Below are 144179 nucleotides of genomic sequence, written 5' to 3' on the forward strand. Positions count from 1 at the left end.
CTCCAGCCTCAAATTACTTCCACATATATAAGTCGCAAGCCAGAAGGAGGCACTAAGCAGAAGAACAGAAGGGTTTGTTTGGAGAGTACCACCAATAATTATAAGTTATGGGAACAGAGAAGAAAATAAGACATGTTGATTAGAAACATCAGGATGAATTGGCATTGATTTTGCTGTACAATAGAAAATTGGTTTCAATTTTTTTTTCCAACAGATGCATAACATGGAGAGTGAGGAATTAAATTTTATTCCAGGTTCAAATTTAAGTTTGGAAATGAAATTTCGGAAGGTACACCTCATTTCACAGAAACTAAGCAACTTTCTGAATACTTTTACCTAAGATATCCAAGAGGGAACAGACTTGATTATCCACTGTCTGTAGGCTCAGAAAAATTATTCTCTTGCTTTTGAGCTTTAGTGTATGTTTACATTCATTTTTTATTCATTTAGTGATGCTTTCTAATATCCTTTCCTGTGAATCTTTGCCTGTTCTGTTACAGCCTGGTTCTAACTGCTCATCTCTTAGAAAAACAGGAATTTCAATAAAGCCCTAGCTTGTTATAAGGCTGCAGAATGTATTTCTGCGTAGTTAAATTGCAGCTTTTAATTTTTCTTGGAGTCCTTAATAATTGGAATAAATACAAAGGTCACATGAACAGTTTATTTCTCCTTTTAAATGAAGAGTTGGTTAGCATCATTAATTTTGTATGTTAAAGTGTCATTTGATTACTTGGGGGGCTAACTTCTCAGAGATACAAGTACCCATTATCTCATGACTAGGTAGACGCATCACTCGGCCAGCCAGGGCCACAGGCATATTGCTGACCTTTGGCAGAACTGGCAGATGGGCGTGGTCTCTGGGCTCAGTCATAGCTGTTCCCTCTGGCCTCCTGAGAGGAGCCGTGCCCCAGAGCATCCATCCCCACCCTGGGCTCCATTGGCCTCCCCTGGAGCCACATCACTTAAAGACCACTCAGACCTCACTCCACTGGCCTTCCTCTGCCCTAATCTTCAACCTAGGATCATGTTAAGTGTTCCCGTGTTCTTGCTCCCAAGCCTCAGAAGATCCCTGCTTGTGGGTTCCTTCTTGCGGGGTGGTCTTGGGAATCTCTGCAGAGCAGATGATCAGCTCCAGAGAGCTCCCGGCCCTCTGCCCCCAGCAGCTGCCCCTACCCTTGGCCTCCTCTGAGCCCTCCGTGCCCTCACCACCTCCCATCTCATTCTCAACACATACCTGGGCTCTGTGAGGAGACAGGGCAGCCCATGAGAAGATAGGCACCACGAAGGCACATGACTGGGCTTTCTGATGCCCCCAGGTCTGAAAGAGTGCCTGAACAATGCCTGGAATGTGACCTGAGTTCAGAAAAGTGTTGTTTCACATGGGATGAGCCTTCCTTCACTCCCTTTTCCTCCTCCTTTCTTTCCCTTTGGAAAAGAAGACATGACCCCTCTTCCAGTCAAGGAAGAGCGTAAGAGATGACCTCACGTGCTTTGTTATTCTCTCCTCTAGAGCCCTGGTCCTTCTTTGGTTTACTTCCTAGAATCATCAACTTCATCTTCCTCTTGACCTCAGCATTATCCCTCTTTAAGGGACATTCTACTTCTCACCTTTCCCCCCATTCCATACTGAAGGTTGAAAACTTGTTTTTACCATGGTAAATAAAAATGCTACCACTTAGAGAAGGGACAGGCACTCTCATAAGGAGATAAAAGGAGACACTATATGAAGTGACATTGGACAATGGCTTTGTAGTGTTCAGAATTAGTTGTGGACATTTAAAAAAATAAGAGATTTCAGATAAAAATCAAGATTTTTGTAGGCTACTCCTGAAAAAGTAGAAGATACAGTAATGCCAGGCCTATATATCAGCATCTCCACAGACATCAGCTGTTCTTTTCGAGAAGGCCCTGCACCAAAACAGGTGCAACACACGTCATATCCTGCATACTCTCTTGCAACATGGACTTGCCACTCTGCCACAAAGAGATGGGGTCTGATTCCTCTCGCCTTAAGTCTGGAGAGAATCTTGTCCTTGGCCATTTGCTTGTAACCAATGGAATACAGGAGAAAAGGTGCAGCATGTCTTCTGAAGCCAGGAATGCTGACAGTACTCTAGAGAGGGAAGCTACTTCCAAGGCTGGCATGTGGAAGTAATGCTTTTTAATTTTGTGTACAGAGACATCATCAGTTACATAATCCTCATGGGCAAACACCCTCTCTGCTCCCTGTTTGTATAGATGGAAGTTTTTCTGCTGAACTTGGATGTGGGCTGTTGGCATTACAGGTGGAAAGAGGGAGAGACTGAGCTACTACTGACCCCTCTTCACTCTGTCCTTCTACCTCCAGACTCTCACCTTTCCCCATAAAACCACCACAGCATCTCAACAAAATCCACCTAAGTTTCCTCACCATCCATAAAAACCACACTCCAAAAGGCTCAGAGCCAGGCAGAGACAAAAGACCATTTGGTGATGAAGTGTTTACTGCCACATTTCTGAGAGATTAACTGGCATCAGGATATGAAGAGGGCCTAGGTGCAAGGTGTCCTCCATAAAAATGTGTTTAAAAACCTGATTACAAACAGTTCACATTGATTGCAGAAAACCCAGAAGCACATAGGAGAAGATTAAGATGGCTTCTATCCTCACACCTAAAGAATAGTCTTGTAAATATTTAGGCTACATCCTTCTCCTTTATTTTTTATTCATATAAATGGAATAATAATGTTCCAAAAATCAGATCTTACTGTAACCAAATGTCCTGAATATTGTACACATTTTCCCATGTTACTAAATATTCATGTACAGTGTAATTTTATACATAATATTCTATTATACTAATATGAATTGTCATAATTTATGTAATCATCTCCTATTATTTGATATTTAGGTTGTTTCCAGTTTTCTCCTATTATCCATAACATGACAATGAACATCCATCCTTGCCTACATATCTTTTCACTTGTCCATGATTATTTCCTGGGTCTAGAAATGTGATCACTGAGTCAAAGGTACAATATTTTCAAGGCTTCTGATACTTATTGCCAAACTGTCATCTAGAATCACATTCCCACCAACAAGAGTGACCATTTCATCATATCTACACCAGTTGGAAAATATCTTCTTATGGTTTGGCAAATCAACAGTTCTAGTACTTTGGATTCCACAATAATATGACAATAGACAATGACAAAGCACTGAAAATGGTTGGGAGAGCAGAAGAAATCTCCAAGAATGTAGAATGTCTCCTTTACAGAGGAGGAAAGTGAGACCCAGAAAAGTAAGTGACTTGCCCAAAGTTATACAGATAATCAGTGGGTATCTCATTGAAACTGGTCATTGCAGCACAATGATCAATTCTGGTCGCCACATCGGATCAATGAGTTAATGATTATTCTAGGCTTACCTGACCTCCTGTTGTACCTTCCATTTAAAAAAAAATTGTATTTAAGCAGCTTCCCATACTGGTCTTGAAGGATCATGATGACTCAAAGTTTTCTAGGACCCCAAAACAGGGCCAAATCTTCTCCATGTTTGCTTTTCAATATATTGTTATATTCTGTACCTGGTCAAACTTGCTGACAATGAGCTTTGTTTCAGGCTCAAAGAAGGGGTAAATGGTCTATGAACTAGAGTAGCAGTCTTCCTAAAGAAGAGCCCTGGTGCTGTGAAGAAGAGCACCAGCCTCTCTGAAGAAGAGTGCATGCAACAGTATCCCCTGAAGCTCAAGCTGCAGGACATGCTGCAGACACAGGCAGCTGGTAAAGTTGAGAGAAGCCCTGTACATGTAGCCTCTGTCCCTTGAAAGCTCACCGCCTCATTTCTCACAGCCTCTTATGCAAACTGTGGCTCATCCCTGGTTCTTTCGGCATTGGTGTCCACACTACCACTCACACTTTGTGGACCTCCTTTCTCCCCTGATTCCTGTGACACCCAGCTCCCTCTCTCTTGGTTTCTGTCCTACCTTCTTGGGTCTATTTCAGAGTCTCTACTTTTTCTCTTAGCCTTAAAGATGTGGCACAAATCTCAAATCCTGAACTCAGAAATGTTCATTATTTTTAATTAAAAAAAAAAACTGATTTTACCTTCTGTTTCAAGATCTTGTTTTGCCAGATGGTGGAAACTGAAATGTCAACAAACTCAGGGTCATCTCAAATCCTTGCCCACTGCCCTGCTCTCCCCTTGCCCTGGGATCCTTGTTCCTTTTGCGGGGAGGGGGCTGGAAACTGGTTATGACTCATTATCTTCCATGCACACTGGCACACCCTGAGGTTTCTGTCACTCCTGTCAGGTCCCTGTCCTCAGCAATGTATGTCACCACAGTGTCCTCCTGCCCCCCCGCCCCCCCCCCAAGCTCTTGTCAAGGCTGGCTCTCCATCCATCACCTCTGTGCCACTCTGGGGCACATGGGAAACATTTAGCTACTCTCAGAATGAATGTGGGTGCAAGGAAGTTGTGACACAGGACTGGCCTATTTGCTTGGTGACATGCCACCCCATTTTTGCTTCTCCAGTACTTATGCTTGGCATGGAAGCACCCTCGCAGGCTCACCCCCTTTCAGGAATCCTCATGAGAAGAATCCTAAAGAATAACAGTGCCTTGCACATGGACTCCCCAGCCCTCTGGGACATTTCTGTCATTCTTTTCCCATGCCATGCTCCACCCCCACCATCACATATCTCCACCCCGACCTTACACCTTGGCTGGATCAAATTAAAAATTCCTAACTTTGGAATACCCCAATTTACAGAATATGAGAAGTAGCTGATGAGCAGAAAAGGAATGTCTGGAACTAAAAACACTAGTTTTTTTTTTAATTGAAGAATATTTGATTTACAATGCATTAATTTCTGTTGTACAGCAAAGTGATTCAGTTATACATATATATACATTTAAAAAATTATTTTCCATTATGGTTTATCACAGGATATTGGGTATAGTTCTCTGTGCTGTACAGTAGGACCTTGTTGCTTATCCATTCTATATGTAATAGTTTGCATCTGCTAAACCCAAACTCCCAGTCCATCCCTCCCTCCCCCCTCCCCCCTTGGCAACCACAAATCTGTTCTCTATGTCTGTGAGTCTGTTTCTGTTTTGTAGATAGGTTCATTTGTGTCATATTTTAGATTCCACATATAAGTGACATCATATGGTATTTGTCTTTCTCTTTCTGACTTACTTCACTTAGTATGATAATCTCTAGTTCCATCCATGTTGCTGCAAATGGCATTATTTCATTCTTTTTTTTATAGCTGAGTATATGTATATATGTACAACATCTCCTTTGTCCATTCCTCTGTCGACGGATGTTTTTGTTGTTTCCATGTCCTGGCTATTGTGAATAAGGCTGCTATGAACACAGAGGTGCATGTATCTTTTTGAATTATAGTTTTGTCCAGATATATGCCCAGGAGTGGGATTGCTGGATCATATGGTAGCTCTATTTTTAGTTTTTTGAGGAACCTCCATACTGTTCTCCATAGTGGCTGCACCAGCTTGCATTCCCACCAACAGTGTAGGAGGGTTCCATTTTCTCCACACCCTCTCCAGCATTTGTTATTTGTAGACTTTTTAATGATGGCCATTCTGACTGGTGTGAGGCGATACCTCATTGTACTGTTGATTTGTATTTCTCTAATAATTAGTGGTGTTAAGCATCTTTTCATGCACCTATTGGCTATCCGTATGTCTTCTTTGGAGAAATTTCTAAAAACACGAGACATCATGTCACATCACACTATCTATCACATCACACTATTGTTGTACCACCCATGGATCTATTCTCAACCCTTGATACTCTGAACTTCTTTCCGAGATTGTCCTTGTTTAGCTCTGGTCTACTCATATCATCGCTATATAGGTCTACTCTCCACATCTACCCCTGATGTGACGGTGGCACACATGTTACATGGCCAAAACAGAAATCAATTTCTACCTCCCTTATGTTGTTCACTCCAATACAGTAGGAATGCATCCCCCTCCACCCCCTCTTGACTCCCTAAGGCCCACCCTGCTGCCCTGCCCCTTCTTTCATGGAGCTTAACCTGATCACTCTGTTGCTCAGTAGTGGCATTCTTCTCAAGTCCTAGAGCGCTTATTGTCACTCATTCTGTTCTCACTGAGCATGTGCTACATGGTATTGTTGTTTTGTGAGATCACGACTCTCTAAGGGACGGAGACTCTGCTTCTTTCCCTGCTGTGTCTCCAGGACACTGCTGAGCACACAGTAGGTACTCATCAGACATTTTCTTAACAGATGAATTCTGCTAACAAGGTTTGAGCCTCCTCAAAAGAAGAGGCTATGTCTTATACCTCTAGAGAATCACAGAGTCTGAAAAGTTCATGGCTCTGAATGCGTCTTTGTGCATGATGGTGATGGTGAAGTGAGACAAGGGTATAGCACTCATCCTAGAATTGAGAAAGTATTTTTAAGTTAGGAAAGTCCTGATAAAACACTCCCATTACTGCATACTCAAGCAGGCCATATCTGGGTCCTCTATATTAACTCCTTCCTTGACAAAAACTTTGATTTTGTTTATTGGGGTATCTGTAGTGTAACACAATCATTCCACACATCTGAAACCACCCAAATAATGAGCATGTGTTAAGTATCTAATATGTGTCTAGCGCTGGGCGTGGAGAAATGGAGAATGAAAAAGAAATGAAGATTGTTTCAAGAGAAGTGCTTGTCTCTCAAAGAGTTTAGAGTCTAGCTGGGGAGTCAAGTCATATATATCCCAAATAACAAGACGGAAAGAGCTTGGTTACACAGCAGAGACCCTAAAAGAAGGTCTAGCAGCTAAAGAATTAAGAGATCAGAAATTCCTAGAGGGATCAATGAAAGCTTCACAGACATGGTGGGGCTTAGGTTGAAGCTTATATTACTAGGTCCTCGGTAAGAGGAGAATGCCTTTGCAAATACCCAACAGGTTTAAGCATAAAGAACAATACTATGTACGATTAATCGAACGCACAGCTTATTAATCTCATAAGCCTATTAAATACTGTTCTTCAAATGCCACTTACCCAACCAATAACATAAAACCTAGGAATTTACAAATTTTAAAATTTCCTGATATTTAAACTTGAGTACAAACTTCTTTTTTCAAATTTTCCTAATCACCAATAAAAATCACAAGCCTACTGTACTGGATTCTTTTACATGCTTCAAAAAATTTGAATATTATCACAATGATAATGAAACTTTGTTACAATTACACTTAAAACAATGATACATGTACTAGAATCATGGACCTAATTTGTTTACTTTATTATCTTTCTACTTATATTTCCTTTAATCCATTACTGAGGTTACAGTGACTATACAAGATAGTAATTTCTATACTTTCCCAGGGTTATAATAATTTATCAGACCCAAAGTCAAAGTATCACCTCAGCCTAGTCAAGGTAGCAGGTTCTAGGTTTTATATCAATTGACTCTTGTTGGGTTATAAGATGTGGTTAAACATCGAAGGACATTCAATTCTGAACTTCCAAATTGGGTTCCTTTTATAATTGAATTTTGATTGCTATGTTTGGGGAATGCCTTCTCTTTGCCCTGCTATGTTCTCTCTTCACCTTCCTCCACCCTGATCTCTGCCTTGGGGGCCTGACCTATATGGCACATGGATGGGATCATGGAGCCTGCCTTCTGGTTGGGTTTGGTGCTATAGCAGGGAGCCCAACCTGAGACCAGAGGCAGGGAGTAGGTTGGCACCATGGTCTGACTCCCCTGGCCCCTCCTTGTAAAATGGCCTTGGCTGGCTCTGTTCCTCACAACTCCTCTCAAGATGGCCCTCTCCACATGACCCTCACATTGCATATTCTGGGGACCTCTCCTTTCCCCATCCAGCAGGTGGATGGAGGGGCCATGCACGAGAGCACCAATGTTGCTAACCTGGGATTTCTGCACCACCCCTTGCGGTTATGCTCAGCTGCCCACACCTTTGTAATTACCCCTATGTCCCCACCTTGAATGCTTCCGTTTTGCCATGACACTTGTTTTTTTATTGGGGTCCTATCTGTGGCCTTGGTAGAGGCAGATATGTACTCAGATGCTCTGATGCCCGAGGGGGTAATCTGCCTGGTTAGCCAAAGGCAGGGAAAAGAGGGGGTCTCAGGGGAAGTGTGCTAACTCTGCAACAAGAGTTTGGTCCAGTTTGGTCAATACGGCCCAGACGGCTGACCTCAGGAACTGGCCTGCCGTGGACACCTCCTGCAGTGAGGGGACGAGGGATCTCCCAGCAAGCGGGAAGCCATCCAAGATGATAAACTTGGTTCAGGGACCAGAATGATCTTCAAGGTGGGAATTCTACCTTCGAGGATCATCACGGACCACCAGCAACAAAAACATTCATGAAACACATTGTCATAGGAAATCTTTAAACGAACCCCAGGCTGTTGCTGCAGCTGAGTGCTCAGCAGAGCCTAGCTCTTCCTTTATTAAATTGGCATCATTACTATCATTGCTTGACTTCAGATGTGCTCCCTCAGGCGAGCCGGTGATTTGTGAGGTCCCATCTGCATGGACAAACTGGAGAGCTAAGGCAATTACGCGGATAATTCAAGCAAGAGCCTGGCTTTACTTAAGCTCTATAATCACCTGAAGAGCCTGTTTTTCAGAGCGTCTCCAATGGCACATTCAGACAAAAACAATTTTGTTTTCTGGATGATTGCCTCACTCTTTTGGCCGTGTGACTTCAGCCCCAGTGGAAAAGTGATATTCATCATGCTCTGGTCCTGGAGCCTGTGGAATCAATAAAGATGTCGCGACTGAGACCGGTAACAGCTCCAAATGTGCATAGCCAAAAAAAAAAAAAAAAAAAAGAAAGAAAAGAAAAAGAAACAGAGCTGTTCGTGCTCCCTTTGCACAGCTCCCTTCTCGCCCTGCTCCCCACCTCGTGGCCAGGATTCATGCAAGGCCTAACAAGATGGCTGGGGCCTGGGCCCTGCCTCTCCCTCATTACTTTTCTGGGTTGTGGTCACCCTGCAGAGGTGAATCATCCATGGAGCTCATTTAAGTGGTACAGGAGCATCCTCTGCTCACATCTGACTAAGCCAGTGTTAGCGAGGCGACTGGCCACTTTGTGGCAACCAGCTTGCTGGCTCTTGCTGGGCCATGAGCATGGTCAGGACACATGGGAAGCTGCCTTGGTGATATGATTTGGAGGTTGCAAAGACCCTTGGCCTTCAAGGGTGTCTGAAATTCTACTGTTCGAGATGCATTTCTTTATCTCTCCAAGTGTTGTCTACCTCTAAGAGCCTCCTACTGAAATATTACCTCTAAGAGAAGGGGTAGTTCCTTAGACCACAGGAGCACAAATAAGAAGAGCTAATGCTTATTCAGTGCTACTTCATCCTTACAACGCTCACAGGAGAGAGGTACTGCTATCCTGCCCATTTTACAGATGTGAGGTCCAGGGCACAGAAAGGTTCAGTAAACTGCCCTAAACCGCACAGCCAACAACCTGGGCAGTCCACTTGGAGACTGTGACAGAACTGCTCCTCTCTTCTTCCTCTTGGGGACAAAGTTGGGTCTCTCTCCAATGGTGGCAACTCAGCAGGGGAAGTGGCTGCAGCATAGCTGGCTTTGATGGGGGAGGAAATGAGGACGACGCAGAATCCAGGATGGAGATTGAGGGGTCGGGGCCTCAGGTGTGAATGTCAAGGTCTTCTTGAGACAGCTTGGAAGATCTCTGGAAGAGGACAGGCCCCTCCAGTCTAAGGTTGCCCTGGGTGGGCCAGGGTGTGGGTGCCCTAGGGCCCCACGGTTGAGTGAACATAGACAGCAAGAGGGAAGCAGATACAGACATGAGGCAGGATATACTCAGTGGAGCCTGATTCCTCACCATCATGTTCTGGCTCTGCTACTTTTTAAAAGGGACACCCTGGGAAAGAAAGTTTATCCTCTCTGGGACTCAGTTTCCTCACCTGTGAAATGGGAATGAGGATGGCAACTGTACATAACCTGTGGGGTTGTTGCGCAGACAGAATAGCTGAGTGATGGCCTGACCCAAGGTGGGTATTCAGTGGCACTCGTCAGTGCGGTGGGGCAGTGCAGAGTGGCTTGGGTTGGGGGGTCTCTGATAGATGTGGGAAGATGCTGAGGAGGGGCTTTCTTAGACTGGGGGAAAGTTGGGGAAGACTTGGAGGAGATGGAGATGAGCCAGGTGGGCTGGCACATTTGGGGTGGAGGAAGTCGTGGATAACAGAGGGGAAGGAGGTGACACCTCCAGCAAGCCAGTGATTGACCTCCAGGTGCCTCTGGACTGCCTGGAGATTCGCTGTGTGCTTCTGCAATTTCCCCAAGAGGCCAGGTGTCTCAGCCAGGCCAGGTCACTCGTTCTCCTGCTCATAGCCTTGTGCTTCTTCTGCCTCCCTCCCAGTGGGGATGGGAGTTTGCCCAGGGGCTCCATCTTGGGCCTTGGGAGTGAGAGTTTCGTTTGGTGGAGAGGTGGGCTGGCAATCAGACTTCAGACATGCTGGAGTGAGCAAGTGGCTACAAGATGCGGTGGTGGGCAAAAACCTTGTGACGAAGAATCTTGGTGAAGAAGATGTGGTGCATTATCACAATGGAATATTATTCAGCCATGAAAAGGGGGGGAAATTCTGCCATTTGAGGCAACACAGATGGACATTGAGGGCATTCTGCTGAGTGAGGTAAGTCAGACAGAGAAAGATAGATACTCTATGGTCTCACTTATGTGTGGGATCTAAAAAAGCCAAAATCATAAACACAGAGCAGAATGTGGTTACCAGGAGCTGGTGGGCAAGGAATTGACTGGGGAGATATTACTTAAGTGTACAAACTTGCAACCAATAGTTAAATAAGTCCTAGAGATCTAAGGCACAGCACAGAGATGATAGTCAACTATACTGTATTATAAAGTTCACAGTTGCTAAGAGTCTAGATCCTCATCGTTCCCACCAGAAAAAAGAAATGCTAATTTTGTGATAAGACACAGATGTGAGGTAACACTACTGTGGTCATAATATTATAATACATAAATGTATCAAATCAACATCATGCACTTTAGGCTAACACAATATTATATGTCAATTATATCTCAATACAATTCTTAACATTTAATTTAATTTAATTTAAGAAAAAGGAATTTTGGCCATGAGAGATGGTCAGCTAGGGAAGAGAATGAGCTCAGGAGAAGATGATTTTGTAACGTCAGGAAGGAGCCTGTGGGTGGGAGGGAGAAGCCGAGAAGGCTGTGAGAGGAAGGTCCTCTGAGGTGAGGGCAGACACTGCACAAGAGTTTAGTAGAAAACTGTTGGCCCTGGGGAGAGTGGGCGTGCTGCTCTCCTGAGGCCAGGTGGAAGGAAAAGATGACAGACCTGGAGGAAAGTCGTTATCAGGGACCGCGAACGGTAGCTGTGTAAATGAAGACAATTCACTTTTCATGACCAGAAAATCCTGGGGTCAAGTTATCAGCCAGGAATGAGAGAATATTAAAAGTTGAAGAACACTGATTTAATGTAAAGCTGTACATTTGTCTCCGGTGTCATGGTTCACTGAGTGTTGTTGTACATCATCTCATTTAAATAGAGAGGACAAATCTGAAATAGCTGCTGGGGTGAGCCAACTTTGCAGGGCCTGAGTGTTTATAGAAAATTATGTCCAAAAGGAGAAACTCAGGCAGAGAATCTGGGGCCATCAGAAACTGAGGGTTAAGAGGGTCCTTTCATTTAGAGATATTAAGGCAAAGAAGTGGTGTGTGGCCATGATCTGAGCCAGTGCTGGTGGGGAGAACTTTTAGGGAGATTCTAATTAATCAGATTAGAGGTTAAAATTCAGAGGTGGTCAAAGTCCAGTATTTTCAAGGACAAGCAAACTAAATGTACCTCAGTGTCCAGGACTGTTAGTGAAGGATGTAACCCATCATTACCTGTGGTCACAGTGTCCCCGGAAATCCTACTACACAAAAAAGGCTCAGTGTTCAGGCCTCAGTTCTCCCGTGTGTCACATGGCACAGATATGCGAGTCTTATAGAATCACCAATCCTTTAAAAAGATGATCTCTTTGGGGGAAAGAAAACAGATTATATCAGAGCAAAATCATGCCTGACCAATTTATTAGAGTTTGACATGAAGGTGAGTAGCCTTGTGGATATAATTTATATAGACTTTCAACAAAGCTTTGTCTTGTCAAAGGCTACTATGTGATACTGACCTTCTGTGAAATAGGTGAGTATGTAAAGTTATGAAGAGGGATCAGTTTAGGGAATAAATGTTCCCCCTGGAGTTGGGTAGCCTGGTGGCCCAGAGAGGGCGAAATCTCCAGGGCTGCCAAAAACGTTAAATTCTTTGGTGCTAAATCATCAAATCAATGGATAGAGATTCTAGGTACATTTGTAGGGCCCACCCATAAGCAACACATACACATTGATTGATCTCTAATAATAGTAACAACAATCTTAACTTTCACAATTATTTAGCACACGCCTGCTCTACGTTAGACCCTGCTCCAGGTGCCTTGTCATTTGTGATCCTAACCCTTACAAGAGCCCCGCAAGGTAGAAACAAATATTCCTAATCTACAGATGAGGAACAGAAGCTTAGAGAGATCTCCCAGGACTTTTGTTCTTTGGCCAGCGCATTAAATTGCTAGGGCTGCATACAAAATACTACAGACCAGGTGGCTTAAACATCAGAAATTTATTGTCTCACAACTCTGGAGGCTGGAAGTCCAAGATCAAGGTGTCAGCAGGTTTGGTTTCTTCTGAGACCTCTCTCCTTGGCTTGTAGATGGCCGCCTTCTGGCTGCGTCCTTGCGTGGCCTTTCCTCTGTTTGTGTCTGTGTCCTAATCTCGTCTTATAAGGACACCAGTCAGATAGGATTAGGACCCACCCTAAAGATGGCTCACCTCATTTTAACTTAACCACTTCTTGAAGGCCCCATCTCCAAGTACAGTCACATTCAGAGGTATTGGGGGTTAGGGCATCAACATGTGATTTGGAGGGGAAATGCAGTTCAGTCCATAGCCGACAGCAAGCAGAGTGAACTAGGGGAAAATGGGATTAGCATGGCCATGGGACTCTAGTTAGAGCCCCTCTTGGAAGCAGGGAAGGTGTATTTCCCCTGGGGTAGTTGGGGAGCATGGGGGCAGTAAAGGAATTCCACAGTAAGCTTCCGTAATAGGCTATGAGGGGAAAGCACCTCTCTCTCCCCTCTTCCTACACACCCTCGTTTCCATCCCCCAATATTGTCTTTCCTCTAGGTCAAAAGTACTGAGTTGCTCTATACGTTTCCTTCACCCTAGGGTCTAAAATACAGAGTTATAATGGGAGACTGGGTCACCCCCAAGCCCAGCTCAGGGCCAAGTCAGAGCCCTGGAAAGTTGCCCCAAACCCAGCCTTATTCCATAGCACACAGCTGAGATGAAGTGTGTGGAATGGGGCTGAGGTTACTGGAATTCTCTTCCAGGCTGACTTCCATGCAAAAGCCTGCATTTTCTCTGCATTCAATTTGTAGCAAAGTAAACAATTTGTAGCAAGTAAACAGGGTGCCTATGTGGACCAGGCTTCAAAGAGGCCTTTTGTTCTAAAAGATATTTTCAAATTCTTCATTAGTTATAAAAGCTATTTTAAAGCTCTTTCCCAGACACCCAAATACCTCTCATATGAAGACGAAGAAAGAAGAAACAAACTCACAAAACTTTTGAATAAGAAGGAATGGTCATTTGTAGCCCCGACTTCTAGTTGGTCAAGGAGGCAGGATTTACAGGGCCCTTTTGGTGTCCAGTCCTGTATGAGGCTCAGAGAGAGATGAAGACAAGGAAGATGAGCCTCCCGCTGTGAGGGAAAAGGGGGTGACGATGATGAGCGATTGGAAACTGGCTGCAGAGGACCGTAGAACCCTCCCAAGTTTGCAGCCCTGCTTGGGAGGAATCTGAAGGACGCAGGGCTGCACAGCTCCAGGGGGCACCCTTCACCCTGGCAAAGCTCAGCTATTTGTCTCAACTGCACGTGAGGGGTACCCCTGCAGGGGCGCAAAACCAAGGTACACCTGGGCCAGGCGCCAGGCAACATGTAGCCGCGGAGGCGGGCTGCGGGGAGGGGGAAGCAGGGCTGGGCGGGGGGATGCCTCGGGGAGGCTACTACCGAGTCCTCAATATGGCATCAAAATGCTTCGCCCTCCACCGCCGGGGCACCTCGAGAGTGGCAGCTCGTGTCGGGTCCCCCAGGGCCCAGCAGGACACCCCCTCCCGCCCGCGCATCAGTCTTCCCAGAGGCTGCAGCAGGCTCTTCTGTGGAGGGGGCGGAACAGCTCTCAGGCTCTAAGAAGCAGGCTGCCCACGGAGGAATCACCACCTCTTCACAAACGCTCCCGAGAGGCTCCCGCAGCCCTGCTGCCCGCGGGCTGGTCACGATGGAAGGCACATCAGAGTCCCCTAGGTCGCACCAACCCCTCCTCACACAGACGAGGACGCTGAGACCCAGCGAAGGACGCCAACGCACAAGGCGCCGTGTGACGTGAAGTGGGATTCCTCAGTTTCCACAGTGAGAACTGTTACCCTTTACATGATGGCATTTACTCCCATTATGACGTCAATACACTCATCTTGAATACTCGACCTGTGATCAGGGCAAGAACAGTTGCATCAGATCCTTTCCTAGGAGCAGATTTGGGCGGGGGAGGAGGGAAGACCCTAAGCTGTCCTTGGTGGTGGTGGGGAGGGGGCTGGGGACGGGCAGGAAGGTGGGCAAGAAGCAGTGAGAAAGCAGAGAGGGGCAAGTCTGCACGCTACACAATATTGCCTCCATCTGGCCTGGCTTGGACGGTCTGAATGATTGTGATATTATCCAGAAAACTTAGGATGCTGACCAAAGACTTCTCCAGATGCTCAGAAGTTGTACTTCCAAGCATAATTCTTGGCTCTCTGAGAACCACGAGTAATTGATGACAACCTCCCACCCTCCTTCTCCACATCCTATTCTTTCCAGCTCCTAGACAGATAGATTTTCTTGTTTGCAGGCTCATTCATTCCAGGCTGTGCAGCAATCTCAGATTTGACAAATGCAAGCACAGTGTGGTCGCCTTCATCTGTGTTCACCTGGTCCTCATTAGGGCCATCAGAGGAGGCCAGTGCCTGGTTTTGTGATTAGCGGTTCCCCCTCCACGTGGGCTTGAAAGCTCTAGGCGGCCTCTTGTTTGCATGGAGGCCTCGGAGGACAATGCCAGGCTCAGCTCCACGTTTTCCACATGACTGATGGCATTCAAAGCCTTGCAGTCCCAACAGGCACATTTCTTGACCGGCTTTGTTTCTCGTTGGTTCAGGTGGAATAATAAGGTTTTATTCTTCTGCCAGGAATGTCAACGTGTGGTTGGGAAGTTGGCAGTTTTCTATAAGGAGGTAGGGAAGTCGACTGGTAAATGCCTGGGTGCCTGGTGCCAACAGTCAGAAAGGTTGTTTCAGTATTTCTCATTCTTAGCGAAGCAAGGTGGTATGCCCTAAGGGGTAGGGGGGGCTGATGCAAGGAGTTTTCCTGGGGGGCTTGTGATGCCTCTTGCTAGCAGCCAGGCTGTTGTTAAGCCCTGCTTCATGCATTCTCCTAGGCCAAGTTGGGGCTGGGGTGAGGGTGGGGTACGGGGTGCTCTGGGATTCGTCTTTCATTTCTGCAGCTGGGAGAACGCTTGGCCTCTGCCAAAGCCTTTTGTCCCATTTTTCTCTTGCTTCATTGGGACATTTCCGGAATGAAATATATTCAACTAGTCCTCAGCTTCAGGAGGTAATTGAATATCCAAATGCTGGTCCTTCCATTGTCCGATGACCAGAACCAGCTGAAACACTCAATTTTGCAAAACAGTCATGCTCTAGCCATTTCCCCAATTATCTCTTCCAATTATAGTGTTTTCACATCCTCTTCTTATTGAGGTGTTTGGGGCCCATATGGATTCTGAGAATTCTTAGGATAAATTCCACTCTTCAGGCACCAGAGGCATTAGGCAAAGTCGCCTTCTCTTAGGGTGTTTTGTTTTGTTTTTTGCGGTACGTGGGCCTCTTACTGTTGTGGCCTCTCCCGTTGCGGAGCACAGGCTCTGGACGCGCAGGCTCAGTGGCCATGGATCACGGGCCCAGCCGCTCCGCGGCATGTGGGATCCTCCCGGACCATGGCATGAACCCGTGTCCCCTGCATCGACAGGTGGACTCTCAACCACTGTGCCACCAGGGAAGCCCTCTTAGGGTGTTTTGTTCTACTGTACTTTGACATGGATTCCAAAGTCTGCATCTTACCGAAGACAGGCTATCGTTGTAATTATTATTTTGAAATGGACACATTGCTGAGCTCCTGGATCTGAGCCTGAAGATAAACATGGGTACTCAGGGGCCTTGAAACCCATCCTTGCGGGTTGTCGATCCTTGCAGGCTTGTCAGAACAGTACCAGACTAAGCGGAAAGCTGGCACTCCCTACCCAGGCCAACACTTTGGGGCTTTTGTCAATTGGGCAGGCGTGCAAATCCTCGGAGATACTCTCCATGGAAAGCCTGTTTCTTTATGTCCTTTGGCTCGGACCTTGGCCAGTGTTGGCAACGTAGCCTTGAGCTGCCCTGAGTGACCTTGACGTTTCTTCATTTGGGCCTCTGCGCTCTAGGCTCCAACTTGACTGCTTATCTTGGAGCAGGAAGGAGGGGTGACCCATGGTCTGGTTTCTTGGCCTCTGGAATTGAGAAGAAGCTTTGGGGTTTGGAAGAGTCCAGTTTCTGACAAGACAGGTGGAATAGGAATTCGAGAGGTAGGCTTTAGAATGACCAAATGGGGAGGAAAGACGGCAAACAAGCAGGGAGTCTGTGTTTATTACCCTGTGCTAAAGGTATATCTGGTGTCACTCAGAGTTACTGAGCACCTGGGGAATTGTATCCTTCTACCTAGCCAGGTACCCCCAGACATGCAAATGCGTTAGCTCTGCATCCATATATGATGCTTTGTCCAATGTGGCGACCTTCCGGCCCCACTGAGTATCACTCACAAGCTGTCCCCTGGCAGATCCTGGCACTGCAGGGGTGGTGGCCGTCCACAGTTCCTCCTGTAGGGGACCACCTCTCCATTCCTCCCTGCCACTTCTGGCTTCCCTCAAAGCTTTCTATATCCCCATCTCTCTCCCCTTACCAGAAAGACACCAGAGAAAAAGGGGGAAGTCCCCCTATTTGGGGAGTTCCCTCTTTTAGTTCCTTCTTTGGTTCTTAACCTCAAACAGTCCCTTGCCCAACCTGGGTGTCACTGTTTCAAGGTGGCCTGCCTTTGGGACCTGATTTTATTGTCTTTGGGAAACAAGCCCAAGAGGAGAGCTGAAATTCAAATATAGAACACGTTCCTGAAAATAAGGGAATTCTCACATCCATTGTGACTGGGATGATATGGGGACTTATGTGGAAGGTGGGTGCAAAGAGAGGGGAAGGGAGCTGGGATGCATGGGGGTGAAGGGAGGCCAAGTCAGCCATCCTGTCTAGAAGAACCTCAGCTGGGTCACAGGAAATGCCTTCCTAGGGTTGTCATGGAAACCTCAGGGCTATAGTGTCAGGTCACTTTTTTTTAAACAGGGGCCCTAGGTAGGCAGATGGAAGAAATGTGCATGATCTTTTGCAGTCTCACCACTTCCCCTAAGAATCAACAAAGTACAAAGGCCCAGAGGCTCAACCCAAGGAATAAATTCAACTCACTCCTGACTTACGCTTCTTGAGTGTAGGAACCATGCCTACTCATCATTGCATTTCAAAGTCAACTACAGTTCCAGGCTCAAAGTAAAGGCACAAGAAGTGCTTTCTGGTCTGAAGGAGCCCAGGCTGGCCAGGGCCCAAATATGAGGAGAAAAACCAAAAAAATTAAAATAATTGGGAATTGGATCCAGAGACATGCATGTCTTTAGATGCTGGGTTAAGAGGGTCCATAGACAAATGAGAATCATGAGAAGGCATTAAAATATTTTTCCTTGTCAATTTTCAAATAACGAGTACTCATTTTTATGAGTGAAACGATGCAAAGATATAGCAAGAAAACGTGGTCTCTCCCTTCATTACTCTCATTCTCTCTCATCTTTGTAAACAATTTTCTTTATCCTTAGAATTCCAAGGTTTCACCAAGTTATATCTAGGTGTGTGTCTTAAAAAAAAATAATCCTGTCTGGAACTTGGGCCTTTCAATCTACAGTCTTCAATCTTGTGTCAGATCATGTCAGATCATCTCTTCTGTTATTTAACTATTACTTCTCCTTCATCATCTGTCCTCTCCCCCCATTCCAACATCTGAAACTTCTACTGTTTGAATGTCATCTCTCTTGTCTGGTCCTCTAAGTCTCTTACTGGTCCCTCTTGATTTCCATTCCTTTGTGTTTTCATGTCATAAGCTATTTCTTTCCCTTGATCTTCTAGACCTCTAATTCACTGCTCAATCATCTTTTCAGTTTATTTCCCAAGTTTTAAAATAAAGAATAGTTTTCTTTTAGTTCCAGGAAGTCCATTTCTCAGACTCTAATCATATTCTCTGAGCATCCTCATTACTTGTTCATTCAAGCTCTTTCATCAGTCTTCCTCAAGTGGGGGCCTTTTGGGCTAAAGGCTTGGTCTTTCTATACCTCATCACAGAGACCCTTAAATGCTCCTGATTTTGTAGTCCACTGGCAGGTGGATCAGGACAAGAACATCTGTCAAACAATAGCAAAGCAAGGGAAGGTTCAACAGTTTCTGCTCATAGGAGCCAGCAATAAGCCAACTGGTCAACCACTTCTCTGTATCTGAGCAGGCCATCCTCTCTTTGAGCTCCTGCAATCAAGGTCTAGATCTTAAAGAAGGTGAAGGGATGGGAAGAGCACAGGTGGGAGAATTAGCTCCAAAGAGGAGGGGAATATACCCTATTCTGACCTGCAGGACTGGCTGGAGGGGTTAGGCCCTTGTCATTTTGTGAGCAGTAAGTTAAGGGAGTTCATGGTCAGTGGTAGAGATGGGCTTGCGGTGGCCATGTTCCTCTCATTCAAAGGGAAACAGCCACTGAGCTGTGTCATTCAACCTCCCAGGGCTTTTATCTCTCACAGTCACCTCAAGCAATCGATGTCTTGGATACCGCCTCCTTATCTAACACGTTGTCAGGTGCTGTGAGGCGCAAAGGACAATCAGACGGCAGAGTTCCCACCCTGAGACACTTCCCCTGTCCCTCAAGGACTGGCTTAGCTGCCAACTCCTGAATTCTCCCTCCTCTGAGGCACCAGGATGCTGTTGCTGCACCTTCTCCCTCTCTGCTGCTCTGGGAGGATGCCGCAGCTGCCCTGGGGGCAGTTCATCTGTGCGGACGCTCTGGTGTGGAGTGGTTTGGCAGGAAGGTCCCGAGGCTTTAGCTTTCCTGAGCTGTATTCAGGTTAGGTGAAGGTGAAGGTGGTGAAAGTGAGACTAAGGAGAAGTCAATGGTCTGGCTAGGGTAGAGCAGGGGAGTCACAGCCAGACCTCAAAGGGGAGGTCAAGTCTCCAGAAGCAGGTGGCTTTTGGTGGAGCCGAGACTTTAAGACTGACCACGTGGCCCCAGCCTTTGGCCACCATTTCCGGCAGGGTGAGGCTCAACTAGCAGAAAAGGGACATGGCCCAGGAGTCCAGTGGAAGCAGAAGTCACCACACCAAGGGTGCTGAGATGTACCCTCTGCCTTGAGGTTTCCAAACCATCACCACCCCATACTCTGAGAGGCCATGGCTATCTTGGGACCAGGGAAGAGAAATCTCAGAGATTTAGAATTTGAGTTTGTTTTGTTTTTTCCTAGGAAGACTGAGTATAACTGAAAGGACTGTTTAAATTTGAGGATCTAAATTATAAAGCAGATTGGATTAAAAATTAATCTTTTCCCTGTTAGCCAGCAGTAAAGACCCAAAAAAAGACAAACTATAGACAAAGTAAAGGAACTCGTTTTATTCCCCGCACATTCAGGTTGTACAGGGAATTTGAATACACACACACACACACACACACACACACACACACACACATATTTTCATGTCTGTTGATTTTTTTCCTAAGCCCATTGGTTAGAAAATGACCTAAAATTCATAGGAGAAACCACAAAAAGACAAACAACCCGATTTAAAAATGAATAAAGGACTTGAACAGACATTTCGCCAAGGAAGAGATATAAATGACCAAGAAGCACATGAAAAGTTGCTCAATGTGATTAGTCATTAGGGAAATGCAAATTAAAACCACAATGAGATACCACTTCAAACTCACTAGGATGGCCAAGATTGTTTTACAAGGGGTAAATGATAAGTGTTGGTGAGGATGTGGAAAAATTAGAACCCTCATACATTGCTGACTGAAATGTAAAATGGTGCAGCCACTGTGGAAAATAGATAATTTCTCAATAAGTTAAATATAGAATTACATACCATCCAACAATTCCACTCCTAGGTATATAAACCCCCAAACTGAAAACAGGTGTTCAAACAAAAACTTGCTCACAAATGTTCATACACAACAGCCCAAATGTCAAAAGAATGTCAATCAACAGATGAGGAGATTAACCAAGTATAGTATATCCACACAATGGAATACTATTTAGCCATGAAAAGAATGAAATACCAATATATGTTGAAACATGAATGAACCTTGAAAATATTATGCTAAGTGAAGAAACCAGACACAAAAGACCACATATTGTATGATTCTATCTATTTACATAATCAGAGTAGGCAAATCTAGAGACACAGAAAGTGGTTTCCAGGGAGGGAGGAATAGAGAGGGACCATTTATTGGGTATAGGGTTCCCATTTGGGGTGCTGAAAAAGTTCTGGGACTAGATCATGGTGATGGTTGCACAACATTGTAAAGATGCTTAATGCCACTGAATTACACACTTCAAAATAGTATATTTTATGTTATGTGTATTTTACCACAATTTTTAAAAATCCATAGGAGTGGTATTATAGCTGAAATATCTACCCCATACTGATAATAGCCTGTATCCCCTGGGTGCTGACTCTACACTGGGCATTTTATTGATGCATAGACGATCTCATTTTGTCCTCAGAGCAATCCTAGGAGGTGGTATCATTATTCCTATTTTGCAGGTGAGGAAGCAGATTTAGAGAGCTGAAGTGGCCACCCGAGATCCCAAGCAGTTAGCCCTCCCACCGTACAGCAAGGTGAGAGAGAGGGAGGGGCTGCCGGGGTCTCCCTCCTTCTTAAAGCAGTAAGTCAGCGCTCAGGACACAGCATCCAACTTGCGAGGGCAGAGGAAGCTCCTCTCTGGCCTTGGGCTGAGAAGGCAGAGGCACCACTGTAATTGCTTCAGGCTTTGGTCTCTAATGTAGTGAACAACAGGGATGGAGGAAGGAATCTAGAAGAAGACACGTCCCGAAGCTCAAGGATCATCATCCGGGAAGGAATAGCTGGTGTTACCTGGATCCTGAACTAAGGACCTTCTGCTCTGGGAAGAATGTGGGCCTGACCCCAAGGGAAGCCACTTCTTCAATGTTTCCTAGCCCTGATGGTCAGAGTTGTCCCACACCAGCACTACACATTAGTGTACTACGAAAAAGGGGGCAAACAGGCCTGTTGAGAAAGAATGAGGGAGAAACACATGGCGGGAGTCACTGAGGATGGGGCAGCTGTCTCCAAGAAAGCACTTTAGGGTGGCGGCCGCTCTGTCCTGCCATAACAGACTGGAAGCAAAATCTCCAGTTGAAGGACAAGCTTCAAGCGCAGGTGCAGTGAATAGAAAAGACGTGCCCTTGGCAGTGGCCGACCCAGCCCTGGGCCACTGTGCCTGGGTCTCCAGTGAAATCCTGTGCAGTGTCCCCCTCACCAAGGATCATCACCAGAGCCCACTCTCTGGAGAGCAGTGATAAGGATTCTCTGTTTGGGTGGTAATTGGCATCAAAGCCACAGTCCTGTAGTGGGACATAACTGGATTCCTGTCCTTGCAGAAACTTTGGTGCGATTGTAACTTTGGCCTCTTCTGAGTTACTAAAATAGAAGCAGCAAGTATTTTTCAGCTCTCATGCCAATGCCTATTCATTTCTAGTGGCTTCCTGGGGTAAAATGTTGAGAAGGATTCTGAGTCCATGTCTAAGGCTCAGTAGAAAAGATGACCACTGTTGATTAGTGATGTCCGCAGAGGGCAGATAGCAGAAATACATTAGTGGAGGCTGGTTCCTGTCCTGCAGTTCCTGTCCAGTTGTTAAATGGTGGCTCATTTGTGGGCTGGGGCGAGCATCCGTATCATCACAAGTATTCTTGTAAACGCTTACCAAGGCATTCATGCCATGGAAAAACCTTTGGAGGTGATGATCGCTCCCTTCCATCCAAGGAAACAAACTCCCAGAAAGATTCCTCTCTTCTCCATTATCTGAGCCCCTGAGAAGCGTAGCAGTCAAGGGCTATTTCCTCCTCTTTCCCCAAGGACCAAGCTGATCGGGGGCCAGCAAGGGTCTCTTTCTCCAAGGCTGCTCTGGAGCTCTATGTGTGCCCGGGGCAGCTACAGCCTCATAGTTTGTTTCTTGTCATGGGAAGCTGAAACTTCTCAGAGCCCAAGCTAAAATACTGGCTACGGCAGAACATCCAGCTTTGTTTTTTTGTTTTTTTTTTTTCCATGATCCCCTGCTGAATTGGAACCCAGAAGCCAGCGGCCCACCTGCCAATTATTACAGTTAATTCTGTGCAAGCTTGACTCAGGAACTGAGACAGAGAGTTCTGTTTGCTGCTGGGGTGCACAGCACGGGTGGGAGGGGCTGTGACCACAGGGCTGTGAATGCCCCTGTGTGTGCCCGAGCTAGTCCTGGCAGCTGCGGCGCCCTCCCTTGCGTCGGGAGTCTGGCATCCAAGTGTGACTTCAGAGAGGCCTCGTTCTCCTTGAGTCTGCCTCTGAGATCAGAGATGTTGACAGTCAAGAACTTTTCTTCCTCCCGCTCTACGGCACGGCCACCCACTTCCCCTTCAGAACTCAGTGAAGAACACTTGTGTTTATTTTTTCCAAAGGAAAAGAGAAAACGACATTCAGGTTAAAACTCTGGGGGTTTTCTGTTGCCTTTTCTCCTCTGACCCATTGCCTTATGAGATCCTGTTAATTTGGGCAGAGAACAGGCACCCTTTGTTCCCCAGAAGCACTTTTCATGGTGGGCCATGGGCAAGTTCCAGTTTGGTCTCGCCACATGGTGACCTCAATTCTGGTTGCTCAAGGCTCTCCTAAGTTCCTTCAGGCCTGCTTTGGTTGATTCATTAGTTTATCCAGTCATCAGCTCATTTGTTCACTTGTTCCTAGCAAACCAGACAACTGGGCTGGGCATCTGGATGACAGTGGAGAGGAAGATGGGTTTCCTGCTCTCTGGGAGTGAAGTGGGAAAGTAGAGAGTAAGCAAGTAATTACAGGAATAACCGAGTACCACATGGCCAGTGCTAGCGGGGGATGCACAGGGATTAAACCCCGCTCTGACCCTCAGTAGGTGAGGCTGTGGCAGTACCCAGTATGGTACCCAGTGGTGCAAACCTATAAGAAGGAGACATAATCTAGACCGTGGGGAGGTGCAGTCGGGAAATGGTCCCTAACTTCCTTGGCATTTAGGTGGACAGCTGAACAGTGAGTTGGATGAAGCAGAGAGTGGATCTGGGTGGTGGGACAGCAGGTCTCAGGAGAGGAAACAGTGTGCAAAGGCCCCCAAAGCCCATGGCTCCTTCCAATAGCTGAATTCTACAGAGACCGGAGCACGAAGGAGAACAGTGGCAGTCCAGCACGAGGTGAGCTGCAGCGGGCAGCAGGGCGGCCATGCCTGGCCTTGTGAGCCATGAGAACGGGGCCTCCTTCTTCAGGACACAGGGAGTCGATGGGGTGAATTGAAGCAGAATTCGCAGCGCCACTGCTCCTGCTTCTGTCCTGTGGCCACTGGATGCTGTCTTCCCCTGACTCAGCAAGATAAGCTGTTGACCAATGTGGCTGCCTGTGTTGGAGACCATGCCAGGGCCAAGGCTGGTATAAAGATGATGAGACACAGACCCTGATTCCAAGGAGCTCACCTATAAGTGAAGTGGATGGACCTGGAGGTGGGTGACCTCATCAACCAGAGGAGGGAGCCATGACTTCTTCCAGGAGGGGAGGGGTTGGAGGACGTCTGGAGAGGAACTGAGACTTGAATGAGTCTTATGGAGGAAGCCAGTCCAGTCCTGAGGCCAGGGGTCCAGTGGTAGGAAGGCCATGGTGAGTTTGAGACCAGGCTTTGGAGGGAATGTTAAATTGGGCTGTCTCCTTACCCTAGAACATTCGAGCCTCCCGATTGACCCAGGCAGTAGGTGGCTGATTGGAACCATATGTTGGAACAAGTCTTCTCTTTTTGGTGCAGGAGGGGGGCTTCCTTCCAAACACAGTGTTGAGAAAGGAGCTGGCTGGGAGGGGCAGTGCTGGGCTGGTCCCTCTTTGATAAAGAGCTCCAGCCTCTGTGACGGACAGGAAACAAAGGATCCCAGGTTGTGACTTCTCCCTTGCATTTTGGACGTGCTGACCCTGGGAGATTTCTAGACCAGAAAAGTGATATTTAAAAAACTCATACCTGCCCAGGGTCCCAGGGGATCCTGTGCCCTGTGCTCCCTTCTGGTCTCAGCTGCAGCAAATGTCTCCCGACCGTGACCCAACTCCCAGTAGCCACCTTAATCACACAGTATAAGCATCTATTTTAGTTACATAAACACAGTTGTCTACATTTGGACTCCGGGGCTGGCTGCAGGAATTTGTAAACAGCATGGTGTACGTGTTTCACAGAAAGTTGCCAGGACGTGCTCCTTTCCTGCAGCCTGTTGTCCAGTTTTCCCTTTTATAGAGAGTCTGGCTGGGAAAGAGAGACAGAACTTATTTGGGAACAGTGGGCAATCTCTCAGGCAAATTCCTGTCTCCCACTCCTGCAACCACTACCTCCTCTTCTGAAATGTTGAGGTCTGGTGGGGAATTAAGGCTGCTCCTGAGTTATGAGTCCCTTGTAAATACTGGCTTCTCACAAATATACATATAAACCTCACGAAAAACAAATTTGGGGAGATTTTATTCTCGGAAGGGTAACAAGGAATTCTGAAGTTTGAGGCAGGTTCTAAATAAATGTTGGGCACTGCTGTCTCTATCAGGGCCGAGACCCCGTTTGACATCACGACATTCCCTTTGCTACTCCCACCTAAGAGCTTTCTTCAGTTTCAAGCAGGGGCTGCTAACGTTCTGGAATGAAGGTCTGCTTGGAGCCACAGAGAAGTGGTAGCCTCAAGGGGAAGAGAGGCATTCATTCTTTTCCTTCATTTAACAATCATTAATGAAGTATCTATCTGGATTAGATGCTGTATTCCTCATTGTAGACCTTGCAAGATGTCTAACACCAACCATCGGCAACAAAAAGCTTCAGTGACAAGTGGAAACATTAAGAGTCATGTAGATGGGACTGCCCTGGTGGCGCAGTGGTTAAGAATCTGCCTGCCAAGTCAGGGGACATGAGTTTGAGCCCTGGTCCGGGAAGATCCCACAAGCCTCGGAGCAACTAAGCCTGTGCGCCACAACTACTGAGCCTGCATGCCATAACTACTGAGCCCATGTGCCACAACTACTGAAGCCCGTGCACCTAGAGCCTGTGCTCCACAACAAGAGAAGCCACTGCAATGAGAAGCCCACACGCCACAACAAAAAGTAGCCCCCGCTTGCCTCAACTAGAGAAAGCCGGTACGCAGCAACGAAGACCCAATGCAGCCAAAAATAAAATAAATAAATTTTTTTTAAAAAGGGCTGTGCCACTTTGCCACCCTCACTAACAATATATGAGAATATCTATTAAAAAAAAAACAAAGAGTCATGTAGATGGATTTAGAATGGCAAAGGGAGTTGAGTTTTATTTAACACACACACGTTTGCTAAATGAATGAGTGAATGAATAATAGGTCTGCGACTGAGAATGAAGCCTGCTACAGTGGTTGGAATTGAATCCTAATCTTAATTTCACTGCAAGTTAACTTTTACTAAAACTTAAAGCTAGAGTCCCAAACTGTCCCTTTCAGCCTGGAACTCAGAGGGTTCCCAGGAGGCAGGATGGAAAAGAATTCCCAGGCAAACCAGCACAAATTGGTCACCCTACTCAAAACTTCAAGACACAAGAGGGAAGAGAGATGGGAACATACGTATATGTATAACTGATTCACTTTGTTATGAAGCAGAAACTAACACACCATTGTAAAGCAATTATACTCCAATAAAGATGTTAAAAAAAACCCAAAACTTCAAAGAAAATAGAACTAGGAAGAAGAAAAGCTCCTGGAGAGGAAATATCTGAACTGGGAAAAATGGGAGGTCGTTGGGACATGCAGCATATATGTAGCAGTTGTATTTCTCCTTTCATGTTTTAGGAGAACAAAGAAGCAGAAAGTAATTTATCCACATAGAAAGAAACAGGGAAATTAGTAGGTTAGGAGGAATTGGGCATTGACAGGCAAAACAAGAGAGCTTCAGTTCTTAAAATATTCTCAAACAAGCTCCACAGTAAACAAAACTACAGATAGGTTTTAATTTCATCTCCACAGAAAACTGCAGAGAAATCATGGCTTTTAATCACTCAAAATGCTGTACGTGTCTGCAACAGTTACCCTTGTCTCAGGAACATTCATATAAGGAAAAGTTGTAGTTAAAATAAGCAGCAATTTAAAGCAATTAATGTTTAGTGTGAACGTTCTATCTTCTACCTAGATGCTGTATTTCTTTACTTTTTGCTGTAAAGGGCAACCCTTTTAGAAAGATGCGTGGATGTTCATATTTAGTGATTTGAAGAAAGCAAGGATGTCTGCTCTTTTAATAAAGAGCTTAATGTGCTAGAAATACTATAGTTGAGTGGGAAGCACAGGATTTGAGAATCAGTGGAGGGCTTCTGTGAAAAGTCCAGCTGGTCCACGCAATGAAAAAAGCTCAGCTTTGGCGCCACCTGGTGTCAGCTACATAAATAAGAGCGAGGCACGTTGTTCATTTAAGCTCGGAAAGTGACAGGAAAGGCCATTTAGATCACCAAAAAGATTTCATGAATTTTTGTACTGTAGTCAGTTGTGCAACAGAATGACCCAGACCTGGTTCTTTCATTCTAAAACTTTTAAGTCCAAGATTATGACTTCTGGTAGCCATTTTTTTCTCATCTGTCAGGTGTCAGACGGGGCTTCCAGGTTGGGGTAAAGACCGGAAGTGCCTTGTACATTTCCTGGCACACAACAGGTGCTCAATAAATGGGAGTAGCTGAGCTAGTGACAATGGCTGTTGACATTATTGTTGGGCAGGGGACAGGGTGAACCTGGGAAAGCTAACTGTGGGCTGTGACTTCAGACCGTATTTGAACTTCGGTGATGTTAGTAATTTCCTGAGCGAGGTTAATGCAGTGGTGCATTAGAGCCGTGCGAGAATCCTCAAGTGCAGCTGGAGCCGGGTTTCATCAACGGCAGCAAAGCCGAGGTTGAACTTCCCAGGCAAGACTTTTCCCTGAGGCTTGAACACAGATCTTCGGTCCTGCTCTACCTTTGACAAGTTTGCAGAGACATCAGAAACGTGAGACAGCTCTGCCTGAGTTTGTCAACAGGGCAAACAGGGAAGATGGTAATAATAAGAGAAGAATTGGAGGAAGGGGAAATGATGTCCCTTCTCAGCGTCTTGGTTCCTCCCTGTGTAGAATCAATGTGCTGGACTAGAAAATCTTTAAGGTCCCACATGGTCCTAACGTTCTATCCAGGGTTCATAACCATGGATGCAAAACAGAAAGCTTTGCTGGTGAGGGTACGGAGCAACTGGAATTTTTACGCATTCCTGGCTGGAATGTACAACGACTCTGGAAACTAATTCAGCAGTTTCTTCCAAAACTAAACAAGCATCTACCATATGACCCAGCAATTGCACTCTTGAACATTTATCCCAGAGAAATGAAAACTTATGTTCACACCCAAACCTGTATAAGAATGTTCACAGGCCTTCCCTGGTGGCGCAGTGGTTGAGAGTCCGCCTGCCGATGCAGGGGACACGGGTTCGTGCCCCGGTCCGGGAAGATCCCACATGCCGTGGAGCGGCTGCGCCCGTGAGCCATGGCCACTGAGCCTGCGCGTCCAGAGCCTGGGCTCCGCAACGGGAAAGGCCACAACAGTGAGAGGCCCGCGTACCGCAAAAAGAAAAAAAAAAAAAAAAAAAAGAATGTTCACAGTAGCTCTGTTCACAATAGCAAAAACCTGAAAACAATTCAAATGTCCTTCAGCAGATGAAAGGTTAAATATTCCTATAACACTTCTCAGAAATAAAAAGAAAATAGCTGTTGATATACAGAGCAACTTGGATGGATCTCATGAGCATTATGCTGAGTGGAAAAAAGCCAGTCTCAAAAGATTATTTACTGTATAATCCTATTTTTAGAACATTCTCAAAATGACAGGTTTATAGAGAGTGAGACCAGAGGGTAAACAGTGGGAGAAAGGGGTACAAGTGGAAAGTGGAGTACGAGGGAGTTTCTTAAAGGTGGGGGCAGTTCTGTACCTTGATTGTGGTGGTAGTCCCGTGAATCTATACATTAGAGGAAATTGCACCAAACTATACACACACAGACACAGACACACACACACACACACACACACACACAAATGTAGGTAAAAACGGCGAAATCAGAATAAGGTCTGTGCTCTAGTTAACAGCATCGTATTGGTGTGGATTCGCTGATCTTGAGACTTTATTATATATGGTTATGTAAGATGTCATCATTGGGGGAAGCTGGGTGAAGGGCACATGGGACTCAACATTTCTGCAACTTCCTCTGAGTCTATACTTATTTCAAACTAAAAATAATTTTAAAAGAAATGTATAGAATGGTTGTATCCATCACACTCTAACATAAAAATTTTAAAAATAAATAAGCCCAAACCTTGTTAAGGGCTATTGGCAGTTAGATCAGGCAGGGAGGAGAGCCCACCAGCCACAGCATGGCAAGGCTCCACCTTATGCCCAGAACTGACCACGGCTGGACCGGGCTGCTGTGTGAGCAGTTGACAGCACTGTGGGGACACAGTGTGGCCGTTCTGAGCACCCCAGCCTCTGGTTGAGATTTTCTGTCTCTGGTCTGGGCTGAGGAGAACCTATTAAAAACACCCTGCCTAGTCAGGCTTGGAAGACCATGAGCTAGAAAGTGGTCTTCGGGGCATTCTCCAGAGGTGGACAGCAGGTTCCTCTGGGCCATCCCTTTTCGGGATACTCGTAAAGCTGTGCTGTCTCCTTGAGGTCGCTAACTGAAAGCAAATTCTTTCGTTGTTAGTTTTATTTTATTGTCATAGGAACACTTAACATGAGATCTACCCTTTTAACAAAGGGTGCAATACATCCAATTGTTGACCCTAGGTGCAGTGTTGTGCAGCAGCTCTCTAGGGCTTATTCATCTTGCTTAACTGAAAGTTTATGCCTGGCGATTAGTAACCCATTTCCACTGCTCCCAGCCCCCGACAACTACCATTCCACTTTTTGATTCTATGAATTTGACTATTTCAGGTGTCTCATGTAAGTGGAAGCATGTAGCATTTGCCTTTCTGTGACTGGTTTTTTCCCTTCAGCATAATGTCCTCAAGGTGCATTTGTGCTGTCGTCTATCACAGAATTTCATTCTTTTTAAAGGCTGTATAGTATTCAATTATATGTATATACCACATATTCTTCATCCATTCATCCACTTAAGTTGTTTCCACATCTTGGCTCTTGTGAATAGTGTTGCAATGAACATGGGAGTGCAGATACCTCTTCAAGATCCTGATTTCAGTTCTTTTGGATAAATACCCAGGACTGGGATTACTAGATTACGTGGTAGTTCTAGTTTTAATTTTTTGAGGACCTCCATACCATTGTCCATAGTGACATTGCCGTTTTGTTTTCCCACCAACAGTGTGCAAGGTTCTAATTTCTCCACATCATCCCCAGCACTTGTTGTCTTGGTTTTGTTTTTTGTTTTTTTTTTAGAATAATACCCACCCTGACACACGTGAAATGAAGCAAATTCTTTTTTCTTTTTTTTTTGCGGTACACGGGCCTCTCACTGTTGTGGCCTCTCCCATTGCGGAGCACAGGCTCTGGACGCACAGGCCCAGCGGCCATGGCCCCACGGGCCCAGCCGCTCCGCGGCATGTGGGATCTTCCCGGACCGGGGCACGAACCCGTGTCCCCTGCATCAGCAGGCGGGCTCCCAACCACTGCACCACCAGGGAAGTCCGAAGCAAATTCTTAAAGCTGCCACACTTTGGAATCCAGGAGAGTCCTGGAGACAATTTTCTCCCAGACAAGACAAGGACTTGTTCTAAATGTTCAAGGAGATGGAATTCTTAGAAATGATTTCTTAAGGGAGCAGGTGCTTGGGTTTGGTCCTCCCTTGAGGTCTGACCTGAGTGCATCAGGAGGGCAGAAGGGCTGGGAGTCCACAGTAATAGGGCTGGGGTGGGGTTGGGGGTGTGCCTCGGGGACTCTTCCTGAGCTGGACACTCTCCATCCCAGGCTTCTGTCTTTGAATCAGACACAAAAGTTCCAAAGAAAATCCACTCAACAATCTTCCTAAACAAAGGGCTCAGGAACAAGGAGAGATGTGGTCAAGGATACATCTGGAACGAGTTTCACTGGATGCGTTAACAGGAAGCTGGTTCTAAGCAGAGACCAAAAGACAGGTCTCATTCCTGGCAAAACTGGAAAGCAGACAAAGTTTGCTGGCGAGATCCCCTTCTCTCTTCCCTGGTCTGGGTTGATCAGCTTTTCCCTACAAGGGTCCATGGGCCTCCCACTCCTTCTAGGGGAGAAGAAGCCCCCGAGGCTCTACCTTCTCACCTTTTCATCCACTTTCAGTCCCCACACACCTGTGGCCCACATGCTGAGGATTCTTTTCTCTTTGTTTTGTTTCTCTTGCTCTTTGAAAATCATCTTTGCAAAATAACCCTGGTATCGCAGTAAGGTATCGTGCACTCCAGATTAATGCACAGGGGAAGAAATGCTCCCCGAGACCATGGGGTGAGCTTCGTGCAGCCCTCATTATCTGCTCACAGAAATGAAAGACAGTACCCTGCCATTAGGCCTTGGTGCACTTGGACCTCGCTGACACTGAGTAAGGTGAAGGGAAATAGAGCACCATGAAGTTGAGGCGTCCTCCGGCTTTACATTCCAAATCAGGCTCGCAGCTTCTGGGTGATAAGATTCTCATCCCCAGAAGCAAAGCTTGGAGAGCACCTTGGGTCAAGATTCCACATAAAGAGGATAAACTTTAACAAAACTCGGTTTGCTCTATCAGTAAAGCAGCATCTCCAAGGCATCCTACCGGGTTGCTTCTCTTGTTGCTAGACCAAAGAATGTCCACATGTTTGGGGAGTCCTTGGTGAAGCCTTCTTTGTTGGAAATGGTCAAGTTTGTTTGTGGCTCAGAGAAGAAGAAAATTCCACTAGTTCCTCAGTCAAATAGTGTCGTCCACTCCAGAACCATTGTCATCTCCTCTAATATTCTGCAGCTGGGCAGAGAAATCTAACGCTCATTGTGCAGCTGCATGAAACGCACAGTGTTTCTCAGCACAGCCAGCTTCAGCTTTTCACGAAACCATCATGGTCACACCAAGACCATCGATGAAAACCTCCTATTTTATGAGCTCCATCTGGAAACTTCAAGTACTGTTAATGTTTCTGAAATGGTGAAGAGTTTTTATTTTTCCAAGAGTTTATTTTTGACTGGAAGAATCACCTTGATACCTTGTAAACAGGTGGGTTTTGATTTCATCAGAGGTGAGATCTAGAATTGTTACCCTTTCCCATGAATCTGGAAGGCACTGAGAACTGTTGTTCAACCAGACCCAGGATGAGCAATACAGACAAGGTTCCTGCTGTCATGGAACTCAAGTTCTAGTTAGAGACAGAAAAAAGAAGCAATAAAACAGGATAACTTCAGAATTCAAAGATGCCATCATGTAGGGTGGTGGGCATCAGTGTTACAGATTGGGTGGGTAGGGAAAATACTTGTCTGAGAAGATATCATTTGAAGTGAAGAAGACGCAAGCGGTGGTAAGATCTGCAGGAATATTGTTCCAGGCAGAGGCAACAGCTGATGCAAAGAGGCTGGGCAGGCTGAATGGTGGCCCCTTGAAGATGTCCACCTCCTAACCCTTGGAACCTGTGAGTTAAATTAACTTACATGTAGAAGGGACTTTGCAGTTCTGATTAAATGAAAAGCCTTGAGGTGAGATTATTCTGGTTGATCTGGGCAGGTCGAGTGCAATCACAAAAGTCCTTGTAAGAGAAAGGCAAGAAGGTCAGAGTTAGTGGTAAGAAATGTGATGATGAAAGCAGAGGTTGGAGTCATATGAGGAAGGGGCCATGAGTCAAGGAATGGGGGCAGCTTCTAGAAGCTGGAAAAGACAAGGAAACAGGTTTCCCCTGCCAGAGTCTCCAGAAGGAATCAGCCCTGCTGACACCGTGATTTTAGCCCAGTGAGACCCATTTTGGACTTCTGACCTCCAGAACTTTAAGATAATAAGTTTATGTTGTTTTAAGCCATTAAGTTTGTGATAGTGTATTGCAGCAACAATGGGAAACTCATACAGATGCTAAGGCAGAAACAAGAAGAGCAGGGAAGCAGGATCAGGCTTTGAGGCGAAGATGAGATCAGAGAGGGAACCAGGGGTCCTCTACGGCCTTCTGGGCTGCACTAAGGAGTCTGGATTTTATTCTGAAGGTGATGGGAAATCACTGGAGAGTTTTAAGCAGGGCAATAGCGTGGCCTGATTTATGTTTCTACAAGGTCATGCTCGTCGCTCTTAGACATGGATGAATGAGGACAGAGAGTGGAAGGCTGAAGGCAGAGAGCAAAGCCATGACCCAGTCCAGCCAGGAGGCGGGAGGTTCCAAGTAGACTCAGCGGGGATGTGTTTTAAAGCATCAGCAAACCACTGACCACCACCGAAAGCACCAAAGCAGTAAGAAATGAAGCTGAATCTATTGCTTGACAGACAAAGGGACATGTTCAAAGGGTCTGTCTGTGCAGAAATAGGAAGAATGAAGCTTAGGGCAACAATAAAAAATGTACAACAGAAAAGGGCACGTTTCTGAGAAAGGGTGTCTGATTGGCTCATGAGACGGATTGTAACTCTTCGTTGCAATTGGCCATCACGCTAGTTTACAACACAGAAGCCCAGACGCAGTTTCCAAAGAGGTTGAGCTGGGTTGCTACAGTTCTGGCTGGTTCAATATCACCCAGAGGGCAGACTCACACATCCATGATCAAGATTTGGAGAGCTTTTCTTTTCTTTTTTTCTAATCTTTATTTATGGCTGCGTTGGGTCTTCGTGCTGTGCGCGGGCTTTCTCTAGTTGCGGTGAGCGGCGGCTACTCTTTGTTGCGGTGCGCGGGCTTCTCATTGCAGTGGCTTCTCTTGTTGCGGAGCATGGGGTCTAGGCGTGCGGGCCTCAGTAGTTGTGACCCGCGGGCTCAGTAGTTGTGACTTGCGGGCTCTAGAGCGCAGGCTCAGTAGTTGTGGTGCGTGGGCTTAGTTGCTCCACAGCATGTGGGATCTTCCTGGACCAGGGATTGAATCCAGGACCCCTGCATTGGTAGGCAGATTCTTAACCACTGCGCCACCAGGGAAGTCCCGGAGAGGCTTTTCTTGATGGGAGTCAATCAACAATATCTGCGAACGGATTGGATGCAGGAGGTTAGGAAAAGCAAGGAATCAAAGCTAATTCTTAGCTTTGTGGCTTAGGGAACTGAGAGGATGGTGGGGACCCTTTTACTGTGATGGTGGGAGAAGCACATGTGGTGGGAGGATTAAGCGTTCTGTTTGGACCTTTGAAGCTGAGATGACAGTTAAACATGTAAGTGGAAACGTTAAGTAAGCATTTGGACATTTGAGACTAAGTTTAGAAGAGAGAATTGGGCTGGAGGTATAAATTTATAAATATGGATTTTTAAGATATCAACTTTTTTGTGGTATAGTTTACATCAAATTACATGTACCCATTTCAAGAGTACAGTTCAATGAGTTTTCACAAATGCATTCACCCAAGTAACCAAGACCACCATCAAGATACAGAACAATTCAGTCACCCCCAAAAGTTCTCTCTCCATCCTTTGCATTCAACCTTCCCCTCCCCTGGCTCCAGGAAACAGCTGGTCTGCTTTCTATCACTGTAGATTACTTTTGCCCCTTCTGGAATTTCTAGAAATGGACTTACACAGTAAAACCTCTTTCCTGTCTGACATGTTTTGCTCAGATAATGTTTTTGAGATTCATCCATGTGGTTGCATGTGTCGTTAGTTTGCCCCTTTTTATTTTTGAGCAATATTCCATTGTCTAGATATACCACAATTTATTTACCCATTTGTCTGTTGAGGGATATGTGGGTTATTCCCAGTTTTTAGCTATTACGAATAAAACCCCTACAAGCATTGATGTGTAAGTCTTCGTGTGGACATACTTTTTTCATTTATCTTGGGTGAATAGCTAGAAGTGGGATTGTTGGGGGCCTTACAGTAACTTACCGGGAAACTGCTAAACTGTTTCCAAGCGGTGGTACCGCTTTACATTCCCGCCAGTGACGATGAAAGTTCCAGCTACTCTACATCGTCAACAACACTTGGTGTCGTCAGTCTTTTTAAAATTGAGCCATTCTAGAAGGCATGTGGGGCATCTCACTGTGGCTGTAAGTTCATTTCCCTGCTGCCTAATGACGCTGAGCCACTGAGGGCCATAGGAAGAGGTTCAAGGATAGCGAGAAAAGAAAAGAAATAATTATCAGCTCCAAGAAAAACAAAAATTTGTGTAGGAAAGATGTAATTACAGCCCACTACGTGGGTCATCAAAGAACAATTGTTTCTATCATCGTAGAAATGCATACTCTGAGGTTGGATTTAACCGTAAATTGTGATGGAGCTGTACTGGGAGGGTGTGGATGTAGAGTCACTTTCCATCACAGGAGGGCAACAGACAGAGTCTGTGCAGGACATCTCTCCTAGCAGTATCGAGGCAGAGGCACTAACTGATCTGAGACTCTCCAAAGACAGTTACCAAGCCTCTACCTTCACCATTATCTGTTACCAGAGTTACGTTCTCCTTAAGGAGGGTTGTTAGCCCTTGGTTTGTATCCATAGAGATGCTCGAAGAACAATGCAGGTGACTTGAAAGGCAGACTTGATTCTAAATAAAGTCTTCCACGCTCTTCTCTTTCGAAGGAATTTTGGATTTTGTAAGTGCTAGATATCAGACTGAATAACATTCCATTTAAATCCAAAGGCAGACTCAACTCACTAGATTTTAAAAACATGCCGTGTGTAGGCAGAGGTAAGTAAAGATGTATGTAGAGATGTGGGTTGCAATTTAGTTTTGAAAGAGAACATTTGCTTTTACGTGGCTCGCTTTCTGGGCAGATAGCATTTTACTGTTGGGGACGATGCTGAGTGAGTCTATCGAGAAACTTCTGCAGAGGTCAAGAGGGCTGATGCCCATGGGGGAAACAGGAGACAGCTCTGTCCCCTTTCTTCTTTCTTCTCCAGCCTGTAACAGATACTTGGGTCACATTTATACTCTGCTTCTGAAACCATTTTGTCAGCTCCCCACCTGATTGTAGTCATATGAATTGTATATCAGGCTTCTGGAAGAGCTATGTAAAAATTAACCATTAAGGAGCTACTCTTCACCAGGTGCTAGGAAGCTCTTTTCCTTAATAAGGCTGGTCAAGCTCTGCTTCTCACTGTCATGTCCCCTTGTCTACTTCTCTTAAAAATAATAACAAAAGCTAGTATGTGTAGGGCACTCACTCTCTTACTATGTGCCAGGTCTGTACTAAGTGCTTTATGTCCTTTTTCTCATCTAATTTTTATGACAACCCAATGAGGTAGAAACTCTTCTTCTCTCTACCTTACAGATGAAGAACCCACAGATCAGGAACGCTATGTAATTTGCTCACCCGGTTTGTCAGCCTCCAAAGCCAAGCTCGTAGCCTCCAGGATATATCGCCTTCCAGTCCTGCCCTAATTACCACAGCATAGACTTGCACACTCTTGATTCTTCTTACATTTGCTCTTAGGAGAATTCAAGATGTGCCATGAAACGGCCAGGGCTGCCTTAGGAGTGAGATTGGGCTCTGTTCCTTGTTTCACCAGCAGGGGGCACAGTCACGTCAGTTGAATTTCCCAGGGAGCCATTTGAATCTCCGGCTTCTGTTTCTACGGAGGCACTATCAGTCCAACTGGACTATTGAACAATTCCTTTCTGGTCGGGTTTGCTTAGTCTTGTGCAGTGAAGGCAATTTTAGAGAACAAATGGTGTCGTGAGAAGCTGGTGCCGTTTTAGAAATCCTTATATTTCTTCAGCTCACACCTAATATTTACATTAACTACTATACTTTGTAGGTAGTTTTAAATTCCAGCCATCTTCCTCTTGCCACCGAGTGTACTGCAAACCATACTGTACAGAGCATCATTTAATGAGAAAATCCAAAATGAAGCAAAGTTAACCTTTCTTTACACAGTTACATTACAGAGTACTGGCCAGCCCCGTGACCTTCAAGTGACTTTGGTTGTGTGTAACTTCTGCAGCTGCCGTTCAGGAACCGGACACAAATCCTGGCTCTACTTCTATGTCATTCTGACCTCTTGAGCTCGCCGTGCCTGCGTTCCTCAGCTGTAAGGTTCATAGTACCTTCTACACTGGGTGTGGCAATGATCACATTATGCTGATACAATAAAAGCGTTTGAGAAGAACCTGGCACATGGTAAGTACTCAGTAGGTGGGTGTCAGCTTTTATTAAGTCCCACTCTGACCAATTCCAAGGACTCCCACTATGATAGAAAAAGGATCTTTTCGTAAGTAGAATTTGTCAGCTCTTTGTATACTTTGCAGACTTGTTTCCATCTCCTCCACAGAACACCTTTCTGTGGCAAGTTTCTGTTTTATCAGACAGCCGTGTAGTTATAAGTCATGTGGAAATTGTCCTAGAGAGGACAATTAAACGAAATTTGGCTTATCAGGAAGTGGTCAGAATAGGGATGCTTGCCGCAGATCATACTGGCCTTCTCCTCAACACACACCAACCGCTCAGAGATGGACATATTCATGTCCACTGTCTGGGATGCTTTCCCTCCCCACGAGGTCTGCAGGGAAGGGTGCTGTCCACTAAGACTTGTCCCAGCCTGGGCGGCTCCCTGTGCCCCGGCACTGCCCCGGCTGGAGCTGGCATCACGGGGCCTGAAGAGGGAACTTGTGCCCAACGCCAGACTCTATGCAGGCACACCGCCACCGGCACCAAGGTTAATTCCCAACTGCCGGTCAGTATTTAACTTTCCTCATAAGATTAGATAAAATATTTGGGTTCATAAAACCTAGGATTGCGGACTGCGGTGAACGAGGGCTCAGCTGGCTGCAGGCTGAAGCTGCCCACAGGCCAGGTTTACGCAGCATCCTTCGAGCTCCTGGCGTCAGGGAGAAGGTGCGGGACAGCCTGACTCTGCAGCGAGGAATTCCCTACTGCTGCGCACCGCACAGGCAAGTTTCCACAGCGAATACTTTATTGTTTTAGGAATTAACTAACAAAGCTATATTTTTTTTACAGAAAATTATAAAAGGAATGATTTTCCTGGTACAAGACCTGGCCTTTCCTCCCTTCCCTTCCCCAACCCCTCTCCCTCGCTCCCTCCCTCGTGCCTTGCTTCCCTCCTTCCTCTTTTGCATACTTTTGCATACTTCCTCTTGCATACTTTTGCATACTTTCTCTTTCTTTCTTTCTTTCTTTCCGGTTGCGGGCCCGCAACCGGAGCACAGGCTCCGGAGGCGCAGGCTCAGCGACCATGGCTCACGGGCCCAGCCGCTCTGCGGCATGTGGGATCTTCCCGGACCGGGGCACGAACCCGTATCCCCTGCATCGGTAGGCGGACTCTCAACCACTGCGCCACCAGGGAAGCCCTGTCTCTTTCTTCTTCTCCTTCTTTTCCTCCTCCTCCATCTTCTCTTTGTAGTGTTTTCCTTACTCATTTCTTCAGTAATTGCCTTTGGATGAAAATTTTGAGCGTTTATTTTTTTAATGGGAGTTTCATGGTAAATGTAGCTAATCATCTGGTTCTATTCCTGTTGTAACAGTGGACGACTCTGCTGCATTTTGTAGGTCCCCAGGATGCTCGTGATTCACAAGCTCTCTAGAAGAGAGAACTCTGGATTTGGGGATCAAGTGCATGTTACTTTCCTCATAGCGTCAGATTGTCCTTGTCATGAATTACGCATGTTTGTGACAGGCACAGCTGGGATTAGGGGGTCATTATGTGTCCTGAAGATAGGGCACAATCAATTGATGTACATGGGCTCGAGCCTTGGTCTTGGTCCCGTTTCTTTTGCCCAGTGAGCTGACCAGTCGCAGGAGATGTGAGCAGGAGTTAGCGGGCTTCGTGACCTCGGCTAAGACAGAGCGGGGGCTGAGCAATAGCCTGGGTGGCTTGGGTTTCTAGACTTAGCACTGTGACCTTGGACAGGGGATTTAAGCTCGCTGGGCTGTAGTTACTCGCCCTGCCAAAGGAGAGACCAGCCTAAAGGATCTCCGGGGGCCCATCCTCTTATTTGACAGAGCAAGAATCATCTATTAAAAATGCCTGAAAATGTAGAACCACATGTATTAGTTTGAACTAAATGGGACATTGCCAATATCTGACCATTTTTAACCTCTACAAAGGGCAACTTCAAATGGTTCAACAGAACATAAATAATAGCTGCCTTCACGTTCCAAGGGTGAATGCCTATTATGGTATATTCTACTTAGAGGAGGGGCAAGTGTTTATACCAAATGTGGTCAACGGCTATCAGTTAAATAGTTATTCTGGGTAGCAGCAAAGTTAATCTGCTTGTTTTAGCAGAACGTCCGTCAATGAAATAGCTTTCACACACTGTAATTTGATTTTTGCCTGTGGACGACGGGCTGCCCAGCCATGCCTCACGCAACAGTGTCCGAATAGTGACCCTTCCTTGGACTCCACTTTTTCAGGCTGGCCAGGGGTCAGCGCTTAGGCAGTTAACCCCCATAGGCCCTTGTCAGCTCTGTGATTAAGTGTTATCAGAAAGCACGTCCTGACCTGCTTAGCAGCGGGCCTTTGTCCATATTATATAGAAGAGCTGAACAGATAATCAGTACTATCAGCTCTAACAGGCCCGTGAAGGCTGCCTCGCCCACACCTGGAAACAAACCCAACTCCAGAGGATCTCGGCACTGAAGTCCTTCATCTCAAAGACATTTCGTGGCAGAGATTTTTGATTGGGCTTTAGGGGCCCCAGGAGTCCCCTGAAAGTGAAGGTAGCGCTTCATATGTGCATATGTACAATTTTCTGGGGAAAAATAAAGTCAAATTGTTTTATTTTATTTTCCAAGGAAGCTAGGGACCCTCCCCTCCCCACAAATAAGTTAAGAATCACTATTGTAGTTTCCAGTTGAATTCTGTAGAACACAGGAGAGGAGCGTTCATTCATTCACCGAACCTGTAATAAAGGTCTGCTATCCATCAACCCAAGTGCAGTTCCGGGATTCGAAGGTGAATAAAACAATCTCTGCCCTCCAGCAGCTCAGTGCTTATGTCATTTGGAATCAAAGGACTTTCTCTCTAAACATCAGTTTTCTCGTTTGTAAAATGGAGGTACTTGCTTCCATTTTAGAGTGGTTTTGAGCATCCCATGAATAGCACACAATAAATGGGAAAACTGAGGACAAGCAAGCAAATACACATGACAGTTTGCAGGAGTAACACAGAAAAGGGATCTCCAGCCCATGCTGGGAGGTCGGGGAAAAGCCTGTGGACAGGGAGACTGCCGACCTAGGTTTCTGAAACCATAAGAGCAAACCATCTTTTTAAAATGTGTGAGTGTGATGGATAAAGAAGATGTGGCACATAGATACAATGGAATATTACTCAGTCATAAAAAGAAACGAAACTGAGTTATTTGTAATGAGGTGGGTGGACCTAGAGTCTGTCATACAGAGTGAAGTAAGTCAGAAAGAGAAAAGCAAATACCGTACGCTAACACATATATATGGAATCTAAAAATAAAATGGTTCTGAAGAACCTAGGGGCAGGATAGGAATAAAGACACAGACCTGCTAGAGAATGGACTTGAGGACACGGGGAGGGGGAAGGGTAAGCTGGGACAAAGTGAGAGAGTGGCATGGACATATATACACTACCAAATGTAAAACAGATAGCTAGTGGGAAGCAGCCGCATAGCACAGGGAGATCAGCTCGGTGCTTTGTGACCACCTGGAGGGGTGGGATAGGGAGGGTGGGAGGGAGAAGGGCAACCCAGGGAAAGTCCTGGAGAAGATCAATGCTCTCTCCTCTCTCCCTCCGCCCCGCTGCCCCTTCCCCTCAATACTTAAAGTGCCCGTCCACATTCCAGCGTGGAAAGCTGGGGCTTCCCTTGAGGCACCCTGTCCTGGATGGTCTTGCTAAGCCTGAGAAGATGCCTCTCCTGTGTCCGCTGTGGTCTCTTGGAGCCCTGAAGGAACAGGCCCTGGCCCAGAGTTTTCACAGGTGCTTAAAAGCTGAAGAGTCGCTTTGATGAAAGCATTCGCAGAACGATGTTGGCAGTGAGCGTGACCCTGCTGTCCCTCCCCCGTAACACGGGGACTTTACTCCCTCCACTCAGGGTCGCCCCTGGAATTCCAAGCACAGCGGCACAGCCACGAAGGAGATGCATGCGAGGCGGGCAGGCAGAGGAGCTCAGAGCACGGAGGAGCTCGCGATGCGCCCTCCTTTCTGGGGAAACCCAGATCCAAGGTGGCCTCGTGTAGCCCAGTACATGCTGGCCTTGCTTCAGAGAACCGCTGTCCAATGAGCAGAAATAAGTAGACTATTCCCCATCTTGGCAGGAAGAACACGAAGGGGACCCAATTCTCTGCCCTGAGGAGGTCCCCTTCTTCCCCTTCTCAGTTGCCTCGTACTCCACAGTCCCTTGGGGCCTTCCACCAGACCGAACTTCCCTCGTCACCCACCAGTCTTTGCTTTTGTACACTTAGCTCCTCTGGGATTCTTGTTTGTTTTCATTCTTTGTTTGGTTTTTTAGTTGTCTCTATGTTCTACCCATTCTTCAATTTGGCTTCACAGAAGGAAACTGAATTCTCTCCAGAGGGTGCAGCAGGGGGATATATAAGCTGGGAAAATCACAGTTTTCTTTATTGGATGAAGCTGTGGGAAAGGGTTGGCAGAAACAGAGGGTGAGGGCACTGGTAGGTGAAGTGATCCGGCCCCGTCACGTTTGTAAGGTGAGTCCTACAGACCACGGGAAGGGGGGGGTGGGATGGAATTTTTTGGATGGATGAAACAGGTGTGAGCTCCCCCCAGATGAGTAGACCTGGGCTCTTCAAGGGTTAAGGAGCCAGTGGTGAAGTCTTGACTCGGATTAAAGCCGGTTTAGCTATACTCTTTCATAGTGAACTGTGTTATTTTAAGGGGGAGAAAGCATGCCTCTGTCACATTACCTGGAAAATATGCTTGGTGAGTACTTTGGGGCAATCTTACCTATTTGTTAAGTTACTTTTCAACCCGCTCTGTTCACACCTGTGACAACTCTCTGCACCTTGCATGGTCGTTTGTTTGCATCTCTCCCACTACACCGAGCTTCCTCAGGCAGAATTCTCATACTCGTCATCGCTGCATTTCCGATGCCAGCGTGTTCCCGGCACATTCATTTACTCATCAGACATCCATTGTGCGCCTACTGTGTGCCAGTTTAGTTGGTTTAGTGCCAACATTCACTAAACCAAGGTAGGCAGAGGCGATGTGACCCTGCCCTCGCAGACATCATGGTCGAGTGGGAAAGGTGAGGCCATAAGCCAATCATCACACACACACAGTGACATATACACAGAAGCACCACATGTTGGGAAGAGTGCTTTGAAGGAAAGTAATAAGATGCTATTGGAGAAAAGTGATGATGGGGGTGGGGTTTGAGAGCAGGGCCGGGGTACTTTTCTCAGAAGTGACAGTTAAGCTGGGCCCCAAAGGGTGAGGAGGTAGCAGAGGGAAGAGAAGGGGAAAAGTATTCCAGGTTGAGGGAACAGAATGTGCAAATGTCCTGAAGCAGGAGAAGGTTTACTGATGTGGAGGAAGGCAGGCCAGGAAGACCAGTTGCCACGAGCGGAGAGTAAACTGGGGAGGTGGTCAGGGGCCAGCCAGGCCAGGCCAGGTAAACCCGTTAAAGAATGAGGATTTTATTTTGTGAACAGGAAGGTACTGCATCATTTTAAAAACAGGGGAATGATGTGCTCCCATTTCTCTCTTAAAAAGAGCACACCGACTGCTGTGCAGGGCAGAGAGGGGCAGATGTGACCCTGGGGAGGTAGTTTTGGGGAGGGTTGTATTGCATTGCATTGTATCAGCCAGGTGAGAGATGCTGGTGGCTGGGCAGTGAAAGTGAGGATGGAGAAGAGAGTGGGAGTTGAGAAATACCAATGATCTCTCAGGTTGTTCCTTTTTATCACTTGCCTAAAGTACTTCTTTCAAATATGGAGGCACATACTCATCTCTTTGGTATAACTGGAAAAAGCACTGCCTAGACATAGGAGGTGGAGCGGATTGCAAAGTCTGTCAATGCCCCTTGCAAGCTTCTGACCCATAAGTCTCTGAAAACACAGAACATACATCAGTCATTGTTTCCTTCAGCCGATGTCTGCTGAGTATCTGTTATGACCAAGGCATTGTGCTAGCCATTGTGAGGTGACCGACCTATTTAGAAACAAAGTAATGAATGCAAGATTATTGATGAAAATTTTGAACAGAAGAAAAATAAAAGGAAAAAAAAATCTGTGAGTATACCATCCACTATTTTTTTTTTTTTTTTGCGGTACGTGGGCCTCTCACTGTTGTGGCCTCTCCCGTTGCGGAGCACAGGCTCCGGACGCGCAGGCTCAGCGGCCATGGCTCATGGGCCCAGCCGCTCCGCGGCATGTGGGATCTTCCCGGACTGGGGCACGAACCCGTGTCGCCTGCTTCCCTACCATCCACTATTAACACTTTGAACTATTTATTTATCCAGTCTTTTTTCCATTTTCATCTGCATGTATGTTTATTCACATATTTAAACTGGGATCGTAATACATATAGTTTTATGTACTCCATTAAACTTTTATTGTAAGATATCATGAATGCAAACAATGCATCAAGTTAAGCTGGGCCCCAAAGGGTGAGGAGGTAGCAGAGGGAAAAATTTAAAGAAAATGTAAAGAATAACAAAGTATGCACTCACTCAGTCACCAGCCAGGTAAAGAAGAAATAATATTACTTCCCCCCCTTGCATGCCCCTCGCGCCATCCCTTAAGGTAGCCAAATGCAGAAAGAATTCATTTTCTTAAGCTTGTTCATATATTTTATTCTTTAAATTGCAGCAGGAGGGAAATATGCCTACTTCATCCAACCTGACACAGACACTGGAATATGTCTTCAAAAGGATTTTTGTGACTTACATGGACAACTGGCGCAGGAACACAACAGCTGCACAAGAGGCCCTGCAAGCCAAGGTCGATGCTGAGAACTTCTACTATGTCATCTTGTACCTTATGGTTATGATCGGAATGTTCTCTTTCATCATTGTAGCCATCCTGGTGAGCACCGTGAAATCCAAGAGACGAGAACACTCCAATGACCCGTACCACCAGTACATTGTGGAGGACTGGCAAGACAAGTACAAAAGTCAAATTGTGAACCTGGGAGAATCAAGGGCCACCATCCACGAGAACACTGGTGCAGCGGGGCTCAGAATATCTCCTTGATTAGCGAGAGAGGCATACAGCCAACGTCTGATATGCAAATATGAAGAGACGCCAGTGTCATGGAGCCAATCCAAGTTGCCATGCTTAGAAGACACTAAGTTCCTCGCTCTCTGTTGAGAATTTTCATGGAGATCAGGTGGCTGGTCAACTAAGACAGGGGACACTGCAATCTCAGTGATTTATGCTTGCTCATTGGAGAAGTAATTTATGCTGAAGACCTCTCTTCCTTTCCGTGCAATGTCAATGTCATTTTAATCAATGTCAATAGTGAAAATAAAGCCAAATTGGAAGTAACATGCCTGGGCAGTGGCAGTGGGGTAGAAACGAGAGATTAACAAATCATTGAATCTTCTTCCTCATGAAACATTTTGTTTGTGACTAAATCAATTTATAAATAACCCAGGTGTATTACCCAGAAGCTGAGGTTCAAAAATCTGTCACTTGCTCACTGGATTGATGTAGGAGCATTTATTTATTAACTCATGAATGTAGAGTCTGAAGTGATGAATGAATAGAACCACGGGGTTCCTTTATGTGTCTTGTTTCCCTAGCATTGAACTTATTTGGAAGTCTGAAGACAGAACAAACATTTCACAAGGGCAAAGAGTCCACACCAGAGAAATAGAATCTTTAAGAACTACCTGGTGCAACAGAAACATACCTTTTAATTAACATTTAAAATTTCACAGAAGACTTTTAAAAGTCCTTGTTATTATAGAAAAAGGAATAAAACATTGTAACACGGCTTTATAAACAACTCTTTTCACTCAGTTTACCTTCCCTATTTACAGTTACTTATTTCCACTTAGTTTCAAGAAACTTGTTGTCACTTACATACTGAAAGTGGCTGAATTGTTGCTGTCTGTTGAAGAGCTAGACTGTTAACTGCTTAGTATTTTGAAGCTTGGGGTTCACAATATCACAGAATGTCAGGGCTGGAAGACACCTTGGAGATCATAGTATTCTTTTTTTTTTTTTTCTTTCCAGATGTCTAGAGAGTCTGGGTGCTTTAATACCAGAAAATTAGGCACAGGAAAAAACAAGCAAACAAATAAATAAATAAGCCTAGTCAAGAGTTGGCCAAAGACTGTCAAAACATACTCCTTAAGAAAATAGCCTCTGTGCTTCCTGTTTTGGAAGTTATTTGCTAATGGAAACAGTTGTGTCAACATTAGTCTTGAAGCAACCATGGCTGTAAGGGGTAATTTACAAGAAAGTGTATGTTCAAAGAGCAGGCACACCAAGGGTCCATGGGTTATCTCAGGATGGTTATGAGCAGGTCTGGAACCCAAGGTCGGCACCATGCTGGTTCCTAATCCTGTATTAGATTCTTACTGCTGCTGTAACAAATTACCACCAACTACCAGCTTAAAACAAAGAGATACATTCTCCTACACTTCTGGAGGTCAGAGGTCTGAACTGGGACTCACTGGGCTGTGTTCTTCTAGAGCTTCTAGGGGAGAATCCATTCATTTGTAGACAGGAATCTCCAGTCCACAGATTAGGCGACTTCACTCATCAATTCAATCAAGCATCATTTAATATCTATCTACTTGGGTCACTGGCCTAGACCCCAGGAGTATAGAGATGAATGGGACTCCCAGAGCTGCAGGAACTCACTCAGTCGAGGCGGAGTCAGACACGTGAACATCAAAACGGTATAATGTGACAACGTTATAACGGAGAGCAACACAAAGGGGGCAGAGCTAGAGCCGGGACAGAGGCCCCGCCTACGTCGGGTTAAGGTCTAGAGAGTAGCTGAGAGGAGAAAGCCAATGGCAAGATGGACTTACGGGCTGTAACTTCAGGAAGCTTCACGCCCCCTTACACTCTTCTCTTCCTCCAGCTTCCCATCTACTCAGACAAGCAGAGCAATTGTGAGCAGAGCCTCAAGTCTCAGGGCACTAAGACAAAATTCAAAACAGGAGTCCTTCTTCAACGTCTTATATAGATTACAAGCTTTGTGTCTTTAGAGCGAGATATATACAAGGTCTGTTTCCTAATAACAAAGATGCAATTATGCTAACAGAAGTGTTAAATACAGTTTTGGAGAAAGCCATTCACATTCCAAGAGCAGATAGGGCAAGAGTGGTTTCCCTCCTTAGATCAGAAACCCAGAAATGCTGTACCACACGGAACATTCTCACCAGTGTGCCCAGAGCAGCAACCCAGGCTACAAAATCTCAGCCTTGGGTCTGGATCCAGACAGGAATCCAGGGTCTCTACCATCTGACAATGACTATGTCTTTGACCAAACTCTGGTCAGGCTTCTCTGAGCCTTCTTCTTGACTAGACCTCTTGCCCTATAAACACTGCACATTCTTGGCAAAAAAGATATCATCCACCTCCCCACATCTGAACTAACACTACCATAGTTTCTAACAGCTCTAGGTTGCGTCCCTAAGGGGACCCCAGCCCGCTTTAAAGTGCTTGCCTAAGAAAACTCAATTTACTTTTTGTGCCAGCCAAACCCTGATGGTAGGCAAATCAGCCCCCTGAATCCCTCCTAGGGCAGCTATTTTAGAAATCTTACAGTTATAAATCCTTTGTCTCCCCCTTTGAGGTGTAAATCCTTACCACTCAGAACCGTCTTGTCTCTTTGAGGTGCCAACATTCAAGGAATAACTCTCCCCAACCTCTGGGCACGTTGCTCTAACATGCACCACTGCGGACAGTCATAAAGATCGAACTTTGTTTCTCCTCCAGATAAGCGTCTGTTAACAAACCCAGGTCAGGTTGACCAATCCCCTCTGCTTTTTGTAAATTTCCACTTCCCTGACTCTGCTCAAGTGCCTGCGGCCCCAATCCCTCCTTCCCCTTTTAAAATGCCCAGTTACCTCTGGCAAGACAAAGCTGAGTTCAGTTCATGCTGGACTCTCTCCCCTATTGCAATAGTTGCTTAATAAAGTCTATCCTTAACACTTGAACTGGTGTCCAGCTTTGTTTATCTTTGACACAAGGAAACAAATTAAGGGGGGAAAACCTAGGTTTTCCTAATTAAGTATGTTTTATTATCATCACTAAAGTATATGGGGCCAACATAGATGGTTATCAGTATCAACTTTACTTTTGGGGAATGGGAGAAATGCCCAATGTTTACGAGCATTCTGGGTATACAGTTGCTGCCACTTGCCCCCGTTTGTCACTCCAGCATCAATTTCCACCAAACCCAGGCTTGCCACTTTCAACCTGGCAACTGAAAATTCCAGTTCAAACAACTTGCTAGTTTTCTTTTCCACCCCGTTTGCTTTTAGAGTTCCTTCTGCTTGGTCTACTGGCTCCAAATGACCTGAGCCCCATTTACTTCTTACAGCATAGATCAGAAGCGATTTGAAAAGGAACCTATGGACTATAGTGGCTGCCCTGAGAGAGTCTAGCCCCAGATTACCCATAGTCAGACCCCAGCTCTGGAGCTTGCTGGTTTTAAAACCCTGGACAATTTTTTTTTTCGGTGCGCGGGCCTCTCACGGTTGTGGTCTCTCCTGCTGCGGAGCACAGGCTCCGGACGCGCAGGCTCAGCGGCCATGGCTCACGGGCCCAGCCGCTCTGCGGCATGTGGGATCTTCCCGGACCGGGGCACGAACCCGTGTCCCCTGCATCGGCAGGCGGACTCTCAACCACTGCGCCACCAGGGAAGCCCGATCCCTGGACAATTTAATCAGTTTGTGTCTCCATTTCCTCATCTGTGAAGTGGTTACAGGCATATTATGTCCTTTATAGGCCTGTTAGGAGACTTCAATTAGAAAATTGCCACAAAGTGCTTAGAACAAAGCTATTTCAGTTACTTTCTCCAGGAAAACTTCACTTGTTGACAGAACTAACCCCCCTCTCCCCAATCCTCCAGTTTGTCCTTTCCTCTGCACTCCGTAACATTTCGTTCTTCACCAGCACCAAGATGTCCCAATGGGGTTCGGAGTTAGCCTGCCTGGGTTCAAATCTAGATTTTGCCACTCCAATTCACACGTTGTCTTGCGCCGGCCACATCATCTTCCCTTGCCTCAGTTTCCTCAACCAAAAAATGGCGAGCCAAGCACGTAGTAAGAAGTCTGTGAACCTCCCTCTCGATATCCTTGAACTGGGTGGGTGGGGGGGAGGGTGGCCAGTCTGCGCCCTCCCGTGCCGCAGGGACTGATGGACTCAAACTCCGCTCCGGTTTTCTAAGCGCTTGTTGAATGAAGGAATCTGGGAACCTAGTACCGGGCACCCTACTGCTATCCCACGGGAAAACACACGCATTTTGGACAGAGAACATGAACGCTAAATTTGGAAACTTCTGGGGAGCCACGTGCCCTCAGTCGCACACAGCGAGGAGCGTCCAGGGATGCGAGACGGCTGAGCGGCAGGAGCCCCCGCGACGCCCGCCCTCCGACCGCCGTCTTCCAGCTCAGGTAAGTTCAGAACGAGAACCTGCCCGGGGCCAGGCCGATTCCGCCAGGTGACCCACGTCACGGCCCCACGAAGGCCGTCCTGCCCAAAACGCATGCGCGACGAGCAGCGCACCCACCCAGGCTGCCCGGGCCCACTGCGCCGGCGCGAGCAGCGGCGCACACTCCGAGGTGGCCGGAGCCCACTGCGCCGGCGCGCGGAGCGGTGCATTTTGGGACATGTAGTTTTCTCGCGGCATTGTGGGAGTCGTGGTTCGTGTTGTGGCGGCGAGCTGGATCTTCCGTGGCCTGGAGTTGTAAGTGGATGGGGTCCGTGTCTGCCGAATCCTGACCCGAGACCCGGCAGCTCTTTGGGGGCGCTGTGGAGTTCGACGGCTCGCCCCGCTTTTGCACTTTCTCTGCAGGACGCTCTCCAGCGGGCCCCCGGGGACCGCGGGGTTGACAGCGGTCACGTTCCCCCCCTTCCCCCCGCAGAGCGTCCTACCTGGCTAGGTTGTCCAGGCGCCGCGAGATCGGCGGATCCGGCGCCGGGGGCGGCGTGTTGAGGCTGGCACGCAGGCCGAGGGGGGGACCCAGAGGTGGTTCCCGCCAGAGAGATTTGGGGGCGAGCGAATGCCCTGGAATGTTCTGTAGAATGGGGGGGGCGGGGAAGCAGTGGTCGCCCTTGGTCCTTATCCTCGGGTCTGAGCGGGGCAGGCGTTGCTCCCAGGTATCGCGGCTGTAGCGGACCCTGGCCCGGCCCTCCGGCTACGGAGGAGCCGAGGCTCAGCCCGTCGCCCTGGGAACCCCGGCTGACCCGGGCGTGGGGCTCAGAGGTCGACCAAGTGATACCCAAGGTTCAACTGGAACCCTCTCCTCCCCGCACCTACCTCTACTTCAGATGACTGGGTGAAGTGTTGGGGTGAAAACGGTAGAGACGGGGAATGAGAACAGCTTCGGACAATTCAAACTAAGGACACAGCCTAATGAGTGGCTGGAATGAGACACCCAGAGACAGACCGACCCTTGGGTGTGTTAGGTGTGCCAAGAAGAAAATTGTGGACTACACATTGTCCATATTGCTGTAATTGGCCTAATCAAAATAAGCCACTGGCTCTTCTGTTTTTTAGGAGAAATCTGGCAAAGGAGAAATCAGGATATTTTTGCAGTGAAGGAAAGAGAACTATTTCTTCCTAAGCCATTGTTATTTTTGGGTTTTAAGCTAAGACGGTGGATAGTTCCAGGGGAAGCTTAAAACTTCCTGCACTTCACAGATTTTATGCCTCTCAAAATTGTCCCGGTCTTGTTGGCTTTTGCAGTTCAGCCCTCAGATGCCAGCTGCCTCCTGGTTCTAATATTGCACCAGGTGTACATATGGCAGCAGAGCAAATAGCCTGATGATATTTTTAGCTTTCTCAGTTGTTCTCATTTGCTGAAGTCCTGCAGGGTGCTACAAGAATGGCTGAGTTGGAGCCTGTAATTTAAGGGAGATGGAGAAAAGTTATCATTTGGAGGCAGTGGGTGGGGATGAGTTTGATTGATTTGCCCTCTCATCTCCCACCCTCAATGCACCCCTTCCACTACTTTGCACATGGACTTTAAATATGTTTCTTTCCTAAAGAGATTGAATTTTATCACTCTAGATATGATGTTGAGGCAGCTGCCAGTATATTTTTAGTCAGATTCTGTGGTATCAAAGAGAGTGGTGACTTAGGCATTTCAGTGTTGCAGCGTTGTTCTTCGGGTTCTGGTTTTTAAAATGATAACACTTTGGTTTAGAGAGGCTAATGGCTTGCCCCAGGTCACATGCCTTGGCACTGGTGCCACCAAGAATAGAGTCCATTTCTCCTGCTTGCCCAGTGGTGGTGCTTTATACCCTGCTGTCACACGTTGCCCTGGATGCCACTTGCTTGTGTCCTGCAGCTTCACATGTCCATTAGTGGAAAGAGGTATTTATCAGAACAGTTATGGTTGATAATTTGTTCAGTGCTTTTCATGTGCGGAACATGGTGCTTAGTGTTCATGATCCAGTCTTTGAAGGAGAATTTACAGACAAGGGAGCTGAGGCTTAGAGGCCCAGTGACTCATCCAAGGTCACATAGTACATGTTTACCAGAGGGCCAGACCCCCGGGCGTTCTTTTTATTTCCCCCATAACCTTTTTGGACCTACTCGAGGTCCTTGACCTTGGGAATTAATATCTTACCTAATACAATTCACTGAGTATGTAATTTGGGCTCAGAAAATGTGTGGGGAACAGCCAAACCTGTCTACTTATATCTGCAGACAACTCAGTAAAAGCATGAGTTGTAAAAATAAAATTTGCACAACCTTAAACATTTTAATTTACAACATGGCTGATTCCTGAGATTATTAGAGATTATTCAAAGTGAAAATTCCAGCAACAGGTTATAACCTGGTAGGAAATATTTCTCCAGTGCAGGGCAGAACCTGCTGCTACTTAAAGACAAACAGGCCATTTATACGTGAAGGTAATTCGCACCTTCAGTCATGGTCATCGCATGTAAACAGATTTATGGTGTAAATTCCTGTTGTTAGCTTATCTGACTTTGAAAAAGTCACGGGGAAAACTTGGCTATCTTGTGCCAACTGCTAGCTTGTTTTCAACATACTATGACCTTGAGTAAATGAGGTCTGAACTTTCTCTATTTAGATGCTTTTGTAAGTGAAAATTTTAAAAACCATCTTCCCTGAAGTTTATCTCATCAGCCCCATTCTAAAGGCCTGTGAAATTTTCTGCTTGCTTGATTCTAATTGTAAGTACATTTAAAGAGAAGCATCCCCATGCTTTTTTACTGCAAAGCTCTCTGTCTGCATTAGGATAAGACTCCGGAGCCGCACTGGATGTGTTCGAATCTCAGTCCCCACCGTGACTCTGGACGTGTCACAGAAACTTTGTTTCCTCATCTCCAAGGTGTAGACGGTAAACTGCACCTCATGGGGCTGGTGTGAAGACTAGCTGAGTTAACGCATGTAGTGCACTTCAGCACAGCCGGGCCCAGTAAAGCGAAGCTGTGACTATTATGCTGAAAGTCGCCGAACTGCAAGAAAAGTAGGGGCCCCAGAGCCCATCTAGTTGACACCCCCATCTTCACTTGCAGATGGGACGGAGGCCCCCAGAGGGAAGTCACTTACCAGAGTGTGTAGGCACTTCATCCAGAGCTCAAGTCTTCTGACTCTTGGGGTATGTGTCGTATTCTAAAAATAGTGACGCAGGAGGTCTCAGAGCAAATCCTGTGCTCCAGCCGTGTCCCTGCCTTATCACCTCCTGCCTCACCTTCCCCTAGGTCTCCCTCGCATGTTAGAGGGAATTCTCGATTTGAACGGCTTTCTTAGGATATTGTTTTCCCCCATCACTTATTCCCTTCCCTCCAGATATTTTAAAAAGCCAAGATTACCTGAATTAACACTCAGAGGACCTGAGAAATAAAATGACACTCATCCACAGACCGGCTCTCGTTCAAGGCAGGGCGTGGGAGGAGGAACAGATCCTGGACCTGGGCTCCTCCGTCTACAGATGAATGGAATGGGAGCCTGCGTCCCCTCAGGAGCAGCGCCGCCACCTCCGCTTGGCTGTGCTCCCTTCCCCAGTGAAGAGCTACCAAGGGCATCCTCCTGCTCAGCAAGAGCTCGACCCTCACCCAGGCCTTCTGCTTCCCAGCAGGCTCTGGTCCCCTTGCTGGGGACGCTTACCCTCCTCTCTGCAGAGCTTGCCGTCTTTGTTCATGGGCCTTCTCTCCATGCAAGGGAAGTCTCCCTAAGGTGGTCTGCTCTAGAAAGCCCACGCTGACCTGCTTCTTCTCTTCCCCACCAGGACAGTGAGACCTGCCGCTCCGGCCCCCTCTCCAACCTGCCTGAGTGGAGTGGCCCGCACTGACCAGGAGGGAGCTCCCAGTTGGCCCAGCATGAACTGGAAGGTAAGAATACCATTAAACATTGATGGCTTGGGGTTTTTCCTTCTCCTGCTCATAAAAATTCAGAATAATAATTCTGTAGGAATGGGTTGATTAGGAAGCAAGAAAAGAAGGAAGAAAAGTAGATTAAAGCAGGAATCATAATAGTACATAATATTTTAAATGAAGACAGATAAATGTGCATTTATATGCCAGGCTTCTGGAGGAAGGCTAGGCCTTTTCTTTGAGAGGACATCACCTGCCCTCAGGTCTGCCTCACTTTTCTTGCAAAAACCATGCCTTTGAAGTCTCACCTATAATTTCACACTTTGGTTTCTTTAAAGTGGATGACTAAGATCTGATGAAGCAATCTGCATACAAGATCTTTCCTGATTTTTATGCTCTGCTTCTCTAATCTTTTACATTTGTGTTGCCAACAGTGGCATTTTTTTCCAGTTCAAATTGAGTCTTTCAAAGCATGCAACTTAGTTTTCATGGAAACAGCCTTTCCTTTACACAGTCATAGTTCATGAGTCTCGTGTTTAAATAAATTATCTATTATCACATCAAGTGCTACTTAAGTAAACTGGCTGCAGAATAAACACAACTGACCCCTGTAAAACCTTAGATGCAGTTGGTGGGAGCAGAAGCTCAAGGGCAACCAGAGAGTTTCCTGTTAGCCGCAAGCATTCAGAGGGCTGTGGGCACAGTCAGCACGTCTTGGAGAGGGAAGGGGAGTGTCACGTTACCTCCCGGAAGGAGATGGAATGGGGTAGGTTGGAGGTTGGCTAAGAGAGCAGTCACGAAAATAGATGCTTCGAAAAGGATCAAATCAAATCAAAATCATGTATCGTCTCACTATCCAGAGATGGCTACTATGAGCAATTTTGGTGTATTTTCTTCCCGTGCTTTTTCCACATATATGTGTAATGTGTGTATTTTCAAACTCATTGTATGTATTTTTTCAATTATCATAAGCATTTCCTTGTTCAGAACAGCCGCTGGCTTTCATCGCAAGAAGTGGAAAGGTCTGGAAGCAGGATCAGGGAGGCGGGAGAGTACAGACCCCCCTCCTTCCCCAGCTCCATGGGGCTTGGGGGGCCCTGCGGGAGGGCTCTGGGGACTGAGCCTGGTTGAGATTCAGCAGTCGGAGTGAGCATTCTGGGCAGGGCTTGGAGATGCGGGAGCGTTTGTTTCGCCTGTGTTGGGGTTCCAGCGCTGCCAGTAGAAAGGCTGGGAAGGAAAGACAAGGCAGTAAGAGGGTGTGGGGTAGGGGAAGCAGAGAGCAGTGTGGGGTGAGATGTAGGGAAGGCTTTTTAGCCTCTGCAGAGCCTGACGACAGGCGGTAGCTGGTACCAGAGGCCACGTCAGCCAGCGAGGGTCAGACCGTGTGCTCGGTGCTGCGAGGCCGCGGCGTGTAGCACGACCACCATGAGGACTGGTTAAAATACGGATGTGGCCCCATGCCCAGAGTTTCTGATTGCGTAGGCCTGGGGTTAGTGAGTTCCCAGGGGATTCTGATGTGTACCGGTGAGGCGCTACGCAGAGAAAGTTTTCTTTTTAATTGTGGCGTGACATCGACCCACTTGACCACCCAGGCCAATCCTGCTTGTCCCAAAAGAAGTCCTTTCCTGTGTCAGGAACAAAATCTGCCCGTACCTTCCCAACTTCGGGCAGACACACAGCTGCAGGCCTACCAGGGAGCAGCTTCATGTTTAAAGGGGGGGCGCCCTTCCTAGTAGTGTCAGAAAGGAATGGCCTCTCCTGCCCTGATTGCGGTGACCCCCCAGGAGGTTGAAGGATTATGGAGGCCCCGGTGAATCCTGTGCTTCCCTTTCTAGCTCGGTCGGCCTGTGGCCATCAGCGACAGTCAGCCCTACTTGTGTATTAGTACCTTAGCAACAGAGTGTGTTTAAAAAGTCAGTCATTCTCATGACACAGGTATTGGGATTTTGTTTAGAAAATTGTTATAGATCTAATCCACCCAGGTATATTTTACTCATTTACTTCCTTGAAGATTTGCAGGTTTGGGGAGTTAACGTGAGGGGTTTGTTAGAAGGAAATCAGAGGAGGAGATTTAACACGACTGAAGATTTAGCAAAACTGTCCAAGAGTGTTGCAGGAACAGGGGCCCTGAAACCCTTCACTTTAGCCCTTGTGGTATCCTTGACCTCCACTGCCACTGCCCTGCCCCTTCTCAGTCCCGAAACTTCTGCCTGTTGTCACCTTCTCTCCACAGCCTTTAAAAAGAAAGTAAATACTGAAACCACTTACCTGGGTCCATTTGTTGTTGTGTTTCCATTTCAGTGGGTTTCTAACTTCTGGTTGCAATGATGTACATTCCTGTAACTGCCACAGCTAAGTTTTGGGTTTAGGTCGCGGGAACCATGGGCTGTGATGGGGGCTTGGTTATAACAGGACTCCAGAGGCTCTCCCATAGAGACTGAGAGAATTGGAAGAGGGTAACTTTTGCCAGGGCAAGCCAGGGTTCGGTTAGCCCGGGAAGTCCTAGTGGACGTAAAAGGAAGTTTATCTCTCCAAACTGGTGGCCTTTGCCTCCAGGGAGGTACAATTTAGCAACCTTTCCTTTCTCAGCTGGCTTATAAACATGGAGCCAATCCTCGTCCCTAAAGTGTGAACCTTCAAGAAAGTAGATGAGTTAGAGGGTTGCTGGGGGAGGTCGGGAGATTAGCCATAGGTCTGAGGCAGGAAGGACCTGGACACCACATCGGTGTTCTAAGCTGCTTCTGCTCGTCAGGATAAGAGCTCTCACTGTTGTAACATTTTTAGTCTTTTACACTGTGGCCAGTGAGCGTTCTGAAGTGCATATGATGTGCGTATTCTTTACCTTAAAATGATTTTGTGGTTGAAAACCATTATCTAGTTACTCAGGGTGTTCTTGGGACATAATTTGTTGATTTCATTAATTCCACTACATTAAAATCAAGAATCAGTGGAAGGACAACTGGCGTAGGGGTTGGAATGTTCCGTTCCAACTCTGGCCTCCTCGTGAATTAGCCGTGTAACGTGGACGGGCCTCTCAACTGCCCTGAGCTTTACTCTCCTCGTGTGTAGTACAAGGTGTAGACCAAGTCGTCTTTAAAATCCTTTCTAGCCCTCCACGTCTGCGAGCATACTGTTCTCAGCTAAAGGTTTCACTAACTAGTTTCAGATGAGCTTCAGTTAAACCATTGGAGGGAGGGACTAATGCACTGTCCGTCGCAGAGTCTCATTATACTGCTGCGGTATATAAGAAGTGATGTTTGGCATTTAACCTAATGGTTTCATTGGACTAAATCCTACCTCGTCCTCTAGAATAATGATCTCTCGACGAAGGCATACCTTTTCACTTTATTTGGGAAGGAATTTTTAATCACACAGAAAGCCCATAGTTATCACTCAGGTCATACTAATCATGTTTACAAAACTAGTGTAGTATTTGCCTTGAGATACTTGTGATATACAGAATTTCATAATAAAGCCTGCTGGTGCAAAAAGTGAGTAATTCCAATCCCTAGTTATTCCCCAGACTTCATTCTAGCCAATGGGTTAAAACTTCCCTCCGACAGGAAATTATAGGAACCATAACCAAGTAGCTAAGTTTTAATGTTTTAAGTTTTATTGTATTTTATTTTTATATTTATTTTATCTTCAAATACCAGTGCTAATGAGTAGCTGGAACCAAGAGGAAATCACAGCATCCTATAAGGTTGGAGAATTCAGAAGGAAGGTTTGGTCCAGCCTCCCTTTGCAGGTGAAGAGGCACAAGCTCAGGAAAGTCGAGTGACGGACCTGGGTCGCACGGTCCGTCAGTGGGTCAGTCAGTGGCAGAGCTGGGCTGGGACCAATCCCCTGGCTCCGGCTTCTCGCACTGGACCGAGCTGCTGCCTCAGACGCAGGGGGCCAGGTGATCGGCAGAGTGCAAGGTCAGGTTGTGAGGGAGCAGAGTTATGACGTCTGCAGGCCACTGGTGGTCCTCTCTGTGAAGCCAGCAACAAGGGAGTGATGAAGGGCACCTAAAACTAGACTGTCGGTGACACGGGGACAGGGACCTCGTCTGTCCTACATCAGTGAAGCTCTAGCATCTAGTGTAGTGCCTGGTGCATAATGGGTGCACAGGAAACGTGTGTTGAATGAAGCATTCAACATGGAGCATGAGAGAAACCTTCCTTATCAATTATAGATCATCTAGGATCATTTCTTTCCTCTTTAAGGTTCTTGAGCACGTGCCCCTGCTGCTGTATATCTTGGCAGCGAAAACATTAATTCTCTGCCTGGCGTTTGCCGGAGCCAAAGTATACCAAAGGAAAAAATTGGAAGCAAAACGGCAAAAACTGGAAGCTGAAAAGAAGAAGCAGTCAGAGAAGAAGGATAACTAAAGGGAAATCAAAGGTACTGGGACTTTGCAAATGCAGACTGCACAGTGGGTTAGGGCGGGCCTGTCCTTGCATGTGATAGTTCAGAGAATTCCGGATCCCTCGGTCTGAAGGCTGTGGGCGAGCGCAGAGCCCCACCTGTCACAGGAGGTAGAACAGCTGTGTATAAGGTGTGGGCTGCAGGTCCTGACCCTCGAGCCCCGTCTGCTGGTGAGCCGCAGGGCACACCTCTGCTCTCAGCCTGCGCAGGTTCCCCCTCATTGGGAGCAATGGTGCTTAACAGGATTTGGGTCACAGGACTCTTGAGAATTTCATGACAGTTGTGGACCTTCTCCCTGCAGAAGCTCACATACTAGAAACACCTAAATTGTACATAAAATTGCAGACAGGGGTGGGGAGGAAGTGGGGTCACAGGTCATTTAAGACCCCTGCATGTACCTAAGATTAAGAAGCCCTGCTAACCTCAGGATAATGACTCCTAGGTATGGCATATAAATCCCTTCCCGGTGTATCCTCACCCTGGTCACATTTGCCCCCTTTGCTGCCCCTCTCTACGCTCCTGCAGGCCATTCCTTGACCACGATAGACGTTCGTGCCCCTTGGCCTTTGCTGGTCGGTCCCCTGGCCAGAGGGCCTTCCCGATGACCGCCTCACTGGGCACAAAGTCTTCCTCATCGTTGTAGCCCAGTGCCTGTCCCAGAGCGCAGGGGGTGCCCAGAATGTGTTTGTTGAGTTAAGGCACCAGGAAGTTATTAAACACCCACTTACAGATCGAACTTAGGACAATTAGCAGTTTCCTAAATTCTGTTGTGCTCACCCAGTTTCATCACTTCTTAGGTTGAGTTCTATGCTTTTCTCTAAAAATTAGAGGATTCAAATATGGTAGCAGGGAGTTCTAGATCAGTGGTTTCCAAACTTGCCTAATGATCAGGATTTGCCTGGGGTGCTTGTTAAAATGCAGATTCCCAGGGTCCAGCCTCAGAGAGATTCCATTCTGCCTGTGGTTGGGTCTGGCATCTGTTCTTTTGCAAACTTTTTAGGTGATTCTTGTGCTGTCTTCTCAGCAACAGGTCACTGTAGGAACCCCTGGGTTGGTGACCTCCAAAACCTCTGTCCACTCTGAGACAGACTTCTGTAGACGTGAATTCCCTTACAATACTCGTAGACTTGTTGAGGCTGAAAAGCATACTTATGAGTAATAATTGTCATAACGTATTGAATGATTGTTCTGGGCTAGCATTTTGCTGAGCATTTCACATACAGCGATGTTACTGACCACTCCTGACGGCCCTGTGTGGTCCATTCAGATTGAAAAGTGGCCCCCACTGTACATGGTGAAGAGCAGAACCAGAACTGAACCCAGGTCGAAAGTTCGACCCCAGTGTGTCCCTCCCGGTGGTCGTACTGTGTCCTGGTCCTGAATGCCGAGTTCAGGGAGGGAGCTGCGGGAAGCGCTCAGCTCCTGTTTCTCACCCCAGGGGAGGAGACCGTCCTCTCACTGGTCCTTAGTGAGCTGGATGCCCTGCCAGGCCAAAGAAGTTATTGTTATGAAATCTTGCCTTTTTTTAAAAAAAAAAAAAGATGTTTTGGGGGCTTCCCTGGTGGTGCAGTGGTTGAGAGTCCGCCTGCCGATGTAGGGGACACGGGTTCGTGCCCCGGTCCGGGAAGATCCCACGTGCCATGGAGCGGCTGGGCCCGTGAGCCATGGCCGCTGAGCCTGCGCGTCCGGAGCCTGTGCTCCGCAACGGGAGAGGCCATGGCAGTGAGAGGCCCGCGTACCGCAAAAAAAAAAAAAAAAAAAGATGTTTTATTGACTGAAATTCATGAGTCGACACTAGAGGGGGAAGAGGGAGCACTTCAGAATCGAAGAAGGTGAGGGAAGGCAGTTTCCCTTGAAACGCTGATTGGATTTCTAATCCACAGAGTCATCATTTTGTGTGTTAACCGCAAAGAGAAAGAAAAGACGAGGTGCGAGGCCCTAAACGCTTCTTCCTTCCCACAGACGTCAGTAGAGGCCCGTCAGTGAAGTAGGGAGGGATGGCTTGTCCAGCTGAGCCTAGAACTGACCGGGGCAGCCCGTTTCCCCGTCCTAGGCTGGCAGCCTATCAAAGCTTGGCCTGGAGCCTTGTTTTAAACAAAAGGGATTTTTTTTTTAGATGAAAGGAAATTGTGATGCTAAAACTTCATTCCTTAATAGATATGCTTCAGTGGTTTCTGTTTAAGTGTAAATGGCTGAACATAAAGGTTGATGCTGAGCGAGTAAAACAATCCTCTTACTCTGTGAGACATTTCATGCTTCTCCCTTTGGTCTTCCTTTCTAGATTTTGTAATTTAAATGTCAGCTTGAGTGGACTCCGGCTGAGATGAAAGATTTAATTATTGAATGGTATGTCAGAAGATAAACTCCCAGCCTATAGTCTAACTTAAAACGATGTGAATTTTTCTGTGCTTTTAAAAGAACCAGTATTTTGTTTACTAAAATAAAATACCTTTGTAAAAAGGGTGTCTCCGGTCTTTGGAATAAGCCAAAGTAGGTGTATGTCTCCCTCTCCCCCTCCCCCTCCCCTTCCCCTCCCCTCCCCTCCCCTCCCCTCCCCTCCCCTCCCCCTCCCCTCCCCTCCCCCTCCCCTCCCCTCCCCTCCCCCTCCCCCTCCCCTCCCCTCCCCCTCCTCCTCCCCTCCCCCTCCCCTCCCCCTCCCCTCCCCCTCCCCTCCCCCTCCCCTCCCCTCCCCTCCCCTCCCCTCCCCTCCCCCTCCCCCTCCCCTCCCCTCCCCCTCCCCTCCCCTCCCCCTCCCCCTCACACACACACACCCCTCTGTGTAGTGAGAGGAGGGACTTTTGCATTTCTAGCATCTCCTAGCCGTGGGTACCAGATCACAGGTGCACCTCCACAGACGACGGGGCCGTAGCTGTCGCATCAGCCTGCTGTCCCTCACCCACCCCTCCAGCCCTCTAACCTGCTGCCCTAGTGCCTACGCTCCTTTCCTCCTCTTTCTCTCCTCCGATCACTTCGGCTCTTTCTTGTGTTTTCATTGTTGGGGGGAGGGGCTGTTCGCTGCTCCAGGAGCATCGTGCCTCTGCTGACCCGTGAGGTCCTTGCAGGGAGGGGTGCGGGATGAGACCCTCCTGCCCCGGTGGGTACCAAGTCTAGGAGGAATTGCCTGTTTGTGAGGAGGAAAGAGGATCCCAGGTGTGCTTTGTCCTCTCCCCACCAGTCTGCTTGTTCCGATTTGCTGATATGAGATGAAGGGCGGGACATGCTCAGCAGACTGTAATATTTGAGAGGAGTGGGGTCCATAAGTCTTTTGACTCAGCCCCTAACCGACTGAGGTCTCTATTAAAAGGTTCCTGTTTTTTCACTTCTCTCCAGATACCACAGAGGATGGGGAATGAGGCAACAGTAACCAAAGCCACAAATATGGTGGAATGTTTGGTCTCGTTGCAGGCAGCCACGTGGAAAATCTGCGCGAGGGTATGTTAGTAGATACTCCCCCTACCTCCCCCCTGCCCCACGCCATCCTGGCCCAGGTTGGCAGAACTTGGAATTTTAAGCATGAGGAATAAAGGGAATTATATTTTTCTTAAGTTTTACTGTGATTGCTGGCTGCTCCTAATCACAATTTAGAAAACAGAATTTACACAGAATCAAAGTTTTAAATACAGGAGACTCTGACTCTACAAGCTACAAATCCCAAAATAGAAGGGGACTTGCCCTCATGCTCGCATCTCAGCCTCCCTGCAGGATGCTGCTCTGGCCTTTGCCTGGGAGCCTCGCGGTGGCCTGGGTCCCGTGCTGCAGGAGCAGATGACCAGAGCAGAGGTGAGATGCAACCTGGCACCCTCGCTTCCCTGACCTGCTCAGGTAGGTCCAGAACTGACCCTGGGCCATGGCCTAGCCTCCTGCCTTTGTCAGGGCGGACTCTGCCGCCTGGCGGGTGACCCCCCCACCCTGCTCTAGGCTCCTGCGCTAGGGCCTCGGCCTCTGCTTCCTCACCTCTCTGCAGGATGAGGGCATCATGGGCTCCCAGCACACCTGGCATCACACCCACTACCTCTGGGCACCCTTTCCTCATATGTACTTACAGCTATATGCCTCGTAAATCCCAGGGCAGGGGATGCAGAGTGGCCTTGGCTTTTCACGGAGACCCTATGCCCATCTAGTAGAGGTTCAGGTTTATTTTAAACACAGGTGTGTTTCTAGGCTTTGGGATTTAGAACTCAGTTTTGGAATTGGTGGAACATCTGGCCGTCTTCTTGGAAAATTCGGTAGCAGATCATCTAAGGATAGGAATAAACCATTGACCACACCCACAGGTTTTCTGTAAACGGTGTTTTGGGGTTTAAGTTAACCTTTCTGATACTCTCTTCTTCCACTAGGGGGAGATAATCACTATAGTAAGTCCCCTACATACGATCGAGTTCTGTTCTGAGAGTGCATTCGGAAGTTCAATTTTGTGTGTACGTCCAACAAAGTTAGCCTAGGTACCCAGCTAACACAATCGGCTCTATAGTACTGTACTGTAATAGGTTTATAATACTTTTCGCGCAAATAATACATAAAAAACAAACACGAAAACATTTTTAATCTTACAGTACAGTACCTTGAAGAGTACAGCAGTACAGTACAACAGCTGGCATATAGGGGCTGGCATCGAGTGAACAGGCAAGAAGAGTTATGACTGGAGGAGGGAGAGGAGGTGGGAGATGGTAGAGCTGAACGGTCGTCAGCAACAGGAGACGGAGGGCAAGCTGCAATTTCACTCACGCCTGACGCTGATGGCTCAGGTTCTGGTTCCTTGCTGGAACCAGATGCACGTTTGCATCTTTGAAAGTTTGAAACTTGAAGGTTTGTATGTAGGGGACTTACTGTAGTTGGAGTTATTGATACTTTTCCAACCCTGTGTACATGAAGTCAGTAGATTTGTAGCTTGACTTTAAATAAGTGGTTGGATGCATGAACACGTGGGTGGATGGAGTGATTGGTAAAGCCCACACCCAGGACCCCATCTGACTGCACCTACCCAGCCTCTCTCTCGGGCCCATAACTGAGAACGATTCCATAAGACCACCGTCCCTGGGCAGCTGAAAGATGTTTCAAAGAACGTAAACTGGAATCTGCGTCCTCCATGCACAAGAGAGCCCGAGGATCCCTCACACAGATCATATTTCATCTTGTTAGATGGGCTCCTAACACGTTTTTGGCTTTTGAGCTTACAACATACTAGAATCAGATATGAAGAAAGGCTGTTGGCGGCAGAAATACCTCAGAGCAAGAGAGACGGTCTTTGAGCAGCAGACCAGGCGGAGAACTCGTCTGTACGATCGCCAAGCCCACACCAGGAACGACACCCATCATGACATTAAGGAAAGGTGAAACTGTCTTTTTATACTTTGCTTAACGAGGCAGAGACGTACATAATATATTTCAGGAACTGAATATTTCAAACAAAAAATCTGGGGCATTTGAAAAAAGGTCATCTCCTGCCCGTCCGTCACCAAATTCTCATCTCAGGGAAGCACACCTGCCTGGATGCGACCTTCCCAGCCTCTGCAGGGGCCGGGCCTGCGCATGCACAGTACTGCCGACTTGAGATCCCCGGCTGTGCTGAGATGCCACAGGTCTCGTCCTTGTTGGAGGGAAGCCAGGGGTGGTGGAGAGTCTGGAGGGAAAAGAGGATTATGGCTGGGTTCTTAAACGTGAGCGCACACGAGAGGCTGTTTAAAGTGCAGATTCCTGGGCTGGACCCCAGACCCACGGCATCAGAAGTCATGCGGGAGAGACCAGGAATCTGTGAACAAATTTGAAAACCCCAAGGGGATGCCGATGAGGTGGTCCTTGAATCTCCTTTGGAGCCTTAAACGATGAGCAGAGGGAGATGAGCCAGAAGCCGGGCTGGGAAGGAACAACTGGAGCCAATAGGCTGGGGAGCAGGGGAGAGAACGTAGCTGCGAATCCTTGTTTAGCCCTTAACTATTCCTCCTGCTTTACATCTGTTACCCCCAACATGTGTCACCGTCCCCGTCTCACAATAAGGAAGCCGAGGCACAGAGAGGTTAACCTCTCTGTCTAAGGTTCCCCAGCTGGCAAGAGGCAGAGACAGGATGTGGACCTCGCAGTTCAGCTCTGGACCTGTACTTTTCACTCCCGTGCAAGGACAGGGCAGGTGGGCAGGCGTTCTTGTTCTTCCAAGTCGTGGGTCATCAAGTCTTCAAGACGACACGATGAGGACAGAGGCCAGGCTGTGGGAAGTGGGGAGGGTATGAGGAAATAGAAACAGTGCTGTTTGCATCCTAATTTCAAGTGTGTGTGTGTGTGTGTGTGTGTGTGTGTGGGGTCTGCAAAGTAAGGAAACAAATTTTTGTCTGAGCAATATGTTAATTACAAATAACTGGTTAGATTTCAAATAATTGGCTCAGTATTTCCCTTGAGTTTCCAGATGTGGACACTCTCTAATGTACTGATTGTACTTTTGAAAGATTCACAATTAGCCCCATTGAATTAAACTTGGAGGGACTTCACGGCGAGCTGATTGTTTAAAAATTGTAAAAGAAGTTCTCCCAACTTTGCCGCCTGCTGTGCACCTCAAAGGTGGGGACAGAGACATTGGTAGCCTTAGGGGAAGGCAGGGTTGAGGGAAAGGTTTTTCCAGAAGGAGTAAGCTTGAGCATGATCACAGGCTGAAGGAGATGCGACAGGAAAAGGGAAGGAAACCTGGCCGGGCTGGAGGTGGATGGCATCTGGGGGCCGGGCACTGAAGGCCCCGGTACATGCAGGGCGAGGGGATACCCAGGGAAGCTGTGCTGGGTAAAGGCCTCGGTTTCCCCTTTAGCTTGAGGCAAGTCCTTCTACTCTGAGCGTGGGAGGGATGCTGGGTGCAGTGGGCAGAGCCCAAGGACCTGGGGCCTGCAGTCCCCTCTCCCCTCTCCTTCCAGGTCAGGGGCCTGAGCCGTGGACTACAGCTCCCTTCAGAGACGGCAGGGCCCTGGCTGTCACCAAGTCTGCTGTGGGGAGGGTGGCTTTTGCCCCCATGAACCCTGCTGGGTGACACCTTTGTAACTGCCTGCGGTCAGGCCTGGAAAACCACACATGGGTTTTGAACCAGGAGCTGGACTCCTTGGTGGGAAAACCTATGCTTCCCCACCCTAACCCATCATCCTGCACCACACCCTTCAGGGTCTTTCCTTTCCTTCTAGAATAGCCCAAACTCCTCATACAACACGTTGTTTTCTTTTTCCATCCTGTCCCTTCCACACTTGCATTCTTCCTTTCATTCCACTCACACTGCTCCCTACCCACCACACGCACACTTGCACGCACACGTGCGCGCGCGCACTCACATACCCCGTGCCCTGGGAAGTGGGTAAGCTGGGCACACTTGACCTCTTCTTCTACCCACTGTGATGAAGTCCCTGCTCTTCCTCTGGCCTTGGCTCCAGTTTCACCTCTTCCTGCCGCTCTGCCCCTGACTCCCCAGCCAGGCCCTGGACTCTGAGCCCTCACTCCCCACACCTCCAAAATCTCACTGACCGAGAGGTACTCCACACCACCAACCTGACTGCCTCCAGGGCCTGAGCTTACTTTCTTTGGGCCCCTGTCCGGGCCACACATTACAGGCACATAGAAGGTGCTCGAATATTTGGTAAGTGGATGAGTGGTAACACCCAAAGGAAGGGGAGCAGGGATTTTCAGCTGGCCACATCACCACCCAGAATAAAGACTACTTTTCCCAGCTTCCCTTGCAACTAAGTCTAGCCAATGAGATTTAAGTGGAAGGTTTAAGTGTGAGACTTCCTGGAAAGCCCCTTAAAAGAAAAGGGATGAGCCCTTCTTCCTCCTTTTCTCCTTCTCTGCTACCTGGAATGCTAATGCAATGGCTTTTTCAGCAGTCATTTTGGACTATGAGGTGACGTTGAGGATGGAACCAAGTCTAGGACAGTAGAGGAAAAAGATAAGACCCTGAGTTCTTTATGATCGTGGATCCATCATATTAGCACTGAACTGCCACCTTAGCATTTTTTGTTTTGGTGGGGGATGGGAGGGTACCTTCTATTTTGTTTAAATCTCTGTGGTTAGGTCTCCACTACTCATAGCCTGACCTAATCCTAACTGACCCATAGAACCAGCTAGAGAGGGCTGTGAGGACTTCCTGATAGGAAGACGTGGATTCTAGTCCTGACCCTCCTGCCACTACAGGTGGGCATCCCTCCAGGTGAGTCAGTTACCACTTTGTCTTCATTTGTAAAATGAGCTTAACGATCACTGCCCTGCCTGTGTACAGGGTGGTTGTCTAAACTGAATGAGGTCAAGTATATAAAAATGTTCTGTACATGGAAAACAATCACAAATGTAAGGAATGTGTACCGCCTGCGGGGATGGGGGGGCAACTCGGTCCCCTGATTGGCCAGGTGCAGCTCGATCAACTCAGTTGAGCCTGGACCTTCCTTGAGTGGTCAAGGCCTGAGCCAGTGGGCATTCAGCTCCATTAACCTATTTCCCTCTGGGCTTTTTCCAGGGCAGCACATTTTCCAACGCGCCACCTCCTCAGGGGGAGCCTGGCCCACAGGAAGGGAGTGGGCATGTGGTTGTTGGTCCTGATGAGGACCAAAGTGCTTGAGATGTGCCCTCAGCCAACCTCTCCGAAGGAGTCAGCGCCACCAACATCACGAAGGGTCTTCCAGAAGATGTGTCCACACCTGCAGGGCTGCTGGGCCTTATCACCCACTGTTTTTTTTTTTTTTTTTTCTTTTTTGCGATACGCGGGCCTCTCACTGTTGTGGCCTCTCCCGCTGCGGAGCACAGGCTCCGGACGCACAGGCTCAGCGGCCATGGCTCACGGGCCCAGCCGCTCCGCAGCACGTGGGATCCTCCCGGACCGGGGCACGAACCCGCGTCCCCTGCATCGGCAGGTGGACTCTCAACCACTGCGCCACGAGGGAAGCCCTCACCTACTGTTTATTTCATACAAGTGCTGCTCCCAAAAGGTTCCAGGCTGTACTCTCCATCCTTGCCGTCCACACCACCAGAAGAGACCTCTTATCCTTAATTCCCTAACCTATCGCAGATGGTCTTAAAAGAAATGCCAGAGAAAAGAATTTCCTTTGATCAAAAGACACATCTTAAGATGTGTCTACTCTGATTACAACCCAGTGATAAAAAGCAAGAATTTGCCACAAAGAGTGAAAAGGAAATGAGAAGCAGCTCTAACTGTGCATGCACTTGCTGGAAGCCCAGCCTGCACTGCAGTAACAGGAGCTCCAGTTTACTGAGCGCTGAGTCGGGGCTGGTCATGATGTAGTGGCTTGGTGTGTGCTAAGTGTTTAAGCCCTCAACTCTAGTTTACGAATGAGTTCGTTGAGCCTCAGGGAGTAACTTGTCCAAAGTCTCATAGTTAACAGGCTGGAAACTTGCGATTCTAACGAGATCCATCCGACTCCCAAAAGCCCGTGTACTTTCCACTATTTTTTTCTGGAAGTTTCCATGCTTGGCATAAAGCAGCATTTCTTAATTATGAGTACAATATTATGTAACTCAATTGCACATTACCCGTGGCCCTTTGATCTCTGGTTATACCGATGTTCTCTTTTTCCCTACTTGCTTTCTAATGATTGAACAAGGCCTCGAAGGAATACAATCCTAAACTCGTTTTATTAGATCGTCTCGGTTTTCCCAGAAAAATAGCTCCTGTCGGTCTATCTTGTTCATCTGATAACCCAAAAACCTCCCATTTTTTTTCTCACTGCAAAATAGTGTGTCTTTGAAAAGTACCTGCCTCTAGCTCAATATTGTGCTGAAGGATGTTTTGTTGTGTCCAGTTGGAGGCAGCCACTTTGCCAGCTGATTGTCTGATGTCAGAGGCAAGCCTTACACCGTGTTTCAATAACCAAGCCAAGCATGGCGGCTGGGCACACGGGCTTAGGCTCTGACTGGCCTGAGTGTCGCAGTCTCCTCATCTGTAAAATGGGAAAGTGATAGGACCTACCTGAGAGGTTGTTTTGAGGGTGAACTGAGCTGCTCGTTAGTAGAGAGGCTGTGTGAATAACAGTTCTACCTGGGAACTCTGGATTTGAACCTCAGCTGTTCCGCACTGGAGCAAGTTACGTATCTCTCTGTGCCTCAGTTTACCCTTCTGAGAAATGGAGACAATGGTAGTTCCTACATCGCAGACTGTTGTGAGGATTAAGTGAGTTAAGCGTGTATAGCTGTTAGTGGTTGCCACTACAGAACTCTGGACAGGTGTGAGATAAATGCGACGTAGGGGCAAAACGCACTCACATCCCAAACGCAGGCCACCGACCCTGAAGTCACCAAGGAGGTCTGAGTCCTGTTACTTACCCTTAAGGAACATAAATTCTGAAACATACATGAAACACGTAGCGAAAAAAACCACACAAAAGTACCATGCAGTGGACTTCCCTGGCGGTCCAGTGGTTAAGACTCCCCGCTTTCATGACAGGGGGTGCAGGTTCGATCCCTGGTTGGGGAACTAAGGTCCCTCATGCAGCGAAGCGTGGCCAAAAAATAAAAAAATTTTTTTTAACAAAATAAATAAAAGGTTTAAAAATAAAAATACCACACAGTGAGAGCCATTTCACCAGGGGGAACTGTGTTACCCCTGGGAAATGTGCTGGGAAGTGAAGTATTTCAGTGGGAAATGCAGTATTTCAGCTGGCAGAAGAAAACCTTCTTTAGAACCTGTGCTCAGCTGAATAATGGTCCCTAAATGTATCCAGGTTTGAATCTCTGGAACCTGAGAATGTTACCCTATATGGAAAAAGAATCTTTGCATGTGTGATTAAATTAAGGATTTTGAGATGGTGAGATGATTCTGGATTATCTGGATGGGACCTAAATGCAGTCACACGTGTCCTTATAAGAGGGAGGCAGAGGGAGATTGGACACAGAAGAGGAGAAAGTAATGTGGCCACAGAAGCAGAAATTGGAGTGATGTGGCCACAAGCCAAGGAAGGCGGGCAGCCACCCAGAAGCCACAAGAGGCCAGGAATGGATTCTCCCTTAGAGCCTGTGGAGGGAGCGTGGCCCTGCTGACACCTTGATTTTGGCTCCACGGAACTGATTTCAGACTTCAGGCCTCCAGGACTGGGAGAGGATACGTTTTTGTTGGTTTAGTGCACCAAGTGTGTGGTAGTTGTCACAGCGGCCACAAGAAACTCATACTGCACGGTCGGCTGTAAAGTGGGAGGTGCAGCTGAGAGTGTCTGGTTCCCAGTGGGTGGAGGTGGTAAGTGTGATTCATCTGCAGATAAAATGCATAAAAACAGGATGCTGCAGAAGTCCACCGCTTAGTTGCTGAAAAGCACTGAACATCTGTTTTCTGACAAAGTGTTTCTAAATAATCCAGGGAGTTTCAGGAAGGAATTAGGGCAGAAGACAAGCAAAGAATCTGATTTTTCTGTGCTTGGCTAGCGGGAACCTGGCCTCACCATCTGATATATAGGCAAGTCTGTTGGGAGTTGGTAGCAATTTTCAGACATTGTTTTTGACATACCCCAGAATAATTACTTCTGCTATAAAATTACTGCCTGAGCATACATAAACAAGAGTGAATTTTGTGATATGTTTAATAGGAGGCAGGGATTTTTTTTTTATAAAAGTGAAAAATACCACCACAAACCCTTACAGCCACCATTAGCAGCAGCCCCAGACTTTAGGGTGCCGTTAGCCACAGGTGGCTCAGCAACCAGGGCCCCGAGGTGCAACTGCATGACAGGCTAGTGACCTCCCGTTGGGATCTTGGAATTGGAATGGGAGACGGATTGGATAAGTGGGTTCTGTAGACCCTCCTGTTTACGTCACCTGTTCACCCACCAAGTCCAACTTGAACCAATCACTGTCATAGCTTTCCAGGTTCCTTATGGGGACCACCAACTTGCCTGGAGGATCTGGTTGGGGTTTAACTTCCTTGGATGTCTCTTGCTCACCCTCTGCCTCCTTGCTTTCAAGCAATGGAAGGGAAAGAGCCTGTTCAGCCACCATCTGGACCACATCTGTTGATGGCAAGCCGGCTCCCTGTGGATTATTTTGGTGGACTGAAACCGGTAGGCACACTAGTTAATTTCAATTTTTTGTGAGCACACTCTTGGTTCTCTTTTTTTCCTCACACAACCTTTAGCTCTGTTCATCTCTCTCACTTCCCAGCTCCTTTGGGCTCGGTTAACTCTCATCCTCTCACTGACATAATAGCCCTCAGAGTGGCCTTAACCAGATGAAAGTCAAGATCACTAATTTACCAACAAGATTTAATGAAACCTTCAGCAAACCATAAGCACTTTGCCAATGCCCTTAGGAAGCAGTCCTCACAGCATCTCTGTGAGGTCATTGTTGGAGTATCTTTGGCTGCAGTGGTCCAGAATCAAACCCAACAGAATTGGTAAAGATCATGCCCACAGCACGGCCCTGCTGTTAGAGGAATCGCACTTCAGAAAATTTACCAAGGTAGTAGTTTTCCCATCTTTGTACTTTGTTAGTTAGTGTTCTCCATTTGCTTGGGTTCATCCTTTCAATCCCTTTGCTAATTAAATCACTGAAGAGTATATACTTGTAAGAATAGACACCATCAGTGGACTGCAAACAAAACTCCTTTCTGTAATTGATGATAAACCATTTCAGAGAAGACCAGGCTGAGTCTAGAGGGTTCAGATAACTGTAAGCGGAAGGCAGAGAGAGTAGTTCATGGCCATAGGACTTGGCCACCTGTGGACAAAATGTGATGTTCGTTAAGTTAAGGACTGATGGGACATGGACCTGGGCCTCGGATTCTATGTCTTCCTTTGGCTTCATCTCATCCTGCTGCCTTCTGTCTTTGACCACAATGGTGCACTTCCCGTAGGTCTTCTTTGCCACATCACAGAACTCAGAGAAGAGGCTGTCTTCTTGTTTGATGCATAACTCATCCCTTAGGAACATCCGATATTTCCAAGGCATCCATCCTTGACTACCACCAGCATGCACAATACACCAAGTTGGAGTTGGCATGGAATAGCCATCACTAAAATCTTCCCCTGTTACAAGACTCTCAGGGATATAAGTTTCCCCCAAATATACAGTTGTAAACCCATCATATTGCAGTGTTCTCAGGGTTTTCAAATACTGGAGACATTGCTTCCTCTTCATGCTGTTGAATAGATTTCTGATAATAATGTTTCTTAAAAGAGGTTTTGCAAAGTGAGGCATGGTAGCTCTTCAAGTGTTTTTCAAAGCTTGAGTGTCTCCATCTGCAGTGATCTGGCAAGAGTGGGATGATGACCTCATAAAGGGCTTTCTTACAGCTGAGCTGGTCCCATAGATACACTTGAGATTTCAAAGCATCATGAAACACACACTCAGAACAATTCCTTTCTGGCTTGTATGACGTGGGAATGGGAATGGCAAGCCATCCAAGATGTTACTTTGACATTGCATCTGTAGTAGGTCTGGAGAGAGATTGGCAATTGTATTAGTTTGCTAAGGCTGCCGTAACAAAAGAGCAGAAATTTATTTTTTCACAGTTCTGGAGGCTAGAAGCCCAAGATCAAGGTGTCAGCAGGTCTGGTTTCACCTGAGACCTTTCTCCTTGGCTTGCAGATGGCCACCTTCCCCCTATGTCCTTATTTGGCCTTTCCTCTGTGTGCCCACGTGTCTCTGTCCTAACCTCTCCTTATAAGGACACCAGTCCTGTGGGATTAAGGCCCACCCATATGACCTCATTTTACCTTAATCACCTCTTTAGAGACCCCATCTCCAAATATAGTCACATTCTGAGGTCCTGGGGGTCAGGGCTTCAACATGAGATTTGGGGGAGACACAATTCAGCCCCTAAAGCAACCTTTTAACAGTGATGAGCCAAGTTCCTCACTCATTTCCATTTAGGTCATGAGGATGAAGTGTAATATATTTGTTCATTCAACCATTCTGAGCACCTACTATACACCAGGCATTGTGCCAGGCCCCAAGGGTACCAGTCATGATGTGTCCGGTGGGGCCTAGACACATATATGGTTTATGTCTGTGTACACATGGACTTTGTGCCTGCTGCCTGTCCACTTTCACAATCAAGAGTGGTTTTTCCAGGTGGCAGAAAAGGTATGGCGAACAGTGAAAGAAAGTCAGCCTGCATACCTGTCTTTCACTGGGGCTGCCAATTCTTGAGCTAATTCAATACCCCGTCTACAAAGGACTTTAGTTTTATATACTCAAGGCAAAATGACAGTTTACTTCAAACTCTAGCAGCCTCTTTAATTTCCTTTGTATTTTCTTGTCTCCTTAAAGATCTTTCATAAATGTGAATAATGGGTTCCCTCAAATGAAGATGTGGACAAACTGATTTATTGGGTCCTTTTCTCTACTGTTGAATGGATGAAGATTTTCTTGCCACAAAGTTTTCTTGGGACTCAAGTTTAGGCAATGCCAGACAGTAAGACTAACCTAGCATAGTAAAGTTAACATGAAGCCTGTGCTCTCCAAGCAACTTTCTCAGAGGCTAGAATCAGTGGGTCTGGGTTGATAACTGTGACCATTTTCTCTTAGAATTTTTCTTCTGGTGGCAGGAACCATTTTCAGACCAAATTTGATATGGATGCTAAATATGTAGAAGTGTGGCTGCTTGGTTGAAGTGGTAATGGTGGTCCTAGAGCCCCCCCCGTTCAGACACCCCTTTCTGCCTCCTCTCCCACAGGCCCCTGTGGCCTGGAGCGATGTGAAAACATTATATAATACAATGAAGTCAATTCCAAGACACAATTCTTTGCTTCTCTCTCATCCAATCTTCAGTTATGTATGGATATGAGAAACATGCTCAGAAGTGTAGAAGAAAATGTATAATGTTACCTTTGTGTAAATATATGTGTGTGTATAAATGATAAAGGATATACATACTTGCTTGCATTTTCAAATATAAACAACAGAAGAATAAACCTAACACTAATTAAAAATGCTTGCCTATAGGGGAAGGGATGGAACAGGAGGGAGGAAAAAAAGTGAGAAATCTTTTCTGAATGTATCTTGTTTTATAGTTTTGACTAGAAAATGTAAACATTTCACATTTTTTAAAAAAAACAAGAGTAAAAAAAGAAAACTAAAACACAATGATCTCTAAAATATGCAAGAAAATGGAAACTAATGAACCTCACTGTTTATCGTGTCAGAAACCAAAACAAACAAACAAACTCAGTAGCAATGTATACTCTACCCTCCAGATTATGGTCTCTCAATATTATTTCCTACAGAAGGAATCAGGGGTCCTTTGCTTGTAGGTCTGGGGAAGGAAATGTGCAAGATGAGCTTGGGACATCTTGTCCAGCCTGACAGAAAGGAAGCCAACAAAGACCACAAGCATCCACCCTCACTGGCCCAGGGAGAGGCCAAGCCTGCATCCGGGCAGGACCAAGAAGTAGCCTGCCAGGCAGTAAAGTGGGTGGGGTCTGGACTCAAGCAAAGCATTGCACCATGGGCGGCCAGAGGAACTCAGAGAACCCTTCCCTTCACTCCTTCCCCTGATGCTATGCCTTGTGGCTTTCCCCTTCTTGACTTCAGGTTCTGTTGGGAGATACTAAGGGCTTGGGAGAAAGAACAAAGCTTCACCTGGGTCACGTCCCACTTTGGAGAATGTGCAGGGTGGCAGAAGGACCACCAGGAGGCAGTAGGTATATGTCTCCTTGATGACTTATAAGGCAACACCTTTTAAGTACCTCCCAGGACTCAAGATAGAACCTTGCTTTCCCAGAAGCCTCACACCCCACACCCCTTCCCAGTCACAACCTTCTCCCTTGGCCCTAAGAGTCACTACTATCTGCTTTTCTAGAAAACACTTCTGTACTTCTTTCTTCTCCACTGCCTGGGTAACGGATATTCTAAGGTAGAATGCTGTCACATGCTTAATTCATTGAAATTAATTTTGTATAATTGGGAGATCAAGGTTGTTCGGTTCAAAGACGGACAGTAACAGAAATCTTAACTCAGTGTGTAAGTATTAGTGTGGTTCTGTTGGCACACCTGCCACAAATTGTGCTTGTCACCAAAAAGGGGGAACGTTTGGAAACTGGTTTCACCAACCGTAACCTCCCCCCACCAAATCCCGTAAACTAAAAGAGTTGCCGCACATATACACAGATGTGTGTTTACATGTGCTACTTCAAGTCTTATTGCACAAATTTGGTTGTGCAGGAAACATTATGCTAATTTTATTTTTGAATTTAATTTTTTTTTATACAGCAGATTCTTATTAGTTATCTATTTTATACATATTAGTGTATATATGTCAATCCCAATCTCCCAATTCATCCCACCACCACCCCCTGCCACTTTCCCCCCTTGGTGTCCGTACGTTTGTGCTCTACAACTGTGTCTCTATTTCTGCCCTGCAAACTGGTTCATCTGCACCATTTTTCTAGGTTCCATAGATATGCGTTAATATACGGTATCTGTTTTTCTTTCTGACTTTCATCACTCTGTAAGACAGTCTCTTATTGATATAAATCCATCACACTGGACTTGGGCATTGTAGAGGCTCCTTACCCCACCCTCAAGGCCAGAGCGTTGGCAGGATGCTGAGGCCACCCCTCCCCGCTGCTCACTGTGGGCACATGCGGATGTGCCTGCGTCCAACCCTGTGGTCCCGGCACCTAGGCACTGCAGTCCTGTTGGGGCTAACAACCTCAAGGCTAGGATCCGGCCCACTGAGGTGTGTGCCCAAGGCCACTGCCCCAGGAGACCCAGCCAACTCCAGGGGGACCAAGAGTGAATAGGCTGAGGACCCCGCAGTTCCCCCAACCCAAGAGGCTCTGTCTGGCCCCAGGTTTGGGTACGGCTCTGCCCCCATTCTCTCCTCTAGGCAGCCCTGTCCTCCTCTACCTTCTGCAGGACAAGTAGCACCATCTCAGCTACAGGGGAAGAGGGCCTGCCCTCAGGCTTTCGCCCTGGCATCCTGAATCTCCTCCAGGGCAACGAGCACAGAGCCCAGCACCCCCTACAAAGGGCAGGGCAGGAAGGAAAAACTGCTGGGAAGAAACCCAAAATCACTGCTCAGCAGACGATCCACCACTGAGTGTGTGTCTGTGTGTGTGTGTGTGTGTGTGTGTGTGTGTGTGTGTGTGTGTGTGTATGTACACGTGGGTATCGGACTTTTCATTGTTCCACAACCCGCTGTTGGAGTGTCACCCCCAATGAGACATGTCTGTCAAGTGAGGTCACAAAGCCCCTGCTCTGTCGGTGAGTGGGGGAGATGATATTGTTCTAGAGCACTTAGTGCCGGAAACAGCCCTGGTCCCTCAACATGAAGCATCTTGGTTAATCCTCGTGGCGACCCATGGAGCTGGAATGATTATCACCCTGCTTGGGAGACAAGTCGCTTGGGAAGAGAGGACAAAAGTGCCCCTTCTCCTCTCTTTGCCAACCAGGAGAAGAACCCCTAGTCACCTTTTTTCCACACACACAAAAAAAAATTCTTTAAAAAAAAATCCTTCTAATATACTTTCTAGAGCTAAGGAGAGTTGACCAGAACTAAGGGGGGACTTCTCACACGCCTTGACCCTCCTCACAGCTGCTTTTCGTCACACGTAGGATGAGAGAATTGGACCAGACAAGGGAGGAGTTTCATTCACCCCAGGATGTGATCTTTCTCTTTCTTGTGAAACAAAAAAGATGCATGTGAGTATGGATGTAAGAGTGTGTGTGTGCAGAGTGTGTATACATGTGTGGAATATGTGTGTGTGTGTGAGGTGTATATATGGGGTAGATTTACACATGTGAGTGTGTATGTGTGTGTGCACATTTGTGAGTGTGTGTATATGTGTGTGGGATGCTGTGCATGTGTGTTGTGTGCAGATGTGTGTGTGAACGTGTGTGTCTGCGTGTGAGTGTGTGTGGACGGTGTCGTGTGTGTGAATTTTGAACCCGTGGGCCACATCATCCCCAGCTCCCTGCCGCTGGGAAGGAGCTGGAACCATCAGGGTAATCACCAAATTCTCTTCAACCTTCCTCAGCTCGCTTCTTGCCTCGTTTAATGGAGGCAATTCTCCCACCCCCAGCTTCTCCTCCCGCCTTCACCTGGAAGACAATAACCAGCCCTCAGGGCTTCAGCTGCTTCCTGACACTGCTTGGAACAGCACTGAGGAACTGTCAGAGGAGCTTTGCTTATACCTGGGCCCCGAGCTCAGGCGTTCTGATGGAATTGGTCTGGGGCGAGGCCCAGGCATCATCAAGTTTTTTACAGACTTCTATGTGATTCTAAGGTGAGGCCAAGTTGAAACCCCCTTTTGAGAGCAAGGCCTGATCAGAGCCTGGTGGGGACCTATGGGTGTAGGGCTGGCAGGGACCCCAGAGTTAGTTTGAAAGGGAGCAGAACAATTTTTTTTCCTCACATAAAATTTATAGACTTCTTTTTAATGTAGAAAAGTTTGAGTTTTATATGAATGAAAAGGATAGAATGTAGGGAATGGGACTGACCTTTCCTCAGTCCTGCGGAGACCTGAGGAACCTCCGTGGAACAAGGAGTCTTAGTCCCTTTGTGCTGCTGTAACAAGTTACCACAGATGGGGCTTAAAAATAACAGACATTTATCTCTCACAGCTCTGGGGGCTGGGAAGTCCAAGATCAAGGTGCCTGTAGACCCAGTAGATACAGTGTCTGGTGAGGGCCCACTCCCTGTGCCCTCAGACAGTCATTTACGCAGGGTTTCCTCACATGAAGAGGGCAGAAATTGGAGGAGGCAAGCCCTCAGGTCACTTCTCCTAAGGGCACTAACCCCATCATGGGGGCCCCACCCTTATGATCTCATTACCTCCCAATACATCACATTGGAGGTTAGGATTTCAACATATGAACTTTGCAGGGGACACAAACATTCAGTCCTTAGCACATGGTTTGAGAACCTGGGATCTGGTTCAATTCTGTAGTAGCCATTGGTACTCTTCCTGGATTGTTTGGCTCTGGCCTTCCAGGCACAGGTTAGGATGGCACTTCCCCACCCCCTTGTAGTTGGGAGGACCATGGGCTACTTTAGCCCGTGAGTGGTAGGCAGGTGTGATGTGCGTCTCTTCCAGGCTGGAGCGTTTAACCATCCAGGTGAGACTCTCTGGATTTCTTCCCTTCAACACCAAGACCAGAGATGTTTCAAACAGTGGCTGCTCCAGAAACCTGAGTCTCAGAGCAAGGACAGTAATGACACAGAGCAGAGCCCCAGCCAACCCACCGTGTGCAGGGGGCATGAGAGAGAAATGAACCTAGCCCAAACCAGTAGCCTTCTCATTCCTCACCTTGGATGAAAATAAAGGTATATTTTGGACAAATAATTCACAGAAATATCACATGGACCTAGCTTTTAACTTCTTGCCCACTGTTTGACAATATACAGGTTTCTTAGCCTCTCTGCCCCTCAATTCCCGGATAGCACACACCTCGTGGTGTTTATAAAGGGATCACCCAGCTAGTGTACATCAAGGCACCCAGCGTTTGGTAGTGTTCATTAAATGTTAGTTTTCTTCTCTTCCTACGGCACCTTTAATGGACACATGTTTGCCTCCCTGCTTCCATTTTCCCGACGACCCCCCCACCCCGCTCCCCAGCAGTGCCCTGAGTTCGGTTCCAGTGTTCACCTGTCTCCCATGAAGCTCAGGTTCTTTTGGAGGAAGCCATGTCAACTCCTGCGCCAAGCTTAAGCCAATCAGCACATCCCACTCCCCCAGCCACTGTGTGGTTCAGGGAGTGCTCGTGACATAAGCAGCCCCCAGTAAGTCTTGGGGCTCTTGCTAGGACTTCTGGGCCCTCAGGACCTGAGAGGGGCCAAACCTTACTTCTCTCATCTCTCTTTCCCCAGGAGGAGATCTGCCCTCTGTCCTTCATGCAAAGAGCCTCGCTGACACTTGTTCAGACACATCTGAACCCAGCAGGGGACCTGATGTCCCCTGGGCACCAGCTGGGACCCCCCCCCCCCACACTTGTTTGTTTTCTGCTAATTAAACTTCCTAATATAACTTGTGCTAAGTGGGTTTACAAGGCAGGGGGTGTGGGGTAAAGGGCCCTGCCAGGCCTAGAGAAAGGGCCCTGCCAGGCCTCCCAGGCCTCTGCACTTCCTGATGATAAAGAGACAAATGCATTAAAGTTCTTGTCTGGGATTGGTGGCAGCTAAGGGCAGAAGGCATGAGGCAATCAGGGTTTCAAACAACCCAGGAGGAATACGACTCGGGGGCAGACAGCTCAGCATCTCCCCAGCAAATAATAATTACAATAACAATACTCTCCAAAGAACTTCAGGACTTGTGCACACATGAGAGCAACACAGAAATCCATGTCATGGAAATGATGTGGCTTAATTTGACATTTACGACTTTTATTGGAGGCTCATCAACTTGTTGGTTTCACTTCATTAAATTTTCCAGTGTGTCAAATTATATTGCTAATGCTGATGGTGGATGACATAAATTTCTTTTTCTGCTCTGATCTGAGGTTTATTGATCAATTTTGCAGTTCTGTTGTAACACATTGTCTCCAGTCACCCACACTTTATACACGCTTCTTTTATGAAGAATGCATGACCTGTGTCTTTCTTCCTATAAGGACGCTAATCCCATGGTAGGGGCCCCACCCTCATGACCTTATCTAAACCTAATCACCTTCCAAAGGCCCTATTTCCTAATACCATCACATTGGGGATTAGGGCTGCAACATATGAATTTGGGGGTGGGAGCACAAACTTTCAGTCCATAGCACACTACCAATGGCCTAACTCCCCCACTGGCTGTCCACTAGCCTGTGCTGGCCTCTGTCCTGGGCAGTTGTTTTCTGCAGCCTTCCCATCGTGGTGCAGTGCACAACAGACTATGCGGTACCCTGCCTGTGAGTGGGCTCCCTATACCCCAATTCTCTTTATGCACCCATTCATCAGCCTTGGTTCTGCTGGGCCAGGGAAATTGTTAACTGCTGCCCAGAGACTGTGGCCCAGGCAACCATGTGAACCTCTCCACCACCCAGTGGCTGCAGCCATACCTTCTCCAACGAGGTCTGCACCTCAGCCTTAGGGAGGGGACCCCCTTCCAAGTTTGTCCTTCCCTGGGCACTCTCCCTCAGACCCTGGATATGCTTTAGAGTTCTCTTTACATCTTCATAGTTTCTTCCCTATTGTCATTTAATAATTCTTTATATGAAACTTCCTCTGTTCAAATGACTGCATGGTTTTTCTCTAGCTTCATTGGTGGGTGTTAGCATAGAGGCAGCATAGGACCTGGGGATGCAGAGAATGGGTAACAGGCACATGAGATAATACATGTAGAACATTTAGCAACTGGTACACACCAAGTCCTTTTATTTTAGCTGTTATTATTTTTAAATGAATATTGCTATTTTTTTGGGCACACCTGTAGGAGACTGGGCAAGGGGAGAAGGCTTTCTGGAGGAGAGGATATCTGAGCTGGCTTGAAGACAGACTAGTGAGTCAGACCTATGGGTGGAAAGGGAGCCATCAGGGCCAAAACCAGGAACTGACCCACCTCCCATGGTTGTTATAAGGACTGAAATGAGATAGAAAGATAAGTGTACTTTGTAAACATAGAGAGAGATTATAAACAGTAATAATCCAACTCCCTTTGCTTGCTGGAAGCAGACCTTAAGGACAACCAGTCCCCCGTGCAAATTCCATGCTCATTATATTTTGTCTGAGGACTGGACATTTCCACCAGGAGAAAGTGCCTAGAGAAAATTGTTAGTACCTACTGTCCCAAATGGAATAGCACCCATTGTAAATAACTAAGTTGACACACTTGCAACTTTCACTCATTCAGCAAATACTTATTGTGTGTTTGCAAGGAGTGAGTGATGTCAAAATTAATAAGATGTTGTCCTTATTTTTAAAATCATATTCTCATGCGTCGGTGGGGGACACAGACTGCAGACCAGTATTTGTAGTCTTATGTGATAAGTGCTCTAATAGATGGACCAAGTTTTCAGGTGCCCCCCTCAAGCACTCACCCCACCCTCCCTCTTCCCCATACCCACTCTACAGGGATTTGGTTAAATTTGGTACCAGCTTCTCCATGACTTTCGTTACTTCTTGATAGTTTAGCTAAAACTAAACTGGAACTAAAGCGTTCCTGTCCCCAGCATCCCATGTCCACCTGCTGCTTCAACTCTACCTGCCACAGACTTGACACATCACCCCGTCCCTTCACGGTCTCCCAGACCACTCACTTCAAGCGTTTGTTTCATGAGTTTCCTAACATTGTAGATCAGAGCCGGTGGGACTGGTGGTGGGCGAGTCATTGGAGACATTTCTCAGTGTGTTCTGCCATCAAGCTAGATCCCTTAATCCCCCCTCCATCTTTTCCTCCCTCCACCTCTCTTGAGAAGCAAATTCTTCTCCTGGTCTCCTGAAGAATCGTTTCACCCATATTCAGCAGCCTCTGGGGTCTCACTTCCTGTACCAAATACTTGGTAAACAAATGCAGTTCTCATCCTTGGAGAAATTCTGTGAAATAAAATTTTCTCTTTGACCCATCCAAGTGTTTACCAAGTGCTATGGCAGCCCTGGAGGAGCAAACAGGTCTGCCTTAGGAGTCAAGAAAGTTCCACAGAGGGTGATATCTGAGCAACGGTTCTTTTTTTTTTTTTTTAACGGTTCTTTTTATTGGCATTTTCTTCCTAGACTTAGTGCCCTCAGGTCACATAAGGGAGCTCATGACCCAGCCTCAGCCAGTCAGAGCTCTCCACTCCCTGGGCCCACCCTCAGTGATTGGTCCAAGGGGTGGGCACCTGCTATACCTGATCCAATGCAATGCTGTCCTCTGACATCTGAAACGTGAGCAGAGGCACAAAGAGACAGCATGGGAGCTGAGCCATCTTCTGGGAGGACCCTAGAGAGAAGGTTCTCCAGCTGAGGGCACTGAGCAAACTGACCTCTCTTCTTCCTGAGGCCTGGATAAGCTGCTGCCCTTTAGATTCTGTGAGCTAGCTCAGTTGCCTTCTCCCAGATCCTCCCCCCGCCACCCCCATTTTTTTTTCATGAGTTAACTAGAATTGGTTTCAATTTTGCCAAGAGAAGAAAGTCTAACTTTAATTGAAGGGTGAGTTGACATTCTGCTCTCGTGGAAGTCTAGACAATCAGAATCAGTTCTGAGAATCAGAGCCACCTGCCACTCTACAAAAAGCTGGGTAAATACCAACAAATGTTTACCCTCTAAATTCTTTTTTAAAATCTTGTGGTAATTATATCACACCAGACAAATCATAGTGCAGCAGAGCTGATTAGACTTTTATTTAGAAGAGATGTGTTCTGATCCCCAGGAAAGCTGTGGTAACCTTGATTTGATTTGGTACAAACCCTAGTACCATCAGCCACAAATCCCAGAGGAAACCATTCTTGGAGACAGTGAACCAAACCCATTCTACATTGATTTTAATTTTAATTTTTTTAATTTTTGGCTGGGTTAGGTCTTTGTTGGTGCACACAGGCTTTCTCTAGTTGCAGCGAGTGGGAGCTACTCTTCGTTGCAGTGTGCGGGTTTCTCATTGCAGTGGCTTCTCTTGTTGCGGAGCATGGGATCTAGCCATGTGGGCTTCAGTAGTTGTGGCACGTGGGCTCAATAGTTGTGGCTCGCGGGATCTGAAGCTCAGGCTCAGTAGTTGTGGCACACGGGCTTAGTTGCTCCACAGCATGTGGGATCTTCCAGGACCAGGGATCGAACCCGTGTCCCCCTGCATTGGCAGGTGGATTCTTAACCACTGCGCCACCAGGGAATTTCCTCTACGCTGATTTTAACTAATTCCCATTTAAGAGGAAGGCCTTCATCTGTCCTGCTCTGCTAATCTTGGAGAAAACTTACTATAGGACAAAGAAAGAAAACGTGTCTGAATCTGGGACTCAGTTTGCTCTGTTCTTGTCTCCACCAGGGTTGATGAAACATGCAAATCTCTTCCGCAGTCACTGACTTGAACACACACTGTGGTGCTGGAACCTCTCCCTCCTAGTCCAGCTACGTAGGTTTTGCCCAGACAGTGATTAATTGCTGTGAGCCTAAACATTTTAGATTTAAGGGATTTTGCACAAAATATTCTTAATACCTGAAGTTCTTTCCCACCAGTCTAGCTTATAATGGAGCCTACACGGATCTAATTCCCACCCAAGAACACATCTCCCTGGCAAACTCTCGGCCCAGCTCCCCAGAAAGTGGGTAAAGTTGGATCAAGCAGGGAAAATGTCCTCGGATCCCATGTAACTAACTGTGTCTGGGTGTCAGTGGGAAGACAGTGGCTTTTGCTTCTTAGGAAATACCTTTGGAACCAGTCCTGACCTCATATCTAACATGGCAAGCCCTCTAAGGAGTTTCCACAATCAGAGTCAGGGGTTAGGGATTAAATGGAACAAAATCTCACTGAATGCTCTTTGAGAGGTCAAGTTACGAGAAATCTTGCAAGTGACTATTGAGCTGACATAAGCTTACCAAATCTGTGTTTTTCCTATAAACACAAAATCCTATAAAAATCTTTGTGAAAGAAATGATCCCACCTTACCACATCACATTGCTTTTTTTTTTTTTTTATCAAATTCCACTCCAAGGCCCACTTCCTCCAGGAAATTATTTCTCCAGTGGTATCATTGAGGATATTTTTGGTTGAGGGGGACAGAAAGCCTACCTCCAAAGGACTTACTAAAGGGAATTTACTGGCCCATAAACTAAAACATTCCGGTGGGAAATTAAGTCTTTGGGCACAGTCTGATCAGGACTCTAGCCTCTGTAATTTTCTCAGTTCTCCTCTTTATGTTGGCTTTTGCCCTTAAACTGGCTTTTCTCATGGTGAAAAAATGGCTCCAGCAATTCCAGACTCAGATCTGTGTTTAACACCATCCAGCACAAGAGAGGGCATCTGTGTTCCAGAAGTCCCCATGGAAGTCCTTCCTGTCACTCTAAGGCTTACTTAGGTCATGGGTCCAGCTTGGCCCCAGTCAGTGAAGCTGGAGATAGGATGCACTGATTAGATTAACCTAGGTCTCTTATTTCAGCCTTGCACTGGGAGTAGTTTCAGCTTTCTTAGAGCCATATGGATTCCCAAATGCAAATTAGGGGGTGTTGGATTAAGGAAGAGAAAAATGCATAATGAGGAAGCAACCAACAAGAAAGTGTGTATTTTGTCTTCAAATTCATTTAAGTTCTGACGTTTTGCTCCCATTTTAGTGCATTCTGCATTCCCATTCACTGTGGATTACATTTTTATCTATCTTTATGTCTGCTGTTTTATCCTGCCCTGTAAGCATCTCAAATATATGGATGAAGCCCAGCCCTAACTGTATAAACACTTTTGCTGGAGAGCCTGTGAGATGATGATGTGGAAAATATGAAAAAAAGAAAAATAGTTGGAAGTCTATCTCATCCTCTCAAAAAAAAAAAAAAAAGCTTGGCATTTAATTCTAACCTTTATTAAATCATTGGGGCTAGTTGCTGACCACTGTCTGAAGACAGGGAAATACATTTTATTTGTAGTCCAGGGGACCCCTCCAAAAGCGAAACTAGATAAACTTCACAGAAGTTGGTATAAAATATATTTTTCTCTTTGCCTACTGAAAGCCACTTGTAGAAATTCAGTTAATCACAATCTCTCTAAATTAATCAGTCTGGTAGGCAAGATCCTATTTCTCTCTCTTTTTTTTTTTACACACACACAAACACACCACATCCTTTTTTTTTTTGGCTGCGTTGGGTCTTCATTGCTGCACGCAGGCTTTTTCTAGTTGGGGCGAGCCGGGGCTACTCTTAGTTGCTGTATGCGGGCTTCTCATTGCACTGGCTTCTCTTGCTGTGGAGCGTGGGCTCTAGGTGTGCGGGCTTCAGTAGTCATAGCACATGGGCTCTAGGGCACAGGCTCAGTAGTTGTGGCACACGGTCTTAGTTGCTCCGCGGCATGTGGGATCTTCCCAGACCAGGGCTCGAACCCATGTCCCCTGAATTGGCAGGCGGATTCTTAACCACTGCACCACCAGGGAAGCCCAAGATCTTATTTCTTTTTGAAGCAGAGACAAGAATATAAGTAACAGATATTTGTAAAACATTTGAATGAATCGTTTGATGTCTAAGGTAACAAAATCTAAAAGTGACTGTTTTGTCTACATATACAACTTGAATTTCATGGACTTGATTCAGAGCACAGGACATCAACTGTTATGCAGATGGGTTCTCCTGTAGAATAAGGTAATACAACCATTACTTATAGCTATTACCAGTAGACTAGTCATTTCCTGATCCACAATAGCATCACCACCACGACCATCAACAGCAACCACCACCACCACCATCAACCACCACCACCATCAAAATCAACCAACACCACCAACATCAACATCAACCACCACCACCACCACCATTAGCATCAACCACCACCAACACCATCAACATCAACCACCACCACCATCAACATCAACTAACACCACCAACATCAACCACCACCATCAACATCAACATCAACCACCACCACCACCATCAATATCAACTAACACCAACACCATCAACATCAACCACCACCACCATCAACATCAACCAATATCAACATCAACCATCAAACACCAACACCACCATCATCAACACCAGCCATCAACCATTATCACTACCACCACAACAGGGCTTATATTTACATATTTATTTTACTTTCCAAAATACATTCGTATGCATGATCTCATTAGCTCTTATCTACTTTGTAAGGTTGGCAGAAAACTGGCATCACTATCCTCACTTTATCTGTAAGGAAACTAAGGTCCAGAGGGGTGAAGTGATGTGTGCAAGGACAACAAAGTGGTCAATAGTCAAACTCAGACTAGAGTCTGGTTCTTCTGACTGCAAAACTAATGCTTTTTTCCAATGGTCCCCACCCTCTCAATGAAAATGAAGAACTTCTGAAAATGAAGATGTTGATACTGACAACTTTGGTTCGATATTCCAGAGTTTTTAGAACGAATGGCCCTCTGGGACCATATATCCCAACCCTCACATGTTCCAGATGAGCCACTAGCCACTCAAAGTTCATGTGACCCTCTAGAAGTTGAATTTTCATCCAAAGGATTTGACTCCAAATTCAGCCTTCTTTCCATGACAAGAGGCCACCTTCACATATACACCAAGAGTTTCCCAGATTACTCTAAGAACATTGGATGTCCCATGCCCTTTCCTGGAGCACAAGCTTTTCCAGTGAAGGTTGAGTTGGGCTGGAAGCCACTACCCCTGCTCATCTCAAAGCACCAGAAAGCCTGAGAAGGAAACAGGATGCTGGCTTTTGGTCACACCCCCATCCACCAGTGGCTCAGTGATGCTATTCCAGCCCGACTCAAGGGCTCGACCCCTCTCTCAAGGTTCCATTTAAATCCAAAGGTGCTCCCCAAAGCAAGAAGTTTGGGCCTTTTCTACGGAGGCCTTCTTGCCTAGACTTTCAAGGGATTCCTTGGATTTCGGTGTGGGGCTGCTGTTTCCACACATTATCCCCAGGCTGGCCTGGTTGGGCTGCAGGACAGCTCCGTTGCTAACGGGCAGTGAAGAGCATTTGGCTGCCTTGCTCTGGAGCCCTTTCTTCTTGAGTTCAGAGGTCAAGTTTGAGTAATAAATATCTTCCAAGGATTTATCGTTCTTTCTGAGGATGTTGCTGGCCAGTCGGAAGAGGAAAATCACTCCGTAGATGCCAATGATGATGAGGATATACCAGGCGGCACTGGTCCCGTCTGGAAGCTTCAGGGCCCTGGTGGAGTTGGTGCTGTTCCTTCCCTCCAAATGGTCCCTCAGCAGGTGCCCCAGGACAGGGCTGGCCTGGGTCTGGTTGGGGGCTCCCTGATCCCCTGAGAAACAGAGAGGTCCAGATGAGACCCAGCATTCTGGGCTAAAGTTTGCCTGGCCAAGCCAATAGCAGTGTCTTTACATCGGTGGGAAAATGGGACTGCTGAAAGAGGCTTTCTCTGTTCAATGGGCAGAAGCCTAACAACATACATGTCAATATATTCCTTTTAGACAAGAGAAAATCACACAAAAGTTTAATAACATGTATACATGGGGGAGACCCAGGAAAACTGAGTAACTCCCATGTCAATATATTTTTAACAATCAAGAGAGTTCAAAACACCAAATTCTTGAATAGGAAATGCAACATCATAAAGATGTCAATTGTCCCTAAGATCATCTACAAAACTAACATAATTGCACTTAAAAGATCAGTAGGATTTCTTTGTGAAATAGACAAACTCTGCATACTGAAAAAGTTTTCCTAATTAGGAAAACACTGAAAGAGTGATGAGTGGAAATTAGTTTAGCCAGAAATTTAAACCTAGCCAGCCAGAAAAATGTTTACTATTTTTTGAATGAATGAGTGCTTTATTTGCCCACAGCCCAGGTGGGGCTTACTGGGCTTTGCAAAGGGCATGAGGGGCTCTTCAGAACCAAGTACAGCTTTCCCTAAAATGTCTCCCTATAAAACTACAATAGCTAAAACAGTGTGACATAATACATAGACAGGAAGACCAATGGAACAGAGTAACAACATCAGTAGAGTTGGAATTGGAATTTGGTAGATAACAAAGGGGTATTTCTGATCAGGAAGAAAAAGATGGATTATTCAATAAGTAGCATTAAAACAAGGTAGCAGTGAGTTCACATCTCTCACCTCATGCCCCAAAACTGTCCAGATAAATCAAAGATTTTAACATTAAAAAAAGAAATACTTTAAAGTACTAGAAAATAACATGGTAGATTTTTTTCTCCCTTATCATGTCAGAGTGGGATATCCCTTTCTCAGCGAAACACAAAAATTCAGAGGTGGAAAAAAAGGAAGGAAGAAAGAAAGAAAATGCTAAATTCAACTACCTAGAAAAGTTTACAGTGATTGTGTACTATAAAACCAGAAGACAAATGACAAACCAGAGAAAAATGGAAATTTATGCCACTAAACTTCTTAATAAGCTTCAGTTCTATAAGAAAAATCCAAAACCCCAGTAGAAAATATGCAAAGGATATGGGCAATTAGGTCGGAAAAAGAAATGGACCTTAAACATAAGAAAAGCTTCTCAGTATCACTCATAATAGGAGAAATGCAAATTAAAATTGCAGCAAGATAACATTTTGTTACCTATCAGGTTTGCAAACTCATGATGTCTCAGAATACACTGGATATGTCTGCAGGGTTGTCAGGACCTTGCTTAATTGCTGGTGAGAGTGTAAATTTATACAACCAATATGGAAGGCAGATTGACAAGGTCTATTGACATTACAAATGCATGTACCTTTGACATAGCAATTCTACCTGTAGGAATTTATCCTAAAAATATGCTGGAACGTGTCCAAAACAATGCATGTTTAAGATTAGTCATTGCAGCATTGCTTGTGATGACTGATGCTTAAGAACAGCCTGAATAGCATCAATTAGAAGATGGTTTAATCCATTTTGGGGCATCCATGCAGTGGAATACTATGCAGCCATAAAAAGTAACAAAGAATTTTCTTGGTACTAAATCTTAACAAATAAAAAAGTGCATAGTGATATAGCTGATACGATCCTATGTATAAAGGAGGGTATGTTATTTGCTTGAAGCTTATATACATGTAAAGCTTATATACATGTAAGCTTATATACATGTAAAATATCTCTGGGAATGTGTATTTATTTTCAAAAAGAAATTAATTTAAAAATGGAAGAGTACAAGTGGGCACTTTCCTGATCTCCTTGGTGAAGTGCCCCTGGGTAAAGACACTGTGTGCCCTTCCAAGACCAGAAGATTAAGATCTTAATTGCTGTTTAACTCAAAACTGTTTTCTGTACTAGGAGAGCCAGTGACAATGAAATGATAAAAATCAGAGAAGTAGTACTGTGAGACATTTTCCAGCTGTTTTATAGGTTCAAATTCTCATTTCTTGCTCTATGTAAACACAGATGTATCCAGACATGTCATAGGCTAAATCGCATCACCAGCTGGGTAGACCAAAGGTGCTCCATAAGTGCTTTCTATTTGATATTCACTTGTTGTTAATTCATTTTGCTAATGCAAGGCTCAGAGAGACCAGTAGTTTTATTATAGTTAATTGTCGAATGAATAATTTATTACTTTGAGATTAAGGGAGAAACCATTTAAAAATAACTGTACAACCACATGTGACACAGCCCAAATTAACAGATTTCATTATATAAAATTTGTCACTCATAAGAAACAGTACAGTGATCTGGGATTTTTTACCGCTGTTGATAGAATCGTTTGAGAACTTAAATAAGGAAAGGGAAAATGTTCCCATAATTATTGAAAAACAAATCAACCCAACAAGAACCTCACAAACTTTAATTAGGGCAGGAGAACTTGTTTAAACCTGGAACGCATGTATAAACTTATAGACCTTTCTGTGGATTGTTATAGAATGATGTAATATGTGCAAATACATATAAAATATACCCAACTAAGAACTACAGAACATTAAATTATTTGAAAGCCAGTCCATTTTCCACATGAAAGAAACTCAGTATTTTAATTATTGCGGTACATTGTTCTTTACCTTTCTTTTTAGATGTATAAGTTAGATGGTATCTTCTATATCCTATAGAAAAGACAAAGCTTTTTTCATCTGTGCTGTTTTGCACTTATAAATTAATAATGTGACATATATAAGAAATTCCAGAACTGCTCATCCTTGCGTCAGAGCAGAATACTCACGTTCCATGAGGTGGTCTTTTCCTTGACTCTTAAGAAGGCAAGTATAAGCCGCTGCCATTGAAAGAGAATAAGTTCTTTTTGCAAACGACCACAGTCCTACTGAAGTCAGGCTGCACTGAGGTTCAAGAGCAGATAGCAACGAGACACCCAAAGAATCTTAGGGCGGCACCAAGTAGAAACTGAGCAGAGAGAAACTGGACTCATTTTCTCTCCTTCAATTAATCAGAGGATCGAAGTCGATCTGTCATCTGTTGGCTCAGAAGAGAAAGCACTTCCTGGCTTTGGCTTGCTGAGGAGATCCAAAGCACAAGAGTTGTTTAAAAACATGCTGGTACCAAGGAGCCTCCAGCTCTTGCAGGTCCCATCCAGGACAGTGGTGGCCGGAAGCTCTCCGAGGCTGGCTTACAGCCTGGAGGGTTCCTGAAATTCCCTGTTCGGAACCTGTTGCAGGTGTGGCTGACTGTCAGGTGTGTCAGAGACCCGTTGTCACAGGGCCAGGAAACCCCATGGTCAAGAGTCAGTCACCAGCTTCCTCTAGGACTGTCCCGGAAGAGGAAACCCAGACAGGAAGGAGCCTGTGCAGGCAGACACAGCTGAGGGAGCTGGGTCCCCCTCAGAGATAAGTGGGCGATGGGCTCATGGGTCAGGCTGTGAGGAACGGGGCTTCTCTTTCCCACACCCCTGAATCCCATGCCACATTGGAATCAAAGCAGATTTAACTAGAACGGGTGAGAAGAAGAGTCCGGGAGACAAGGGAATGCCGGGAGAAAAGGTCGGAAGACTTGGGCCGGTTCTGTGATGCAGCCATTGTTCTCTGAATCCTCACTAATGTGGCCCTGACCTGCCTAACTCATGAGGCTTGCTGGCTTTTAAGATGTAATTTGATCAAGTTTCCATCAATGAGGGACTAGATAAGTAAATTTTAAAATAGGCCATATGATTCAGGAATTCCACTCCTAGGTATATACCCAGGAGAAATGCAATCGAATATCTAGACAAAGACTTGTATATGAATGTTCACAGCAAAATGATTCATAATAGCAAAAAAGTGGAAACTATCCAAATGTCCATCAACTGATGAACAGATAAGTAAAATGTGGTCTATCCATATAATGGAATGTTATCTGGGAATAAAAAGGAATAAAGTACTGATACATGCTATAACATAGATGAACCTTGGAAGCATTATGCTAAGTGAAAGAAGCCAGTTACAAAGGACAACATGTATGATTCCATTCATATGAAAGGTCAAGAATAGACAAGTCTATAAAGGCAGAAAGTAGATTAGTGGTTGCCTAAGGTTGGGGTTGGGGACTAGGGGGTGATAACTAAGGGATACAGGGTTTATTTGGGGAATGATTAAAGTATTCTGCAATTGATTTGGTGATATTTGTGAACATACTAAAATCCATTGAATCATAGACTTTTAGTGGGTGAATTTTTTTGTAAGAAATCTGATTATTCTAATTTATTACCGTCAAGAATTATGCAATGATGCTGTGGTTTTCTTAACAAATAGAAAACAGACTGTGTACAACAGTGAACTCTATAGCACTAGGTATAACCGCGAGGTAAAAATGAATGTCTCATTCATGGGATGTGGATTGTATTTCAATAATATAATATAGGTACACAATGGAATACTACCCGACTCTGAAACAATGAGGAAGCTATTTGTGTACTGACGTGTAAAGATCTCCAAGATGTTTTGTTAAATGGAAACAGCAAAGAAGAGAGTATGTTACCATCTATGTAATCATCCAGATCTGATTTTGCTCGTATAGGCATTGAAGAGCCCCTTAAAAGGATGCCCGAGAAAGTAAGAGCAAGAGGAACCTGTGGGGGGCGAGAACTGGGTAGATGGAGGGCAGGTGTGCGAGGGACAATGCTCACTGTGTATTCTTTATGAATATAAAGAAGTTTAACAGTGTTAAACACACCCATTCATTAAATGTAAATCTTTGTCAAAGCTCTATCTAGGCTCTTGCTGTCTCTTGCTGTGGGATGGCTGGACCCTGGTACCTCTGGCTCTGCCACAGAGACAGGGATTCCCAACAACCACCATGAGAGGTGAGAAGGGGCAGATTGGAGATCCTTCATGATAAAGGGCAAATGGGAACTTCCCTGGTGGCGCAGTGGTTAAGAATCCGCCTGCCGATGCAGGGGACACGGGTTCGAGCTCTGGTCCGGGAAGATCCCACATGCCGCGGAGCAACTAAGCCCGTGCGCCACAACTACTGAGCCTGCGCACCTAGAGCCCATGCTCTGCAACAGGAGAGGCCACCGTAATGAGGAGCCCGCGCGCTGCAACGAAGACCCAACGCAGCCAATAAATAAAAAAAAATTTTTAAAGGGGGGCAAATGGCAGTGAGGAGGGCTGGGAGTCAGGGCTCTAGTCCCCAATTTGTCCTTGTTGCGTAACCCTGGGCAAGTCCCCATCCTTCCTGCAGTTTCCTACCCTGCAACTTGGAGGAGCAGCAGGGTCAGTGTCCTCTGGTCCCAGGGAGACAGGGAGGAAGCCTGGGTTGTAGGGAAGAGCTGCTCCTTGTGAGGGTGTCTGAACAGGAAGGCTGCCAGCACTGGCCACCTCGGGAGAGGGAGAACACGCCTGGGCAGCTGGCGCCCAAGAGGTGCAGGCTTTGGAGCGTGTGTCATCTGTGAAGTCAGAAGTTTTCGGCATTTAGTTCCACAGGATGTCAGTGTGGGTTGTTGGGAGGGATAAGCTCCAGAAAAATAGGGGAGATGTAAGGAAAGGGGGCCTTTGGTCTCATCCATACCACCACGGGAGCACTGACATTAGGAATAGCTCTGTGCCAGGTGTTTTCCTCCTGGATTCCGCCTCTTAGAATTCCTGCAAGGCGGGAGTATCATTCCCAGTTAAAGAGGGGAACGCTCTTTCAGGCTCAGAGAAGAGACTTACCCAATGTCATACAGCTTGTAGGTGCCAAAGGCCTTCTCCTTCCACACTGCGAATGTCACCTTCAGGCTGGACCCAGAGTCCCATGAATTCTCCGGACTGCTTGTCCTACAGGTTGACTTGTAGACTGTCATTGCTGAGACATATCCATGACCTTGAAACCCTCCCTGTTGGCCGAAATTAAACTGTTATGTTACAAGTCAAGGTAATAGGTACGTTACAGCTGAGGGTGACTAGAGGAGGCAGGAGGGGGGCTCTAGGGTGCTGGTCATGTCCTGTTTCAGGGCTTTGTTCAACTTGGGGCACGTCCTAGAATTGTGTTCACTTTTCTGCATGTATGTTCTACTTTATTGCAAACCTTACCTTGCTGTTCAACATGGAAAACCCCGATAGGCGATGGGAAAATAAAGTTGAAGGCTTATCTAGAAAAATACAAATGCTGTTTTTAAAAAGGGGTCTATATTCTGTCATGGCTGTGGCCACATGATATCATCTAAGGAAAAGTGCCCTGGGGTGGGGATGGTCAAGATTATGGTCACAGGGGCTGGGCAGCTGCCTGCCTTCTTATGCAGTGTGGGTGATGCCAACTATTTGTCATTCCTGAATGCTTACATAACAGCAAAATGTACCACCACGTGGGCCAAGAATTTCCTTCCCACTTATGTATGTCTCCTCTGGCCTTCTGGTTCAGTCTAGACAAATACCAACCTCAAGGCAGTCAAGGAAAGCCACTCACCCAGTAAATAGTTGACTGAGCTGGGGCAAATATTCTCCTTCCTCTGGGAGGAAGGGCCCCAATACCCTCTGGCTCCTTTGACTTTAGAACCTGAACTCTCCCAGGGGGCCATGGCTTTTTTTGTTACTGAAGAGCCAGTCAGCTTAGAGAATGGCTAAATTGGGAACCAAGGTGGCAGTGATATGGATTTGACATTCCAAAACAGAGAAAAAAAGAAAAGAAACAAGTGCTTTTGCATTTCATGGGGCCAGAAATGGTATTTTTTAAAATGTCAATAAATAAATGCCTATATCCACACTTGACCTTCTTTCTAAGAAGTATTTTCTGGGTGTGGGAGGAAGACCCCACCAACCAAGTCTGACACCCTGCCCTGTGAAAGGACATTAAAGCTGATGTCCAGGAGTCGTACGGCCAAGAACACAGATTCCAGGTGTTTCTGCCTTTGCAGGGGGTACAACCTCCCAGAGGACTTTTAAAAGATGTTTTGCATATTTAAAAAGTCTCTAACTTATATGTCACTCCTGCCCTTCCTTTCACCTTCATCATCGTCTTCCAGCCCTTAGGGACATTACTCTTCTCTGCTGTCTCCAGGGAGTTACAGAGGAAAGCTCAGAGCCTTTGCAATTGGAGGACCCAGGTTCTAGTAGGGGCTTTGTCACTTATTAATTGAGGGACTGTGGTCAAGTCACTTCCCTGACCTGAACTTCTGCTGTAAACAAAGGATAATAAATTGTGATGACATGAAGGACTCCAAGGGGCAAATACAGTCACACCTCATTTCTTCTCCCAATTAATTACTTGAGCCCTTGGTTGTCTGATTCATAGGAAATTTTATATTTATTTCCCTCTTAAGGCCTCCCAGGTTGACCAGGACTCCCAGGAACTTTGTCCAGAGTAGGGACGGAGGGCAGCCTGGCTTCCTCAGCCAAGCCCAGAGGACTAGAGTCTGAATAATCCTCTGCTGCTGTTGCCTCCAGCTGCCACATGGGGCCGCTGTTGAACACTGGCCTTGCACAGTCTGTCAGATGAGGATGAGCAAGTCTTCAAAGACTGAAGAAATGAACCCACAAGAGAAGGCGTTAGCTCTAAACATCTGCCTGTTGCTAGTTCACACCACAGAACTGACAAATAAGACTGTTCTGCTCCCTCTCTGGTTCCCTTGCTTCAGCCCTGGGGAGGTCAGACACCACAGTAACAAGGCGGGAGTAAAGCAGAAGAGCAGTGGCTGGAGGAAGGAAGAAGGAAGGAAGGAAGAAGGAGGAAGGCTGCCCCCACTGTCCCCCTGCAGTTCTCCTGCCCCTGCAGCCTGAGCTGGAGACGGGGGAGCTTCAACCTGAGATCGAGCTCAGAATTTTGATTATGACATGAGACTGCATGATCTTAATTACCGAATTCAGATTCCCCAACCTGACTGTAGGGCAGGGGAGCTCAAACCCCACACTGTGTAGAGCCCACAGAGCAGAATTAAAGAAGTGGGAGCACAAAGGTGTGTTACTATTATGTCCCATGAGTCTTGTCTGTAATGATGGATCCCTTGCTCTGGGATGCAGAGCCAAATTTAAACAAGAGTTAGAAGAAAGGGAGATTTTATGGGTTCAAGCAAGCAAGAGAGAGGGTGGGACAGAGCTGGCTTACAGGGCTAATGCAGGGAGGAAGGTCCATTTCTGTCTTCCTTCTCAGCCTCTCTCCATGTATTGTGGCATGTGGTGCTCAGACTTACACCCAAATAGTTTCACCACCAGATGGGAAAGGGGGTACTTTTCTCCCTGTTTAGCCAGCGATATCCCAGGGAATGGCTCTGATTGGCCAGACTGAGTCAGGCATCTACTGTGGGCGGTCAGAATTGGGATGGGGTCCAGTAATTAAACCAGTCTATAGCACGTGCTCAGAAAAAGACAAAAGTCACCCGTCCTAGATCACACAGACTGCATTGTAGAGCATGGGTTGAAGAGGGACAGGACTGGAGGCAGAGAAACCAGTCAGGCAGCTATGGGCTTAATCCAGGTAAGAGGTTAGTGGGAGTAATGCTGGAGAGAAGTCATGGATTCAAGAGACATTCAGAAAAAAACAGAGCTTGATTAGTTCATGCAGTAGGTTGAATGATGTCTGCTATGAACTGAATTGTGTCTGCTCAAAATTCATTGGTTGAAGCCCTTAACCCCCAGTGTGATAGTTTTTGGAGGTCGGGCTTTGGGAGGTAATTTGGTCTAGATGAGGTCATGAGGGTGGGGCCCTCATGATAGGATGAGTGCCCTTATAAGAAAAGACATCAGAGAACTTGCTTCCCTCCTTTTCTCTCCACCATGTGAGGACACATCAGGAAGGCAGACACCTGCAAGCCAGGAAGAGAGCTCTTACCAGACACTGAATCTGCTGGCACCTTGATCTTAGACTTACCAGCCCCCAACTTTGACAAATACGTTTCTGTTGTTTAAACCACCCAGACTATGTTATTTTGTTATGGCAGCCCAAACAGACTAAGACAGTGTTCCCTCAAAAGATAGGTTCACCTGGAATTTCAGCATGTGACCTTATTTGGAATAATGGCCTTTGTGGATGAAATTAAGGTAAGGATCTCAATCATCCTGGATTAAAATAGATTGCAAATCCAATTAGGAGTATCCTGATAAGAGACAAGAAAGGAGAAGACACACAAAGACACAGGGAAGAAGGCTGTGTGAGGGCAGAGCAGAGATTGGAGTGATGCTGCCACAAGCCAAGGAATGCTTGTAACCGCTAGAAGCTGGAAGCAAGGAGAAAGAATTCCTCTCTTGAGCCTCCAAAGCATGTGTGGCCCTGCTGATACCCTGATTCTGGATTTCTGGCCCCCAGAATTGTGAGAGATTAATTTCTGCCACAAAGTCAGTGGCAATTTATTGACATGGTGCTTGGACACTAATATAGTTGCATATAAATATAAGTACTTGTATCTATCATTATCATGATTATCATATAGGGAGTCATTGTTTATCAAATTAGACTAGTTTTGTTCCATTCATTCAAACATACATTCAAAAAATGTTTATTAAGGACCTACTATATGCCAGTCAGACACTGTACTAGGTAAATGCTGGAGGTACAATGATGACAAGACAGATTCCCAGCCCTCAAGGAGCTTATATCTAGTGGGAAGAGAGAAAAAAACATATAAGCAAACAATAAACTAATAAAAACTGGACTTCACACCATAAAGGAAAGAAATAAGATGCTGAAATAGGGAACAAAGAGGTAGAGGAGGAGAAACTTCTTTAGAAAAAATCATCAGAAAAGGTGATCAAGATAGGCAGGACAATTAGTAGTATTCTAATTTTATTTTTATCCATATTAGATAATTAATGGATATTGTTCAAGAAACAGGATTAACCACATTATAAAAAGTATGTTTAAAAATAACCAGTGGAACAAATTGCCAACAGGCACATGAAAAGATGCTCAACAGCATTAGTAATTAAAGAAATGCAAATCAAAGCCAAAATGAGATATAACTTCACAAGAAAAAAAAGGAAATGATCATGTGTTGGTGAGAATATGGAGAAATTGGAACCCTTAAACACTGCTAGTAAGAATGTAAAATGCTGCATCCACATCCACTGTAGAAAAGAGTGTATTGGTTCCTCAAAAAGTTAATCATAAAATTACCATGCTATCCACCAACTCCACTCCTATGTATATAACAAACACTCATACATGAATGCATACAGCAGCACTACTCAAATAGCCAAAAGGTGAAAACAACCCATATGTCCACCAGTGGATGAATGGATAAACAACATGTGGTCTCTATATACAATGTAATATTATTTAGCCTTAAAGAGAAATAAAGCACTGATAGACTATACTACAAAGCTACAGTAATCAAGACAGTATGGTACTGGCACAAAAACAGAAATATAGATCAACGGGACAGGATAGAAAGCCCAGAGATAAACCCACACACATATGGTCACCTTATCTTTGATAAAAGAGGCAAGAGTATACAATGGAGAAAAGACAGCCTCTTCAATAAGTGGTGCTGGGAAAACTGCACAGCTACATGAAAAAGAATGAAATTAGAACACTTCATAACACCATACACAAAAATAAACTCAAAATGGATTAAAGACCTAAATGTAAGGCCAGACACTATAAAACTCTTAGAGGGAAACATAAGCAGAACACCCTATGACATAAATCACAGCAAGATCCTTTTTGACCCACCTCCTAGAGAAAAGGAAATAAAAACAAAAATGAACAAATGGGACCTAATAAAACTTAAAAGCTTTTGCACAGCAAAGGAAACCATAAAGAAGACGAAAAGACAACCCTCAGAATGGGAGAAAATATTTGCAAGTGAAACAATTGACAAAGGATTAATCTCCAAAGTATACAAACAGCTCATGCAGCTCAATATCAAAGAAACAAACAAAGAGGGGTGGGATAGGGAGGGTGGGAGGGAGATGCAAGAGGGAGGATATAAGGGGATATATGTATATGTATAGCTGATTCACTTTGTTATAAAGCAGAAACTAACACACCATTGTAAAGCAATTATACTCCAATAAAGTTGTTAAAAAAATAAAAATCCAAAAATGGGCAGAAGAACTAAAAAGACATTTCTCCAAAGAAGATATACAGATGGCCAACAAACACATGAAAAGATGCTCAGCATCACTAATCATTAGAGAAATGCAAATCAAAACTACAATGAGGTATCACCTCACACTGATCAGAATGGCCATCATCAAAAAATCTACAAACAAGAAATGTTGGAGAGGGTGTGGAGAAAAAGGAACCCACTTGCACTGTTTGTGGGAATGTAAATTCATAAGCCACTATGGATAACAGTATGGAGGTTCCTTAAAAAACTAAAAATAGAACTACCATACGACCCAGCAATCCCACTACTGGGCATATACCCTGAGAAAACCATAATTCGAAAAGAGTCATGTACCACAATGTTCATTGCAGCTCTATTTACAATAGCCAGGACATGGAAGCAACCTAAGTGTCCATCGACAGATGAATGGATAAAGAAGATGTGGCACATATATACAATGGAATATTACTCAGCCATAGAGAGAAATGAAGCTCAGTTATTTGTAGTGAGGTGGATGGACCTAGAGTCTGTCATACAGAGTGAAGTAAGTCAGAAAGAGAAAGACAAATACTGTATGCTAACACATATATATGGAATCTAAAAAAAAAATGGTTCTGATGAACCTAGGGGCAGGACAGGAATAAAGACACAGACGTAGAGAATGGACTTGAGGACACGGGGAGGGGGAGGGGTAAGCTGGGACGAAGTGAGAGAGTAACATTGACATATATACACTACCAAATGTAAAATAGATAGCTAGTGGGAAGCAGCCGCTTAGCACAAGGAGATCACCTGGGTGCTTTGCAACCACCTAGAGGGGTGGGATAGGGACGGTGGGAGGGAGACGCAAGAGGGAGGAGATATACGTATGCATGTAGCTGATTCACTTTGTTATACAGCAGAAACTAGCACAACATTGTAAAGCAATTATACTCCAATAAAGATGTTAAAAAATAATAAAGTACTGGTACATGCTAGATCATGGAAAAATCTTGAAAACATTATGCTAAGGGAAATAAGTCAGACATATAAAAGGTCACATATTGTATGATTCCATGTCCAGAAAAGGTAAATTCATAAAGATAGAAAGCAGATTAGTGGTTGCCAGGGGCTAGGAGAAGGAGGAATGGGTAATAATGTTTAACGGGTATGAAATTTTCTTTGGGATGACAAAAATGCCTTGAAACTAGATAGAGGTGATGGTTGCACAATATTGTGAATGTACTAGATGCCACTGAATTGTACAATTTAAAAGGTTAATTTTATGTTATGTGAATTTCACATTAATAAAAAAAAGCCTACTGGAAGAAGCAGATTATAAAGATTTCACATTGTCAGAAGGTGCACACATGCAAAGCAAAGAAAATACAACAAATAAGAAAAATGAAAAATAAAAATGCATTGAAAACAAAGAGCAGGCTTTCCTGGTAGCACAGTGGTTAAGAATCCGCCTGCCAATGCAGGGGACATGGGTTCGAGCCCTGGTCAGGGAAGATCCTGCATGCCATGGAGCAACTAAGCCCATGTGCCCCAGCTACTGAGGCTGTGCTCTAGAGCCTGTAAGCCGGAACTACTGAGCCCACGTGCTACAACTACTGAAGCCCGTGTGCCTAGAGCCCTTGCTCTGCAACAAGAGAAGCCACACAATGCAACAAAGGGTAATCCCCACTCGCTGCAACTAGAGAAAGCCCACACACAGCAACGAAGACCCAGTGCAGGAATAAATAAATAAATAAAATTTATAAAAAAGAAAAAACAAAAAGCATGATCTAAAACCAGGTAATAAACCAAGACTAAATAAATTTGTCCTATCTATATATTGCAGATGAAAAAAATCAACACAAACAATAGCCAATTATACTTTGCATTCAGGAAATGCAGAAGGGCTTTGTTTGTTTTTATTTTCAGCAAACTCTTAATTAGCACTTACTATGTGCCAGGCATGTTCTAAGTCAGATTACAATTATTAATTAATCTAAATCACTTAATTATATCAAAAGAAAAAGAATGGGCACAGACACACAAAGTAAATACAAACATAAAGAAAGCAGAAATATCCATGTTAATATCATGTACGTTGAACTCAATACATAAAGCATTAAATAAAGTAAAAGGAGGCACTTAATAATCTACTCTGATCATATAACATCATGAGTATCTATGCACCAGATAATACAGCATCAAAATTCATAAAGCAAAACTTACTGAAAATAAAAGATGACAGAAAAAATATAGAAGCAGGCAATTTAAATTTACCTCTTGGCCCATAATAGAAAAAATAAACAAGATATTTTAAGTAAAGTTATAGAAATCAAAATACATAATTGATATATTTAATAAGACAGAACTAATTTGATATATATATATATATATATATATATACATATTGAACTCTATGTCCTGAAAATACAGAATACAGTTTTTTTTTCCAAGAACCATTAAATTTTCACATACACAAAAATCATATATTTGGCTGTAAAGGACACTTAAGGACATTTTTTTAAAGTAGAAATATTCTCTACTAACAATTATTAAGAACAGAAATTAATCTAAAAAATTGAAAAATATAAGTCTTGCTACTAGAAATGAAGGCTCAGAAAATTCTTAGTTAAAATGAAAATCAAGACTAAAAGTAAAATGTTATCTAGAAAATTAATTAAAAACAGTGCATATCTGCTATACAATATGGCTAACATTAGTAAAGAAGAAAAACTAAAAATAGATTTACCAAAAAAATGGGGAAAGTCCAGTCTTTTCAACAAATTGCAGTGGAACAATCATATATTCATATTTTAAAAGTGAACTAAGACCCTTACCTCACACTATACACAAACATTAACTCAGGATGGATCATTTAGCTTGACCTTAATGTAAGAGCTAAAACTATAGAATTTCTAGACAAATACATAGAAGAAAATCATTGTGATGTTGAATTAAGCAAAGATTTCTTAGATATAACTTTAAAAGCACTATTCATGAAAGAAAAAAACTGATAAAATGGACTTCACCAAAATGCAAAACTTTTGATCTTCATAAAACACTATTAAGAAAACGAAAAGACAACAGACTGGTAGGCAATATTTGCAAGTCAAGTGTCTGATAAAGGACTTGCATCCAGAATATATGACAAAGTCTTACGATTTAATGATAAGAGGACAAACAACTCAATAAAAAGTCAGAAAGAGATTTGAACAGACATTTCACCAAAGAAGGTACACAAATGGATGATAAGCACATGAAAAGATGTTCAACGCCATTAGTCGTTAGGGAAATGAAAATCAAAACCACAATGAATTATCACTATACACCCACTAAAATGTCTGTAATTTGAAAAGTGGACCATACTGAATGTTGGCAAGGATGTGGAGAAACAGGAACTCTCATACATTGCTGGTGAGAATGATGATGGTACAACTACTCTAGAAAAGTTTGACAATTTCTTAAAAAACTAACTATATACCTCCTATATGACGTTGCAGTTTCACTCCTAGGTATCTACACAAGGCAAACAAAAATATATGTCCACACAAAGACTAAATATTCATAAATATGTATACATAAACATAATATACATAAATATTCATATCAGTACCTTTCATAATAGCTCCAAATTGGAAATAGTCCAAACGTCCATCATCAGATGAATGGAAAACCAAAATGTGGTATATCCTTATGAAGGAACACTGTTCAGCAATAAACATGCATGAACCTCAAAAGTATTATTCTGAGTGAAAGAAACAAAACCCATAGGACCACACATTGTAATGTTCCATCTATATGAAATTTCTAGAAAAGGCAAAATTACAGAGACAGAAAGCAGATCCGTGGTTACCTGGGGCCAGAGGTGGGAATAGGAACTGATTCAAACAGGAACAAGGGGACTTCTTAGGCTGATGGAAATGTTCTGAAACTGGATTGTGGTAATGGTTCACAATTGTATACATTTACTAAACATCATCAAACTGTACCCTTACAATGGGTAGGTTTTATAGTATGTAAATTATATCTCAATAAGGCTGTTTTAAAATTGTAAATTAAGCACCTTATTCCAGATGTTAGAAAAAGGAAAACAAAATAATCCTAAGGAAAGTGGGGGTGGGGAGTGGTTTATTAAAAAAGGATAAGAGCAGAATTTAGAAGCCAGAAAATTGATAACGCTAATAATACATCTAAGACCTGCTTCCTTGAAGAAAGAAAGAAAGAAAGAAAGAAAGAAAGAAAGAAAGAAAGAAAGAAAGAAAGAAAGAAAGGAAGGAAGGAAGGAAGGAAGGAAGGAAGGAAGGAAGGAAGGAAGGAAGGGAGAAAGGGAGGAAGGAAGAAAGAAAAGAAAGAAAGAAAGAAAGAAAGAAAGAAAGAAAGAAAGAAAGAAAGAAAGAAAGAAAGAAAGAAAGAAAGAAAGAAAGAAAAAGAGGGAGAGAGGGAGAGAGGGAGGGAGGGAGGGAAGGGAGGAAGGAAATGGATAAACCATTAGCTACCCTAGTAAAGAAATAAAGGATAAAGGACAAAGAACAAATATACAAAATAAGAATTGTGAATGGAATAGCAATAGATATAGAGAAAATCAAAGAAATGATTCCTCAATTCACCTGCTCAATTCTGTGCAAATAAATTTGAAAACTTTGACCAAACTAATGATTTTCTAGGAAAATGTAGATGACCAAAACTGATCCCAAAAGAGATTTTAAAAATCAGAAAATATCGGTTACCATAGAAGATGCTGAAAAACTTGTGAGTCATCCACCCAGAGAAGAATCTGGTAATGCTGATTTCACCGGTGAATCCTACTAAACCTTTACTGATAAATAAGGCTGCTTTTAATCAGCTCTAGAGCATGGAGAAGGGAAAAATCTTCCGAATTTTTCTGAAGAAGCCACTACATCGGTGATAACCTAGCCCTATAAAACCACCATGATAAAAGGTAACCACAGACCAGCTTCACTTCTGGATAAAGATGTAAGTATTCTAAGTACAATATTAGTCAATAGACCCCAATAGTACACGAAAAGAATAATACACCACAAACGAATGCAGGCATACCAATTATGAAAGAATTGTTTAATATTAGGAATCCATTAACATAATTTACCACAACAATAGTCAAATAAAATGTGTTCATCTTTATAGATGATAGATAGGTATTTGTTCAATTTCAATTCCATCCTGATTTTTGAAATCTTGATAAATAAGATGAGAGATATTTCTCTAATATGCTAAATTAAATATATCTGAAGTCAGAAACTGGACTTATGCTTAATGGTGAGACACTAGAAGGACATCAATACAGTCAGGAATAAGACACAATCACCCCACACCTGTCAGAATGGCTGTTAACAAAAAGACAACAGATAATTGTTGGCAAGGGCGTAGAGAAAAGGAAACCCTTGTACCCTGCTGATGGGAAGGAAATTGGTGCAACCACTGTGGAAAACAGTATGGAGGTTCCTCAAAAACTTAAAAATAGAACTACCATACAATCCGGCAATTCCACTCCTGGATATTTATCCAAAGAAAACAAAAACATTAATTTGAAAAGATATATGCACTTCTGTGTTCATTGTAGCATTGTTTACAATAGCCAAGATATGGAATCAACCTAAGTGCCCATTAATAGATGAATGGATAAAGAATATGTGATACACACACACACACACACACACACAAACAAACACAGGGCAATATTACTGTGCCATAAAAAAGGACAAAATCTTGCTATTTGTGACAACGTGGATGGACCTAGAGGCTATTATGCTAAGTAAAATAAGTCAGAGAAAGTAAAATACTGTATGATTTATGTAGAAAATAAATCAAATAGTAAATCAAATATTAATATTAAAATATTACTAATGATATATGTGGAATCTAAAAAACAAAAAAAAAGAGCAAACATAACAAAACAGAATCAGAGTCATAGATACAGAGAATAAACAAGTGGTTGCCAGAGGGGAGGAAGGTGAGGGGATGAGAGAAATAGGTGAGGGAGATTAAGGGGTCCAAATTTACTGTTAAAAAATAAATGAATCATGGGTATGAAATACACAGTGTGGGGAATAATAAGTAATATCTTTGTATATTGATAGATTGTAACTAGATTTATCCTGGTGATCATTTTGAAATATATAGAGATATTGAATCACAATGTTGTAGACCAAGAACTAACGTAGTTATAGGTCAATTATACTTCAACAACAAACAGACTCATAGAAAAGGAGATCAGATTTGTGATTACCAGAGGTGGGGGACAGGCAAATTGGATGAAGGCAGTCAAAAGGTACAAAACTCCAGGTATAAGAAAAATAAGTACTAGGAAGGTAATGTACAACATGATAACTGTAATTAACACTGATACATGTTACATATAAAAGTTAAGAGAGTGAATTCTAAGAGTTCTCATCAGGAGGAAAAAATATTTTTTTCTTTTATTTTGTATCTATGTAAGATGATGGATGTTCCATAACCTTATGTGGTAATCATTTCATGATGTAAGTAAGGCAAATCATTGATTATTCTGTACACCTTAAACTTGTATGGTGCTGTATGTCAATTATAGCTAAATAAAACTGGAAGGAAACTAAAGAAAGAAAAGACACATTCACCCATTATCACCACTGTCATTTAATATTATACAGGAGGAATTATTCGATTCAATTAGACAAGAGGTACTAAAACTGGAAAAGAGAAGGCAAAAATTATCGTTGACTGTATGATTAGAAAAATAAAGAGAATCAACTGCAAAACTATTAGCAACTATTAGCAAACTATTAGTAGGATAATTGGAAAAATAAAGAGAATCAACTGCAAAACTATTAGCAAACTATTAGTAGGATAATTCAGTAAGCTGAGTGGGTACAACATAAATACTAAAAAAAATCAATATCCAAGAATCTATATTAACAGCAATAACTTTGTAAGTATAATTGAAGACAAGATTCTACTTACAATTGGAACCAAAAAAGATAAGACACCTATGAGTACAATAAATGCATAAGATTCATACAGAGAAAATCTTTAAAAAGAGGGACAAAAAGGAAGATTTGACTAAATGCAAATATTTCCTATTCTTAGAAAGACTCACTTGTGTAAAGATGATAATTCTTTCCAAATTCATCTATAGATTTAGTACAATCCCAACAAAAGATCAACAGAGGTTTTTGGGTTTTTGTTGTTCTCATTTTGTTTTGTTTTCCAAACTACACTGAATGAATGCCAAGTTTTCAGAGCCCTTACTCCATTTGTTAATGATATTTTTCTTGCCTTTTCCTTTCCAATGATATACTTCGTGTTTTCAGGCCCATATTTCTTTCAGTTTCAACGAATAGAATTCCAACTTTTAGGCTTGAAAAATCACAGCAAAATCAAAAGGAGAAAATGGTTCTTCTTCCCCTGCAGCTACAGAGGGCAGCAGACAGCATCCTTCATCATAAACACCCATCCTTGCAGGTATTACTCCAACAAATGAATAGGCGAACCCCCAGGATTTCAAGGTTGCCTCTGAGAAAAGTAAACTTGACTTCCCCCAAAGCTATCATTCAAACTGGTCGTTTTACTTAATTATGTTGACTCTGGCAGAGATATAAACTGATAACTGTTTCCTCAAAGGAAATATCTTTGTTAACTTTCTTTGTTTGGCTTCCCTCCTCTTTCACCAGAAGCGTGAGGTAAATAAATTTGCTAAATTTCTCATTTAGAAAAAGACTTTGAGAGCCGTGCTCCATTCAAATTCACACAGACAAGTTGAGTCTAAAATTTATATGTAAAATTGAACATGCAAGAATAGCCAAGAAAATTATAGGAAAAAAGCAGTAATGAAATATCCCTCCAAGGTGTTAAAACATATTGTAAAGCCACAGAAATTAAAAGGGCTTGATTCCAGCATATAAACAGGCAGACAGACCAGTAGAACAGAATAAATTCCAGAAATAGATTCAAAAACATTCAGGAAAATAGGATAAAATAAAGAGAATGTTTCCAATCAGTGTAGAAAAGATTGGTTATCTAATAAATGCATGGGACAACTGGGTAAACATCTGGGGAAGAGTTAAATTGGATCTCTACTTTGCTATGCCAAAATAAATTCCAGATGGAGCTAAATTATAATTTTTAAAAAATAAAGCTATAAAAGAACTAGAACAAACATGGGAGAGTTATTTTTATAATCTCAGATTGTGGCAGTCTTTCCAAGCACGACGCAAAAGTCAGAAGTCACAAAAGACAAGACTGATCAATCCAACTACATAAGCATTAAAAATGCCTTCGTGGGGACTTCCCTGGTGGCACAGTGGTTAAGAATCTGCCTGCCAATGCAGGGGACACGGGTTCGAGCCCTAGTCCGGGAAGACCCCACAAGCCGCGGAGCAACTAAGCCCGTGTGCCACAACTACTGAGCCTGTTCTCTAGAGCCCGCGTGCCACAACTACTGAGCCCACGTGCTGCAACTACTGCAGCCCGCGTGCCTAGAGCCTGTGCTCCGCAACAAAGAGAAGCCACCGCAATGAGAAGCCCGCGCACCACAACAAAGAGTAGCCCCTGCTCGCCGCAACTAGAGAAAGCGCACGCACAGCAACGAAGAACCAACGCAGCCAATAAATAAATAAATTTATTTTAAAAAAAAGCCTTCATGGCAAAAGCAAAATACTATCAATCGAGACAAGAGATAAATAAATGATAAACTTGGGGGAAGCATTAGCAACACATATGGTAAAGTGTCAAATTCGTTAATATTTAAAAGTTTTTCAACGTTAAATAAAACAGGTCAGCTATTCAACAGAAACATGGTCAAAGCACATGGACAGCTAGTCACAGAAAAAGAAGTCCAAGAAAAAAAAAAGAGTTAATAAAAGAAAAGAAAAAGAAGTAACAGTGTCTTTTAAACAGAAAAAATATACTCATTCTCACCCATAACAATATAGATGCAAATCAGAATTATAAAGAGATCTCATTTACTGCTGGTAGACAAGTAAAGATCATTTGCAAAGTGGGTCTATCCATCCACAGTGTGTTCGCCACGGTATACAAAACAGTCTGAACGGTGTCTGACACACAGTGACAGCTCATAGAAGTCAGCTTTTATTATTATTATTGAGGATAATTGGGATTATTAAAATTTTATAGCACACATACCTTCTGACCACTCAGTCATCTTCTGGGAATCTGGGGGACTTAGGTGTGATGTGAGCATATTTCCAGGACATATGTACAGGTCTGGTCATTGCAAGCAAGAGATTGGAAACCATCTAAATGTCCATCAAGAGAGGACTGGTAAGGACAGTACGGAAATCCACGCGATGGGATCCTAGTCGAGCATTAAAAGGACTGAGGCAGATGTCTGTGTACTGAAGAGGAACAATCTTCAAAATCTTGATAAGTAGGAAAAAAATAAGCAGGATGTAGATTGGCGTGTTGTCCACCATTTGTATATAAAAGCTGTATATTCTTGTATATGCAAAGAATATTTCTAAAAAGAGACCTAAGAATCCTTTTATTGTCCTCTGGGCAGTTTCCTTTTAAATGATTTGTTTGTTTGTTTTTTACTATGTGCCTGTTACCTATTGAAAAGGCAAATCTATTTTCTTAAGAGTGAGGAGTTTGCAATGAACACATCAACTCTTTACATGGAATCAGCTGTTTCTATGCTAGTATGTTTGAAAGTCTTGCTTCCAAACATTTAAAATCCAATCCCCTAGACGTCCATCTCTGTCCCTGATTTGCATCTTCTTGTAGAAATGTTCCCTTGTGTAAGAGAAGTAGCCTGCCTCGCAAGAGAGAATCACAAGAGGCGTGAAAACTATGTATGTGCAGCTTGCCCTGACTTTATTGCAAAAGCCCTTTGAAATTCAGTAATTCATTCTCCCTCTGATTCTGTGTCCCCGGTAATTACTGATTCAGTAGTTCGGTGTAGGCTGTCCTGATGCTACCACCACTAGACATTCTCTCTCCAAGGGGCTCCAAGAGGCCCCTGACGACTCTGGACTCCGGGATTCTTGCGGGGCAGGGCTCCGAGGTACCGATGGATGCACTGCCACCCTGTGGCGAGAGGCTGCTATAACAAGCAGGCCGTCCCCAGGGAGCTGCCGCAGACGGATTCCCTGGGTGACCAGCTCAAGGGTTTTCAATAGAGGGCGCTGATGAGACAGCCACGCGGGAGCTGCTCGTGTTTTCTAGAACGATGGTTAGACACGTGGATTTCACACATAATGCACACAAAAGCATTAAAAAAAATTGTAAAGTACATAACTCAATAGTCATTGATTTAAAAAAAATCCAATTCTGGTATTCCATGCTTAACAGACAAAACTTGGAAGAACCGGGCCTGCCTCAGTTTGATCCCAGAGAGTGCCTACCTGCCTCTCGCCTGTGGCTCCTGTACTTGCATGCTCCAGAATGTGCATCCCCTGAGCCCTACGGTGCCAACGTTACCAAGTATGGCCAAGTCATCAAAAAATTCAGGATCGTTCTAGAACAGGGGTCAGCCTCCTTTATTTCCGTAAAGGGCTAAATAGTCAATATTTTTGGATTTGTGATTCAATATGATCTCTGTCACAAGAACACAACTCTGCCTCTGTAGCAGGAATGCAACCTTACACAATATGTAAATAAATGTGTGGTTGTGTTACAGTAAAACTTTATTTACAAAAACAGGGGAATTCCCTGATAGTCCAGTGGTTAGGACTCAGCGCTCTCACTGCCGTGGCCCGGCTTCAATCCCTGGCTGAGGAACTAAGACCCAGCAAGCCCTGCGGTGTGGCCAAAAAAACAAACAAACAAAAAAAAACACCCCAAAACCAAAACCAAAAAAAAACAAAAAAAATAGGTGGTTGGCCAGGTTTGGTCTGTGGGCCATAGTTGGCCAAACCCTAGTCTAGAACATCCCTCCTGTCTCCAAAACCCAATGATTCTGTACCTTACTGGTGATGTGAGTTTTGTGGTCTGATGTCCAACGGAGTTGAGCGCTGTCCAGCAGTGGGACATGCACGGGGTCAATGGCTGTGGTTTGCCCTGTTAGTACATCCACTTTGAGTCTTTCCCAAGTTCAGTGTGTCCTGACATCTTGTGACCTTTATGAGCTGGGGGGGGAGTGACACCCTGAATGCCTCAGTGCTCTATAAGGCCCCAAAGTCTTTGATCCAAGAAATCAGCTTGAAAAATGCAGCCGTCAAATGTTCCCATCCTCCTCTGGCTGCATCAAAAAACAAAGTTTCCACGCCTGTTTCAATTTCTCCCAACGGTCCTGTGAACACGTGGGCACAGGGGAAATGCACCTTCTCCCTCGTGTCCTCCTTGGCACTGCGTGGGCCTCCCTCCCTCCCTTTGACTTGACCATGTGGTGATGTTTTTCTTTCTCTCTTTCTTTTCCTCCTTTGATGGAGCATTAGCCCGCATGTGCGGGCCCTCAGCTGCTCCCTGAATTCACACATCCCTGACCAGGAGGGGTTCAGTCTTGCCAACTCTCGAGGACTTGCTTAATAGCTGAAACTTTGGAGTTTTTATTTTCTTTTCTTTTTGCCACAAATATCAGAAAGGCCACCCTTTAAAGTGAAACAGGCGAGAAGCTTTGACCTAGCATGTGTCCAGCCTGGAAGCTTGGAAGGCAGCTTCTGACATCCAAGGAGTAGCCCCCATGGGTTAGTTTACATTTTAGCCCCAAATAAACAACCTTCCCTCCAGTTCCCTGCTTCAGGCAGCCTGTGGGAGGATTTGCAGGGCAATCGGCTTCAAAGAAGAGACAACAAGACCCTCAACCTTTTCCTGTCTTTCTGTTTGCTGGCTGCTGTCTGCCATTAGGACCTCCTAGTTTTCTCTGCCTGTTTTCCCATTTTCGCCTTTTCAGTTCTTTAACACCTGCTTAAGCGATTCTTCCTATTAATTTCTCCACCAAAACAGTGAGGTTTCTCTTTTCCCGACTGGACCCTGACTGATCAGACACAAAATAAGTGATAAAGTCCGTGGTTGAAGGATGAGAATATGCGGTGAAAACATCACTTGAGAAAAATCACAACTGGGTTTACGGTAGCAGCTGGGGTGGCGTCCTAAATCTGATGGCTGATGTCCTTATAAGAAGAGGAGAAGACACACACACAGAGCAGAAGACCAGGTGAGACAGAGACAGCGGTTGGAGTGACATGACCACAAGCCAAGAAGCCACCAGAAGCCGCGAGAGGTGGGAAGGGTCCTCCCCCAGAGCCCCAGAGGGAGCAAGGCCCTGCTGACACCCAGACTCTGGACTCTGGCCTCTAGAACCATGAGAGGATACCTTTCTGTTGTTTCAAGCCACCAATTTTGTGGTCATCGTTTATGGCAGCCACAGGAAATTAATATGATCGCCCACTGAATTCTCACAGAAAAGCTATGTTTAAAAAGCAGTTAGGGGGCTTCCCTGGTGGCGCAGTGGTTGAGAGTCCGCCTGCCGATGCAGGGGACGCGGGTTTGTGCCCTGGTCCGGGAGGATCCCCCATGCCGCGGAGCGGCTGTGCCCGTGAGCCATGGCCGCTAAGCCTGCGCGTCCGGAGCCTGTGCTCCTCAACGGTAGAGGCCACAACAGTGAGAGGCCCGCGTACCGCAAAAAAAAAAAAAAAAAAAAAAAAAAAAAAAAAAAAAAAAAAAAGCAGTTAGGAAACCTGGGTTCTTTTCTATGGATTTCCCGGGTTTTCTGCAAAGAAGCCACATTCTCCATTCCTTATGCTACCTTAAGGTCACTCACTGCCAAGTTAGCCCAAAGGCCCCTCCTCGTCCTGGGGGAAGACTTCCCGCCCCGGGGGCTGAGTCCAGCCCCCATCCTCCCACCTCCCACTCCCTCCCACTGCACTGGGTCATGGTAGTCTGAGAGGAGCCTGCTTCTGGGGCCTGTCTGGTGTGAGAGGGACAACACCCAGTGGAGAGTGGGGGCTTCCCTGGTGGCGCAGTGGTTAAGAATCCGCCTGCCGATCCAGGGGACACGGGCTCGAGCCCTGGTCCAGGAAGAAGATCCCACAGGCCGCGGAGCGACTAAGCCCGTGCGTCACAACTACTGAGCCTGCGCTCTACAGCCCGTGAGCCACAACTACTGAGCCCGTGCACCACAACTACTGAGCCTGCGCTCTAGAACCCGCGAGCCACAACTACTGAAGCCCGTGTGCCTAAAGCCCGTGCTCCACAACAAGAGAAGCCACTGCAATGAGAAGCCCGCGCAACCGCAAGGAAGAGTAGCCCCTGCTCACTGCAACTAGAGAAAGCCCGCACGCAGCAACAAACACCCAACGCAGCCAAAAATAAATAAATGAAATAAATAAATTTAAAAAAAAAACACCCATGGTGGGGGCCCTAGACAAGCAACCACTTTCCCCATTCCTCCTCCCTGTGACAATATCTGAACGGGGTCACTTAGGTTACTGTCACCCCAAATTTGCTGAGCCTCTTCCGTGAGAGCAGGAATGGTCATAGGCCTGGAATGGAAAGGGGCTGAGGTCTGGGTGAGAGATGGTTTCCCAACGGCTGGAAAGGATGATGAAGAGATTCCTAGAAAGCGGGTGGGCAGGTTCCAGCACAGAGGAAGGGAGAAGCGGTCCTAGCAACTTCCTGAGAACTCTGAGCCCCCAGGGCCCCTGCTCAGAGGAGGGGCCTCCCAAGGCACCTCCAGAGGCCTGCTTCTCTCTCTCCCTCCTGTTTCGTAATGATGACCATGGTGGGCTCTGTCCTGCTGAACTTGATGAGTGAGTAGAAGTTTAGCCTCCAGAGAATGTCTGAAGCCCACCCGGAGAACCTCGCCGGCCCCAAGCAGGCACCCACCCGGCTCCAGGTGCTCAGGGCTCCATGTGCATTGGAGATTCTCAACCTGACCACCAGGGGGCAGCCACACCCAGGGCGCCTTCCTCTGCCCGCGCAGACTGGCCGACAAAACCCTGTATTTCTGGAAATGTCTAAGACACCTGGCTTTATTGACCTTAAGCAGACACACCGAGGAAACTGAGGGGCCGATTGCTCTAAGTCCTTGACTCCTTTTTGTATTTGTATTTAGATTTGTTTGTGTACCCAATGAATCAGTTAAAGAATTTACCACCCCTTCTCAATCCATCCTTAGCTTTCTGTACATTTCTTTTGTCCTCAAGCTCTCATAGCCTTTGGCTATCTCCCTTAATCTGATTTAGTATTTACTTCTCATTTTTTTTTTTAGTATTTATGTGCCCATAGAGAAGGCATCTACTGATGTGGATTTAAGATCCGGCATCCTCTGGAGAGAGTCACACGCATTAACACACAAGTCACACACGGGCTTGTCTGGAGATTCAGAGATTGTGGAATCCCTAAAAGTTTTCTCTGCCTGTCAGCTTATTTCTAATTCTTGTTATGGCTACTATCGAATTACCATAGTGTCCTGAGGGGAAACTGAAATTCAGAGCCAGAGCAAAGACAATATTTCAAGCCATATTATCAGAATTTGCAATTGGCTTCTTTTTGGCTCAGTTTGCCTTTTTTTTTTTAAATGGCCCAGCTCAGATGCTGGACTACCTTCTGTCTCTTTAAGCAGACCTCTAGGTATACAGTGCAGATGGTATTAGGATACTTTTTATTTCAGGCAAGGCTTTATGGGGCCCCCACTGCAGCAAGGGGGAGCGAGAACAAACAATAGGTTCCCTTGCCGGCTTGCTCGCTGAGGTGAGGCGAGCTTGTTCCTTATATGCAGTGAGAATAAGGGTGTGTCCAGGGGTCAGGGCGGAGTGGTGGCTTAGGTGCTTTGCCCACCCCTGAGATGGTGTTGCAGGCAGGAGGCATGCACAGTGCCCCGGACCCCCTGCTTGTGGGCTCTTCAAAATTGACAGTTGAGTTTTTTGGTCTCTTTGTATCTTTTGTCCAGAATTTGCCCTAACTGTGCATGCATGCAGTTATACTTAGCTCATACAGTTTCTTTGTATTTTGTTGCCTGAGGAGAGGTGTGTCCAGGTGCAAGTACTGCAGCACTGCAGCAAAGGGTCAGCCTGTCTCATCCCCCCCGAGACACCCTACACCCTTATTCTTAAGGGGTAAGAGGCCGAAGGTCTCTTCTTCTGAAACTTCTTCCTGCTGGATGGGGACCACAGACCCTAGCCTATCCTAGAGGTATAGAAGTCCCTCACTGACTGTTCCAAGGACCTGTAGGGACTTGGGCCACTCTCCTCTGGAATTGGCTGAATTCCCTGAGCCATCATGAGTCTTACTTCAAACTGTTGGAGCCTAAAAGACACAAACTCAACCAAACGGTTAAACAAACAAGGGCTAAAAAGGAGAACAAGAATAGCCCTTAAAGGGCCTAGAAAGGGAGGGAACGAGGAGGACCCTTTTGGAGAGTAAATTGTCTGATATTCCTAAATGATATCCCGTAAAGAATGATCAAGTCGGGTTAGTGTGCATAAAAGAATAAAATCAGAGCCCCGTCATTCCTTCCCCACCTCACAGACCCCCAGGAACCCCTGGCTTGTCAGCGAGGGCAGAAGTTAGGGAAGCACACCTCCTGCTGGCTTCCTCCTTCAGGCAAGCGATGACCTTGGGTGTGTCCTTGAACCTCGCTGAGCCTCAGTTTCCTCAGCAGTTAAGTGACAGCCATGGTCTAGTTAAACCTCAGGGAGCTTGCTCTCCAAGGCCAACTGTCTGGTGAATTGCACGTGGGGCATATCTAACCTGGAGCCATTCGCCTAGCCAGGCTGCGCGCCTCCAGGAGCGGTGAGGTGCGTGCCATCCTTCGTATTGGCTAGTGTACCCGAGTCCCCGGTCAGCCTTGTAGACAAGCCTGGTTTGTCTGCTCATAGAGTGGGCCCATCTCTCCAGGGCGGACTCCACAATTGGTTCCAAGAATCTGCAGAGCAAACTTGGAGCCGTAATGGCCTCTTCTATACTGACAGAGGGTGAGGGGCCTGGCATCTGAATGGGACGTGCCAGGTAAAGACAGCCCGATGCAGCATCCTTTCAGAGGGCTGGGATCTGAGGGTCCACTGGCCAGGCCCCCACCTCGGGGCTTGCTGCCACTGATTCTACCTGCCTCTGCCACCATGGCGGGCAGTCCTTCAGATGCAGGTTCCCCTCCCTGACTCTGGTTTCTATCAAGTGTGGCCTGGGGCTGTCCCGGAGCTATTCTTTCTGCTTAAAGCAGAGGTTGTAAAGCAGTGGTCTTTGAGCAGAATTCAGTTCAAGGTCATAGCCTGTTTGGCCCACACATTAAAAAAAATAAAATTGAATTAGTTGCCCACATTAAAAAATCAGGACATTTCAAATAAATATCCAGACTTCCCCGGTGGTCCAGTGGTTAAGACTTTGCCTTCCAATGCAGGAGGCGTGGGTTCGAACCCTGGTTGGGGAACTAAGATCCCACATGCCGTGGGGTGCGGCCAAAAACTTTAAAAAGAAATCAAATAAATATCACAAGTTCATCAAGAGTCTGCCCAAGCTGCTGGCTGGCTGAGGACGTCTGGGACTCAGCAGCAGTGGCAGCCTCCCACCCCCTTAGCAGGAGGCTTGGGTAATAGGGGAAGGGACGCTCGGCAGTCTGCCTGCAGCTCCACCTGGGGCTTTGCTCCCTTGTTTGCTACTTGTAGGATCAGGGGTGTCTACGGCAGAGTTGAACCACGGGCAATCATACTTCCTTATTCCGGAGCCCCCCAAGAACCCACACCCACTTTCTAAAAGGATCATAGTGATATTAACAAAACACACACTACACGTCATGATAAAAGACTCTAATTTTTTAAAAAGATGTTTTTAATACCTCAAAAGGCATGTTGTCCTATTCAATGAACACATAAAATATTGCGCACAAAGCATTGAGATTCTAGTTTGAAAGGGCTTAGAACAGTGCCTGGCTCCTAGCAGGCATTCTACGAATGCTCGCCCAAAATTTTAAATATGGTAACAAGCATTCGAACATGTGTGGCTTCTAAGAGGTTTGAGGGGTGTGGGGAAGTGAGCTGAATGCCTGGTGCTTCAAGGACGGGGAGGACTAAAGCTTGTGGGATCTCCCTCTGCCTTAAAGGGGCAGAACCTCAGGGGGGAAGTGAACCGGTGATAAAGAACTAGTCTGTGTGCCTGGAATACCCAAGTCTGCCTGCCGCTGTAAATCACGCTGTGGACCACGTGCGCTCTGGGTTCCTCTCCAAACTCCTGGGCCCAGCCTGCTTTCCTTCACTAGGGGCCAACTGTGTCTGTCACAGCAGGGAAGTCACACGTGGCCAGGAGATGCCAGCAATCATAGGTGGGCTTCCAGGGGCCCAAGAACCCCCGAGATTGTGGGTAAAATGTGTCTGTGTGCAATTTGGGGAGATCATAGCTTTCATTAGATTTTCAAAGGACTCTGACGCAAATAACCACTGGTCTCGAGGACTGTAGTAACTCTGCCAGGCTTCTGTCCAAGGGATGTCCCATTGGGAGCTCTGCCCCCAAGCCCACAAAGGAATCGCTGTCTATTACATGAAGCAAGGACTGTGCCCCCCATTCGTCTATTGGAGGATGGCCAGCGATGCTTACGTGTTGCTTCTAATTTGTATTATGTGCAGGTTTCTAACAAGTATGTTTTATTTAAGTACTCCACCCTCTTAAGCAATGCCTAGGCAGGCGAGCGTTCAGGACGGCGCAGGTGACCGAGGGCAGCTGGGGAAGAAGGCTGAGACCCAGGTCACATGTCCTCTGAGTCCCTCAGGCCAGGCCATGCTCACGAGGCTCCTTCCACTGCCATGAGCAAGTCCCTGGCACCGTCTGCCTCCATCCCTGAATCCCTTTCCCAGCTCTCAGTCGGGAGGGAAGTTTCCAAGGGAATCTCTGTCTTGTGAGGAGAAGGGCCAGGAGGAAAGCGCTGTCTCTGGAGGGGTGGTCAGGGCAGAGGCACTGCGCGAGCTTCCCATGGCTGCTGGAGCAAACTAGCCCAGCCTGAGTGGCTTTGAGTAAGAGAAACCCCTTGTCTTCCCGTTCTGGAGTCCAGAAGTCTGAAATCACGGGGTCTTGGGGCCCTGCTTCCTCTGAAAGCCATCCGGGAGAATCCTTCCTTTCCTCTCCCAGCCTCCAGTGGTGGCCCTCGGTCCTTGGTGGTCCTTGCTTTGCAGCAGCGCCACTCCTATCTCTGCCCAAATTTCCCTCTTCTTATAAGGATGTCGGCCACATTGGATTAGGGCTCACCCCAATGACCTTACCTTCCTTGATCACATCTGCAAAGACCTTATTTCCAGATAAGGTCATGTTTACAGGTTAGGACTTGAAGGGTTAAGAGGATCTTTTTGGGGGGGTCACAATTCAACCACGATGGGCACGTTACCTCAAAAGGCCCTGCCACCTCAGTCCCGTGTGTTGCCCCTTGCCCACACCCACGCCTTCCCCTGAGCTCTTGAGGTGGTGGATGCAACCCTCCCTCCTGCCACGAAAACCGAGTACCTTCCCCTTGGTACACATTCTGAAGCAGGATTTTTTTCCTTCTGCATCTCAACTGCGCTACGTGAGTAGGTAGTGTGTGTGTGTGTGTGTCCTTGAGTATCTGTGTGTGTTTCTCTTTGTGTTTCTGTGTGCACGTGTGTGCCTCTGGGTATGAGCGTGTGTTTGGGGTGTGTGTGTGTGAAGGGTGGGCATGGGGGGGAAGAGGAGGCAGGAGAGGAAGGGGAGGATAGAGCCACCATGGTAAGGGTACGAGTGAAAAGGGCAGAGTAAGTCTTGTCCCATAGCAAGTGGGGAAGTATGCTTGCAACGAATATGGAAACATTATGTCTTGGGTCTCAGTCCCATAAGGAAGGCGTATTCGTTAGGATTTTGATTCTGTTACTTTAACAAAAACCAAAATCACACTGGCCCAAGGAAGATCGGAGTTAGTTTCCCTTTCCTCTAAAGTCTGAGCTGTTGATTGACCAGACCCTGCCCCATGCCATGGCCCAGGGACCCAGACTCTTATTGCTGTACCATCTGTGAATACACTGTCCTTTTCCAGAGTCAAAACTGGCTCACCACCTGATCCATGTCCCAGCCGCGGGGAAGGGGGAGAGGGGAGTGGAGGACACATCCTTTCCTTTTCAATACTCACTGGGAAATTGCCCTCATCATTCCCACTTCAACTGGCCATAACTTCATACACAGGACCTTGCTAGCTGCAAGGAAGTCAGGGAAAGACAGCTGTTATTCTCAGAGACCGTGATCTCAGGGATTTTGCTGAAATTAACAAGGCAGGCACACATACTGGGGAGCGGCTCACAGCCTATTATAGAAGGAAAGTGATTTTAGAAATATAGTGTTACTAATCCACCTTTCACCCCTTATGATAGAAAAAAAAAACCGAATTATACTCATGCAGGAAAGAATATAAGGAACATGTAATTGGAAAAATCAGATCATCAGGGAGGCTTTGTCCAATTCTGACCAGTCTCGGGGTCAGGATGACAGCTTCATCTCAGGAAGGTATGCAGTGGGTCGTTCTACAGCCAGGTGGTTTTCAATGACATAACACGCCCTGCAGCTCTCCAGAATCCGCGCCTGGAAGTACGCCTTGTCCTGCCCCTGCCAGGTGTCAGACTCGATGTACACATTGTACGGGTCATGGGAGTGCTCCAGTTTCTTGGAGCGGATGTAACTTAGCATGATGCCCAGGGTGAAGAAGCCGAAAAAGCCAAGCACCATGAGGATGTACAGTGCCGCCAGCTTGCCGTCATCATGGCCCAGGGACCTGCGGGCCAGGTTGGATGTGTTGTTGCCCGGTTGAACTGTCCCCTGCCACAGCTTGGTCAGCAAGGGTGTCACAGCCGTGGCGTTAGACAGGATCATCCTGGGAGTCAAGGTTTCACTGCGGGAGGGTGAACTTCCCAGGAAAACTTTCTAAAAGAAAAGTGCAACCTGAAATCAAAAAATATGTATTGGCCCAACCCCCACCCCCCACCCCAACACAAACACACACCCCACACAGTTTTTAAAAATCTCAGTAAGAGGGGTGCCCTACCAGAGTATGACGGGGGAGTACTCGGTCATGGTGTGTGCCACCTGGGATCTACATAATGCCCTCTCTTGACTGATCAAGTGATAAATTGATTCACTTTTATTTCTATTCACCACCCCCACTCCCTGCCTCCATAGGTGATCACCAGAACGAGTTCCCTTAATACGCACATTGTGTCGTACGTGTGCCTTTTAATTTATACGCTATGGGCCAAATTGTTCTCTCCAGCAAGTCATACGTTCAAGCCCTAACCCCTAATGCAGTTGAACCTGGAGGTAGGGTCTTTCAGAGGTAACTAAGTTAGATGAGGTCATAAGGGTAAGGTCCTAATCTGATAGGACGGTGGCCTTATAAGAAGAGGAAGACAGGCCTTGGTCTGGGTTCCTGTCTGGCATTGGGACTTTTCAAAGCTTCTCAGGTGATCCTACTTTGAGAACCACTTGAGAACCACTGAGCTTGAGAACCACTGAGCTATGATGTGGGCCCTTAGGAAATTAACCAATCCGTCTTTTGTGCTGCAGAGTACCCGGAAGAATTATATAAGAAGAGAAATAATAACTTCATAGCATAATTTTCCAATCTTGTTTGTTTTTCAGATTTTCTTTTTCAGTCTTGCATGTCCCTGAGAAAATCTGAACGGGAGTTGCGGAAAGAAATTCTCAAGTCATCACCATGACCTCAGCTGTCCCTGTCCTAACTCACAGTGGCATCTCAACATTATGGTAAGCCTGTCGTAACTTTATGCTGGACCAGAAAAGCCAAGTTCCTTAACTGCCTTTCAAATAACAACTCTGCATTTTTAACGAAAAATCTTTTGCTGACTTTACACTTAATTTATTGTATCGCTTTTGCTAAATGCCTTCTATGCCCCCAAGGCCTGCATGCTGGGTCATGTGGTGTTTTTGCGTATTGAGTCACAAAATGAGTTTGGCAACGTCCTCTAATAATCAGCATGGTGTAAACGACACAGAAGCCAATCCTCACAACAGCTGTGGGTTTATGTCCCATTCTCCAAGTTCACATCCATTATAATGCCAAAGCACTGTCTAGTGGCCACAGTGAGGACTGTTGGACTCAAATGGATGTGGAGACCAGCTGATCCAACAGTCTTAACTTCATAGAAAACTGGTTTCCACAGAGGTGAGCTGGCTTGCCCAAGGTCACGTCTGCGATCAAAAATACATCTAAACTTTAATCTTTTAGCCATGGACTCACATTTTATTAGCATAGAAAAAGGAGCTCTCAGGACCTTGCAGAGAGAAGGCAGATCTGTATTTAAGCTCAAAGGGACCAAGGAGCCGGCTACTTGTGTCAGGTAAAACTGAGTCTAACTAATTGGGAACTGGCTTCTGACCTACATATGCCATCAGAAGAGCCCTCTGCCCCACCGGCAAGAATCACAGCGTTTTGTAGCTCGCACAGGAAATAGGGGGCTGGAGGAGGAAGAAGCAGCAGGAACCAGGGAGGTCCAGCTCCAAACACAACCAATTTGATGATCAGCCTGTGCTAAACATTCTCAAACTGGCCTTACTGGGCCCAGAAAGAAGGAAGTGGGGTGGGGGTCTAGAAGTTTCTGCTTCTGCCTGGGTTTGAGACTCTTCAGGAGGCATAGACACTGCCCCCAACGAAGGTTAGTGCAATTTTTTTCCGTCAAAGCTGAGTCCCAGAGCTGCTGGTCTACTGAGAATCACTCAGGATTCGGGACTGTGGACAGCCGAGCTGAGCTGCAAATTGACAGCAAGCATGCCTCCAGCACCCCGGGATCCTGCGAACGCCCCAACTGTACCCAGGGGAGAGGGGGAAGTAGGTGATGTCACGCTGTTCCCGGCACACACCGCCCCTTCTGCCTTTCTCCCGGGAGTTCCAGATCCGTCTCATATCAGCACCCATAACAGGCTTTTAGAACAGATTTCCTAGTACCGCACCTCTCATTCTTTCTTACGCATTTACTAAAAGGGCAAGGCTTTCGTGACTGACTCCAAGCTCTCTACGGAGAGGGACAGATTCTGGGGGCAAGTCAGGGGAAGAGGAATGTCAGGGTTCCAGAGTTCCAGCCCTGGCTCAGTCCTAGCTACTCCTCGCGGCTCCCAGACGGTACCGTAGCTTGCTTATCTAGGTGGGATGGGGATGACATTCCTGCCATTCTTGTCAGCATTTCCTCGAAAGAGCATCCAGTTTTGAAATCAGCATTTTTTGTTTCAGGAAGCAGAATTAGGGTAGAAACAATTATGGATAAGCTTAATTTGGGGGAATATGATCTTACTGAGTCAAGAATTCTGTGAGCCAATTTGCCTTGGAAATACCTGTCAACTGTCTTCATCTTTATCGAAACACGATGTCCAAATTCTGGAGATATATTTACCTCCTAGCAGCAAAGAGGGGCCCAGACTCTCCCAGGCAGTCAGCGGGCTTTGTCTTGGGCTTCTCACCTTCCTCTCTCCCGGGAGAGGAATCACTAAGGTGGCCAAGGTCTCAAACAGTCAGGATGAAACCTGTACAGAGGCACCGCATTTGACTGTCCTCAAAGATCTGTAAAGGGCTTTCTGCCACCTCCCTGCTGGATGTGCGGTGTGGTTCTTGAGTCTGGTCACAGGGCTAAGAGCATCCCAGACCTCTCTGTGGGTGGCAGAGAGGAGCTCTGGGGTGTGAAGGGTGGAAATGTGAACCAGAGAGCTGATGAGAGGGACCCGGTCAAATTCAACATGGGAAAAAGGATGAGCATTTTGGCATGGAGAATGGATGGCAGCAGGATTCCCAGACTCTGGGAAGGGAGCTGAAGTCACATAGAAGGAAGAATCTCACCCTCAGCAAATTAAATGAATTTGGGGAGTCCCAGTTTCCTCATCTGAAAACTGGGGATGATGGGATGACTGGGGAGGCATGAAACAAGCCCACAACCTTCCTATCTCTTGCTTTTGCTGCTCTCTCTGCAAGAGAGTCATGACCACCATGTCTGCCTGCCAAAATTCTACTGGTCCTCCAAAAGCACACTCCTATGCCAACCTGTGAAGCCCCTTCCAGATGTCCCATCCCCTGCTTTGAGCCCTCATAGTACCCAGTCTGTACCACTCAGATTCTAAGCTGTGTTGTAATCATTTGTAGGCTCGTCTATGCATTTCCAGGAGCTCAGGAGGATCAGAGACTGTATGGTTCACCTTGTCCTCACTCCAGCCCCCAGAATGAGTCCATATGGGTTTGCTGAATTAAACGGGCAGGCAAAGTATTAAATTTAATACAACTACAATGTGAATGTGAGAGCAAATAATCAACAAAGTAGAATACACTCTGAAAAGAGCTTGGTGTAACCAAATGAAAACCTCTTTCAATGTAATCTGTTTTGATATAATAAAATTTAAATTATTTTATGTATATTTATTTTATTATCATTATTTATTTTGTATATTAAATTTTATATTATTAATATAGTTATGTATAACTATATTAATAACTATATATATCTGCAACCCACCTTATTCCTAAAAAGGTTCAAAGCCATCGATAATTGTCAATAATACAGCATAATTTTCACCCATCCTCCCCAATTCCCATAACTCTTACCTTGCCCTCCTTTTTATCCATAGTACTTGATCACCTGCACCTAGTATAGTTTTTCTTATTTATTCTGTGCATTGTCTATTGTTTGTCTTCCCTATCAAAATGTAAGCTTTTGAGGGCAGGGATCTTTGCCTGTGTTGTTCCCATGTATCCCGAAGACTAGAACGGTGTCTGGCATGTGGCGGGAGCACAGTGAATATTGACAGATGCAGGCACGCATGCATGGATGCATGAGTGAGTAAATGTCCCACTCAACTACTGGAAAGCCCGGACCACACAGAAACTGTCTCACCAGCTCTGCCTCCAGAGACTTAAGACGACAGGAGTGAATCCCTCTGATGTCTTCACAGGGTACTTTATTTTCAAAACAATCCACTTTTGAATAACCTGTCAAAAGCAATACATACCTGAATATTCTGGAAACTAAGAATGCCTTCCTCAGACCCATCCTCAGCTCATCTCTGATGAGCAGCAGGAAACAGAGCAGAGCCAGCAGAGGGGTTTTGCCCCCTGGTTAGAAACCCATAGAGCAGAGTCAACAGCGCCTTCTAGCAATTCACTCATCACATGAATTAAAGCAATGGTGTGATCACAGCAAAGTTCCCCACCATGGTGACCATAAGTGACAACTGTGGTTATTGACAAGGCCCTTCCTCAATGGAGCTGGAAGCTCCTTCTTAACCTAACAGTGGACTCAAACAGCTCACATACAGCAGTCTGAAAAATCGAGGGTCGGGGGCAGGGGGCGGGGATGGGGCGGGGCGGAGTAACGTGATATACTCAGCACATAACACGTGACGGCTACTGGGTCAACTTTCTTCTGAAAGTTCCACATTTTCCCCAGTTACTACAATCAAGATCAGATACCAGTAACGTTCTGCGTGTCCCATGCCTTCTCCCTGGGGAGATGCCAAGGCCCAAGAAACTTTTCTGGTCCAAAGAAAACCCACAAAAGATTCCCTTTGAGGCTGGGTGCGTTTGCAAATATTGCCCCATCTGGAGGTCTTTGAAACCAAGCGGGGGGCTGGGATCATGGGCGGTTTTAGTTTTCTTTGGATGCTTTTAAGTATTTTCCCAATTTTCTCCAGGAACGACTGTAATTTAATAATAATGGGAAAATGTTGTCGTTGTTTGGTGGTGAGATGATTTTCTAGGCATGCGTTCTAGAAGTGTAGAAGGCAGAGGGAAAGGAGGCGTGAGGCCGAACCACCTATTCTGTCTCCCACTAAGGGGATCGCGGCGCCTCCTGGCCCAGGGGCTGAGACTGGGTGCCTGGAGCCCGCTCAGGGTCGCCGGCCTGGGGCATCGCGCTCCGGGCGAGGAGCCGGGAGGCAGGAGCCCTTGACTTACCAGGTCTGGGGCGCGGAGAGAGCCGGGAGCGCAGCGGGGTCCAGGGCAGCCAAGCGCAGGGCACCGACAGCCGCGCCCCAGGCGGCGCGCTCCGCGGGCAAGTGCGCGGCGGGGCGGGCGGGGCCTCCGGAGCCAGAGGGCGCCCCGCCCCGTCCCCGCGCGTCTCCGCAGAGCCCGCGGCCCCCGGGCCACCCCAGGCCATCCCGGGGCCCCCCCGGATCCTCCGCATCCTGCGTCTCCAGCAAGCGCTCTGTCACGCTGGGTAAGCGCAGAGCCGGCAGAGAGTCTGTATAAGAACTGCCAGCCAGCCAGCCAGCCAGATATACCTTCCTGAGGAGTTCGGCACTGGCAGGCAAGAAGCCGCAGTGGCCAAAAGAAGTCCGTCCCGGAGAACCCCACTGTCGGCCAAGCACTCGCCAAACACTCCTTCAAACATCTCCAAACAAGAACTTCAAATCAGCTCAAAACCACAGCAGACTCCTTTTAGCTGCGTCCTGAACCCCAGCAGTGACCATGCATCTATCGACAAGCATTTATTGAGCACCTACTGACAGGTGTCCTGTCCTGAGCTGGGGGTGCAGCTGTGGACCAGACAGACAGGGGTCCCCGTGTGCAGGTGTCGGTGGTTGGAGCCACCCATGCGTTGGCACCCCAGCTCCGAGGTTCCTGGGGCAGTGGGAACAGCCTTTCAGGCCGCCAGGAGCAAACTGAGCCTTGGCCCCAGGAACCTCCAGGGAAATTTCACAACTGCTGTCTACCAGCTAGGGGGGTGGGGGCGGGTAGGGGGGTGGCGAGCGTGAGACGGGCAATTCCCAAACGACAGTCCTGTGAAAGCGCTGGGCAATAAGGTCCAGGCTTGCGGTCTACAGGCAAGCAACAGAGAAATTAGATTCCTGACCTAGAGATAGAAGACATTTTCTCGGACCCCCCTAGTCTTCCTGGGCCAGTCACTTCTGCTTGAGCCTCCGCCTGGGGGTTCTCTTGGGGAGGAGGCCACTGAAGGCTCTGGGAAGGGGTCCATTGGATGTGGCACTTTAGGACGCAGCCCAGCTAGCACAAGCAGAGCTGGCACTCCCCTGCACTACGGGTGCTAGTCTAAATAAACCCACACAGCCGCTCTGGAAAGTTCTAAAATGTCCATAGCCTTGATGTGTACTTATACTGTGTGACATCTATTCTATGGAGGGGATCCGAACTGTAGAAAAGCTTTATACGTAGAAAAGTTCTTTGTAGTTTTACTTAAAATAACTAGAATCTGAATGTCGCAAAATAAAGTGGTTACATTATGTTACGTATGATAGAATATTATTCTACATACTGGAATGTTTTATGTGGTCATTAAGATAATGTTTACAAATAGTTTGTAATGTTAAGTGAAAAATAGAAATCCCTAAATTGTACATACAAGATGCTATGCATTATTTCAAAAGACTAAGAAAACACATCATGATGTTAATACTGTGTGCTAGTGATGGGCTTACATGGTATTTATTTTCTTATTTATACATTCTATGTTTTCCTTTCCTTTTTTTGTAATAACGATATTCTTTAACATTTAGGAAAAAATACATAAACTTTATCTGAAAATTCTCTGGATTCTACCCCATGAAGGTCATGCTGTCTGTATTTAGTATCTTTTTGCTCACCTTTCCGCAAAAGAACTCCACCAGGAAGGAAAAAATGGATCATTGAAGCAAAAATGTTTGTCCTGTAGAATTTATGTGCTACCCTTTCAGTAATAATCCATGGGCCAGGTAAACATGCATGGACAGTGTGCTCCAGACCAACTGCAGAGACCCCCCGTCAGGGGATGGGGCGGTCGATGTCTGCCCACCTGTCACCCAGTTACTTTGCAGACTGTGTGTTTGGAAGTGTCTTCAAAAAGGTAAAGTAGGGGGCTTCCCTGGTGGCGCAGTGGTTGAGAGTCTGCCTGCCAATGCAGGGGACACGGGTTCATGCCCCGGTCCGGGAGGATCCCACGTGCCGCGGAGCGCCTAAGCCCGTGCGTCACAACTACTGAGCCTGTGCTCCAGAGCCCGTGAGCCACAACTACTGAGCCTGCGTGCCACAACTACTTGAAGCCCATGCACCTAGAGCCCGTGCTCTGCAACAAGAGAAGCCCCTGCTCACCGCAACTAGAGAAAGCTCACGCGCAGCAACGAAGACCCAACGCAGCCCCCCCCCCCCAAAAAAGTAAAGTATTCTGGGAGTGGTGATTTCTTTTTGCGGCATTCAGGATCATAGTTCCCCCACTGGGGATCAAACCCATGCCCCCTGCAGTGGAAGCAAGCAGAGAGTCCTAATGAGTGGTGATATTCTTATTTCTCTCCCTGGTTCTCTCCATCCCACGTGTGATGAATTATTTTATTGCAGTCATACCGTTGTTGTCATTCCCTATTCGTAATGATAAAACACAATTACGGATAAGAGAGTGTATTTTGTTGCCTTTGGCGAACTTGAAATGGCTTCTTTTCTCTCTTCCTTCTCCTTTTACTCTTTCATTCTCACCTTTTCCCATCAAACAGGTGTGATTGGTCTTAAACAAACATAACAACAGAGCGACAAAGTCCTTGAGTCATTTCCCTTTTTTCTCTGGCTCCTCCACCTTCTCCATTCCTCTTGGTCCCCTCACTGGGAACTGTCCCTTGGGAGAGGGGATGGCAAATGTGGGCTCTGCTCCTCTTGGTGGGTTTATCGTCATCTTCCATGAGCTCCCACCTCAATGCAGGTGACATCCAAAGCCAGAGCTCCAGCCGCTTCTCGTTCTTTCTTAGGAAGATCTCAACTCGCAGCTTGGAGTTCCTGCTCATGTTTCTAACCCTTTCCGCACGCTGCCAGAGAAATAGAGTCCCCGTCACCAGAGAGGACTGTCTTCATTGTAACCCACCCAGGACGCACATACGGAACCCAGGATCGTGCAGATAGCTCTTTGCCGTTTTCTCTGGCTGCTGTTCCATTGGCATCCAGATGCCCCTGTGTTAGCCTGGGGAACATGCCTTTCCCTTAGGACCCCTTCCTTCTTTCTTGTTGACCTTAACTGCACAGCTTCTGGTGTCCCCGAGGGCAGCTCTCACCTGTCAGTGAGAAACACCTGGAAAGCCAGCAACTTTTTTGAGCAGCCACAGAGCATAACCTGGGTGCCGTAGTGCGCGAAAACTGCAATACTTCCTCCTCACGAGAAAGACAAGGAGGAGGAAGGTCATTGAAGTCCCCATCCTGCCCCCGGTGACGGGTGAGGAGGTACAGAATGATGGAAGAGAGCCCGGCCCTGCTGCCTCGGCTGTGGTCCCCCCAGTGCCGCCCCAGCTCCATCACCATGCCACGCAGATGGCTGGACGTGTTTGCGTCTTCTCTACTGGCCATTCAATGCTCGCATCTTTTCTATCCCCCTTCCTTAGCCAGCAGCTCCCACCTGATTCACTTGGTCACAGGAGGCCAGCTTCAGTTTCCTCCCAGGGCTCCTCTTTAGGTGGGACTCCTGCACACAAGATGCATCCTTCCCAAATGCGGCATTCTCCTAAAACCCTCTTGAGGGCTGATCCCGTTCCAAGAAGAAACCACTCCCAGCCTGCTTGGGGCCCTACAGGCCATTCCAGCTCCCAACCTCATTTCCCGGTGCTCTGCCCCTCTGAGCTCCCGGACCAGCCAACGAGGCACCTCCATCCCCTGGTCACTGCCCATCTTTTCCCCCTGCTCCAGTCCCTTGTTCATGGGGTCAGCCCTCTGTTTCCAGCTTAACAAACCAGAGGTTGATGATTGTCCTGCAGCTGGAGCTCAGGACTTTTTCAAATCCCAGATCTTCAGCAAAGGTCTAAGACTAGGGAATGCTAGTCTTAGACTAGCTGCACCGCACGGCATGTGGGATCTTAGTTCCCTGACCAGAGATCAAACCCGTGCCCCCTGCAGTGGAAGTGCGGCGTCTTAACCACTGGACCGCCAGAGAAGTCCCTGTTAGCTTTAATTTTGAATTGGTTTTTAGATTAAAAACATTGAGAGCTCTTATACTAAATACCTAGACTTTGGCTTCTCTCACAAAACCCAGTGGATTTAGAAACTTATGCCCATATTTGGCAGAACAAGTGGCAGGAGCTGAGGGCACCAGCCCCTTTCCAGAAAAATGCAGACTCCACATTCTCCCTGACAAGGACACTCAGCAGGCCCCGCTTACGGAATGCCCTGCCTGGTTCTGCAGGTACTGAGTTTGTCACTTTTATTCTAGGCCCTTCCCTTCCAGGAAAAAGTTCCTGCAAGGCCCTTTCTCTGGCTGTTCCTTCACTTTGCACACCTGGGAACTCACTTCCTCATTGACTTGTTTTGGCCTCGCTCAGATGTCGTGTTGCACGTGCTTTTTGGCTGTTTCAGATGTGTATGTTCTGTTTGTCCTTTTAGAGCAATGGTTCTGGATTCTTCAGGATTCCTTTGGGAATCTGAGAAAAGCTATGGCTCTCCCCAACCCTTACCCCAAATGCACACGTGTGCAACATTTGAGCTACAATTGTGCAGACTTATGGACCCCTGATGGGCTAGATAATTCTTGGCTGCTGTGTTAGGAACTGCTGATTTAGGGCAAGGACTGTCTTTCCCATAAAACAAATTCAACGCTGTGGCATCAATTCTGTGGGGCTCTACAGTGCACGGTGCCACTGAGTGTTGCCTGGTGGGCGGATGGCAAGATTATCCATTAAAATAGTCATTTAAGCTCCCTCTGCCCAGGTCTCAGGGGCACTTGCACTAATTTTTGTCACCCTCGAGTCATTCAAAGAAGACGACGCAGCTGGCTATAGACCCATGGATTCAGGCATCCCAGCTGCCCTTGCATTTGACAAATAACCACAGCCTTCACCTTGTTATGAAAAGAGCACAAATCCAATTAAGCAAGTTTTTCCAAAAGAAATAACAGTGTTGATTTCTGCCCCCACCCCCCGCCTCTCTCCACCCCTTTATGTCCTGGAATAATGCTGTGCTGATAAGAACATGGATAAATTAATTACAGCTTGGAATGTTATTTATGGCTAAGAAAGAACACTAAATCTACACATACAGTGTTTGACATTTGAATACAAGCATAGTCCTTATGTTTAAAAAAAAAAAACCCTCAATCCATCCAGTTTACACTGACATATGTCTAATCCTTTTAAATGCTGTGGATTTGAAAATCACAAAGGTAACAGTATGCTGGCTGTTCTACTCAGCCAAAGAACAAGGAGATGCAGGAGTGAGATTAGCATCTCTTCAGTTCTTTGCATGTCTGAGATTATTTCAGTGTACCTCCAATTCCTGATAACACAGAAGCACTCTTGTGGCCAAAGTGCCTGAAATGGAAATGCATTGGCAAGCCTGAATTTAAAACCAGTGCAGGCAGGCTTTCTGGGAATGTGTGTGAAGGTCACTTTTTTTTAGAAACGGACTGTCCACAGCCATTGTCATGGTTTCTGTGTTATTTCAACCAGGACCTCAGCCTGGAAGTCTGGATTCATGTGGGTTTCTGCAGGTCCTCCACGAGGATTGAAGGAAAAAGTGAAGAAATCAGGGGTGGTGTCCAGCATGACTCAAAAGGGGATGAGAGGAAAAATATTCAAAGGAAATCTTTAGAAAAGCAAATTCCAAAATACTGGGTTGGCCAAAAAGTTCGTTTTTAAGTGCAAAATTTGTAAACAGTGAAAAGATTTTGATAACAGTCTATTGTTTGTTAATTTTTAAAATTGTCGTTTATTTTATTTAAAAATTTTTTATTGAAGTAAAGTTGATTTATAATATCGTGTTAGTTTCAGGTGTACAGCACACTGATTCAGTTATATTTATATATTCTTTTTCAGATTCTTTTACCTTATAGGTTATTACAAAATACTGAGTATAGTCCCCTGTGCTAGACAGTAGGTCCTTGTTGGTTGGTGACAATCTTGATTTTCAAACTGAATCCTTATTCTAAGTAGTGTCCTAGTTTAAACTCGGATCTCTTTCCTTACAATTTTTCCCAATAAATAAATCTTTTCCGTGGATGACTAGTCAGTTCAATTCAGTATTTATTGAGTTCCTCTATGGGTAGGTTGTAGATCACCCAATCAAATGTATGTTCAAATTCACCCATCTTGCAGATTAGAGCTAAAATATCCTTTCTCTTGCTAACCTCCCCCATGTCCCAACCAACACACACAAAGACTTTCTGGCAGAAGTGATTTTCTCTCTCTGCTGGGGACCGCTGTGCAGGTTCCAACAGCACCAGGGTGTCACCTATGACTATGCCCTCCACCCCCAACAGTGATCTCAGGACTTCTTTTCATTTCTGAAGCCCCTACCAAAGGCCAGTCTGTACCGACTTTTACCAGGCATCTCACAAGAGTTTCAGGGCTGATCTCCTGGCCCAGTCCCACCCTCTTCATCCATCCTTGCATGGTCCACTTCACCACTCTTCATTTTCTGCCTCACATGTCAGTAATCAATGACCATGTCGGCTGTCCTCCAGCAGTAAGCTCTACCAAGGGACAGGCTCTACCAAGGGACTTGCCTTTCGGTCATCTACTATGACCAGCAAGGAGCTTGACATGTGGAAAGAGATTCCTAGATATTTCTTGAGTGGAAAACGAGTTGCTCATCTATGCGTGATTTGGGGGACGCCCCTTTCTGGACCAGTCATGGACCAGACCATACCACCTGGTGGTGTCTGAGCATGACAGAGCCTCAGTGAACATTTGCTGAATTGAACTGAATTGAATTGAATTTTGGAGCATGGAAATTTGTACTAGAAAGGTAAATGGGAGGAATAAGTGGGAATGACACTATCTAAATTAAAATCCAGTGCTGTGACAGCAGATCGGACATTTTCTCCTCTGATACTATTCTTAAAATTACAAAATGCTCAAGGTAGCAAAAGCATTGAAAAATTGGTCAAGGGAATTGTCTTTAATGAATGCCGTGATCATTCAGTGTTCTATTTCTCTTGGCAGCAAGAATGAGTAAAAAATAAAATTGGGATGGGCTCTGGGGGAACAGGCTCTGCAGGTAACCAGCTATTCTCTAAACCTGAACTAAAGCACTTGAACTCTCTGTTTCTTGTTTTGCTCATTTGTCACTCCGGGTGATAGGAATACCTGCTCTATCTGACTCATTGCATTGGCATCATAAAGTAAAATAGTTTCTTTAAATCCCTGTGAGACAAGGCAGTAAATTGAAAATAAGAAAGATAGGGAAGAGTGTTTTGAACAAGGCAGCTCAATGAGTTCTTGCTTTGATCCATCCTTTAGCCTGAACACAAAGCCATGACAGATAAGGTATAAAAATAGAAAGCTAAAAAGAGATATCTGGCTCAACAGAGGCAGAAGAAAACTCCTGAAAGCCTCTAACCCAGGGGGCTCTTCGTTTAAAATCAGCAGGGAGTTTGGCTCCTATGGGATAAACCCAAGACACAAACACCCAAGATGGCAGACAAGAACTAAGTACATTGCTTAAGTCAAGAACTGGGATGGGAGCCCCATGGCTTTCCATTGCCTGGAGACCAATATTTTAGAAGAATGAGAGTCTAGGAATGTGGGGCTGGAGACCCAAGCCCCAGCCAAAAACTGAGCCTAGTCACATGCTGGCCTCATGATGGCATGGACATCCCCACAATCACTAAGGGACAGAAATCCCAAACTGCCTTTATAAAATCTGGTCCAGGATGAGATCACAGAGTCCAGGTGAAAGCTATCACAAAATGATCATCAGGGAAAAGCTCATTGGGTGGGGTGGAGGCAGGTGCACAGCAAAACGAAAAGAATAAAAACAAAACCCCACTCAAAATGAGCCTAAAAATCGAAACTCTAAAACATGTGAAGAAATATAATATGAAAGACAGTCAAAAATCCTTAACTCATTTTATGAAGCTAGAACACTCATACCAAACTGGATAAAAAAGGACAAAAAAGGAAAAGCACAAGCCAATATCACTTCTGAAAATAGATGCAGAAATGCTAGATACATGGTATATCTCTCCATCTATTTGTATCATATTTAATTTCTTTCATCAGTGTCTTATAATTTTCTGCATACAGGTCTTTTGTCTCCTTAGGTAGGTTTATTCCTAGATATTTTATTCTTTTTGTTGCAATGGTAAATGGGAGTGTTTTCTTGATTTCACTTTCAGATTTTTCATCATTAGTGTATAGGAATGCAAGAGATCTATGTGCATTAATTTTGTATCCTGTTACTTTACCAAATTCATTCATTAGCTCTAGTAGTTTTCTGGTAGCATCTTTAGGATTCTCTATGTATAGTATCATGTCATCTGCAAACAGTGACAGCTTTACTTCTTCTTTTCCAATTTAGATTCCTTTTATTTCTTTTTCTTCTCTGATTGCTGTGGCTAAAACTTCCAAAACTATGTTGAATAAGAGTGGTGAGAGTGGGCAACCTTGTCCTTTTCCTGATCTTAGTAGAAATGCTTTCAGTTTTTCACCATTGAGGATGATATTGGCTTGTCATATATGGCCTTTATTATGTTGAGGAAATTTCCCTCTATGCCTACTTTCTGGAAGGTTTTTATCACAAATGGGTGTTGAATTTTATCGAAAGCTTTCTCTGCATTTATTGAGATGACCATATGGTTTTTCTCCTTCAATTTGTTAATATGGTGTATCACATTGATTGATTTGCATATATTGAAGAATCCTTGCATTCCTGGAATAAACCCCACTTGGTCATGGTGTATGATCCTCTTAATGTGCTCTTGGATTCTGTTTGCTAGTATTTTGTTGAGTATTTTTGCATCCATGTTCATCAGTGATATTGGCCTGTAGTTTTCTTTCTTTGTGACATCTTTGTCTGGTTTTGGTATCAGGGTGATGGTGGTCTCGTAGAATGAGTTTGGGAATGTTCCTCCCTCTGCTATATTTTGGAAGAGTTTGAGAAGGATAGGTGTTAGCTCTTCTCTAAATGTTTGATAGAATTTGCCTGTGAAGCCATCTGGTCCTGGGCTTTTGTTTGTTGGAAGATTTTTAATCACAGTTTCAATTTCAGTGCTTGTGATTGGTCTGTTCATATTTTCTATTTCTTCCTGATTCAGTCTTGGCAAGTTGTGCATTTCTAAGAATTTGTCCATTTCTTCCAAGTTGTCCATTTTATTGACATAAAGTTGCTTGTAGTAATCTCTCATGATCTTTTGTATTTCTGCAGTGACAGTTGTTACTTCTCATTTTGCATTTCTAATTCTATTGATTTGAGTCTTCTCCCTTTTTTTCTTGATGAGTCTGGCTAATGGTTTATCAATTTTGTTTATCTTCTCAAGGAACCAGCTTTTAGTTTTGTTGATCTTTGTTATCATTTCCTTTATTTCTTTTTCATTTATTTCTGATCTGATCTTTACGATTTCTTTCCTTCTGCTAACTTTGGGGCTTTTTTGTTCTTCTTTCTCTAATTGCTTTAGGTGCAAGATTAGGTTGTTTATTCAAGATGTTTCCTGTTTCTTAAGGTAGGATTGTATTCCTATAAACTTCCCTCTTAGAACTGCTTTTGCTGCATCCCATAGGTTTTGGGTCATCGTGTCTCCATTGTTATTTGTTTCTAGGTATTTTTTTATTTCCTCTTTGATTTCTTCAGTGATCACTTCGTTATTAAGTAGTGTATTGTTTAGCCTCCATGTGTTTGTATATTTTACAGATCTTTTCCTGTAATTGATATCTAGTCTCATGGCGTTGTGGTCAGAAAAGATACTTGATACAATTTCAATTTTCTTAAATTTACCAAGGCTTGATTTGTGACCCAAGATATGATCTATCCTGGAGAATGTTCCATGAGTACTTGAGAAAAATGTGTATTCTGTTGTTTTTGGATGGAATGTCCTATAAGTATCAATTAAGTTCATCTTGTTTAACGTATCATTTAAAGCTTGTGTTTCCTTATTTATTTTCATTTTGGATGATCTGTCCATTGGTGAAAGTGGGATGTTAAAGTCCCCTACTATGAATGTGTTATTGTCGATTTCCCCTTTTATGGCTCTTAGTATTTGCCTTATGTATTGAGGTGCTCCTATGTTGGGTGCATAAATATTTAGAATTGTTATATCTTCTTCTTGGATTGATCCCTTGATCATTATGTAGTGTCCTTCTTTGTCTCTTCTAATAGTCTTTATTTTAAAGTCTATTTTGTCTGATATGAGAATTGCTACTCCAGTTTTCTTTTTGTTTCCATTTGCATGGAATATCTTTTTCCATCCCCTCATTTTCAGTCTGTATGTGTCTCTAGGTCTGAAGTGGTTCTCTTGTAGACAGCATATATATGGGTCTTGTTTTTGTATCCAGCCAGCCAGCCTGTGTCTTTTGGTGGGAGTATTTAATCCATTCACATTTAAAGTAATTATCGATATGCATGTTCCTATTCCCATTTTCTTAATATACCATGTTCTTGGATTGGAAGAGTCAACATTGTGAAAATGACTCTACTACCCAAAGCAATCTACAGATTCAATGCAATCCCTATCAAACTACCACTGGCATTTTTCACAGAACTAGAACAAAAAATTTCACAATTTGTATGGAAGCACAAAAGACCCTGAATAGCCAAAGCAATCTTGAGAACGAAAAATGGAGCTAGAGGAATCAGGCTCCCTGACTTCAGACTATACTACAAAGCTACAGTAATCAAGACAGTATGGTACTGACACAAAAACAGAAATATAGGTCAGAACAGGATAGAAAGCCCAGAGATAAGCCCATGCACATATGGTCACCTTATCTTTGATAAAAGAGGCAGGAATGTACAGTGGAGAAAGGACAGCCTCTTCAATAAGTGGTGCTGGGAAAACTGGACAGGTACATGTAGAAGTATGAGATTAGATCACTCCCTAACACCATACACAAAAGTAAGCTCAAAATGGATTAAAGACCTAAATGTAAGGCCAGAAACTATAAAACTCTTAGAGAAAAACATAGGCAGAACACTCTATGACATAAATCACAGCAAGGTCCTTTTTGACCCACCTCCTAGAGTAATGGAAATAAAAACAAAAATAAACAAATGGGACCTAATGAAACTGCAAAGCTTTTGCACAGCAAAGGAAACCATAAACAAGACCAAAAGACAACCCTCAGAATGGGAGATAGTATTTGCAAATGAAGCAACTGACAAAGGATTAATCTCCAAAATTTACAAGCAGCTCATGCAGCTCAATAACAAAGAAACAAACAACCCAATCCAAAAATGGGCAGAAGACCTAAATAGACATTTCTCCAAAGAAGATATACAGATTGCCAACAAACACGTGAAAGCATGCTCAACATCATTAATCATTAGAGAAATGCAAATCAAAACTACAATGAGATATCATCTCACACCAGTCAGAATGGCTATCATCAAAAAATCTAGAAACAATAAATGCTGGAGAGGGTGTGGAGAAAAGGGAACACTCTTGCACTGCTGGTGGGAATGTGAACTGGTACAGCCACTATGGAGAACAGTATGGAGGTTCCTTAAAAAACTACAAATAGAACTATCATATGACCCAGCAATCCCACTACTGGTCATATACCCTGAGTAAACCATAATTCAAAAAGAGTCATGTACCAAAATGTTCATTGCAGCTCTATTTACAACAGCCCGGAGATGGAAACAACCTAAGTGTCCAGCATCAGATGAATGGATAAAGAAGATGTGGCACATATATACAATTGAATATTACTCAGCCATAAAAAGAAACGAAATTGAGCTATTTGTAATGAGGTGGATGGACCTAGAGTCTGTCATACAGAGTGAAGTAAGTCAGAAAGAGAAAGACAAATACCGTATGCTAACACATATATATCGAATTTAAAAAAAAAAGTCATGAAGAACCTAGGGGTAAGACAGGAATAAAGACACAGACCTACTAGAGAATGGACTTAAGGATATGGGGAGGGGGAAGGGTAAGCTGTGACAAAGTGAGAGAGTGGCATGGACATATATACACTACCAAACGTAAAATAGATAGCTAGTGGGAAGCAGCCACATAGCACAGGGAGATCGGCTTGGTGCTTTGTGACCACCTAGAGGGATGGGATAGGGAGGGTGGGAGGGAGGGAGACCCAAGAGGGAAGAGATATGGGAACATATGTATATGTATAACTGATTCACTTTGTTATAAAGCAGAAACTAACACACCATTGTAAAGCAATTATACTCCAATAAAGACGTAAAAAAAAAAATTCTTTCAATTCAATAATAAAAAGGTAAACACCCCCCCACACACACAAAAAAAAGAAATGCTAGATACAGTATTAGCAAACTGAATCCAGTAATTCTAAAATAAGCACTATATCACAATAGAGGTAGGTTTATCCAGGAATGCCAGGCTGGTTTAACACAGGATAATATGAGAAAATCAGTGGGTGTAATTAACATGTTAGCAGTATTAATATTAATATTATGATGTGATGGTTAATTTTATGTGTCAACTTGACTGGGCCACATGGTGTACAGATAATTGTTCAAACACTATTCTGGGTGTTTCTGTGAGTGTGTTTTGGGATGAGATTAACATTTACATCTTCAGACTGAATAAAACAGATTGCCTTTCCCCAAATTGGGTGGGCTTTACCCAATCAGTTGAAGACCTGAGTAGAACAAAAGACTGACTCTCCCATAAGTAAGAGTAAGTGAGAATACTTCTGCCTGACAGCCTTTGAACTACGATATCAGGTGTTCCTCGTTCTACTGCTCTTGGTTCTTCCATGGCAGCATCTGTCAGAAGAGAGCACAGCATCCATTCCCAGGGCCTGAGATCCACACCTACCAAAAGTAATCTAAGCAGAGGAGAGATTGGTTCCCTTGACTCCTAGAAAACATCCTCCTGCCACTTCAGAGGAAAACTCCTCTCCCAGCACCGTTTATGTTTCTCAGAACCAGCAGAATCACTTCCTGGTGATTTAAGAGTAGGCACTCAAAAAAGGTCTGAAGACTTTAATTCAGAACTTTCCAGCTGCTCTTGGGGCATTATAAAGTGAAATCATACCATGGTTCCAGGCTACCAAACTATGGAGCGACATGGAGATAGGAGCGTTAGTGCAGCGACGTGGAGATAGAAGCGTTTAGTGCAGCTGCAGAGCAATGATCCATGCCTCCTCTGTGCAGAATTGACAGCAGGGAGGGAACAATTGAGTACATAAACGAAGAGAGCAGAGACCCATGTAATATGTGAACTTTTTCATCTGCACAAAAACATCTAGAATATTCTTTAAAATAAAAAAATGCTGCCCTGTGCGCTCCGCGGCGGCATGGGCACCCTCCCCTTCCAGGCGTGAGGCGTTGTGAAGAAAGCAGAAGCGAGCGGACTCCACGGGCAGCGAGGCGCTGCCCCAGCCCAGCCTCCGTCGCCTTCGGCGCTCCTGTCGTGTGGGCCTGGGTTCCTCAGCACACCCAGCTCCAGCAGCCCCAGAGCCTGTCCTCAGTCCTTCGGAAGCCCCGGCACCAGCCCGGGCCCTTGGCGGGGAGGATGACGGAGCTGCAGTCTGCACTGCTACTGCAAAGACAGCTGGCAGAACTCAACAAAAATCCAGTGGAAGGCTTTTCAGCAGGTTGAATAAATGACAACGATCTCTATCGACGGAAAGTCATTATTGGTCCTCCAGATACATTTTATGAAGGCGATGTTTTTCAGGCTCGTCTCACTTTCCCAAAAGATTATCCCCTTAGGCCTCCTAAAATGAAATTCGTTACAGAAATCTGGCACCCAAATGTTGATAAAAATGGTGATGCATGCATTTCTATTCTTCACGAGCCAGGGGAAGATAAATATGGCTATGAAAAGCCAGAGGAACACTGGCTGCCTATTCACACCGTGGAAACCATCATGATTAGTGTCATTTCTATGCTTCCAGATCCTAATGGAGACTCACCTGCTAATGTTGATGCTGCAAAAGAATGGAGGGAAGACAGAAATGGAGAATTCAAAAGGAAGGTTGCCCGCTGTGTAAGAAAAAGCAAGAGACTGCTTTTGAGTGACATTTATTCAACGGCTGTAACTTCACTCATTTCAGGGTCTCCGATTGAGAAACATGGCACTGTTTTTCCTGCACTCTACCCCACCTATTGCTGGACTTCTGTTGTAACAATTTGGCAAACACTGGCTGGAACTGGGCTGCAATAAAACATGTCAGTATCAATGCTGACAGGAGCCTAACAAGTGCCAACTTACAGATGATTATGCATTTTGAATTCTAAAGAACTGTTTTAACCTTCAGGAAGAATTGTAAAGACCTGTACATAGCACAACATGATCCGGAAAATATATATACTGTTCATGTACATCCACAGACACACCTTGTACCCAATAATGCTTTCTTGTAGTAAAATAAGAATCATGTAAATTCTAAAAAGATTTTAGCAGGTTTTCTTTCCCTATTCATTGTTCTTATCAGTTTTAAAAGACTCCTTAAAGCATGTCAGATAAAAAGCAATTAGGATTAAAAGTTTCCATTTAACTTCCTTTAAACTGTTGAGGCTTCATTAAACTCTTTTCACTTACTAAACTTTGTATCTTCTTTGTTTTGACACACTTCCCTTTGCTTTAATCTCCTCTGTCTACCAGGAAGTTTTCAAATCGTTTAGTGCAAATACTGAAACACTCAATAAGCAACTACTTGATTTTTAAAGATGACTTCAGAGGAATGGTTGTCACTAGGTGCTTTGTCCCTTTTGTATTATATTTGCATCCATCTCTTGGATTGGATATTTCAATAACATGTTTTCGTTGTTGAGAGCTCTTGAATTCAGTCATTATCCCCATGAACTAAAAAGAGTTGGTTCTGAATTCAATTCAGATTTAAAATTATTGAAATGTACCCCAAACAGTAAAAAATTCTGATTTGGTTTTATTTTTGCCCTCAGTTACCTAATGTGAATATTGGATGAATTAATCATGCGCAGCTACAGGTTTTCTACTTAACTTCTGGGTTTGCTATTTAAAATGCTGTTTACCCACATACCCTTTTCCTCAGCCCTTCATATTTCTTTGCCTGTATTCTCTATACTGCAGATTTTTCTCACCTATTGTACAAAGAAATTATGATGTATATTTTCATGTAATTTGATTTTGGAATTCTGTCACCTTATGTAGTGAGTTCTTCCAAAATATAATTTTTTTCCAATTAAAAAAAAAGAAAAAAAATGCTGTTTTTTTTTTTTTTTTTTTTTTGCCCTGTAGAAAGTTACAATTGTTTTTACCAAGAGTCTACATGGGGCTTGATTTACACTCCATGCATTGGCTGGAACATGGATTAGAGATTTGATAGAAAAATAAATCCTGTTTGTTATTTTTTAAAAAAGTTATGCATCCATAATAAATACATAGTCAATAAACCTTCTTATATCTGAGAACCAAAAAACCAATATATGTCTACTTAACTCATTGATTGAAGAAGTAAACACAGTGGAAACAATAAGATATTAAATGACATAGAGTGCTATATATGAAAACCTCTGGGTTCATAAAGTGGTTCTTAGAGGTAAATTTATAGCATTAAATACATTTTTAAGAAGAAAAATAATATGAATAAATGAAACTAAACTCAAAAAGCAAAAGAAGAGGGACTTCCCTGGTGGTCCAGTGGTTAAGACTTCATGCTCCCAATGCCAGCGGGTCATGGGTTTGATCCTTGGTCAGGGAACTAACCCGGGGCACAGGCTTGATCCCTGTTCAGCATCCTGAATGCTGCACAGTGTGGAAAACAAACAAACAAACAAAAAAAAACTATGCGATAAACTAAAAAAAGTAGAATAAATTAAAATTTAAGCCAAGAACAGAAATTAAAAAAAAGAGAACAAAGAAAAATAGAAAGGATCAACTAAATGAAAAGCCACTCAATAAACAAAATTTGAATATTTAGATGAAATATTTCTCCAGCAAAAAATAAATTACCAAAGTTAACTCATAAATAAATACAATTTCAGCAGAAAGCTAGAATCTATTAAAAGATATCAATTCAGTGAATACATTTAGTAGTAGATTAGACACAGCTAAAGAAAGAGTTTATGAATTAGAAGAAGTAGGTTAAAAATATCTAGAGTGAAGCACAAGGAAAAAAAATAATGGAAAGTACAAAAAAGGAGTATAAGAAATATAGGGAAAAGGACTAACACAAGTGCAGCTGGTGTCCTAGAAGTAGAGAAGAAAGTAAATGGAGTAGAAGAAATATTTGGAGGGGTAGAGATTGAGAATTTCCCAAAACTGATTTCAAAAAATCAAGCCACGGATTAAAAAAATATTAAAAACGTCAGGCAGAATTACTTCAAAGAAAGTCACCTGTAGGCACATCATAATACAAATGCAGCAAACAAAAGACAGAGAACCTCTTAAAATGAGATGGGGGAAGAAAAAGATACGTAACTTAAAGAATCACCAATAAAATATATGTCTTATTTCTCAAAAGGAATGATAGAATCTCCCCCTCCAAAAAAAAAAAAAGAAATGACATTTTCAAAGTGCTGAAAGAAAATAACTGCCAACCTAGAATTCTATACCCGGTGAAAATATCCTTTAAAATTGAAAGCAAAATAAAGACCTTAATAATTCAAGGAGCATGTTGTAATCTCTTGTGTTGTCACTAAAATAATAATGAAAGAATGCATAGATAATAAATTAATTATGGAGAAATATGAAATAAAAACTTCAGTAATCCAAAAAAGGAAAGAAAGAAAAGGAACATAGACAAGTGAAACTAACAGAAAATAATTATTTAGATGGTAGATTTAAACCCAAATTCATCAGTAATTATACATAAAAGACAGAATACTTCAATTAAAAGGCAAGGATTATGAGGCAGGATAAAAACATAAAGCCTGGTATATGGGCTTTATAAGAGACACCTTTTAAATATAAGGGTACAGAAATGCTAAAAGCAGAAGAACAGAAAACAATATGCCATGCAAACACTAAACAAAATAAAGTTGGCATAAGGATGCTAATAGCTGACAAAATAGACTAAGAAGTGTACTAGAGATAAGGAGGAGAATTTCATAATGACAAGACTCAATTCATCAGAGAGATATAAAAATTCTGTATTTGTATGTACTAAATATATCATCAGTTTATAAAGCAAAAATTGTAGGAAAAAAAAAAGAAGAAAAAGACAAATCTATGAACAGGGTGGAATTTTAACACACTTTTAGCAGGAACTGATTAAACAAACACATAAACCAACTGTGGTACCTCCATACAATGGAATGTTATTCAGCAATAAAAAGAATGACTATCAAACCATGAAAAGACATGAAGGAAACTTAAATGCATATTGCCAAGTAAAGGAAGTCTGTATGAAAAGGGTACATATAGTATGATTCCACTTATATGACACTGTGGAAAATGTAAAACTGTAGACACAGTAAAGTGATCAGTGGTTTCCAGGGTTCAGGAGGAAGGGGGGAAGGATGAATAACACAGGGGATTTTTAGGGCAGTAAAATTGTTGTAATGTAAGCTTTTAGGGCAGTAAAATTACAATAATGGTGGATACAAGATACTATGCATCTGTCAAAATCTATAGAACAAAGAGTGAAATCTGATGACTGCAAATTTTTTAAAAAATCATTTAAGAAGTTGGGGGAACTCAGGAAGGAATGCAGACTGTGACAAGAGAAGTTAACTAGTTAACTTTTTTTTAAATTTTATTTTGGCTGCATTGAGTCTTCGTTGCTCCACACAGGCTTTCTCTAGTTGTGGCGAGCAGGGGCTACTCTTTGTTGCGGTGCGCGGGCTTCTCATTGCGGTGGCTTCTCTTGTTGCAGAGCATGGGCTCTAGGCGTGCGGGCTTCAGTAGTTGCGGCACACGGGCTCTAGAGTGCAGGATCAGTAGTTGTGGCTCGCGGGATCTAGAGCACAGGCTCAGTAGTTGTGGCACACGGGCTTAGGTGCTCCACGGCACGTGGGATCTTCCTGGACCAGGGCTCAAACCCGTGTCCCCTGAATTGGAAGGCGGATTCTTAACCACTGTGCCACCAGGGAAGCCCTAACTTGTTAACTATTGCAGTTCTCAAGTTAACTATTACAAGAAACAACCTCACTGAAGGGGATGGGTAGGTGGGGTGGGGAGAGGTGTTGACCTAAGTGTCTTTGGAAATGAGTGAGATCTCTAAGACTAAAGGCAAAAGGAACTGCATATGAGCTCTGTACACTAGTGGATAAAGCTGTTTCCCTTGGGGTACTGGTTGACAATTCTGATACAGCTATATATGTATACTAGACTGGAACAACCACATCAACGTATGGCCGATGGTGGAGCCAGGTTTCTCAGTATTAGAATGGGAGTTTATGGATAAACAAGGGTAGGATCCATGTAGTAATGGATTTGAGATATCAATACGAACTCATGCTTTGCTTAATATAGATACAGATGGTTACATATACAAGGGTTTATAGTTACACTATATACACACCACTTAGTACACATATATTTTTTGCTCTGTCATCAGAGAAGTCTAACAAGAAATGACACCCCAGTATCAAGCATGGCTTAGTACCCAAATTTTGGTTTCTAACACCGTTCTCCAATAAGATGAACCAGGGCTCCTTGGAGAAATGGCTGATTCTAAGACTAGGCAGGACATATACAAGATGAGCCTGGATAATTTGGTAGTCCCTGAAAGTGAGGAAGAGCTCAACACAAAACAAAATAAAACATTGACCGGTATGTCAAAGGAAAAAGGACCACAGTAGCCCATTGAAAGAGTTCCAGGGGTCAAAGGATTATAACCCAGAAAATAAAGTAAATATCCACAAGTCCATACTGATGTAAATAAATGATTGAATACATTAGTAAATGAGGAAGAAGAGACAAATCTCCCATACAGAAGAATTCCAAGGAATTTACGTAGATACTCTGCCTCCAAGGAGAGGGAGTAAAACTGCTCACTCTGTAAGTGAGGGCTGTGCAGAATGACCTCCTTCCAAACTGTACAACATAGAAAGGGAGAGAAAAGGAGTCACTTTACAGGGGATAAACCGGACAAACGCTACCTCCGGCAGGTGACTAAGGCCACCGTCAACAGTCATCAATAATGTTGGCAGTACATATGCTTGCTACGGTGTCATGAAAAAAGCACTTCACCTTTGTGGTCTGGCTCCCACCAATCTAAACCCAGTCTTATCATGAGAAAAACACCAGGCAGGGCTTCCCTGGTGGCGCAGTGTTTGGGAGTCCGCCTGCCGATGCAGGGGACACGGGTTCGTGCCTTGGTCCGGGAGGATCCCACTATGCCACGGAGCGGCTGGGCCTGTGAGCCATGGCCGCTGAGCCTGCGTGTCCAGAGCCTGTGCTCCGCAGCGGGAGAGGCCACAGCAGTGAGAGGCCCACGTACCGCAAAAATAAAATAAAATAAAATAAAATCCAGGCAAATCCCAATATTGGGGTACCGTACAAAATACCTGACCAGACCTCATAGAAACTCTCAAGGGCATCAAAAGAGGGAAAGTCTGAGAAGCTGCTACAGGAGCATAAAGAGACCTGACAACTAATGTCACGTGGGAGCCTGGAACAGAAAAAAAGAACATTAGGTAAAGATTAAGAAAATCAAAATGAATTATGAACTTTTGATAATAAGGTATCGATATTAGTTACATTAGTATGTACCATACTAACGTAAGAGGTTAGTAATAGGGGAAGCTGGATGAGGTATATAGGAACTCTCTGTACTAACTTCCCAATTTTTCTGACAGTCTACAATGGTTCTAAAAGTAAAGTCTATGAAAGGGAAAATTTTAAATGAACAGACTACCTCTATGCATAAAACATAGATGAACCTCTCGAATATAAAGTTGAGCAAAAGAAGTCAGACACAAGTCTACAAACTCTGATTCCTCCATACAGAGTTCTTAAACTGGCAACTAGGGCGTGAGAAGTTAGGAAAATGTTTTCTCTGGGGTAGTGGAGCAGATGATGGCCAGGTGATGTCACGTGAGGGCTTCTGGTGTGTAATTAATATTCAATATCTTAATCCAGTTTGTGGTCACATGGAATATATTCACTTTATGAAAATTGATCGAGCTGATGCTCATTATTTGTCTACTTTTCTGTACAACTCAATAAACCTCAGTGATGGAAAGAAAACAAGGATGCATGAAGAATGAATCAGAATATGTTTCCACCTGGGTAAACATAAAAAGCAATGTTGAATTTTAAAAGTAATTTGCCAAGCCTGGAGGGGTGGGATAGGGAGGGTGGGAGGGAGGGAGACGCAAGAGGGAAGAGATATGGGAACATATGTATATGTATAACTGATTCACTTTGTTATAAAGCAGAAACTAACACACCATTGTAAAGCAATTATACCCCAATAAAGATGTTAAAAAAAAAAGTAATTTGCCAAATAATGCCTAAAATATACCAATTTAAAAAACATACCATCAGTAAAACAAACTATATCTTACTTACAGACTTATAAAATTCAGTCTAAGTACAAAAACACACATGAGATTATAAATAGTAAACTCATGATAGCAGTTGCCTCTGCAGAGGGAAGAACGGAAATAGAATGAGGGAGTGGGGTGTGGAGGGTCTTTATAATGTTTTATAAATATGAAATATCTGGAATACATGTTACAAGATGTCAAGTTGTGATATAGTTGGGTTCAGCTACGTGGGTAATCATGATTTTAACCTCTGTTCTTTTTCCTAGTACACTTGCATATATTTGTACATATGTATACAGAGAGAGAGAGAGAGAGAGAGAGAGAGAGAGAAAGGGGTATAAGAACATGCAACCAATACCATATAGAACAATAACAACCTAGGAGAATTAATAAGTATTTTGTGATCAATACTTGGCCTCAGTGTTTCTGAGGATGAATGGATACGTAAATCTTTTGCAATATGGAAACTTTTGGCTTTTTTTTTATGAAGAGCCTAACTCAAAGATTAATTACCTTTACATTTCACCACCCCCTTGTTAATAACATATCTTTCATGAAATGTAATTCAAATTTTCCTGGAAGATAAATTACATCTGCTGACAAGGCTCTTTAGAACCACTGGGAACAGTCAGATATTGGAGGTTGATGAGAAAGCAACCCAGCTGCTTGTTCATTCACTCTGCAGCACGGACCATGTGAGATATGATGGGGTCTGAACTCGGCTGGTAGCAGAGGAGTGGGGGAGGGGAGAACAACAAACAAATAGAAACGTTTTGAGGCTGAGCTCTCAGAAGTCGCTGAATGGCTCTGAATAATGTGGCAGAGCCCAGGACTCCAACAGATGAGAAGAGGAATCTAGGACGTTGACAGCAAAGTTTGAGTGGCTGCATGGAGGTTGGTGTCATGAACTGAGATGGTGAAGATGAGGGAGAAATTTAGGAAGTTTGTCTTTTGAACATGTGAAATTTGGGTTGCCTTTCAAAGTCCAGGTCTAGAAGTGGGCGCTTGTATATTGAATTTGAAGCTCAGAGAGGAATCAGGGAGGAGATATACACTTGGTTTTCATCAGTATACTGATGGTACTTCATGCCAGGGGACTTGATGAGACCCCCGTGGAGAAAGGGTAGCTAGGGAAGAGAGGTCTGAGGTTCAAGTCTGGAAACGCTCCAGGGATTCGAGCTTCACAGAGGAATGTGGAACCAAATGAGAAAAACAAAGGCTATTCCAGAGCTTTCTGCAGCAAGGGAGTTGGCCACCATCACTTGCATTTTGGCAGAGACTCAAAGGCAGGCAGAAGAGCGGGAAAACCTCGTAGTGGAAGAAGGGGACGGCTTCAGTGTCCCTGATTCGAGGCTGTGGGCCTGGGGAAGCCGGAGGTGGGGTAATTAGAGTGGGGCATCCTATGTGAAGGCTTAGGGTGCATATTTGGCTTTCTCTGTTGGCCTTAAGTTGGAAGCGGGGACAAAAACTGGGAAGCTGTCAGTTATTAAGTCCTGGCCATTTGGGGTCAGTTGTTGCAGAAGTTATTGATGAACTTCCTGTATTGTTACTGGAGATGGCAGTCTAGCTGCCTACACGTCGGACTGACAGCAGGCTGGCTTTCTGGGCTGGTTACTGTAGTCAAGGGGTTGCTTTCCTGGACAGGTTGCTGCAGATTGTCGGTCAGAGTTCTCTTTTTATATATGATCTGACTATTGTCCATTTGTATATTCAGTCTCTCCGGAGAGGAAAGCAGAAGAGGAGACTATGAGGGAACAGCACGAGGTAGGAGGAAGAGCAAAGAAAAACCTCATCCTGGGAGTCAGGAAAATAAAGCGCCTCCAGAAGGAGGGAGTAGTTAACTGGCAAGCGTCGCCGAAATGTCTGATAAGAGGAAGATGCAAAAGTAGATCGAGGTTTTCCAGATGAAAAAGAGATGCAACCATCATCTTGCTGAATTCTCACACAGGAGAAACATTTTCCTGTGGCAATGGTTGGAAACAGGAACAAACAGGATGAATTAGGAAGAGAAGATACCAGTCAGTCCCTGCAGGTGGCACCTTACATCATTGTGGAGGACTGAGCTGCAAACACTGCCCCCTACTGGGAAGAAATACTGGCTGATTAGATCACACCTGAGATTCCCGTGAACCTCAGCCCGCTCCCAGGACTTAAGCTCCACACTAAAGGCTCTATTATTCCATTTTAGGGAATTCTACTGCCAAGTAGATTGGGAACCTGGTCATTCTCCTTCACAGACTGTTAGAAACAAGGCAAAGAAAACTGAAGACAGCAGTCCCGGGTTTAATCTCCAGCATTCCATCCCAGGAACTTCAAATCTGCCACAAGAATGTTAACCACAAGAAGAAATTGTTTAATGATGCTTTTCACTATCATGAATTTGGTTTTCCTATACCTACGTAATGTAACCATGTTACAAAAACACGTACAATTGAGAACAGATAAAATTATCCAGAATCTCTCTCCCTTATCATTGCTCTGTTAGAATTACCTTACACTTGAATTTGATGGGTGACATAAGCAGATGTTTCTGCCCCTTCATGAGAGGACATTTGCCTCACTTCTAGATGTGAACGCTAACTCCTGTTCTTCTGGAAACTGACTTAGAGGCTGCGGAAACCTAAGAGCAGAGAGACAGGGAAAGGACGACCTTGAGGGTCTTCTTCTTTGTCCTGCTGCCTCCACTCCAGCCCAGGCTCTCACCTGGATCACCCAGCAGTCTCCTACCTGGTTCCCTGGGCTTGTTCCTCTCCTGTGCACCCTTCACATGGCTGCCAGAGCATCTTTCAAAATCCCCAATCTATCAGTACAATCCTTCTCCTTACAAAAATTCAAAGGTCTTCCCTTTCTCAAAAGGCTCCAGTCTGGACTCCCTAATAATACACAGAAGATCCCTCCACGTTCTGACCCTGCCAGCAGTTTTCAACCTTGGCTACACTTTAGAATCCTTTAAAGATTTGGGAGCTTTAAAACCTGCCCAGTTGGGACTTCCCTCCTGGTCCAGTGGTTAAGACTCTGCACTCCCAATGCAGGGGGCCTGGGTTCGATCCCTGGTCAGGGAACTAGATCCCACATCCCTCAACTAAGACCTGGCACAGCCAAATAAATAAATATTTTTAAAAAACCAAGAAAAAAATCTGCCCAGTGGTTCTGGTTTAATCAGTCCGGGGAGGGTCCCAGGTATCCAGAGTTTTAGTTCACTTCCCCAAGACCTGGTGACACCTTCTTGAACTATTTGCAGATTCCAGCGGCTCAAAGAGAAGAAAACTTGTTGTGTTTCCAAGGTCACTCCATGCAGCATATGGTAGGTTTCAGACAGAGAAATGGAGATGGGGATGCGGAAGGGAAATGTGGGAACCCGGACCTGGGAGGGTGCTTGTGAGACCTTGATAGACAGCAGCCCCAGGACTGACCAGTGGCCTGAGAAGTGAAGCAGCCAGCGAACAGGAAAAGGAAGGCCAGTCCTCCTGGACTACAGGGGCACTTCCACTGGGGGGGCCATCCTCCCAGGCAGCTCGGCCCCTCAGCAGATCTTCACCTGCTCCTTTTTCCCTAGGCAGTGTAAGGGTAACTACAAATGGAAAGAAAAGATTTTCCCTGGTGCCAGAAGGGAAAGAGAACTCCCTCCCTCCCTTTCTTAGGGTGTTTCCTTTACAATCCTTTCTCTGTCTCTTTGAGATGTGTGTAAGCCTTTCAATAAAACCTAATAACCCTTTACCAGTTTGACTCCCCAGAGACGTCTTTCTTGGGGACCTTGGAGCCG

At 45.1% G+C, this 144179-nt stretch overlaps 4 protein-coding genes, 1 long non-coding RNA gene and 1 pseudogene across 16 annotated transcripts; 3 read left to right on the forward strand and 3 right to left on the reverse strand.

The window, feature by feature from the left end:
* Window positions 1-12783: 12783 nt before the first annotated feature.
* LOC141278501 (uncharacterized) lies at window positions 12784-14428 on the reverse strand. The gene is made up of 3 exons (XR_012331264.1): window positions 14113-14428; window positions 13663-13803; window positions 12784-12822 (listed from the first exon to the last, which is right to left on the reverse strand). It is a non-coding gene; the product is annotated as an uncharacterized lncRNA (long non-coding RNA).
* Window positions 14429-43354: 28926 nt separating this feature from the next.
* On the forward strand, window positions 43355-43968 carry KCNE2 (potassium voltage-gated channel subfamily E regulatory subunit 2). Its single transcript, XM_033856382.2, has one exon. It carries the CDS (start codon window positions 43374-43376, stop codon window positions 43743-43745), a length of 372 nt encoding a protein of 123 aa, XP_033712273.1. The 5' UTR covers window positions 43355-43373; the 3' UTR covers window positions 43746-43968.
* Window positions 43969-48110: 4142 nt separating this feature from the next.
* Window positions 48111-118514, forward strand: SMIM11 (small integral membrane protein 11). 11 transcript variants are annotated; one of them, XM_073804474.1, is made up of 7 exons: window positions 48410-48426; window positions 51231-51313; window positions 51505-51719; window positions 51944-52046; window positions 56237-56414; window positions 58720-58784; window positions 59769-66792. In XM_073804474.1, the coding sequence occupies exons 4-5, from the start codon at window positions 52035-52037 to the stop codon at window positions 56399-56401; spliced, it is 177 nt and encodes a 58-aa protein (XP_073660575.1). In that variant the 5' UTR covers window positions 48410-48426; window positions 51231-51313; window positions 51505-51719; window positions 51944-52034; the 3' UTR covers window positions 56402-56414; window positions 58720-58784; window positions 59769-66792. The 11 variants fall into 11 exon arrangements, with proteins under 11 accessions (XP_073660576.1, XP_004318129.1, XP_019778645.1 ...); XM_019923086.3 differs by lacking the exon at window positions 51505-51719 and having other exon boundaries at window positions 48360-48426; XM_073804473.1 differs by lacking the exon at window positions 48410-48426 and having other exon boundaries at window positions 48464-51313.
* On the reverse strand, window positions 68820-69590 carry C4H21orf140 (chromosome 4 C21orf140 homolog). Its single transcript, XM_004318082.4, has one exon. The coding sequence runs from the start codon at window positions 69588-69590 to the stop codon at window positions 68820-68822; it is 771 nt and encodes a 256-aa protein (XP_004318130.1).
* On the reverse strand, window positions 114533-120211 carry KCNE1 (potassium voltage-gated channel subfamily E regulatory subunit 1). Of its 2 annotated transcripts, none has more exons than XM_004318083.4 (3): window positions 120074-120211; window positions 119016-119110; window positions 114533-115050 (listed from the first exon to the last, which is right to left on the reverse strand). In XM_004318083.4, the coding sequence occupies exon 3, from the start codon at window positions 114997-114999 to the stop codon at window positions 114610-114612; it is 390 nt and encodes a 129-aa protein (XP_004318131.1). In that variant the 5' UTR covers window positions 115000-115050; window positions 119016-119110; window positions 120074-120211; the 3' UTR covers window positions 114533-114609. The 2 variants fall into 2 exon arrangements, with proteins under 2 accessions (XP_004318131.1, XP_073660567.1); XM_073804466.1 differs by having other exon boundaries at window positions 114533-115068; window positions 120074-120116.
* A 13261-nt stretch (window positions 120212-133472) lies between these two features.
* On the forward strand, window positions 133473-134162 carry LOC101334528 (ubiquitin-conjugating enzyme E2 G1 pseudogene; annotated as a pseudogene).
* Window positions 134163-144179: the final 10017 nt, after the last annotated feature.

The sequence above is a fragment of the Tursiops truncatus genome, chromosome 4, assembly GCF_011762595.2.
Source record: "Tursiops truncatus isolate mTurTru1 chromosome 4, mTurTru1.mat.Y, whole genome shotgun sequence".
In the NCBI taxonomy this organism is placed as follows: domain Eukaryota; kingdom Metazoa; phylum Chordata; class Mammalia; order Artiodactyla; family Delphinidae; genus Tursiops; species Tursiops truncatus.

Excerpts from the sequence above, each read along its gene's own strand:
- KCNE2 (XM_033856382.2), top strand. The coding sequence starts at position 43,374 with ATGCCTACTTCATCCAACCTGACACAGACACTGGAATATGTCTTCAAA.
- SMIM11 (XM_073804470.1), top strand. Across the intron at positions 52,047-56,236 it reads GGCCCAGCATGAACTGGAAG|GTTCTTGAGCACGTGCCCCT; the intron begins GTAAGAATACCA and ends TTCCTCTTTAAG.
- C4H21orf140 (XM_004318082.4), bottom strand. The coding sequence starts at position 69,590 with ATGCCTCACTTTGCAAAACCTCTTTTAAGAAACATTATTATCAGAAAT.
- KCNE1 (XM_004318083.4), bottom strand. The coding sequence starts at position 114,999 with ATGATCCTGTCTAACGCCACGGCTGTGACACCCTTGCTGACCAAGCTG.